The 144,179-nt window shown below is 42.2% G+C and overlaps 4 protein-coding genes and 1 pseudogene across 8 annotated transcripts in view; 3 read left to right on the plus strand and 2 right to left on the minus strand.

Annotated features, from left to right (window-relative positions):
• The first annotated feature begins 217 nt into the window (after positions 1-217).
• On the plus strand, positions 218-52,283 carry LOC111959428 (mediator of RNA polymerase II transcription subunit 14-like). The gene is given in 30 exon segments (XM_023980957.2): positions 218-646; positions 783-809; positions 927-1,032; positions 1,289-1,462; positions 1,851-1,980; positions 3,826-3,834; positions 3,837-3,953; positions 6,976-7,083; positions 7,638-7,770; positions 7,937-8,087; positions 8,172-8,283; positions 8,419-8,544; positions 8,656-8,734; positions 15,257-15,416; positions 15,613-15,807; positions 22,265-22,399; positions 22,699-22,775; positions 25,199-25,359; positions 25,516-25,754; positions 27,533-27,685; positions 27,842-28,111; positions 28,230-28,479; positions 33,583-33,705; positions 34,303-34,482; positions 35,669-35,907; positions 38,083-38,262; positions 47,505-47,612; positions 49,291-49,416; positions 50,963-51,152; positions 51,309-52,283. Coding segments are annotated over 30 exon segments (4,305 nt in total). The 5' UTR covers positions 218-473; the 3' UTR covers positions 51,383-52,283.
• A 296-nt stretch (positions 52,284-52,579) lies between these two features.
• On the plus strand, positions 52,580-61,020 carry si:ch211-218d20.15 (uncharacterized). Of its 3 annotated transcripts, none has more exons than XM_023980785.2 (8): positions 52,580-52,893; positions 53,147-53,265; positions 53,462-53,522; positions 53,665-53,726; positions 57,694-57,796; positions 59,865-59,983; positions 60,168-60,313; positions 60,527-61,020. In XM_023980785.2, exons 1-8 carry the CDS (start codon positions 52,830-52,832, stop codon positions 60,627-60,629), a joined length of 777 nt encoding a protein of 258 aa, XP_023836553.1. In that variant the 5' UTR covers positions 52,580-52,829; the 3' UTR covers positions 60,630-61,020. The 3 variants fall into 3 exon arrangements, with proteins under 3 accessions (XP_023836553.1, XP_023836552.1, XP_070293724.1); XM_023980784.2 differs by having other exon boundaries at positions 52,635-52,893; positions 53,659-53,726; XM_070437623.1 differs by having other exon boundaries at positions 52,639-52,893; positions 53,074-53,265; positions 53,659-53,726.
• A 20,040-nt stretch (positions 61,021-81,060) lies between these two features.
• Positions 81,061-85,323, minus strand: prmt2 (protein arginine methyltransferase 2). The gene is given in 9 exon segments (XM_070437528.1): positions 81,061-81,284; positions 81,375-81,511; positions 82,168-82,297; positions 83,022-83,206; positions 83,487-83,651; positions 83,910-84,071; positions 84,314-84,359; positions 84,361-84,533; positions 85,300-85,323. Coding segments are annotated over 9 exon segments (1,218 nt in total). The 3' UTR covers positions 81,061-81,088.
• A 4,785-nt stretch (positions 85,324-90,108) lies between these two features.
• Positions 90,109-97,550, minus strand: LOC111959683 (UDP-glucuronosyltransferase-like; annotated as a pseudogene).
• A 34,591-nt stretch (positions 97,551-132,141) lies between these two features.
• Positions 132,142-144,179, plus strand: part of gpr161b (G protein-coupled receptor 161b) — an 18,090-nt gene continuing 6,052 nt past the window's right edge. Inside the window, exons 1-5 of one of the 3 annotated variants that reach the window (XM_023981503.2) lie at positions 132,142-132,498; positions 136,013-136,421; positions 138,359-139,092; positions 139,894-140,001; positions 140,809-140,928. In XM_023981503.2, coding sequence (XP_023837271.1) covers positions 136,057-136,421; positions 138,359-139,092; positions 139,894-140,001; positions 140,809-140,928 — 1,327 coding nt within the window. In that variant the 5' untranslated portion in view covers positions 132,142-132,498; positions 136,013-136,056. The other 2 variants (XM_070437553.1, XM_023981504.2) reach the window with 2 other exon arrangements.

The raw sequence follows: 144,179 nt of genomic DNA on the forward strand, positions 1-144,179 counted from the left end.
ATGACAGGGCATATTATAAAAGTCGTATAAACAGTCAAAATACCTTAATTATCGCTCACGAAAACACTGGCTCTGATCAGGGGCCAGTGATTGTTTATGGTCTGAACTAATTGACAAATCTAGGGAATGAATACTGATCTTGGAACAGCAGAGTAAACTCTCACGGGCGACTCCTTCCATTGTTTCTCTAAAATCCGTATCCGGGTCTTCCTTTCCACCAAACCGTGATCACTTCCCGTCAGGCTGCAAAGATGGCGGTTGAACAGCGTTGAATCTTTTCTGTAATAAGCAATTAAAACGCGGATATTTGCGACTTTTTTATGGGGCGAAGTCGCCGAGCCCCTACTAAATAACTATTTTGCGCGAAATGGTGTAGAATACGTGTAAGATTGGTACCAGTTCAAAGTAATTGCGAGTCGATAGTTTTACATTTTTTCGGTCTCCATCCGTGGAGCTTGCCTTGTTATTTTAAAATGGCTCCGGTGCAGATTGGATCAGATGGGCAACTGGTCCCTATCGGGGGTACCACCTCGGCCACCCAGCCGCCACCTCCCGGACCCCCGGCCACCCAAGGGGTCCGGCTGAGCCTGCTGATTGAGTTTCTCCTGCAGAGGACCTACCATGAAATCACCCTGTTGGGTGAACTGTAAGTCATGACGAGACCCCGTTCAATGCAATGCGTCTTTATTAATTGAGATTCCTTCATTTTCATAATGATTTCATAAATTGTAAAATTACGTAATACCTGAAAGTTACCAATACTGTTTCTGTCTTTCTTGCAGTCTTCCCAGAAAAACAGACATGGAAAGGTATGTGTGTCTCTTGTTTCACTGTGTGTACTCACTGATTAAATTGACTTGTCAAATTGGGAATGTTGTTGTATGTGACATCTTCTTCATGCCTGTATTTTCTACTGTTTCTTACAGAAAAATCGAGATTGTCCAGTTTTCCAGTCGGACCAGGCAGCTGTTTGTGCGTCTCCTTGCCCTAGTGAAATGGGCCAGCAACGCCGGGAAGGTGGAGAAGTGTGCGGTATGTATGCTAGACTACAGTACACTACACCAAACACTCTCAAAGTGGGCATAGACGACCAGATACTATCTTGAGTTATGCACATAACTCTCACCTTTTCACATAAAACTTTTCAGAATTTTCCACACTGACATCAATGCAGTGTTTATGTTTAACTTTGAGTTAGGCCTACTTGCACATAATTCAAAATAATACTGAGTACGGTCATAAGCTAACCTGACCTTTAACCCCTAACCTCCTGTTTTCACGGTAACAGATGATATCCAGCTTTCTGGACCAGCAGGCCTTCCTATTTGTGGACACGGCTGATAGGCTGGCATCGTTGGCAAGGGACGCCCTGGTGCACGCCCGCCTGCCCAGCTTTGCCATCCCGTTCGCAATCGACGTGCTCACCACCGGGTCATACCCTCGCCTGCCCACCTGCATACGGGTAAGACACTCCTAACTAGTCTGTGTTCATTTTCATTTTTTCCCCCATAGTCTATTGTTTTGACCTCTTGACCTGCCCTCTTATTTTAATTGAAAGCTGGTTCTCAGTTGACTTGCCTGGTTAAATAGTGGTCAAATAGAATGAGACACCTGATGCCTTTGTGTTCGTAAGCCACTATGGTTGAAGTAGCCTCGGTGCCTGTCTAGTTTGGCCAAAAATGCTGTTGTTCATGTATGTACTCTGTCAGTTGCGTGCGATGTACATTATGTGCACAAACACAGAAATCTTTAGTAGTGCGTTACCGCCACCAACTGGACTGGAGTGTGGAATAGGGACAGAGAAATCTGAAGCCCTGTTTGGCCCAGTGCATTGACAGCTGTGTGTGTAGGACAAGATCATTCCTCCAGACCCCATCACTAAGGTGGAGAAGCAGACAACCTTGAACCAGCTCAATCAAATCCTTCGACATCGTCTTGTCACGACAGACCTACCACCTCAGCTAGCCAACCTCACCGTGGGTAAGGATGACACACAGACAGACAGACACACAGACAGACAGACACACAGACAGACACACACACAGACAGACACACACACACAGACAGACACGACAGAACAACAGACAGACACACAGACAAGACACACAGACAGACGACAACACACAGACAGACACACCACACACAGACACACAGACAGACACACACACAGACAGACACACACACAGACACACACACAGACAACACACACACAGACAGCAGACGACGACACACAAGACACACACACAGACAGACACACACACAGACAGACACACACACAGACAGACACACACACAGACAGACACACACACAGACAGACACACAGACAGACAGACACACAGACAGACAGACACACACAACAGACAGACACACACACAGACAGACACACACACAGACAGACACACACACACAGAGACACAGACACAACACACACACACAACGCAGACAACACACGCAGACCCACACGAGTCAGACACACACACGCAGACACACACACACACACCAGACACACACACACAGCAGACACACACAGACACACACACACATACAGAGCACACACACACACACACACACAGAGACACCACACACACACACACACAGAGAGACACACAACACACACACACAACACACAAGAGAGAGACACACACACACACACACAGAGAGAGAAGACACACACACACACACACACACAGGGAGAGAGACACACACACACACACACAGAGGACACACACACCACAACAGAGAGACACACAACACACAACACACAGAGACACACACACACACACACACAACAAGAACACACACACACACACACAGAGAAACACACCACACACACACACACACACACACAACACACACACCACACACACAACACAGAGACACACACACACACACACACGACACACACACACAACACACACACACACACACGAGACACACACACACACACACACACACACAGAGACACACACACACACACGAGACACACACACACACACAGAGACACACACACACACACAGAGAGACACACACACACACACACACACAGAGACACAACACACACACACACACAGAAAACCACACACAACACACACACCACACACACACACACACACACCACACACACACACACACACACAAGAGACACACACACACACACAGAGAGAGAACACACACACACACACACACACAGAACACACACACACACAGAGACACACAACACACACACAGAGACACACACACAGAGACACACACACAGAGACACACACACAGAGACACACACACAGAGACACACACACAGAGACACACACACAGAGACACACACAGAGCACACACAGACACACACACACACACACACAGAGAGACACACCACACACAACACACACACACACACACACACACACACACACACACACACACACACCACACACACAGCACACACACACACAACACACACACAGAGAGAAACAACACACACACACAAGACACACACACAACACACACACACACACACCAAACAACACACACACACACAGAGAGACACACACACACAGAGAGACACACACACACACACACAACACACACACACACACACACACAGAGAGACACACACACACAGACACACACACAGAAACACACACACCACACACACACAGAGAGACACACACACACACACAGAGAGACACACACACAGAGAGACACACACACCACACACACAAAGAGACACACACACACACACACACACAGAAAGACACCACACACAGACAGACAGACAGACAGACAGGCACACACACACAAAGCTGGCCAACCTCATTGTGTGTCTCGTAGCTAATGGGCGTTGAAGTTCCGTGTGGAGGGGGAGTTTGAGGCCACACTGACGGTGATGGGTGATGACCCAGATATTCCCTGGAGACTGTTGAAGCTGGAGATACTGGTTGAGGACAAGGAGACTGGAGGTAAGATACACAACACCTGCTTGACCAAGGCACCAAACACAACAGAACCCACTACTAACGCCACCAAATACACAGAACCCGCTACTAACGCACCAAACACACAGAACCCGCTACTAACGCACCAAATACACAGAACCCGCTACTAACGCACAAATACACAAACCCGCTACACGCACCAAATACACAGAACCCGCTACTAACGCACCAAATACACAGAACCCGCTACTAACAGACACTCAAATACACACAGAACCCGCTACTAACGCACCAAACACACAGAACCCGCTACTAACGCACCAAACACAGACAGAACCCGCTACTAACGCACAAACACACAGAACCCGCTACATCACGCACCAAAACACACAGAACCCGCTACTCCCCACGCACCAAACACACAGAACCCGCTTACTCACGCACCAAACACACAGAACCCGCTACTCACGCAACCAACACACAAGAACCCGCTACTCAACGCACCCAAACACACAGAACCCGCTACTCACGCACCAAGCACACAGAACCCGCTACTAACGTACCCAGTTAAAAAACATACTTGGGAGCACTGATACTACTAACTTAAAAAGTTACGAGCACCACATTACATTTAGCAGCACCAGAAAAAAAAATATATTTTCAATTGATTGAGAGAGGGCCTACATTGGGCATATATGAATCTTACTTATTTTGAAGCACATCATCTGAGCATATTCTTTTTAGTTTCTTTGCCACCAAATGTTTGCATAATGGTAAAGTTACCWGGTTGTTAGGGCGATATGGGCAAAAAATCTAATTGGGATTTTTCAACCAAATATTGTGATTTAACGTAACTTTAAAATTTAAGCATTGTAGATCAAAACACTCGAGTCAACTGTTGGAATCATAGAATTAGAATAATAATTATATTTCTATGATTGGTGTTGTTTGACATGACGACAAATGATAAGCCAGGTAAGAGTTATGGCATGGTAGGAACCAAAGTGCTGGTCAGTGTTTCCTAGGGGACCGTAATAGAATTTGAATAGATGCATAGATGTTACATTTAGACAAATATTTTAGAGTAATCTATCTGATTCAGAACATGCCCGTTGCATAAACAACATGCCAGTGTTTCTGCTGCGGTCATTTATATGCGGCGCTGCACCACGACAAAATTATAGTTGCCATAACAAAAAATATTTTTTACATGAAGAAGAAAATTATGCTAAGGCTCACTTTGAAGATGCTAGAACAGTCCACATTTACTTTTCCTCTACAAACCAAACGAGTAATGAATAGAAAATTCTGACTACCCCATAGTAGAATAATTATTCTATTTWCCTAGTCGGCTTGTTGTGTGTCCTATGCGAGATAAATATTCCTCTCGAGGTGCATTCAAGTTACGAGTGCCATAGCGAGGGGAGACATGCATTCTGACAAGCAGTCAATGCACAACAAGTCTTGCAATCGCGGGGAAAACAGAGTTTTGATCCCAGCTTTCGATTCCTACTTTATTGAATTATGTGTGAACTGCATCTTTTTAAACCTGGGGTTTTTAGAAGTGTTACCGCTCTGCAATTTGCTGTGAGTGTGGGTAACTGTAACACGGATCAATTGTAGGGTAACTTGGGGTAAAACGCCACCATACCTCAATCTGTTTTTTTGAGTGACTTACATTTTTTTGATGAGACAGATATACATTTTAGTTGATCAAGCGTAGTGGTAACCAGGGAACGTGTTGGGGGGGAATTATGGTATGAAGTTGTTTCTGTGAGAAGTACAGGCAGTGTTAACCCGGGTGGTGGTTTATCCCAAGTTACATTACATTTTACATTTAAGTCATTTAGCAGACGCTCTTATCCAGAGCGACTTACACATTGGAAAGTTCATACATATTCATCCTGGTCCCCCCGTGGGAATTGAACCCACAACCCTGGCGTTGCAAGCGCCATGCTCTACCAACTGAGCCACACGGGACCAGTTACCCAAACAAGTAGACCTACATTATTTTCAGTTTTTTGGGGGGGACATAAAATTCATCAATAGGATGCTAACTAGTTAAAAGATCACATTTGGGATCTAGCTAATAATTAGCCCAAAGGGGTAACTGCAGATAGGCAACCCCATGCTTCAGCCTATTTATTTATAGCCACTGTGCTGCATCAGTTGGGCTACAAGTGATAATGCTTATTGCTAATAGCATACCTGATAATATGGACCATGTCCAATATGTTAAAATAATTGTAACAAATCATTTGAGAAATATGGTGTCAGCATAATTGTATTTTGGAATATAATGTCCTTTTTAAAATGCCACCACAACTGAGCTTCTCAGTCCTTCTAAGTACTTCAGCCCATCTTGTTTGAGCAGTGTAGAGAAGAACAAATATTGTTAAGCATAAAAAAAAGAGAAAAAAAAGGGATATTTATCTTTTGCGCAGTGCTCCCAAAATAGAACTTGGTTGCGTTGAACTTTAGAACCCTGAAACCACCGAACACACAGATCCCACTGCTAACGCAACACAAACACAGATCCCACTGCTAACGCGACACAAACACAGATCCCACTGCTAACGCGACACAAACACAGATCCCACTGCTGACGCGACACAACCCACACAGATCCCACTGCTACGCGACACAAACACACAGATCCCCACTGCTAACGCGACACAACACACAGATCCCACTGCATACGCGACACAAACACACAGATCCCACTGTGACGCGAACAAACACACAATCCATGTGATTGCGACACAAACACACAGATCCCACTGCTGACGCGACACAAACACACAGATCCCACTGCTAATTAGTGAGATGTTTGGAAATGAAAAATCCAGAGTGTTCAATTCTTACAATATGTACAGCAAATTATAATTATTCTGGTCCTGATGCTCAGGAGTAATCCAACTTGAATGAAAAACATATCAACTACTTGCAAAAAAACTACATTTTAAGATTGCATTATTTTTTTGTTTGTTGCTAACTCCTTTTTCAATATTTTCCCCTCCATCTTCCCCCTTCCCCCTCCTTCCAGATGGCAGAGCTCTGGTCCACAGTATGCAAGTGAACTTCATCCATGAGCTGGTGCAGTCACGCCTGTTTGCAGACGAGAAACCACTGCAGGATATGTACAGCTGCCTGCGTATCCTTTCACTGTGTGTGTACTGTTTCTGTGCAGACAGTGAGCTCAGGGCCATGTCTGGCTTGAGCTGCTGCAGTGAATGTAATTGTGTCTGTGGGTGTTCACATACAATATTGACCAACAGTGACCATGTGTACAGCAGGCCAAGGGACCAACAGCATTTCAATGACTGCCAAAGCCAACAGTCACACTGCCTTTCGGTTTATCAGTTTGTTTCCATGAACCAAGCAGAAATATTTAAAACATTTCAAATAGTATTTAGTGGGAAATGAGTAATGCTACATGTATTTATAATACTGTTATGCTCAATAGAACGCCAATAATTAGATATGGCCAAGGATTTGTTTCTGTCATTTTTTGTATGAACCTCATCGTGACTTCATAGCAAGTATAACAGGCGCAGTCTGGTTTCATGGCTGAAGTCTGTCACCACACGCACACAGCCTGGGTGTGTGAGTATCACGTGTGCCTGCATTTCTTTATCTGTGTGTATTGTGAGTAAGTGTGTATGCCATCTTCCTGGACCATCCCTTCCTTAACCCTGTCCCTTCTAGACTCATTCTGCCTGTCTCTTCAGCTGGAGGTGCTCCACTCCCAGACCCTCATGCTGGTCCGAGAGCGCTGGGGAGACCTGGTGCAGGTGGAGCGCTACATGCCTGCCAAGTGCCTCACACTGGCCGTCTGGAAGTAAGAAACACACACACAACTACTCACTAAGAAGTTACACATTAACAGGCCTGATTGATTGGTTTGTTGAATGCATATACTTTTGTCATTCATCACAGAGAATTTGGTCCATCATTTGACCTCTTTCTTTGTCTCTTTCTCTCTCCCTCTCTCTCCCCCTCTCCAGCCAACAGGTCCTGGGAAGGAAGACGGGCACTGCGTCGGTCCACAAAGTCACCATCAAGATTGACGAATCAGACTGCTCCAAGCCTCTGCAGATCTCCCATGATCCTCCGCTCCCTGCCTGCGACTCTAGACTGATGGAGAGAGCCATGAAGGTGAGCTGACGTCAAGTTCCTCACAGATATGGTGCAGTACAATTTTTGTTGTTGTGATGTTGTTATTTCCGCCCCCTCCTGTAGATTGACCACTTGTCAGTGGAGAAGCTTTTGATTGACAGCGTGCACGCCCGCTCCCATCAGAAGCTGCAAGAGCTGAAAGCCATCTTGAAGAGCAGCAACCCCAGCGACAGCTGTGAGTCTGTCCTCTCTGACTTAGCTAGACACTGAATAATCCAACCACACTGACCCAGAATGAAATGAACAATGTTGCGGAGAGAAACAACCATGTTGTCAGTGTGTGATGTTATTGTCCCTGCCTGTGTTTCAGCGTTCATAGAGACAGCTCTGCCCACCCTGGTCATTCCAATCCTGGAGCCCTGTGGACGCTCCGAGTGCCTGCACATCTTTGTAGACCTGCACTCAGGGATGTTCCAGCCCATGCTGTATGGAATTGGTAAGCAGGGAGGTTCACATACACACTCATGCATACACACATACACCACATCGGTAAGCTGGGACACACACGTACACTGTACTCACTTCCACTGTGTCTTTCTGTCTCCAGATCAGTCCATATTGGACGACATCGAGAAGACCATCAACGACGACATGAAGCGCATCATATCCTGGCTGCAGCAGCTCAAGTAAATCCACTTCCTGTCTCTCTGTGACAACTGCCTGTCATGTGTCACATCACGACTCCTCAGAAGGCCTTCATACCTCCATATCCACACTAGCACACTTTAGTATGCAAAGTGCTTCACCCTAGTACCTTAGTAGTGTATACTGAACAAAAATATAAATGGAACATGTAAAGTGTTGGTTTCATGAGCTTAAGTAAAAGATCCCAGAAATGTTCCATATGCACAAAARGTGTGTTTCTCTACAATGTTGTGCAATAATTTGATTACATCCCTGTTAGCGAGCATTTCTCCTTTACCAAGATAATCCATTAACCTGACCGGTGTGGCATATCATGAAGCTGATAAAACGGCATGATCATTACACAGGTGCACCTTTTTTTATTTTTTATTTTTTTTATTTTTTTATTTCACCTTTATTTAACCAGGTAGGCTAGTTGAGAACAAGTTCTCATTTGCAACTGCGACCTGGCCAAGATAAAGCATAGCAGTGTGAACAGACAACACAGAGTTACACATGGAGTAAACAATAAACAAGTCAATAACATGGTAGAAAAAAAGAGAATCTATATACAATGTGTGCAAAAGGCATGAGGTAGGCAATAAATCGAATAATTAACAATTTAGCAGATTAACACTGGAGTGATAAATCATCAGATGATCATGTGCAAGAAGAGATACTGGTGTCAAAAGAGACAGAAAAGTAAATAAATAAAGCAGCTATGGGGGGTGAGGTAGGTAAATTGGTGGGTAGTTTACAGATGGACTATGTACAGCTGCAGCGATCGGTTAGCTGCTGCTCGGATAGCAGATTTTTAAAGTTGTTGAGGGAGATAAAAGTCTCCAACTTAAGAGATTTTTGCATTCGTTCCAGTCGCAGGCAGCAGAGAACTGGAAGGAAAGGCCGTCCATGAGGTTTTAGCTTTAGGGATGATCAGTGAGATACACCTGCTGGACGCGCGTGCTGCGGGTGGGTGTGCCATCGTGACCAGTGAACTGAGATAGGCGGCACTTTCCCTGCATAGCCTTGTAGATGACCTGGAGCCAGTGGGTCTGACGACGAACATGTAGCGAGGGCAGCCGACTAGGCACTACAGGTCGCAGTGGTGGGTCGTATAAGGTGCTTTAGTAACAAAACGAATGGCACTGTGATAAACTGCATCCAGTTTGCTGAGTAGAGTGTTGGAAGCTATTTTGTAGATGACATCGCCGAAGTCGAGGATCGGTAGAATAGTCAGTTTTACTAGGGTAAGTTTGGCGGCGTGAGTGAAGGAGGCTTTGTTGCGGAATAGAAAGCCGATTCTTGATTTGATTTTGGATTGGAGATGTTTGATATGAGTCTGGAAGGAGAGTTGGCAGTCCTAGCCAACACCTAGGTACTTATAAATGTCCACATATTCTAGGTCGGAACCGTCCAGGGTGGTGATGCTAGTCGGGCGTGCGGGTGCAGGCAGCGAACGGTTGAAAAGCATGCATTTGGTTTTACTAGCGTTTAAAGCAGTTGGAGCCACGGAAGGAGTGTTGTATGGCATTTGAAGCTCGTTTGGAGGTTAGATAGCACAGTGTCCAAGGAAGGGCCGGAAGTATATAGAATGGTGTCGTCTGCGTAGAGGTGGATCAGGGAATCGCCCGCAGCAGAGCAACATGCATTGATGTATACAGAGAAAAGAGTCGGCCCGAGAATTGAACCCTGTGGTACCCCATAAGGACTGCCGAGAGGACCGGACAACATGCCCTCGATTTGACACACTGAACTCTGTCTGCAAAGTAGTTGGTGAACCAGGCAAGGCAGTCATTAGAAAAACCGAGGCACTGAGTCTGCCGATAGAAATATGGTGATTGACAGAGTCGAAAGCCTTGGCCAGGTCGATGAAGACGGCTGCACAGTAATGTCTTTTATCGATGGCGGTTATGATATCGTTTAGTACCTTGAGCGTGGCTGAGGTGCACCCGTGACCGGCTCGGAAACCGGATTGCACAGCGGAGAAGGTACGGTGGGATTCGAGATGGTCAGTGATCTGTTTGTTGACTTGGCTTTCGAAGACCTTAGATAGGCAGGGCAGGATGGATATAGGTCTGTAACAGTTTGGGTCCAGGGTGTCTCCCCTTTGAAGAGGGGATGACCGCGGCAGCTTTCCAACTTGGGAGATCTAAGATGATACGAAGGAGAGGTTGAACAGGCTGGTAATAGGGGGTGCGACAATGGCGGCGGACAGTTTCAGAAATAGGGGTCCAGATTGTCAAGCCCAGCTGATTTGTATGGGTCCAGGTTTTCCAGCTCTTTCAGAACATCTGCTATCTGGATTTGGGTAAAGGAGAAGCTGGGGAGGCCTTGGGCGAGTAGCAGGCGGGGGGGGCGGGCTGTTGGCCAAGGTTGGAGTCGCCAGGAGGAAGGCATGGCCAGCCATTGAGAAATGCTTGTTGAGTCTTCGATTATCACGGATTTATCGGTGGGTGACCGTGTTACCTAGCCTCAGTGCAGTGGGCAGCTGGGAGGAGGTGCTCTTGTTCTCCATGGATTTTACAGTATCCCAGAACTTTTTGGAGTTAGAGCTACAGGATGCGAATTTCTGCTTGAAAAAGCTGGCCTTTGCTTTCCTGACTGACTGCGTGTATTGGTTCCTGACTTCCTGAACAGTTGCATATCGCGGGGGCTCTTCGATGCTATTGAGTTCGCCACAGGATGTTTTTGTGCTGGTCGAGGGCAGTCAGGTCTGGAGTGAACCAAGGCGCTATATCTGTTCTTGGTCTGCATTTTTTGAACGGAGCATGCTTGTCTAATATGGTGAGGAAGTAACATTTAAAGAATGGCCAGGCATCCTCAACTGACGGGATGAGGTCAATATCCTTCCAGGGTACCCGGGCCAGGTCGATTAGAAAGGCCTGCTCGCAGAAGTGTTTTAGGGAGCGTTTGACAGTGATGAGGGGTGGTCGTTTGACCGCGGATACAGGCAATGAGGCAGTGATCGCTGAGATCTTGATTGAGACAGCAGAGGTGTTTTGGAGGGCAGGTTGGTCAGGATAATGTCTATTAGGGTGCCCATGTTTACGGATTTAGGGTTGTACCTGGTGGGTTCCTTGATGATTTGTGTGAGATTGAGGGCATCAAGCTTGGATTGTGAGACTGCCGGGGTGTTAAGCATATCCCAGTTTAGGTCACCTAACAGAACAAACTCTGAAGCTAGATGGGGAGCGATCAATTCACAGATGGTGTCCAGGGCACAGCTGGGAGCTGAGGGGGGTCGGTAGCAGGCGGCAACAGTGAGAGACTTTTCTGGAGAGATTAATTTTTAAAATAGAAGTTCGAACTGTTTGGGCATAGACCTGGAAAGTATGACAGAACTTTGCAGGCTATCTCTGCAGTAGATTGCAACTCCTCCCCCTTTGGCAGTTCTATCTTGACGGAAAGTGTTATAGTTGGGTATGGAATCTCAGAATTTTGGTGGCCTTCCTAAGCCAGGATTCGGACACGGCAAGGACATCAGGATTGGCAGAGTGTGCTAAAGCGGTGAGTAAGGCAAACTTGGGAGAGGCTTCTGATGTTGACATGCATGAGGCCAAGGCTTTTTCGATCACAGAAGTCACAAATGAGGGTGACTGGGGACATGCAGGGCCTGGGTTTACCTCCACATCACCCGAGGAACAGAGGAGGAGTAGTAGGATGAGGGTCGGCTAAAGGCTATCAAAACTGGTCGCCTAGAGCGTTGGGACAAAGAATAAAAGGAGCAGATTTATGGGCGTGGTAGAATAGATTCTGGGCATAATGTGCAGACAGGGGTATGGAGGGGCGCGGGTACAGCGGAGGCAAGCCCAGGCACTGGGTGATGATAAGAGAGGTTGTATCTCTGGACATGCTGGTCTCAATTGGTGAGGTCACCGCATGTGTGGGGGGTGGGACAAAGGGGGTATCAGAGGTACGGAGAGTGGAACTACAGGGTCCATTGCAAACCAAAACATGATAATGAAAACTAGCCTGAACAACAGTATGCAAGGCATATTGATATTTGAGAGAGACATACAATAAGGCATAAGTGATTGCAGGTCTTGATTGGGAGAGCTAGCTAAAACAACGGTAAGATAACAGCAGCAATAACAGGGTGCTAGTCTAACACAGCAACAACAGGTAAAATGGCGACGACTAGGCAGAGAGGGTCGGATTAACTACACACAGATCCTGAGTTAAAGCACAGAGCCGCCAGATAAAAACACAATAAACAGAATGGAGTACCGTGAATTAATGGACAGTCAAGCATGCATCAGCTATGTAGCCAAGTGATCATAGTGTCCAGGGGGCAGCCGTAGATGGAGCAGGGAGGCCTCCACTAAGCTAGCACGCGGCGTTTAAAGTTAGTAGCCCGGGGGTGGTCTGCTCAGACGGAGGGGGTCTGCTCAGACGTGGTCGTGTCGACAGAGAATCCAGAGAATCCAAGCCGAATGGCGAAAGAGAGGTTGTGAATTGTAGAATTGTGTTTGCTAACTGGTGCTAGCTCGTGGCAGTGGCGCTAACTGCGCTAGCTGCAAGCTAGCTGTGAGGATCAGAAGTAGTGGCTCAGGGATACGGCAGGAATCCGGCGTTGTTTGTCGAGAGACAGTCCGATGCTGGTAAATTGGTGAGTAATATCCAGGCTAATAACAGGGCTGGTGTCTGTGCAGAAGGTAAAAGCTACTAGCAGCGGCAAAAAAATGGCTAAATTAGCTTGTAGCTGATTTAGACCAGTTGTGATGGATGGGCAGGGCTCTGTGTCGGCAAAAAAAAGGTCCAGTCCAATTGGCAAAAGAGGTATTGTAGCCCAAGAATTCGCTGGTAGACTCTTCGGCTAGCGGCAGATGCCTAGCTCGAGGCTAGCTCAAGGCTAACTGGTGCTTGCTTCGGGACAGAGGTGTTAGCCAGTAGTAGCCACTCGGTTGCAGCTAGCTAGCTGTGATAATACGGTGTAATTGTCCGAGCTTGCGTCAGGAATCCGGTGATGTGGTAGAGAAAAAGCAGTCCTATATGCTCTGGGTTGATATATCGCGCTTGCAGACTGGCAGGTATTGGCCCGGTATTGTTTAAGCTGGGCTGTGTCCGAGTTAAGGGCGAAGACCGCAGCAGTGGCTAACTGACTACTAGCTAGTAGCTAGTTATCTGGCTAGCTTCTGATTGGGGTTACGGTTCTAAAGTATAAAAAAAATAGCAGGTCCGTACCACATTGGGTGAGGCGGAATGTAGGAATGTATATTCAGTTCCTAGATGGAAAGTGAAATTAAAATATATACGAAATGTATACGAAAAATACGAATACTATTTACACGGGACAGACAGGACAAAGACACATCCGACTGCTACGCCATCTTGGATTCCTACCACCTTGTGCTGGGGACAATAAAAGGTCACTCTAAAATGTGCAGTTTTGTCACACAACACAATGCCACAGATGTCTCAAGTTGAGGGAGCGTGTATTTGGCATGCTGATTGCAGGAATGTCCACCAGAGCTGTTGCCAGAGAATTTAATGTTAAGTTCCCTACCATAAGCTGCCCCCAATGTTGTTTTAGAGTATTTGGCAGTACGTCCAACTGGCCTCACAACTGCAGACCACGTGTAACCTCGCCAGCCCATGACAACGAACACAATTACTTTTTATCAATGGTAATTTCAATGCACAGAGATACCGTGACGAGATCCTGAGGCCCATTGTGGCGCCATTCATCCGCCGCCATCACCTCATTTTTCAGCATGATAATGCACAGCCGTATGCCGCAAGGATCTGTACATAATTCCTGGAATCTGAAATTGTCCCAGTTCATCCATGACCTGCATACACACCAGACATGTCACCCATTGAGCATGTTTGGGATGACAGCGTGTTCCAGTTGCGGCCAATATCCAGCAACTTCACACAGCCATTGGAATGTTGTCACACTCCTCTTCAAAGGCCACAATCAACAGCCTGATCAACTCTATGTATGAGGCAAATGGTGATCACACCAGATACTGACTGGTTTTCTGATCCACACCCCTACCTTTTTATTAAGGTATCTGTGACCAACAGATGCATACCTGTATTCCCAGTCATGTGAATTTGTTAAAATCTATGAAATTGTTGCGTTTATATTTATGCCCATATGGATATGAGAACAGATCTTGTGCCCTTCCATGGAAATGTGCTTCTATGCAGGGGAATCATTTCTGAAATGACTTAGGGTGTCTGTATAAATTCCATAGACCAGCACTCTACTGTGTGTGGTTGAGTCTGTCATTGTGTGATATGCATAGAAATGTAATTACTGGAACAGGGATTGAAGTCAATGTTCTGTGATTTTATTTCTATGATGTGATCTGGCCAGGATATGGCTTGTTTGTCAGTCAGGGAAAGAGTGTTAGTAGAGTGATAATGATGTCTCACTGATGTGTGAATGTAGGACTGTGAAATAGTTGCTCATTGGCAGAGTCGGGTCTCTTTGGAGAATGTCTAATTTCAGTTTACTTATGTTTCTCTCTCTCACCCCTCTCCGTTTCTTTCCTCACCACTCTTCTTCCTTCCAGGTTTTGGTTAGGGGAGCAGAGGTGTAGACAGTCGGTGAAACACCTCCCCACTGTCTGCACAGACATACTACACCTCTCCAACTCCATCTCCCACCCTGCCGGCAGCCTATCAAAACACAGGCTCTTCATCCGGCTAACCCGCCTACCACAGTATTACATTGTAAGTGCCTCCCACCGTATCCCAATTATTTGTCCCCAAAAAACTGTTTGTTTATTGCAAACACAAGAAAATGTAGGAACAATATACAGTACCTTAACCATGCACAACTTTTCCACTCTTCCTCATTACTGTTTTCTCCCACCAATCTCTCTCCCTCCCCCTTCTTTCCCCTTCCCTCCCCCTTTCCTGTCTCTAGGTGGTGGAGATGCTTGACGTGCCTGGCTGTCCCACGGAGCTCCAGTACAAGTACTCCTTCCTTTCTGTGTCTCAGTTGGAGGGTGAGGAGGGACCTCCATGCGCCCAGCTCCTTCAGCACTTCAAACCCAACCTGGAGCAGCTCGTCCTGGACAATTGCGCCAGCCGTGGGGCCCGTCATGGCGCTAAGAGAAAAGTAGGAATGCATTGCAGAACTGCTTGTACGGGTTACAATCAGGGCTGTTGTGTGACCGTATTATCGCCACACCGGCGGTCACGAGTCATGAAGGCAGTCAAATTCCACGTGACCATTTAGTCACGGTAATTAGGCTTCTCCAAGCTCTGATGCTGCTGATGGTCATTAGTAGCCTACCAAACTTGCTAACTGCCTGGTACTCAGCACTCCATTGTCCCTCTAATCACTCTGACATCAATTTTAAAAAATCAAATCAAACATGTTGGGCAACATTTCAATACGCTATGGCAGTGGTTCCCAAACTTTTTATAATCCCGTACCTCTTCAAACATTCAACCTCCAGCTGCGTACCCCCTCTAGCACCAGGGTCAGCGCACTCTCAAATGTTGTTTTTTGCCATCAATGTAAGCCTGCTACACATAGACTATACAATTTATTAAACATAAGAATGAGTGAGTTTTTGTCACAACCCAGCCCATGGGAAGTGACAGAGCTCTTATAGCACCAGCCTGACCAGGGCACAAATAATAAAATAATAATCAATAATTTTGCTCTTTATTTAACCATCTTACATATATAACCTTATTTGTTCAGCGAAAAGGGTGAATAACGCACCACAGGTTAATGAGAAGGGTGTGCTTGAAAGGATGCACATAACTCTGCAATGTTGGGTTGTAATTGGAGAGTCTCAGTCTTAAATCATTTTCCACACAGTCTGTGCCTGTATTTAGTTTTCATGCTAGTGAGGGCCGAGAATCCACTTTCACATAGATACGTGGTTGCAAAGGGCATCAGTGTCTTAACAGCGTGATTTGCCAAGGCAGAATACTCTGAGCGCAGCCCAATCCAGATATCTGCCACTGGCTTCTGATTAAATTACATTTTCACAGAACCACTTTTTTCATTTTCGATGAGGCTCAATTGTTCAGATATCGGTAAGTGGACTGRAGGTAGGGCATGAAAGKKATAATAAATCCAGTTTGTGTCATCCGTTTCGGGAAATTACCTGCGTAAATGCTCACCCAACTCACTTCGCTATATCACATTTGACATTGTCTGTAAGCTTGAGTTCGTTCGCACACAAAAAATCATACAATGATTGAAAGACCTGTGTGTTGTCCTTGTTAATGCAGACAGAGAAGAGCTCCAACTTAATCATAGCCTCAATTTTGTCTCGCACATTGAATATAGTTGCGGAGAGTCCCTGTAATCCTAGATTCAGATCATTCAGGCGAGAAAAAACATCACCCAGATAGGCCAGTCGTGATCCAAGTGGTCAGACAAGTGAAAATGATGGTCAGTAAAGAACTTTAAGCTCGTCTCTCAATTCAAGAAAATGTGTCAATACTTTGCCCCTTGATAACCAGCGCACTTCTGTATGCTGTAAAAGCGTTACATGGTCACTGCCCATATCATTGCGTAGTGCAGAAAATACACGAGAGTTCAGGGGCCTTGCTTTAACAAAGTTAACCATTTTCACTGTAGTGTCCAAAATGTCTTTCAAGCTGTCAGGCATTCCCTTGGCAGCAAGAGCCTCTTGGTGGATGCTGTGGTTTACACAAGTTACCACTCCACTATGTCTCCCTGTCATGGCCTTTGCGCCATCAGTACAGATACCAACATGAGCAGCAGCTACGTTTGGCCACATACGGACCATTAGTGGAATTCTCGTGAGAGAGTAACGGTTAATGTGATTGGATGTTAATTATTAGACTAGGCTACTTGTATTTGACATTGTGTTGTTATTTCGCTGAACAGTAGATGGTTTAATTTTATTTTTGGCAGTGAAACGAGGCTACTCAGGCAGGGGGGGGAAACTCACCAAAATGTATTGCCCCTTTGGAAAATATAAACGGACTGTTTGGATTTTAATTGTAAAAGAATTACACCTGACGGCAGGGGTACACGCACATCCCAGTTTGGGAATACCTGGGCAATGCAATTGTGTGAGAGAACAGAGTGATTGCTTCTACTGAAAAGAGGAGGATCAACTTTCTATAGGCTAGGCCTACTCGATTTATTTTTCAACTTTCCTAATATTAAGCACATTGCTTATATTTTCAACAGGAGTATAGCCTACCTGTCTAGCATGAAGATAAACCATGTGGAAAAGTGTCCTCCATTTGATATTTAAGTGCATAGATGACATTAATTTTTTYCCGCTGCCCCTGTTTTGATACAGGTGCATGATAATGGTCCATTCTAAATCAAAACAAATTTCACACATTATTTAGTATATGTAAAGACAAGATTAAATCAAGAATAGTCTGATGGGTGACAATATTATTATATCATGACTTATATATCATCACTTCAAATTTTATTTGTCACATGCGCTGAATACAACAGTGAAATTCTTACTTATGAGCCCCTAACCAACAATGCAGTTTAAAAAAAATATGGATAAGAAATAAAAGTAACAAGTAATTTAAATAGCAGCAGTAAAATAATATCGAGACTATATACAGGTGGGTACCGGTACAGAGTCACTGTGTGGGGGCACCGGTTAGCTGAGGTAATATGTACATGTAGGTAGAGTTATTAAAGTGACTATGCATAGATGATAACAACAGAGAGTAGCAGCGGTGTAAAAGGGGGGGCAATGCAAATAGTCTGGGTAGCCATTTGATTAGGTGTTCAGGAGTCTTATGGTTTGGGGGTAGAAGCTGTTTAGAAGCCTCTTGGACCTAGACTTGGCGCTCCGGCACCGCTTGCTGTGCGGTAGCAGAGACAACAGTCTATGACTAGGGTGGCTGTAGTCTTTGACAATTTTTAGGGCCTTCCTTTGGCACTGCCTGGTATAGTGGTTCTGGATGGCAGGAAGCTTGGCCCYAGTGATGTACTGGGCCGTTCGCACTACCTCTGTAGTGCCTTGCGGTCGGAGGCCGAGCAGTTGCCATACCAGGCAGTGATGAAAACAGTCAGGATGCTCTCGATGGTGCAGCTGTAGAACCTTTTGAGGATCTGAGGACCCATGCCAAATCTTTTCAGTCTCTTGAGGGGGAATAGGTTTTGTCGTGCACTCATCACAGCTGTCTTGGTGTGGTTGGACCATGTTGGTGAATTGGACACCAAGGATCTTGAAGCTCTCAACCTGCTCCACTGCAGCCCCATCGATGAGAATGGGGGTGTACTCTGTCCTCTTTTTCATGTAGTCCACAATCATCTCCTTTGTTTTGATCACGTTGAGGGAGAGGTTGTTGTCCTGGCACCACACGGCCAGGTCTATGCTGTCTCGTCATTGTTGGTGATCAGGCCTACCACTGTTGTGTCATCGGCAAACTTAATGATGGTGTTGGAGTCATGCCTGGCTGTGCAGTCATGAGTGAACAGGGAGTACAGGAGGGGACTGAGCACGCACCCTTGAGGGGCCCCTGTGTTGAGGATCAGTGTGGCGGAGGTGTTGTTACCTACCCTAACCACCTGGGGGTGGCCTGTCAGGAAGTCCAGGATCCAGTTGCAGAGGGAGGTGTTTAGTTAGCTTATTGATGAGCTTTGAGGGCACCATGGTGTTGAACGCTGAGCTGTAGTCAATGAATAGCATTCTCACATAGGTGTTCCTTTTGTCCAGGTGGGAAAGGGCAGTGTGGAGTGCAATAGAGATTGCATCATCTGTGGATCTGTTGGGGTGGTATGCAATTTAGAGTGGGTCTAGGGTTTCTGGCAGAGTGTGATCACACAGTCTTCCAGAACAGCTGCTGCTCTCATGCATGTTTCAGTTTTATTTCCCCCGAAGCGAGCATAGAAGTAGTATAGCTCGTTTGGTACGCTCGTGTCACTGGGCAGCTCTCTGCTGTGCTTCCCTTTGTAGTCTGTAATGGTTTGCAAGCCCTGCCACATCCGACGAACGTCAGAGCCGGTGTAGTACGATTCGATCTTGGCTTCTGGTTGGGGTATGTACGTACGGTCACTGTGGGGACGACGCCATCGATGCACATATTGATGAAGCCAATGACGGATGTGGTGTACTCCTCACTGCCATCGGATAAATGTTTTTGTTTATTTTTTATTTGGTCCTCTGGATGCACATTTAACATGCTGATAGAAATGAGGTAAAACGGATTTAAGTTTCCCTGCATTAAAGTCACAGGCCACTAGGAACTCCGGCTCTGGATGAGCGTTTTCCTATTTGCTTACGGCGGAATACAGCTCATTCAATGCTGTCTTAGTGCCAGCCTTTGACTGGTGGTATGCGAACAGCTACTAAWAATACAGATAAACTCTCTAGGTAGGTAGTGTGGTCTACAGTTTATCATGAGATACTCTACCTCAGGCGAGCAATAGCTCGAGACTTCCTTAGATATCGTGCACCAGCTCTTATTTACAATAATACATTGTCCGCCGCCCTTTGTCTTTCCAGGCGCCGCTGTTCTATCCTGCCTGTACAGCGTATTATAAGCCAGCTGTATGTTGATAGTGTCGTTTTTCAGCCACGTTTCCGTGAAGCATAAGATATTACAGTTTTGAATGTCCTGTTGGCAGTTTAATCTTCCGCATAGGTCATCTATTTTATTGTCCAAAGATTGCATATTTGCTAGCAGAATGGAAGGAAGTGAGGGTTTATTCGATCGCCTAAGAGTTCTCAGATGGCAGCATGCCCTCCGGCCCCTTTTTCTCCGCCACTTGTGAGTGATGCCCAGCATAAGAAACAATGTCCTTTTTTTTTTGCTGACTTTTTCGAATCGTAGTCGTACACCTCATGTGGTCTGGCCTATATGTTTCAATAAGGTTTGTATCACAACTAAAGTGGCCAAATAACTTCTTATTTAATGTGTAAGCACATTAATCCGCTTTACAAGGGGCGTAGAGCCTAATTTGCATACATAAGCAGCGTATGAGTTTCAAGTTTGGGGAAGATCATTTTCACCATAAAAATGCACCTTTATAATAAAAGCATTGCATGCATTATCGCATTTGTGGTCACTTTTGATAATGTTTTTTTCCCACTAATGGAACATTCGCTCTTATAGCCTACTACCATGTGGGCATTGCTGTGCTTATAATGTGAAGAAATAAACTATTAGGCTATCAACATTTTAAGCAAAATTTTCTGATCTGTTGCGTCAGCCTCATTGCGTAAAAACGTTTTTTTTTGGTGCTAATGGTTGTTTTAATTTGGGATCTATCGCAAACCACAACTGTCCCAGACGGTTTGGGATATTTAGTTTTCGCACAGAATAGAATAGGTCGGCTTTTGTACTATGGGGGATCGTAGATTGACATAGGATAGTGGTTTTGCTGTTCGTTAGGCCTACTCATCTTGTTGGCTGACGAAAAGTAAATGTGGACAGTTCTTCTAATATCTTCCATATGCGCCTCTGAATTGGGTAAGAACGCGTGCAGTTGCGTYCCCGAAGTGTCTGTCWTCACTTGTAGCCTGTGAGAAAGACCAGATCACGTGATGGAGAACCATGTGAGTGAGATGAGAGGTGCTTCAGGGCGGGCAGCATTTAGGGAGAAGGGCTGGAAAAGGCATGGATTATTTTATAGTATGAAGAATACAATTGAACAAAGATTAATAAAATAGAAAGGATATTTTCTCCAAAAGATTTGAGGGAGTGCGCACATGCGGCTATTCTGTGTTGAGAGTTTGACAAAGAAATCGGTACTCCTATATGCTTACTTTAGAGTTTATGGAACTTTAGTTTTTCTACAAATGTTGGGCTATACGTTCAGATTTTTAATACATATTAAGGCTGCACGATGCAACTAATGATGATTTGAAAAAAGTCGCTTGAAGGGCATGAGCTCTGCTTAGTTTTTTTGCACAGGCTGTACACACTTCGTCAGTCTCTCATTCACAATTTGAGAAGCCCTTGATAATGCCTCGAATTTCCTGGCGGCATCCCGTGTGGCCATAACGCACCCTAATATTATATAAAATAACGCCATGGAATTCTAAGCAGATCTTGTCTGCTAAATGAACTGGTGTTGCCCACAGCGATATGACATTGCCAGATCAGGGCCTAACATACTGTAAGGACAAATCAGAGTATGCTTTTCTGTTCTTCTGAAATCGACTACATTTTCTTCATATCATGTTCCTTTAGACCTGTCTAAAATAAATCATGGCTATATTACATGGATTTATTAGATGTTTTAAAATTTAGGTGTTCCAAAGGTCTGCATCAGTGGCTTGTGTGGAAGCCAGGAGATGCTAAATGTGTTTGTTAATTAATGGTCAATTACCGTAAGACCGACAGTTATTTGCTTGACAATCACCGGCTGACAGAATTTTGTGACCGCCACAGTCCTAGTTGTAATGAAGTCAAATATTGATGATCTGAAACCATGTCCTAAAATGAGTAATTGAAGGAAGAATACTTACAATATACATATAAACCCTGATATTTTTCTGAATAATGAAATAAAGTGTTACAAATTAAATGTATTATTTATTGTCATTAGATGGTCGGTTATCTCACTGTATATCTCCTCTCTCTTCTCTGTCATCCAGTTGTCAGGAGACCAGGGGGCTCTGGAGCCCAAGAAGCCAAAGCGCTCAGGGGAGATGTCTGCCTTCAACAAGGAGCTGGCTCACCTAGTGGCCATGTGTGACACCAACATGCCCTTCATAGGCCTCAGAGTGGAGGTATGGATGGAGGGAGTACCCACTTTTATTCTCTTTATCTTAAAACTCATCCACACTCTTTACTTTTCCACCACTTCCCATTCTACTATTCATATATACACTCTCTTCATCATTCCTCTTCCTATCCATCCCTCTCTTCCTCCTTTCCTCTCGTCATCTATCCTTCCTCCTCTCTCTCCTCTCTGTCCAGCTGTCACACATGGAGATTCCTCACCTCTCCTCTTTTTCGTCATCTCCTCATCCCTCGCTTTCTTCCCTCCATTCCTCCTCCATCTAACATGTCTCTCTCCTTTCTCTAGTTATCTCAGATGGAGATTCCTCACCAGGGTGTGCAGGTGGAGGGAGACGGCTGCAGTCACGCCATCCGCATCCTCAAGTAAGGCTCCACATCATGCAGTTTATGTTAGTGGCACTGTCTAATAATATGGAAGTCAATGGGAATGTTAAAGGGGCAGTGCAGTCAAACGTGATTTACTTTTTTTTTTTTGTGTGGATGTTTTCACACTGAGATCGAAATAACACTGAAATTGTGAAAATGATGTGCAAGAGCTTTAAAAAAAWTAAAACGCCTGGAATTTCAGTCTGTTCAGGTGGGATGGAGTTTTTGGCCCACAGCATGACATCACAATCTGATCTGATTATTACCAATGACCAGTCATCTTTTATTTGCTTATGTATCCTCCTACTTTGAAGGGGTTAGCAGGATTTGCTTTAGAGTCTAGACCACACATGTCAAACTCATTCCACAGAGGGCCGAGTGACTGTGGGTTTTCACTCCTCCCTTGTACTTCATTGATGAACTAAGGTCAMTAATTAGTAAGGAACTCCCCTCACCTGGTTGTCTAGGGCTTAATTGAAAGGAAAAAAACAAAACCCTTAGACACCCCTGGTCTCGACGGCTCTATCCACCAAGTAGGGCTGTGTTTGTAATATATTAACATTTTATCAACATGCCCACCCGAACCGACTGAGCATTTCAATGGCAAAAGGAAGCTCAGGGGAAAAAATTATAAAAAATATATATATTTGGAGTGAAAATAAAATAAAATGATAAAAACGTAATGCTAAAGTCAGAGTGTCTATTGTTGCGATTTCGGTTCTGCTGATTTAGACGCATACCTACAAAAAATATATATATACAGTGGGGAGAACAAGTATTTGATACACTGCCGATTTTGCAGTTTTCCTACTTACAAAGTATGTAGAGGCCTGTAATTTTTATCATAGGTACACTTCAACTGTGAGAGACGGAATCTAAAACGAAAATCACATTGTATGATTTTTAAGTAATTAATTTGCATTTTATTGCATGACATAAGTATTTGATACATCAGAAAAGCAGAACTTAATATTTGGTACAGAAACCTTTGTTTGCAATTACAGAGATCATAGTTTCCTGTAGTTCTTGACCAGGTTTGCACACACTGCAGCAGGGATTTTGCCCACTCTCCCATACAGACCTTCTCCAGATCCTTCAGGTTTCGGGGCTGTCGCTGGGCAATACGGACTTTCAGCTCCCTCCAAAGATTTCTATTGGGTTCAGGTCTGGAGACTGGCTAGGCCACTCCAGGACCTTGAGATGCTTCTTACGAAGCCCATCCTTAGTTGCCCTGGCTGTGTTTTTTTGGTCATTGTCATGCTGGAAGACCCAGCCACGACCCATCTTCAATGCTCTTACTGAGGGAAGGAGGTTGTTGGCCAAGATCTCGCGATACATGGCCCAATCCATCCTCCCCTCAATACGGTGCAGTCGTCCTGTCCCCTTTGCAGAAAAGCATCCCCAAAGAATGATGTTTCCACCTCCATGCTTCACGTTTGGGATGGTGTTCTTGGGGTTGTACTCATCCTTCTTCTTCCTCCAAACACGGCGAGTGGAGTTTAGACCAAAAAGCTCTATTTTTGTCTCATCAGACCACATGACCTTCTCCCATCCAGATGGTCATTGGCAAACTTCAGACGGGCCTGGACATGCGCTGGCTTGAGCAGGGGGACCTTGCGTGCGCTGCAGGATTTAATCCATGACGGCGTAGTGTGTTACTAATGGTTTTCTTTGAGACTGTGGTCCCAGCTCTCTTCAGGTCATTGACCAGGTCCTGCCGTGTAGTTCTGGGCTGATCCCTCACCTTCCTCATATCATTGATGCCCCACGAGGTGAGATCTTGCATGGAGCCCCAGACCGAGGGTGATTGACCGTCATCTTGAACTTCTTCCATTTTCTAATAATTGCACCAACAGTTGTTGCCTTCTCACCAAGCTGCTTGCCTATTGTCCTGTAGCCCATCCTAGCCTTGTGCAGGTCTACAATTTTATCCCTGATGCCTTACACAGCTCTCTGGTCTTGGCCATTGTGGAGAGGTTGGAGTCTGTTTGATTGAGTGTGTGGACAGGTGTCTTTTATACAGGTAAAGAGTTCAAACAGGTGCAGTTAATACAGTAATGAGTGGAGAACAGGAGGCTTCTTAAAGAACAACTAACAGGTCTGTGAGAGCCGGAATTCTTACTGGTTGGTAGGTGATCAAATACTTATGTCATGCAATAAAATGCAAATGAATTACTTAAAAATCATACAATGTGATTTTCAGGATTTTTTTGTAGATTCAGTCTCTCACAGTTGAAGTGTACCTATGATAAAAATTACAGACCTCTACATGCTTTGTAAGTAGGAAAATCGGCAGTGTATCAAATACTTGTTCTCCCCACTGTATATATATAATAGATTTATTTTAAATGTAAGTTTATTCCCATCATTTCAGTGATAGATATGTACCTAACCCCTTGTGGTCCTGTTCCTCTCCCTAGGATCCCTCCCAGTAAGGGCGTAGGGGAGGAGACGAGGCAGGCACTGGAGCGCTCTCTGCTGGACTGCACCTTCCGTCTGCAGGGCCGGAACAACCGTACCTGGGTCGCGGAGCTGGTTCTGGCCAACTGCCCGCTCAACAGCACACACAGCAAGGAGCAAGGTACACACTAACACACATGAGCACATACAACAACACACACATAAATGCACATGTTGTCACACACACACACACACACACACACACACACACACACATACTACCCAAACTGAGTCTAATGTGCCCGTATCTCTCCCTTTTCTCTGTGTGTGTGTCCAGCCTCTACGCGCCACGTGTACCTAACCTATGAGAACCCTCTGTCTGAGCCTGTGGGAGGGAGGAAGGTGGTGGAGATGTTCCTCAATGACTGGAGCGCCATCAGCCAGCTTTACCAGTGTGTCCTGGTGTTCTCACGATCACTACCAGAGATGCCGTCCTACCTGAGTCTGTTCAGTGAGATCCGGCTATATAACTACCGCAAACTGGTCCTGTGCTACGGCAGCACCAAGGGTAGCTCGGTGAGTAAAGTCTGAAATCTAACCTGCGTCTATTTCCTCTCTAAACATTCCTTTCCACCTAGGGAGTGTTTGATCCCTTGCAGGGGTTGACATTAACGGTTGCCCGATTGCCGGGGGCAGGTAAACTGAACAGTCGGACAGGTGGAATCTGCTTTGTGGCTTCCTGAACAGGCAGGTGACATTCTGTCCCAAAGACAACCTTTAAGTCACGTTGACGATAGTGTTTTAATTTGTTCATGTGCAAAAGTGACTCGCAACAAAAAAGAAACTTAGCCAAGTGATCACAGTTATTCTCCCTACATTCTCTTTTCCCTCCGTTACGTGTTGCTTTGAATCAATTTCGCAAAAATTATTTGACACCTTTCTGTTCATGAAGGAAGGCACAATTTTAAATGCCTGAGCAAGTCTGACCACATATCAGAAACCACTATGATGAACCATCATATGCGTTTAATGGATTGAGGGAAAATAGCAGGAATAGGCTTTTGTAGGCTACAGTCAAAGCTATGTCTTCCAATGGTGCGACTGCTGTTGGTATACAAAGATAATTCAACTTGAATAAACGCTTAAAGATAAGGACGACAACAGTGGTACTGATATCACTTCTTATTGAATCACACTGCTGCTGCTCTCATTTATTTGAATCTTACGCATTGTCTTTGTTGTGGGTGGCTGTTTACAAATGTATATGTATTTTAACCCCATAATGGTTGAATTGAAGAAGTTTAAGCTGCCTATCAATCATTGTTTTTGTGTTCAGGGCTGTGTTCATTAGAACCAAGCGGACGCGAACAGAGTTTCGGTCTGTATATGAAACGTTTTGCAACAGAATTGGAGTAATGAATACGCCCTCSCTAATGGACTGCCAACTACATATATTAAGCAGATTTTACACCTCTTTCAGTAGCGCGATTTGCGGGCCAAATTGTGCTTGCAGTCCTTCATTGAGAAAATTATCTCGCAACTCAAGTAGTCCTAAGTGTTTTTCAGTTTAGACAGAGAAGATAGGCCTAAACATTTGATTTAGTTGTCCATAGTGTAGCCATTGTGTTTACAGTTTCATTAATTTGCCATGAGAAAAAGGCTTGTGGAAAATGCTACTCCCTTGCCGCCTCATCATTAAAAGGGAGAGTTCGTCAAAAATAAAATGTCCTCTTTGTTATCCCCAGACATGGCTGGTTCCCCAAAAAGTACCTTTCATGCCCTTATGTTATTGTTTTGTGATTATTACTTTCTTTCATATGTATAACTAGCGATGTGACAAATGTAATAAAAAAATCTTAAGCTGACAAAAAAAGTAACTACTGTCGACCTGTGGTATTTTGGATCCAGTAATTGCGGAATAACTGCAAAATTACTGCAGTAAACAAAATGTTGGGACGCAGTATCTGCAGTGCGCTCTGACTGCAATCTTTTTTCCTAAGGGCAACATTTAAACAACAAAAAATTCATAGTTTAAACAATACCATTTTTATTTTTTACATATAATTCAGATATGGTCCTTCATATGACTGCTAAGGAGCGATGCAGTTCAATCTACCACAGAGGTACTTGACATTTTACCATTTGTCTGTCTAACAGACCGTTAGATTTTTTGGGGCGAGTGACCATGACCTTWGCGCAAGTAAAACATGACATGTACTTGCCTGATTTGCAAGTGCCTTTGAGAGCTTAGTGTCAATCCCTGCCTTGTATGTTTCCTTACTGTTTGTAAAAAGTACTATATAAATACATGTGATTGATTGAGACTCTCTCTGCCGCCTCTCGTTCCCCTGTAGGTGACCATCCAGTGGAACAGTAGCACCCAGAGGTTTCATCTCTCTCTAGGGACAGTAGGACCCAACTCGGGCTGTAGTAACTGTCACAACATTATACTGCATCAACTGCAGGAGATGTTCAACAAGACCCCTACTGTGGTCCAGCTACTACAGGTACTGCACGCGTACACACATACCTGGGCTTGAACCTAACTATACAGGGGCAGAACACGCACATACTCTTACATACACTGGAACCCTCCACCAAAGTGGCACAAATTAGATTACATTTATTTTGTATTCATTGTCTAACTTCCCTCCCCTCCCAAGGTGTTGTCGGACACCCAGGCCCCTCTGAATGCCATCAACAAGCTACCCACAGTGCCCATGCTGGGGCTAACGCAGCGCACCAACACAGCCTACCAGTGTTTCTCCATCCTGCCCCAGTCACCCACACACATCCGCTTGGCCTTCCGCAACATGTACTGCATCGACATCTACTGCCGCAGCCGCGGGGTGGTGGCCATACGAGACGGGGCCTACAGCCTCTTCGACAACACCAAGATCGTGGAGGGCTTTTACCCCGCCCCGGGACTCAAGGTACAAGGGAGGAGAGGGCTTGGGTGGGTTTGTGTGATTGTATCAGGAATTTGAAAGTGCCTAGATTCTGTTGTCTAGTGCCCCTCAAGGATTCTCTCTCTCTCTCTCTCTCTACCAGACGTTCCTCAACATGTTTGTTGACAGTAACCAGGATGCTCGGCGACGCTCCGTCAACGAAGACGACAACCCGCCCTCGCCCGTGGGGGGTGACATAATGGACACCCTCATGAGCCAATTTCAGGCCCAGCAGCAGCAGCAGACAATGAGAGGGGGTCCTGGGGGGGTGTACCCTCCCCTCACCTCCCCGCCCACCCCTTACCATCCCAACGTGGCACCCTCGCCATCCATGATGCCCACACAGTCCCCAGGTGAGAGGGTGTGTCCTGTGTGTTCCCTCTTTGTGCCACGTGTGCTTGGCAGCCCACTATGGAGCAGAGGAAAGAGACCAAATGCTATCTGGTCCTCTCCTCACCCATCATCCACCCGCTAAGTGATATCACTCTCTTTGTGTGTGTTCACCCTGCCACTGCTGTCATGCACATGCTGAATGGCAAACTGTGTGTGTGTGAAAGTTGTGTCCAGAAAGGAGAAAGCATGCACCCAGTCCTGCTCACCCATCTCAGCCCTAGAGCCGCTGCCCAGCTTCAGCCTGTGTTTGTGTGTGTGTGTGTGTGTGTGTGAATGGATGTATGTGACAGGGTTTCTGTTAGGAAAATGTGGCGCCAGACAACGTGACCAGGGAAGATTTTAATTTACCGGCCATAAAACATTTTCTTCTGGCTGCATTGGCCGTTAGGGCGGTCACCCACGGTGCTCAGAATGAGAGAAATCACATTTAGATTTAGGTAATTCATTTTAAAACAAACTAAATGTAATCTACGTAATCCCCAAAAGTAATTATTTATCCATCAACAATAACTAGTAATGCTGCATACTCCAGGAAAGGTTCAAATCTCACCTTTTTGGTAATTTTTTAAAATAAATTGCTGAGGTGTAATCACATTTGAGGAGACAACCTCAAGTACACAGTACGAATATTATGACAATATTAAATATTTTATGATTATCTTATAAAAAAAACTATGAATAATGCTTGAAATTACTTATACTTTCTAAATATAGTATAATCAAATTGTAAAATTACTAGAATTCACTTTCCTTATAACTGCAAAATATGCATTTGTATGTTTAGTGTGCGTGTTTGCTTAAGGTCTCTCTTGAGTCAAACCTCTGCCCCCATCGCTGTGAACGTCTCACAGAGCTCTAGCCTGGCGTTTTCAACTCGTTAGGAACTCGCCTTTCATCTCAATAATCTTATCCGTCAATTAGTGTTTTTTTTATTTTTTATGGATTATTTTATATTAATTGCTATAAATTGATGTCTGAATGTATTATAGAGATGAAACCACTCTCTCCTGCTGTGCTACGATGTAATGATTGCAGGCATGTGCTTTGTAAGTGGCTGTTAACTCGAAATGACACAACGACAAGGTTACAGTTTAACAAAGTTTACTATACTGTATGAACACACTACAAGGTAGCCATTCCACTCAAGGCTAGGTCCATCAACAACCAAACTTCCCGCACAGGCGCACTCTTGACAGAGTGATAGCCCCGTAATAGCAGAAATATAGGGATACATAAAACATGAACTTAACAGCGGTGACGTAGGGTTCAGCCAGGAGTTGATGGATAGTCGGAAGAGCGAAAGAAATGGTAGGAGGGACATCCCAGTGGTTTCAGATTTAACATTCTATGTTACACAAATATACTACTGTTCCGTGGGAACCAGGGCTATCACTCAATGCAAGCCATTTCGATCTATGGTGTTCACAGATCAATTTATAAGCGAAAATGTCGGTCGGTATCGGTACCACGCCGGTCCCCTAAACAGGGGACTTTACATCTAAGAGTAAATTATTAACAGAACATGTAATGAAGCAGCCAATTAAACTTAATTTTCAAACATTTTCCAAAATGTAATTCGCGGGAACACCATTCTAAACAGTGCCCCTGGGAAAACAACATTCTAAACAGTGCCCCTGGGAAAACAACATTCTAAACAGTGCCCCTGGGAAAACAACATTCTAAACAGTGCCCCCTGGGAAAACAACATTCTAAACAGTGCCCCTGGGAAAACAACATTCTAAACAGTGCCCCTGGGAAAACTACATTCTAAACAGTGCCCCCTGGGAAAACAACATTCTAAACAGTGCACTTGATAGCGGTTCCATATGTGACTGAGATGAAAATCTTTTTTAGAAACTTAGAAAGAGGGGGGGATCTAAAGATGCAACAACTAGGATGGGTTGCTAATATGACTAGGATTTACCAAAATACATTTACCAAAGTTATATAATTACTCCTGTCTATACAGAAATAAATAAAATAATTCAAAATACTTCACCAGAAAGCATGACTTAGCCACAGAGGAATCAAGGATCATTAGCTCGTAGGCCTATGCCTATTGGGAAGCCCACAATTTGGGCAGCGCACATAGCAGTAGGCCTAGTTGATTATTAACTTGCGTCTGTCAGTGAAAAGCATCTAAAATATGTATCGAGTAAATTATTGAGTATAATTTAAAATGTTGAGACTTAGACCCCTTTCCCTTTTCCACATTTTGTTACATTAGTCTTGTTCAAAAATGTATTAAATACAATTTCCTCATCAATCTACACAATTCCCCATAATGACAAAGTGAACATTTTTGCAAATGAACAAATAAATAAAAAACAAGATACCTTTATTTATATAAATATTCAGACCCTTTACTATGAGACTGGAAATTGAGCTCAGGTGCATCCTGTTTCCATTGATCTTCCTTCAGATGTTTGTATAACTTGATTGGAGTCCACCTGTGGTAAATTCAATTGATTTGACATGATTTGGATAGGCACACACATGTCCCACAGTTGACAGTGCATGTCAGAGAAAAACCAAGCCATGAGGTCGAAGGAATTGTCCGTAGAGCTCCGAGACAGGATTGTGTCGAATCACAGATCTGGGGAATTGTACCCAAAAATGTCTGCAGCATTGAAGGTCCCCAAGAACGCTGTGGCCTCCATCATTCTTAAATGGAATAAGTTTGGAACCACCAAGACTCGTCCTAGAGCTGGCCCGCCCGGCCAAACTGAGCAAACGGGGGAGAAGAGCCTTAATCAGGGAGGTGACTAAGGGAGGACCTCTGACTGAGGCAACGGTTCCCCTACCTATAGCACAACGACCCTAAACACACAGCCAAGACAATGGTCACTCTGACAGCTCCAGAGTACCTTTGTGGAGATGGGAGACCCTTCCAGAAGGACAACCATCTCTTCAGCACTCCACCAATCATGCCTTTATGGTAGGAGGAAGCCATTCCTCAGTAAAAGGCACATGACATCCYGCTTGGAGTTTCCACAAGGCACCTAAACAACGCGAAACAAGATTGAACTCTTTGGCCTGTATGTCAAGCGTCACGTCTGGCGGAAACCTGGCACCATTCCTACGGTGAAGCATGGTGGTGGCAGCATCATGCATTGGGGATGTTTTTTAGCCGCAGGGTCTGGGAGACTAGTCAGGATCGAGGAAAAGATGAACGGAACAAAATACAGAGAGATCCTTGATGAAAACCTGCTCCAGAGCGCTCAGGACCTCCAACCTAGGCAACTGTTCCCCTACCTACAGCACAACGACCCTAAACACACAACCAAGACAATGCAGGAGTGGCTTCAGGACAAGTCTCAGAATGTCCTTGAGTGGCCCGGCCAGAGTCCGGACATGATCCCGATCTAACATCTCTGGAGAGACCAGAAAATAGCTTTGCAGCGACGCTCCCCATCCAACCTGACAAAGCTTGAGAGGATCTGCAGTGAAGAATGGGAGAAACTCCCCAAATACAGGTGTGCAAAGCTTGTATCATCAAGTGTCGAGGTTGTAATCGCTGCCAAAGGTGCTTCAACAAAGTACTGAGTAAAGCTCTGAATACTTATGTAAATGTGATATTTATATTTTTTTAAATACATTTTGCAAAAATATCAAACTGTTTTTGCTTTGTTATTATGGGGTATTGTGTGTAGATTGATGAGGGGGGGGGAAACAATTAAATCAATTTTAATCCCCGTCATTTGGTTACATTAATTTCTATTAATGCGTGTATTAAGTGGAGTGGAAACATTGTTTGTAGAGTTCACAACCTGCTACACTTGTGAGAAACAAGTTTTATTTCATAATCATCATTGATGAGATTTGTCATGAGATTTTGTACTTTTGTTTGGAATGCTTAATGTGTGCAATGAGCATGTCTGGTTTCTATGTTGGTGTAATGTTGAGGTAGCGCGCGCAACTGAGCACACAGTAGTACCTGGCCTAYTACGCAGAAATGTAGGAGTGTTTTTACTTTTTACTTTTTTTTACATCCATTGCAAATGATAATATATTAACTATAGTTCCACACAGTAAGCTATTTGAAAAATCAGTACAACAATCTCCGGTGTGAAAGAGCAATGGCATAGTGCTGCATTGGCCTATAGGCTCTGAGTTCCATGTGCTCATTTCTTTAATCGCTAATGAATCACGGTGTATCAATGTGTCCATATGGCAGGGGATGGTGATCTCCCTTTAGTTTACTTTGAGATTTTTATCATTTAATTCAGATTTTTATGATTAACCACCTGACAATGATTTTGAAAAACAGAAACTTGTATTAAATTAAACAGTTCCATGAAAATGCGCATATGATAATCATAGATAGCAGGATGAATTTGTAAGCTTTACCGAACTTGAAACTCACGCGCCAGCTATGAAGTCTTTATAAAATAATTGCCATTCAGGTTGCAAACAATTAAGTAGGTTTTCAAAATTCATACTGCCTCCAGCTCATTTTGTGAAGTGGTGGGTGATGCTCTGATAGCATGTTGCCTGCACTTGAATGGTGAATGGGAGGCGCGCTTCAATTACCAGCTGAGAAATACAAAATAGTAGCTATTTTTAATCGCTCACCAAAACTGTTTTTAACACGCAATTGCATTTAGAATTGTTGCACAATGAATGGGTTTWWTAAAGCACATGTTTTACTCCAGCAGCAACCAGCTGAGGAGCTGCAGGAGAAATCCCCCCTCAAAATAGGCTCTGTATGCTGTGCACATGTGATAGTTGTGTTGGATAAATAAGATACATGATGACTAACAAAAATACACAGTCCAAATTAATTCCACCAAATTATGCAAATGAACCTAAAGACCAGCAAGCATGACTGTCAAATGTATTTCCATCGATGAATAAAAAGCATTATTTTGTAATTGGTCATTTTGGCAGGCAACAGTTTTATTTATCGGCTTTACATTTTTTGGGGGGGGCCAAAAGCCGGCAATTGCCGGCTAACGGAAATCCTGGTATGCGAGTGTGTGTGTGTGTGTGTGTGTGAGCTGATCTTATTGGCCCGTGTCTGACGCGCCTTATTGGTCGGTGTGGTGTGTGTGTGTGCGCAGGGACCATCCATGCGTCGGGCTCCCCTAGCGGAGCATTGAGGGCTCCCTCTCCCTTTGGGCCCACCCCTTCTCCCTCCTCTCTTGGGATAGCTATGGGCCCAACCAGCTTTGCCAGCCCGCATGGTAAGTGGTGCAACGCACTGACCACAGGGACAGACCGCGCTGGGTTCGAGGATGGGACTGGGCTGGGGTAGAGGATAGTAAGGATGAGGCTGGACTGGGGTAGAGGAGGGGGCTGGGCTGTGGCAGGCTGAGCTGAATGGATGGGTCCTCCCTCCATGGAGTATAACTATAGCCAGACCCTGGTGCAGGTTGAGAAAACGTTGTCCCTGGGTAGGCTGAGGATGGGATTGGGCAGGGCTGTAGACCAACCTCCAGCACATGGACCGGGACTAGTTCCTGGGATGTTGCTCACCGGTCTCTCTGATAGCTCTGACACCTGTTTAGTCTGTTTTGAAGTGGTTGAGAACCCCAGGTTGACTGGGCAGTGGGTCACCGGTGGTGGTTTAACTGTGGAGAGTTTTATTGTAGAGTTAATGGGAGAGAGAAAGTTCTGTCAATCAGTGAGTGTTTGAGAGAGTAAAAAAATGTTTTGTCTGAGTACACTGTAATGGGTTCATGACAATGAATGATGAAGATTATAAGGATGATGATATCAGTGGACGCTACTGATGATGATGATGATGGTGGTGTGCGTCTGGCTACGTGTCTGTTTCCCAGGTGCTCTGGACCCCAGCTCCCCTTATGCCATGGTGTCTCCCAGCCAGAGGGGCCAGTGGCCAGGATCTCCCCAGGTATCAGGGCCATCTCCTGGGGCTCGTATCCACGGCATGTCCCCTGGAAACCCTTCACTCCACTCACCCATCCCCGACGCCTCACACTCCCCACGCACTGGCTCGAGTGAGTATCACATAAACACCTGACTGACTGACAATCTAATGTTTTTACAAAGATTGAAGGGATGTTAACCTCTCTAGGGGGGTGTGGGACGGTAGCGTCCCACCTGACCAACATCCGGTGAAATTGCAGAGCGCCAAATTCAAATTAAATTACTATAAATATTTAACTTTCATGAAATCACAAGTGAAATACATCAAAATAAAGCTTAACTTGTTATTAATCCAGCCGCCGTGTCAGATTTCAAAAAGGCTTTACGGCGAAAGCAAACCATGCGATTATCTGAGGACAGCGCTCAGAACACAAAACATTACATACAGTTACCAGCCAAGTAGATTAGTCACGAAAGTCAGAAATAGCAATAAAATGTATCACTTACCTTTTATAATCTTTGTCTGGTTGCACTCACAAGACTCCCAGTTACACAATAAATGTTTGTTTTGTTCGATAAAGTCCCTCCTTATATCCAAAAACCTCCATTTTGTTGGTGCGTTTTGTTCAGTAATCCAATGGCTCAAATGCGGTCACAAGAGGCAGACAAAAATTCCAAATAGTATCCGTAAAGTTCGTAGAACCATGTCAAACGATGTTTATAATCAATCCTCAGGTTGTTTTTACCCTAAATAATCAATATAAAAGAAGAACAAGAAAGGCGCGCTCTCGGTCGTGCGCAGGAAACAGCTCTGGGGACATCCCACTATCCACTGACTCAGTTGGCATTCTCCCTCATTTTTCAGAATAAAAGCCTGAAACAATGTCTAAAGACTGTTCACAACTAGTGGAAGCCACAGGGAACGGAATCTGGGTCCTATCCTTTTAAATGGGGGATAGGCATTCATTGGAAAAAGTGACATTTCAAAATAATGGCACTTCCTGGATGGATTTTCCTCAGGTTTTCGCCTGCCATTTCAGTTCTGTTATACTCACAGACATTATTTTAACAGTTTTAGAAACGTTGGAGTGTTTTCTATCCAAATCTACTAATTATATGCATATCCTAGCTTCTGGGCCTGAGTAGCAGGCAGTTTACTTTGGGCACGCTTTTCATCCGGAGGTGAAAGTAGTGCCCCCTACCCTAGTGAGGTTTTAAGACAGTTGCACGAATGTATATTAAAAAATATATATCTTTAAGGATGTGTTCAGTCTCACCATTCCCTAGGTTAACGGTACTGTTCGCTCCTCTCTCCAGGTTCCGGGGCCATGCCCAGCAGTATGCCCCCGCCCCGTAAGCTACCTCAGCGTTCCTGGGCTGCCTCCATCCCCACCATCCTCACCCATAATGCCTTGCATGTGTTGCTGCTGCCCTCGCCCACACCCTGCCTGGTGCCGGGCCTGGCAGGAAGTTACCTCTGCTCGCCGCTGGAGCGCTTCCTGGGCTCGGTCATCATGAGACGCCACCTGCAGAGGATCATCCAACTAGAACCCAACGTGAGTGGTGGAGATCTGCGGTTGACTCATCTTGGTTTAGTCCATCTGTCTGTCTTGTTTAGTCTCTCTGTGTGTGTCTCTCTCTCTCTCTCTCTTTGTCCATCCCTTCCTCACTCTCTGGTTTTTGTTTTGAACATATTTCTGGCTTTCCTCACACCTCTCTCCCTCTTCTTTTCATCCTTCCATTTCTCTGTCTCTCTTCATCTCATCCAGCTGGAGGTTAACGTGAGTGTTACCTCTGTAATCAAATGTTTCTTCATATCTCTTCAGCGTAACCAGCTATCTCTCTCATCCAGCTCGAATTCATCTCTGTCAAATTCCTCTGTAGAGGCTCTCAGCAGGGCTGTCCCTTATTCCACAGATTTTTTCCAACCTTGGATCTCTCAAACCTTCAACCCTAGCAGTCTGAGTTAGGGTTGAATGGCTTAGGGTTTTATGGCGGGAACCCATTTACCGGGATTTACTGTCCAATACCACTCCCTTTTYCTGGGATAAATAAATGCGAGAAACCGGTGAATTAAAATAAATTATTTACATGAAAAGAATGGCGTGAAATCTCACTGTTAAATGATATGCGATGTGTAAATCTGGCTTCTCTACGGCCTCTGCATGATGAATCATCACCGCTCAGGGTGGGGACAGACAGTTCACAATGCATTTTCTTGTAAAAGTCTATGCTACAGTAATATAAAGACCGAATGCATGTCTAATTTACCCATCTCAATCTGGCTTTCGGGGTCACCTTATTTTTTAATTGTAAATATGTTTTTATTGCAGCTGCAGAGTTTTAAAACAGCCTATCACTGGAATATCGTTGCTTTAAATCAGTGCACGCTCGAGTCTTTCTCTCTCTCTCCAATTCAGTCCCATGCAGGAGAAACTATTTAATATAACTGTTGAATGTGAGGAAGGAATGAAGCARCAATAGAGAGAGAGAAAGGGGAGGTAGGCTAATAACATTAGGGGAAATATTATGAAAGGTATACTTTTGTATATATAGTGTATGTGGACACCCCTTCAAATTAGTGGATTCGGCTATTTCAACCACACCCGTTGCTGACAGGTGTATAAAATCGAGCACACAGCCATGCAATCTCCATAGACAAACATTGGAAGTAGAATGGCATTACTGAAGAGCTCCGTGACATTCACCGTGGCACCGTCATAGGATGCCACCTTTCCAACAAGTCAGTTCGTAAAGTTTCTGTCAACTGTAAGTGCTGTTATTGTGAAGTGGAAATGTCTAGGAGCAACAACGACTCAGTCACGAAGTGGTAGGCCACACAAGCTCACAGAACGGGACCGCCGAGTGCTGAAGCGGGTAGCACGTAAGAATCGTCTGTCCTTGGTTGCAACACTCAGTACCGTGTTCCAAACTGCCTCTGGAAGCAACGTCAGCACAAGTTTGTCGGGAGCGTCATAAAATGGGTTTCCATGGCCGAGCAGCCGCACGCAAGCCTAAGATCACCATGCGCAAGACCAAGCATCGGCTGGAGTGGTGTAAAGCTCGCCGCCATTGGACTCTGGAGCAGTGGAAATGTGTTCTCTGGTGAAGTGCGATGAATCACACTTCACCATCAGGCAGTCTGACGGACAAATCTAGGTTTGGCGGATGCCAGGAGTACGCTACCTGCCCGAATGCATAGTGCCAACTGTAAAGTTCGGTGGAGGAGAAATAATGGTCTGGAGCTGTTTTGCATGGTTTGGGCTAGGCCCCTTAGTTCCAATGAAGGGAAATATTAACACTACAGCATACAATGACATTCTAGACGATTCCGTGCTTCCAACTTTGTGGCAACAGTTTGGGGAAGGCCCTTTCCTGTTTCAGCATGACAATGCCCTTGTGCAGAAAGTGAGGTCCATACAGAAAAGGTTTGTCGAGATCGGTGTGGATGAACTGAAAGTGATTAATCACAAAAGTGATTTATTCTCGGGATGGAACATTTGTAAAATACAGGGAAAATATGCAACCCAAGTCTCAGTAGATGGAGGCTAATGTCCTACTCCATTATAATTTGACCTTTTGAAAAAGTCCATACCTCTCTGTAGATTAGTTTTATAAAGTAACAATGTGGAACAAACTCTCCCTTGTATTTATCTGTAGTTTTTTTTTGTCAGTCATTTTTTTCTGTTCTAATAATCCTTTCTCTCCTCTCCCCTTCTCTCTCTCTTCAGCTGTCCATCGTGAACTCTAATGAGCCGGGTGTGATCATGTTCAAGACAGAGGTGTTGAAGTGTCGCGTGGCGCTCAACCCAAAGACCTACCAGACCTTGCAGCTCAAAGTCACCCCCGAGAACGCCGGGCCCTGGTCACAGGAGGAGCTACAGGTCTTGGAGAAGTTCTTCGAGACCCGGGTAAGACTAGTGACTAGCATCTTTGGGTCCTTTAAGATTGCTATTTAAAAACCATGTATTATTATTGTATGGGCAATTCCACAGTAAAAGAGGGATGTTGAGACTCACTACTTCACTTTAAAATGTTTGCCAAACAAAAATCATTGATTGCTAAATTTAACAAGCCATACACCTATATACAGAAGTCTACATTTAACAATTGCCATTGACATTTTTACTAAAACACATTTTTGTTGAGGAACAATGCAAATTTTAGTAACAGTTTTACTTTAAAATCTCCCTCAGATTTTTGTGACTACGTTTTCCAAAATATACTAATCAGAAATACTCTACTCCGAAATAAGATTCAATGATGACTGCAGAAATAATGAGGTGTCAGCTATGATATGGCACCATGAGTTGGAAAAAATCTATTTTAGTTATTGAACTAAGGTAAGTGAAGTGGATCAACACCCGGTAACATAATGACAATGGTCCTTGATCTGTACTATACAGAAATGCATAATTATGAATGTCATTCTCTTCATGGTGATGTATCCTGAATAGGTACACAAAGGTAGAAAATAATAATATTCACAATTGCATATTATTCTAATGAGCTCCACCCCCAAACAAGACCAAATCTGGTTGGTCGAGAACGGASCAAATCTGTACCAAATCTGTACCAATCATAGACATCTATGTTTCACAAGTTTGGATATCAAAATACAGCAGAGTACAGTTCAGAGTACAGTAAAAAAAGAAGTTGAGTATTATACAGTCCAGTAGAGTAAAGTATATTACATTACTTCTGCTGTACTGAACTATACACTACTTTTCTTTATTGTACTGTGCTCTACTGCAACTGGTTTGTGACTACTATGATTTCCCATTGTGGGAAAGTGACAAGTTTTAGTCACTTAATAATTCATAAACAAAATTGTTATCAATAAAAACAATTAATTGGTAGGTCTACCTTGTTACTTCTGTGAACTTTCAGATTCCTCCCTCATGAGGGAGAGAAATGAGAACATATATTAAAGATGTGTGTGTTTTTGGTAACAGAATGACAATACACTAGGCTATATTTCTTAAACTTACAGAAAGCAAAATTATTTCTGCAAAACTAAATATAAATGTTAATATTAGTTGGCAGGGGCCTTTACTTCAACATTATTTCTAATACCTTAAGACTTTTTCTAGTAGATGTTGTTTAAGAGTTTTTAAGATGGAAAATGGTTGAAAAAAGATCTATTTCGCAAAAATAAACACTCTTAGCTTTCATTTGACACCACATTTCATATGCTTCTATAAACTTCACGTTGGTGCTCATGGATCCTTTTACATGGAAATGACCGTATACATATGCACGCACATACCCTTATTCAATAACCAATATGCTAAGTAGTAACACTTTTCAGTATTTGTTTGTAAGAACTGCTATCACTTAACGGAGAATTGTGAGGCTTTTTATTATGCTTATTTATCGGTTAGAACCATGTGGACTCAGAAGAAATCTGAGATCATCACAGCACTGGTGTTGTTCCCTTTACATTGGGAAGAGCAGGAAGCCACTGAAGATGTTGTGGTTACTAGAATTATCATAGAGCATCCTGCCTGAGGGGAGACGCATGTATACCACATCTCCTTGCTCCAGCTCTAAAGTCAATACATTAGAAATATACTGATGGTGGCCTTGGTGGTGAATGTTTTACACATTATCCATAATTCTCTGCTCACTATTAAAGACAATATAAAATAAACATAGTCAACATCATATTGAGAGAGTTATGTAACATTTCTTCTGTATGTGGGCCATTCCGCCGAATCGGTGCCATTTGCATGTTGTAACTTTTCAAAATGAAACTTAATTCTTTGTCTTTTTACAGCACTGTATCTAATAACACATGTTTAACTATTCAAAATGTGTAATGGTCAATCTCGGGCAATTTTTTAAATTTTTTACAAGGTTTCTAAATGGAAGATGGTTGCATTTTTCTCAGTCCTGTTACCAAAAGTCTTACAACTGTTTAAATATCAACTAAAAGTCATGCCAACTTGTTTTCCATCAATAAAGTGGGTATTTTAAATAAATTATTGGTTACATTTTCAAAAAATATATATCTGTAGCTAAAAAGTCACAACTTATGCAGGCAAAATGTATTTTTTTTAAGAACACTAATGATGTGCGCTGAGAGTCGGGAAGCAAGGGAGTGAATATTTAATAAATAAATGAAACATAATACAAAACAAGAAACACTAACAGCACACAGACATGAAACAGAAACAATAACGCCTGGGAAGGAACCAAAGGTAGTGACATAATCAAGGAGGTGAATGAGTCCAGGTTAGTGTCAATAAGCACTGGTGCGTGACCGGTGTGCGTAATAATCAGCAGTCTGGTGACCTAGAGGCCAGAGAGGGAGTATACGTGACAAACACAAAGCCATTTTTTTATTTTTAAGGGAGACCCCAACCTCAATTTGATCAAAAATCTATCATGTGATTTATCAAACAATTGTTTAAATGATGGACCAAACATAATTGAAAAATAAGTGGTTTATCTTTCTTTTTTAAATAAAAAACTATTAGGTAACAGGAATGAGCTCTGAGTAACAGGAATGAGCGCTGAGTAACAGGAATGAGCGCTGAGTAACAGGAATGAGCGCTGAGTAACAGGAATGAGCGCTGAGTAACAGGAATGAGCGCTTGTGTGTGAGAATAACTGGATGTCACAGAACTTCCTTCAATTAAACAAAGATAAAACAGAGGTCATTATATTTGGCAAAAAAGATCTCAGTCTAAATAGAAACATGAAAGCAGTAACAATTGTGTGTATGCTTTTGCATGAGTTTGTGTATGTGAGCGTGTGCGTGTTGGTGGGTGGGTGGGGATGGGCGGTGGAGAGAGACCGAGAGAAGGTTTGAGTATCACTCCTCTCCCTGCAGTATTTGTGTCTGGCTCCTGCCTCTGCACAGTATGGGTTTTCCATCTTCCTCCACAAAAGGCAAAGACAACAAATACAAAAAGCTGAGCATATGAAGCAGATCCTCAGATCTCTACATTAACTACCAGTACCTAATACTAACTTAAATACTACTTTCTGCATATAAAACACAACATTCACTTGCAAATACGACATACAATTGTAGTTCATATAGAATTGCAATAAATTAATGAACAAAAACTTGCCTGGCCTTTTCTAATAAACAGTCTCTAGTTTGGCCCAGACTTCGATGTCAATTTCCATGTAACGAGCTGTGACTTGCCTCACTGGTGGGATGGTACACAGGATGTCTTGAAACTGGTACCAAACGATGTCTTCGCTAGGGCTGGCCAGCAAAACCTGTTAGCCCCAATCCTTTTCATACAACGAACCTTGACGTGTGTGGTCGTGGGAGACTTCTGTCGATTTGAATGTGAAATGCTTTGCATTAAAGCACTCACAGCTCAGATGTTATCTTGCTGTGCACAAGCAGCTGACATCCCTGTAGGTCAGCTCTCCATGGCTTAGGGTTACTGCATCTTCATCGTAGATGGAACTGGTGGCATATCCTTGGGAATCTCTGACATTGCTCTGTCGACTGCTTCCTGGTCCACAAAAAACAACTTGATTGCTGTATCCATCTTGCTCAACACAGAAAACAGCGCGGAAGCATCAGGGATAATTCCCCTCGCTGCTTGTACTGAGTGCAAAGGTCACCATCACTGTAAAAATGGATAGTGGAGACCTCTGGATGTGCACTCTGCACATAAACAAGCACTGGTGACCAGTGCTGCCAGATTGCTGGTTGGCCCTTCTGTCTAGAGGGGGACACTGTGCAGAAGGACACCGATCGGGGGGTTGTATGCCCATAAAGCACACCTTTATGGGTATAATTTTCGGGAAAGTCAACATGAATTAAGCATTCATGTGCTCTCAAGCCTTGTTTCAGTGCCCTGTAGTGAGTAAACTGATTCTTGATGTTGTAAGTGTGGCTCTTAAACTTACGCAGCATCAGGTTCAGCTGTTCCAGCAGTTGCTCTTGGGTGGTCTGGAAGTCTTCATTTTTTATTATGGTGACTTTGGATGTGCCGCCATTAGGAACATTCTTGTGCTCCTTATCCACAGTTGCGCACTGGACATAAGTCAATTCATTCTTATCATTGTATTGGCCAGAGACGGGACAAGAGAAGTCCTTGCACAACGCACATTCTCCATACATGCACTTCATGCACTCCGTGTTGCATGTGATGGATTTTAGAAGTTCATCAGGATTGAAAGTGTTGATGATCTTCAGGTGGTGTAGTTTCTGTACAATAAAACTCTGATTTTCGTGCTGTTTGCACATGCAAGTCTCCTGGTCACTTAGTTGGTTGAACAACCCAAAAGGGGTGCAGTGAGCATAAGAGGGAGTATGAGATCGACCCATCATGTTCTGCCAAAAACTTAATGTAGATTTTTCACCGTGCCCAAATGGAACCTCTTCTGATTTTTGATTTTCTTCTGGGTGAGGGTCTGCCTCTTCCCAGTCGTAATTCGACTGACATCATCCCTGGTGTAAAAATCTCGGACTTTGTTTATGAAGCCATCTACCACCCTATTGTTTCTCTTCCTTACGAAGTTTAAGTTTAGTTCTGCATTCTTTGCATTCATCAGCCACCTTTTCTTTGAAAACCCAAATTAACTTTGGGAGAGACATGGCAGCTTAAACACAAGTTTTCCTGTCACTATCTTTTGAGATGAGTTGCCTTTCCCTTTCTCCCCGTGAGTTGCTGTGCCTCTGTCGGATGTCTTCCACTAAGGCCTCAAGGAAGAGAAGGGTATTTTGTTTTGTAGCACGTGAAGCAGTCTCATTTTTTTTGTTGTCAACTTTTGTATGTGGAGATGGATTATTCTGTTTCATAAGATGACGTTTTTTCTTTTACCTCTCCTTTTTCCAGGTTTGTGTCTGTAGCTGCTTTTGTAGCTCTTCAGTTTGTTTCTGGAGCTTCTGTCTTTCACCTCCTTTTAAGCCCTTCATCTTTTTGCCTAAAACACACAAGTACATCACAATTACAATAGTTGTTCAATTAAATTAATAAGTGGCTACAGTAAAATGTTATCTATATGCCCTATCACTCATTTTACACATCCATTTCATACACTAGCACTAACTCTCATCCTGACCTAGAAGTGCTTGGCTCTGGATTAACAACTCTGTCTAGTGAAAGCTGGGGGCTATCTGGAGGTGAGGTGCTTTAGGGCTTCTTTCCTGGACTTGATCCTGTGGTAAGTCTCCCTCCACTTTTTGCGACGTCAGCGCTTTTCCCTCTTACTAAAGTTATTGACATTTTTCTTCCTGCCTGATGCTGTGTCCTCCCTGTATTTCTGCTGTTCCTTCTTTACGTATCTCTCTCCTTTCTGGGTCGGCGTCGAGTGCGATAGCGCCGCTGCTTCTCTGCAGCACTTAATGGATTGGYTCCTTGTAAGTAATGTGTTCACATTGTAAAACTGAAAACACCTTCAGTAATTGCAACTGTAAAACTTAAAATCAAGAGAATAGTAAAAKAATTAATGTATATACCAGATACACATTTAAAATGGCTATTTAATTCAAACTTCTCACTCCTGTTACTCTTATTCAGTCCTGTTACCCTTCATATGAGTAACAGGACTGAAAGTAACAGGCATGAGATTTTAGCATTAGCAAATACATGAAATGTAGCCACATGGCATCAATGCTAATAGCATGAGAACACTTAGCACCTTCAAGTGGTTTGCCAAAACTATCTTTAAAAAAAAAAAATKTAACATCTAAGAAATAATTTAGTTAACAGGACTATGTTGAGATTGACATTCTCAGTCATACTTACAATATGATAAAAATACAGAAAAAAGTGAGAGAACTTACTTTTAGTCTTCCCATGGCCTTCAGGAGACTCAAATGATGCTACTTCCTGTTGATCATGTGACTTATGGAATGTCCCAAATTTTTTGAGGGGGGAACTTGTCAGGGTAACAGGACTGAGTGAAAACCTGGGGACACGACTAAAATGTATATTTTAACTAACATATTATGATTTTCCGGTAAGAATTTATTTTGTCTATATTGGAAATAGTCACACAATAATACAAGAAAATAAGATTTCTGGATTCTAATCATCATATTTTATGATGAAGCGTAGTGTTAGAGATTGTGGGGACGGGCTAAAATCAAATTTTTTCAGTGTTCATGGTAGCTTTTATTAAGGTTTTACATGATGTATCTTAATTTCAATTAGAACAAAGTGCAGGACACTTTGCTTGATAATATAATGCATTAAACAGATACTTTTTATGCATATTTACGGAAAAGGCAGATTTGGCGGAATGCCCCATGTACTGAACCTTACAATCATATGGGTAAAGGTGAAGTGTTTTACCTGCATTCACTCTTCAGCTCATCCACCTCTCTTTCTTTGGCACTCAGTCTGACCTCCAGGGCTAAAACAGCATGAAAGGACACACATTGATAAACTTTAAAATTATTACAGTTAAAGTCACTGCATTGCTTGCCAAAAATAGGTGCTCTTCTCTTATTACCTGTGTTCCCGTTCTCACTGGCTGTTATTCTGGCCTCCAGGGTTGAAATTGTGACAAAAGACCTGACAATCGCTAAGGGAGAAATTGGGTAGTAGACAAATCCAACATGACCAGCTCACAAACATTTTAAGGCGGCCCTATTAGTGCATGTATGCCATCCTTTGACAATTTGCATGCATTCTCTCTCTCCAGTTCCTCCACCCTTCGCTCACTGGCTGTCACTTTGGCCTCCAGGGCTGAAATAACATGAAAAAAAGCAATAATAGACCTGACAATCACTAGTGGAGAATTGGGCAGTAGCCAAAGAAACATTACTTAGCTCTAATGAGAGAATGCGTTCACATGATCACAAAAAATGTTCTGGGTTAACCAAGATTACTGCATGCATGTCTTTCGTTGATTACCTAAGTTCTCTCTCTCTCCAGTCCCTCCACTTTACTTTTAGTGATGGGGGGGGGGGGATCGATACAGTTACATATCGGGATATTATTTTTGACGATGTATAGTATTGACAAGATCGCAATATTATTTTTTTTGCTAGTTGGCTGTACCTGAATCAAAACTCCAGTATTTTTCCTTCACAGCTTATTCTCCATCTTCTTTTTAAATAGGGAGCCAATTTGTTTTCAGCACTTTTATTTCCATGACTGATCAAAACTCGTTCTTATGGCTCTCTTGTCCCTCTGCAGCAGAGATATGGTGAGCAATATGTTTGGAACCTCCAATCACAATAAAATCACAGTATCGAATCACATCCGCAGTCACTCTGGCCCCAATAGCTGACCACTCCTCTGCATATGCTGGATATACAGTGCATTCGGGAAGTATTCAGACCCCTTGACTTTTTCCACGTTTTGTTACGTCACAGCCTTATTATAAAATGTATTAAATTGTTTCTTCCTTCATCAAGCTACACACAATACCCAATAATGACAACAACAAAAAACRTGTTTTTAGAAATGTTTGCAAATGTATTTAAAAATAATAATATTGACATTTACATAAGTATTCAGCCCCTTTACTCAGTACTTTGTGGAAGCACCTTTGGAAGCGATTGCGGCCTGGACTCTTGTTTTGTATGACACTACAAGCTTGGCATACCTGTATTTGGGGAGTTTCCCCAATTCTTCTCTGCAGATCCTCTCAAGCTCTGTCAGGTTGGATGGAGAGTGTTGCTGCATAGCTATTTTCAGGTCTCTCCCATGTTAGATCGGGTTCAAGTCCGGGCTCTGGCTGGGCCACTCAAGGACATTGAGACTTGTCCCAAAGCCACTCATGCGTTGTCCTCTAAAACACAACCCAACCAAGCCGCACTGCTTCTTGACACAGTGCCCACTTAACCCGGAAGCCAGCCGCACCAATGTGTCGGAGAAAACACTGTATACCTGGCGACCGTGTCAGTGTGCACTGCGCCCCGCCCGCCACAGGAGTCGCTAGTGCGCGATGGGACAAGGACATCCCTGCTGGCCAAACCCTCCCCTAACCCGTTTGACGCTGGGCCAATTGCTAKCACTGCGCCACCCGGGATGTCCAGGGTTGTTGTCCTGTTGGAAGGTGAACCTTGACCTCAGACTAAGGCCCTGAACCTGCTCTAGAGTGCTTTCATCAAGGATCTCTCTGTACTTTGCTCCGTTCATCTTTCCCTCGATCCTGACTAGTCTCCCAGTCCCTGCTGCTGAAAAACATCCCTACAGCAAGCTGCTGCCACCACCATGCTTCACCATAGGGATGGTGTCAGATTTCCTCCAGACGTGGTGGTTCCAAACTTCTATCATTTTAAGAATGATGGAGGCCACTGTGTTCCTGGACTTTCAATGCTGCAGAAATTGTTTGGTACCCTTCCCCAGATCTGTGCCTCGACACAATCCTGTCTCGGAACTCTACGGACAATTCCTTTGACCTTTTGGCTTGGTTTTTGCTCTGACATGTACTGTCAAGTGTGGGACCTTATATAGACAGGTGTGTGCCTTTCCAAACTTATGTAAATAAGGTATTTTTGTTTATTTTTGATACATTTGCAAATAAAATCAACCTGTTTTCGCTTTGCCATTGGGCTCTCGAGTGGCGCAGCGGTCTAAGGCACTGCATCTCAGCGCTAGAGGTGTCACTACAGACCCTGGTTCGATTTCAGGCTGTATCACAACTGGCCGTGATTGGGAGTCCCATAGGGCGGAGCACAATTGGCCCAGCATCTTCCAGGTTCGAGTTTGGCCGGGGTAGGCCGTCATTGTAAATAAGAATTTGTTCTTAACTGACTTGCCTAGTTAAATAAAGGTTCAATGAAAATATGGGGTATAGTGTGTAGATAGATGAGGAAACGTTTTTATTTAATCTATTTTAGAATAAGGCTGTAACGTAACAAAATGTGGAAAAAGTTGAGGGTTCTGAATACTTCCCGAATGCACTCTACAAACACACACAACTAAGTGAGCCATTGCATTGGAATACAACATATCTCTGGCAGAATAGGATCTGATTAACACTGGGTGAACTGACCTCATAGCAGGTCATTTGAATCTGAAGCTGGAAAAGGCTGTGGGACAACAGAACCTGTCATTTGTTTGAATTTCCCTCTTTATCTTCAAAAAGTGCAAGAATATACATGTGTAGGTGGTAGGCTTTGACTAAAAATAAAATTAAGTCAAGTCTCCCCTCTTCATGTCCTTTTCCTCTCTCTTTCCCTCGCTTTGTCCCTTTATCCCCCCCATCTTCTCTTCAGGTGGCCGGCCCTCCGTTCAAGTACAACACGTTGAATGCCTTCACCAAGCTGCTTGGGGCCCCCACCAACATCCTCAGGGACTGTGTCCGCATCATGAAGCTCGAACTGGTGAGGCCTTTACCTCTGGCTGTGGTTGTTGCTGGGTGGGTGGTGCTGCTCCATAGATAACTTTGTGTCCATTATGAATGTGAGGGGCAGGTGATATGTTTGGCTGTGTTTCTGCCTGTGTGTGAGAGACAAATATATGAGCGACCGCCTCGATTCCATTTTATGTAGCAACATTTTTAAATTGTGTTTTTTACATTGGATAAAAGAAACACAGAGCTAGAAAAGGGTACATCATACACTGCAGTTGGGGAACAATGGGAAAGTAATTCTGCTTTGAAGTTGATAAACTTGTAACCCCACTTTTGAGAAAATGGCCCTTGTCTACACCCATTCAGCATCGTTCACACCCTCTAAAAGCCTTAGCCCCACCCATCTCTTTAAGGATTCACATGTAAGGTCATGTGGTAAACACAGGCAATTTCAAATAAAAATAAATAAACAATTTAAAAAGTATTTGTCACATGCACAGAATAAAGGTGTAAACAGTACATTGAAATGGTTGCTTGCATAGTAGCAATATCAAAAACAAAGTGTCCAGATAAAAAATATTGTATAAATATTTTATAATAATTAGATGATACCCGACACACTTGTCTAAATTGATGGGTCATGTGAAGGAAATGCTATAACCACCCCACAGACACACCTGGCAAATTTTTTATGGGTCACGTAATAATCCGTCCGAAGTGGAGTCTTTGTTTAGACATGTAGCTAGCTAGCTAAACAATGAACTGGCATAATCCCAACTCGTACTACTACCAATACCAACATTGTCATAGCTGTAGTATTAATCTGCAGGTAGCTAAAGCTAACAAACTAGGTTCAATGTTAGCTAGCTAACATTAGGCTATAACTAGCAATGTAAATGGATTTCTGATTAGAATATTACTATACAGATCATGCATGTAACGTTAGCTATCGAGCCAACGTTTGCTAGCAAACTAATAGTACGTGGTATTAACTTGCAATAAAAATGACTTTCTGACCAAATTTGAAATCTGAAAATGTAGATAGACTCTTACCCATATAAATGGATGAATGCTTCACGGCAGACTGGAACAATTTAACTTTGTTTTGTTTGTAGCGACATCTTGTTGGCCAGCGTTGCCAAGTCACTCCGATCCACAATGACCGTGGCGTGTGCAGAAAGTAGCCCATAACGTTTTCCAACTGATCTGTCGATAGTGCCTGCTAAATTCAGGGCATCAATGTTGTTGAGAAACATAGCCAAACCTTTGTAGTTCTCGATGTCTAACGTTATATCTTTAGAAAACAGTTCAGTAGAAAGGACTATCAACACATACTGAGCAGCTCACATTATAAACAGAAGCATGCTACATGGCAGACCAATCGAAACTCATCTCCCGGCATGTCCAGCCCATCCATTATCTCAGCGAATCATGGCTAGCGGGAAGGTTCCTGTCTTTTTCCGTGGCTAAACCAACTAGGCTCATAATTTAACAATTTTATTATTCTTTATGGATGAAACACAAGTTTGTTATTAAGGCAAATAAAAGTTCACGTTGCAGAGGGCATTTCTACCAAAAAACATAAAAAGAATTATGTTCAAATGCAGCTCCTGTGAAGTAGTGACGTGCGACATACACTTAGTTTCCAGAAACACGTGTGTTATGGTTGTGATGGTCTCTCTCACTTCTCTTCCTCCTTTCCTCTTCAGTTCCCTGACCAGGCCACCCAGTTGAAGTGGAATGTTCAGTTCTGTCTGACCATCCCCCCTAGTGCCCCTCCCATCGCCCCCCCAGGAACTATTGCGGTGGTGCTCAAGTCCAAGATGCTCTTTTTCGTAAGTACTGACCTTTTGACAAGTGTTGTTACATACAGTACCAGTCAAAAGTTTGAACACCTACTCATACAAGGATTTTTCTTTATTTTTACAATTTTCTACATTGTAGAATAATAGTGTACACATCAAAACTATGAAATAACCCATATGGAATCATGTGGTAACCAAAAAAAGTGTTCAACAAATCAAAATATATTTAAGATTTTAGATTCTTCAAAGTAGTCACCCTTTGCCTTGATGACAGCGTTGTACACGCTTGGCATTCTTTCAACCAGCTTCATGAGGAATGCTTTTCCAACACAGTCTTGAAGGAGTTCCCACATATGCTGAGCACTTGTTGGCTGCTTTTCCTTCACTCTGCGGTCCAACTCATCCCAAAACATCTCAATTGGGTTGAGGTCGGGTGATTGTGGAGGCCAGGTCATCTGATGCAGCACTCCATCACTCTCCTTGGTCAAATAGCCCTTACACAGCCTGAAGGTGTGTTTTGGGTCATTGTCCTGTTGAAAAACACATGATGGTCCCACTAAGCGCAAACCAGATGGGACTGCGTATCGCTGCAGAATGCTGTGGTAGCCATGCTGGTTCAGGGTGCCTTGAATTCTAAATAAATAATTGACAGTGTCACCAGCAAAGCACCCCCAACTCCTCAGACCAAAGGACAGATTTCCACCGGTCTAATGTCCAGTGCTCATGTTTCTTGCCCAGGCAAGTCTCTTCTTATTATTTATGTCCTTTAGTAGTGGTTTCTTTGCAGCAATTCGACCACGAAGGCCTGATTCACGCATTCTCCTCTGAACAGTTGATGTTGAGATGTGTCTGTTGCTTGAACTCTGTGAAGCATTTATTTGGGCTGCAATTTCTGAGACTGGTAACTCTAATGAACTTATCCTCTGCAGCAGAGGTGACTCTGGGTCTTTTCTGTGGTGGTCCTCATGAGAGGCAGTTTCAACATAGAGCTTGATGGTTTTTGCAGCTGCACTTGAAGTAACTTCAAACTTCTTGAAATGTTCCACATTGACTGACCTTCATGTCTTAAAGTAATGATGGACTATCGTTTCTCTTTGCTTATTTGAGCTGTTCTTGCCATAAAATGGACTTGGTCTTTTACGAAATAAGGCTATCTTCTGTATTAGGCATTAATGAAAGAAATTCCACAAATTACGCCTGTTAATTGAAATGCATTTCAGGTGACTACCTCATGAAGCTGGTTGAGAGCTGTCATCAAGGCAATGGGTGGCCAATTTGAAAAATCTCAAATATAAAATAGATTTTGATTTGTTTAACACTTTTATTGGTTACAACATGATTCCATATGTGTTATTTCATAGTTTTGATGTCTTCGCTATTATTCTACAATGTGGAAAATAGTAAAAATAAAGAAAAACCCTTGAATGAGTAGGTGTGTCCAAACGTTTGACTGGTACTGTAAGTCTTATAAAAGAGGGTTTATGTTACCATGTATTTGTTTTAATGCTTTACAATTGAATTCCAGTGAAGTGTACTGAAGTTGTGTAAAGTATAGCTAACCATGTTCTCTCCTCAGCTCCAGTTGACCCAGAGGCTGCCGGTGCCCCAGGAGCCGGTGAACATCATTGTTCCCATCGTATACGACATGGCCACGGGCCTGACCCAGCAGGCAGACATCCCGAGACAACACTCCTCCTCTGGGGCTGCAGCGCTCATGGTCTCCAACATCCTCAAGCGATTCAATGAGCTGCACCCCGCACGACAGGGTCAGTGAGATTATCCATACACAAAAAATAGAATATGAACAGGAAATAAGATGCACTGTGAAAGATTTGATTGGATAGGAAAGCAAGAAAAACATTGTTTTAGATGTTTTTTAATGGTGGTATACTAACATTGGATGTGTTTTTGTCTCCTTTTAGGTGAGTGCACTATCTTTGCCTCAGTTCACGAGCTCATGGCCAACCTCAACCTGCCCCCCGGTGGTCGCCAGTAGCAGCCGCACCTCCCTGGTCAGAAATGGAACTAGAACCAGAACCCAACTCAATGCGGTTCCATTCTCGAACAGGGATACGTTCCTTTCCGGAGTCTAGTGAACTGGAGACGAAGTGTGCGCTCTGGATTTCCTAATGCAACATATCTCCTCTCTGCCTCAGCCAACCGACTTAAAACAGATTTTTTGTCTGTCGGAAAAAGGGAGCAGAATTATGCAGAAGATGGTTTATTCTTGATAAAACACATGACTCCAATTAAGGAGCGTATCTTGAAATAAGTTTTCGGTGTAAAAAGAACTTCAAAGGCTGCTTTTACACAGGCTGCCCAATTCTGATATTCTTTTCCAGTARTTGGTCTTTTGACCAATCACATCAGATAATTTTCAGAGCTGATCTGATTGGTCAAAAGATCAATTAGTGAAAAATATATAATAATTGGGCTGTGTGTATAAATGCAGCCAAAAATACATATTTTTTTTGTCTTTCTCCAGATGCACTTCTTTTCAAAGGATTCACAAATTAAGAATATGGGTGTTTACCTAAATATGTACATTGTTGTATATTTCAGCATTGAAAAGAATAATAAGCCAGCTGGATAAGTAGGACTTTTACTAGTGTGAGACTTCACATTCTTTCTTTTTTTTATAACGCAAGATATCAATACTGTTGTGGTATTGGGGATGTATTCTTTCTTAGTAAACTATTTAAATGTCTTTTTCCCTGATTGATGTCAAGACCTAGTCCCTTTTTAGTTCAAATGTGTCACTTTGAAATACTGTTAAACTGTGACAAACTTTATAAGCCAGCTGTATTTTATTATGACTGCTTTTGAGTCCTGAATGAAGAATCGAAGACCCATTGTCTGTCTTTGATTACTATTTAATAAACCAGTCAAAAACGTGAGTTGTCAATTTGTCTGTTTTGTCCAGTCTCTTTGGTGATTCACAATGAGACTAAATAAAAACAGCCACTTTCCCCTTTCTGAGTATCGATTTATGATGACATCATCCAGAAAGCAGACTGGTCTTCAATAGAGGTACGTTCAAAACTTCAAAGCTGCTGTTCGATCTAAAATGGTAGGCTATATCTACTGATCTGATGTATATTATATCAAGCGTTCTTCTAGTTGAGTGTGTGCTGTATTTCCAATGCATACTTGCTTTTGCTAGTTTTCATTTCTCATGATGTACGTTATTTCACATTGCTGAATGTTTTTGATGGATTGGATCTCAACGATGAATTGATCTTGAACCGTTCAAAAATASCTCAGTGATCTTGAACGCACCCCTTGTATCAGACAAATAATTCCGATCGGCAATGAGCGCAAATACAAATGTTTTCCGCAGCGATACACGGCCACTAACACACACCAACGTTATTTATTTTCATTTTTTTCTGGATGATAAAGGTCGGTTTGTCAGATAATAGGTTGATAACGCTAATCGAGATATGGCAGCAGTCAGCTTCTCCGAGGCGCTCTGTCAGCCGTGCGTTTATCACGAGAAATTCAAAGGTAAGTCGAGCATCATTGACCCATCATTTTTTAGTTAATTTATTGCATGTGCGATTAAACAGGTTATCACACGCCGTACAATGGCGTACTGCTTTGATTTGAAATTATTTATGTTGTCGCATTGTACACAGATTATCGCGTACAATAGGGATTCCTCAGTTCTACACATTACATTCCTAGCTATCTGTACTGATCTAAACGTTGCAACCCTCTGGGGGGGGGGTACCTTATGTGCTGAAACCCCTGTGGTCAGTTGAGCTGAATGTGAAGAGACCCCTGATGCCTGTCCACCTGAGTCCAGAGCAGGTGGGGCTGGAGATGCTGTATCTCTGTGGACAACTGGACCTTCTCATCAGGGCACAGGTACACCAGGTGAGAACTCATGCACCCCATCTGAGTATACCCTTCCTCACCAGAACTTACTGATACACTTGAGTATGAGAGTACTGTAATGGAGAACTTGAGAGATTTTGATATTGTGTATTTGGAAATAAACTGTATTATGTTTAGTAGACCTACTCTATTTCTTTGTGCACGTCCTCTTTTGAAATGTATTTTCACTCTACAGTTCCAGGAGCAGCTGAGACAGGACTGTAGCCCTGAGGAGTCGGACACTTTCCAGGAGCAAGGTGAGTCTCAATCAGAACAGAACAGATGCTCTGAAGTAGGCCTAACCCGAACTGCAGCTCTTATCACCTTGCCTATTGCACCACAGACCTGTGATTCCTACCCTGAGTGTCTAATGTCCCTTTTGTATTTACCCAGGAGCAGAGATTATTGATCAGATGCTCCAATGCTTAGAACACCTGCCAAAACCTATGCCGCACCTGGAGGTAGTACCACATCAACCTATAACAACATATACAGTTGAAGTCGGAAGTTTACATACACTTAGGTTGGAGTCATTAAAACTTGTTTTTCAACTGCTACACAAATTTCTTGTTAACAAACTATGGTTTTGGCAAGTCGGTTAGGACATCTACTTTGTGCATGACACAAGTACTTTTTCCAACAATTGTTTACAGACAGATTATTTAACTTATAATTATTCACTGTATCACAATTCCAGTGGGTCAGAAGTTTACATACACTGGGTTGACTGTGTCTTTAAACAGCTTGGAAAATTCCAGAAAATGATGTCATGGCTTTAGAAGCTTCTGATAGGCTAGTTGACATAATTTGAGTCAATTGGAGGTGTACCTGTGGATGTATTTCAAGGCCTACCTTCAAACTCAATGCCTCTTTGCTTGACATCATGGGAAAATCTAAATAAATCAGCCAAGACCTCAGAAAAACAATTGTAGACCTCCACAAATCTGGTTCATCCTTGGGAGCAATTTCCAAACACCTGAAGGTACCACGTTCATCTGTACAAACAATAGTATGCAAGTATAAACACCATGGGAACACGCAGCTGTCATACCGCTCAGGAAGTAGACGCTTTCTGTCTCGTAGAGATGAACGTACTTTGGTGCAAAAAGTGCAAATCAATCCCAGAACAGCAAAAGGACCTTGTGAAGATGCTGGAGGAAACGGGTACAAAAGTATCTATATCCACAGTAAAACGTGTCCTATATCGACATAACCTGAAAGGCCGCTCAGCAAGGAAGAAGCCATAAAAAAGCCAGACTATGGTTTGCAACTGCACATGGGGACAAAGATCGTACTTTTTGGAGAAATGTCCTCTGGTCTGATGAAACCAAAATAGAACTGTTTGGTCATAATGACCATCGTTATGTTTGGAGGAAAAAGGGGGAGGCTTGCAAGCAGAAGAACACCATCCCAACCGTGAAGCATGGGGGTGGCAGCATCATGCTGTGGGGGTGCTTTGCTGCAGGAGGGGCGGGTGGACTTCACAAAATAGATGGCATCATGAAGAATGAAAATTATGTGGATATATTGAAGCAACATCTCAAGACATCAGTCAGGAAGTTAAAGCTTGGTCACAAATGGATCTTCCAAATGGACAATGACCCCAAGCATACTTCCAAAGTTGTGGCAAAATGGCTTAGGACAACAAAGTCAAGGTATTGGAGTGGCCATCACAGCGCCCTGACCTCAGTCCCATAGAAAAATTGTGGGCAGAACTGAAAAAGCGTGTGCGAGCAAGGAGGCCTACAAACCTGACTCAGTTACACCAGCTCTGTCAGGAGGAATTGTGGGAAGCTTGTGGAAGGCTACCCAAAACGTTTGACCGAAGTTAAACAATGTAAAGGCAATGTTACCAACTACTAATTGAGTGTATGTCAACTTCTGACCCACTGGAATTGTGATGAAAGAAATAAAAGCTGAAATAAATCATTATCTACTATTATTCTGACATTTCACATTCTTAAAATAAAGTGGTGATCCTAACTGACCTAAAACAGGGATTTTTACTAGGATTAAATGTCAGGAATTGTGAAAAACTGAGTTTAAATGTATTTGTCTAAGGTGTATGTGTAACGGATGTGAAATGGCTAGCTAGTTAGCGGGTACGCGCTAGTAGCGTTTCAATCAGTTACGTCACTTGCTCTGAGACTTAAGTAGGGTTTCCCCTTGCTCTGCAAGGGCCGCGGCTTTTGTGGAGCGATGGGTAACGACGCTTCGTGGGTGTCAGTTGTTGATGTGTGCAGAGGGTCCCTGGTTCGCGCCCGTGTCGGGGCGAGGGGACGGTTTAAAGTTATACTGTTACATATGTAAACTTCCGACTTCAACTGTAAATATAGCTGCAAGCAGCAAGTTTCAAGTTTTATTAGTTGTAGGTAAGGGAAACACAGTCCAACGAAATACTTACTTGCAGGTTCCTTCTCGACAATGCAACAACAATAAGAAATAATTAAATGTAAGAATACGAACATGAAGTAAATGTCTCAGTAGAGTAGAATGAACATTTTAGCATAACAATATGACAGGAAGGCACAATTTATAGTCCAATATTTACACACGTTTTGGGGAAGGGCAGGGTTCAAGCTATGGCCATACAGTGCAACCATCTGGACAAATTGGACACATCGCCCTAGGATTAGCTACTTCTGTACTACTTACCACGCTTGCCAAATATCAGAACTCAAAATCAAACAGGTCGTGCAAAATGCTTTTGATGTTGTTGACTTTAAACGTCTCCAGAACCGCTAGACCGATCGGCGAGCCTCTAGCTCAATTAATATGGCCACTATAAGCCAATAAGCTTCTATGAATGGCTTTTCCTGTCCAACAGCGCCCCCATGCAGCCAAACAGTACCATACTATACAGGTTAGCTAGACTCACATCCCTGAGCATCAGGGATGTAGTGCTGCCGGAGCATAACATGTTTTGATTTGATAATACATGGAGCTGGTAAAAATATTTTKGGAAAATAATTTCTGAAGCTGAACAATTATGTCCAGCAAGATCACATAATGATGAAGGAGTATTTTACATAACAGAACCAAATCTAATATCATAGCATAGTTAGGCCTATAACATTACACTAAAAACACCTAATTTCTAGTGAGATTATAAGAGCTGAAGCTAAATATTCACATTGCTTTTCTCATGCGGCCAAAACTCAACAGCGCACGCCACTCGGCAGGATATATGCTTTGATTGAATCAAAATACAACAAAGGCTAATAGTTTGTTAACACCATCTGCTCTAATTCACTCACGAAACAGTAATATAATATCTAAATGCATATTCCCATGAAGACCAAATGATTGGCATGCAGACGCAGTTTGGACATTTCACCGGTAAAATGTGAAGAATTATCATTCACGATTGTCAGTGATGAATGCCTATTTTTGAAATTAGGTATTGCTAACTTGGTGTTTGAGGGTATCAAAAATATAAAATTTTCTTGAGATAATATGTGTGGGCATAGACAGACATTGAAATTGTAGGATGCATTTTATGCACATTCTATACAAATATTCAGTAGACTACATCTGTCTGTACAAACTTTGATTGAGAAATAATGATGTAACAAAAAAATAAATGCTCTCCTGCACCTAAAGAAATGGCACTACGACACTGCTGAGCATGTGGGCAAAATTTCATGACTGTGGGTCAAACCAATCAAGAGATAAATATGTTCCCATTATAGTACCACAATATGGTCGATCTGCCTGCGCTTGCATATGTTTAGTCTTTACAGTGTTTTGAACATGTACATCAAGTTATATGAATAACCATGCATGATTTACATGCATTTATGTCTTAAATCACGCACACTTGAATATTTATTGGTCCATAGTGGCCATGTTGTTTGAGATATTAGCCTGGAAAATATTGCATTGAGAGACCTTGGTTCATAGATGCTAAATATGAAGTTTCATGACAATTGGTCATTCGGTGCTAGAGTAGCATTGTGTTTTTCACAAAATTCAAAATGGCGGACCTTATGGTTCCTTGAGGCAAATGTGTTTTTTGTGAGGAGAGTAACTTATTTGCTGACTTGCACTCTAGGTCACACAGGGTGAGGGGCGTGAGCTTTCAAAGTTAGCAATTTCAATCACTTGTTATAGCGCCACCATGTGGCCAATTGGCATGGCATTGCATTAGAGGCTGTGGCCATTTGCCCTTTACCATCATGCAAGGTTATATCCTCCTCAGCCTTATAATTTTTAAGTTTTTTCACCAAATCTGTGGAGAACCTGAATAATGAACGCCAACAAATTTAACASGGTTTCACCCAGCTTTGCTGCTTGAACCCCGAAKAAGTATTTAAATCATCAGTTGAGCTCCTATGCCAAATATATTCTCAAGTATTTTTAAGGGGATGTTACATTTTTTCATTAATGTGATTTGTCAGAATTGTGAAAGATGTGTTTTTTTTTCAGGACTATCTTGACATGGTGGGTCTGTCGACCATGTACCCTCGCGTGGAGGTGTTCCTCATCCAGGGCAGTCCAGTAGACATGCTGGAGAAACCCCCAATGGATGGTAAGATCAGGGGTTAAAGCAGCCCAGTGGAGACACCCCTATTGATGATATTGAGTTAGGGTTTAAGAGGTCAGGTCACTTCATCTTTATTTAAACAGGATAGTCCACTCAGCAATAATTATTGTACCAGTTGGGGGTTAGGGAGACCAAGCACTGACACCTGATTCAACCTATCATGTGTTTTTTTTTGTTAAATAAAGGTTAAGTAAAAATAAAATAAATCATAGCCTTGAATTTAAACTACAGTTATTTGAACCAGGTGTGTAAAAACTGGTTTCGAACAAAACCCTGCCCTTCAGAACTAGAATTACCCACACTAGACACATATCTACACTGAAAAAAAATATGAACGCAATATGTAAGTGTTGGTCTCATGTTTCATGTTTCATGAGCTGAAATAAAAGATCCCAGAAATGTTCCATACGCACAAAAAGTTATTATATCAAAGATAATCTATCCACCTGACAGGTATGGCATATCATGAAGCTGATTAAACAGCGTGATCATTACACAAGACAATAAAAGGCCACTCTAAAATGTGCAGTTTTGTCACACAACACAATGCCACAAATGTCTCAAGTTTTGAGGGAGTGTGCAATTGGCATGCTGATTGCAGGCATGTCCATCAGACGCCTCCAACATCATTTTACAGAATTTGGCAGTACGTCCAACCGGCCTCACAACCGCAGACCACGTGTAATCGCCATCCCAGGACCTCCACATCCGGCTTCTTCACCTGCCGGACAGCTGATGAAACTTTGGGTTTGCACAACTGAAGAAGTTTTGCACAAACTGTCAGAAACCGTCTCAGGGAAGCTCATCTGCGTGCTAGATGTCCTCATTAGGGTCTTGACCTGACTACAGTTTGGCGTCGTAAACGACTTAAGTGGGCAAATGCTCACCTTTGATGGCCCCTGGCACTCTGGAGAAGTGTGCTCTTCACGGATTAATCCTGGTTACAACTGTACTGGGCAGATGGCGAGTGGGTGAACGGTTTGCTGATGTCAGCGTTGTGAACAGAGTGCCACATGGTRGGGTTATGGTATGGGCAGGCATAAGCAACGAACACAATTGCAATTTATTGATGGAAATTTGAATGCACAGAGATACCGTGACGAGATCCTGAGGCCCATTGTTGTGCCACTCATTCAAAATGTCCCAGTTCTTCCATTGCCTGCATACTCAACAGACATGTCATCCATTGAGCATGTTTGGGATGCTCTGTTCATTTTCCCGCAACTTCACACAGGCATTGAAGAAGAGTGGGACAACATTCCACCGGCCACAATCAACAGCCTGATCAACTCTATGCAAAGGAGATGTCACGCTACATGTCACGAGATGTCACGCTGCATGAGGCAAATGGTGGTCACACCAGGTACTGACTGGTTTTCTGATCCACGCCCCTACTTAAAAAAAAAAAGGTATCTGTGACCAACATATGCATATCTGTATTCCCAGTCATGTGAAATCCATAGATTTGGGCCGAATGCATTTATTTAAATTGACTGATTTCCTTATATGAACCATGGCCAGCGAAGAGCCTGGATCTCAATCCCATTGAGCACGTCTGGGACCTGTTGGATCGGAGGGTGAGGGCTAGGGCCATTCCCCACAGAAATGTCCTGGGACTTGCAGGTGCCTTGGTGGAAGAGTAGGGTAACATCTCACAGGAAAAACTGGCAAATCTGGTGCAGTCCACGAGGAGGAGATGCACTGCAGTACTTAATGCAGCTGGTGGCCACACCAGATACTGACTGTTACTTTTGATTTTGACCCTTCCTTTGTTCAGGGACACAATATTCCAAGTCTGTGGAACTTGTTCAGTTTATGTCTCAGTTGTTGAATCTTGTTATGTTCATAAAAATATTTACACATGTTAAGTTTGCTGAAAATAAATGCAGTTGACAATGAGAGGATGTTTCTTTTTTTGCTGAGTCTATAACTMAGTAAAATCTTTTAAATTGTATGTTTTTGTTCAGTGTAGTATGCAATGGTTATAAGCAGTTTATTAACAGACATTTCACCTTTATAACCGCTTATACCTAAGATTGTGTCTCTGTTGCAGAATACTTCTCACACATCGGGAGGCTCAATCAGCTACTAGTACTTAGTCAGCAGCTAGAGGAGGATGTAAAACATCTCGGGAGCCACAAATACATCGCCCACCAGCTGTCAGTTATATATGTAAGTGAATATGGTCTACTCATTTCTATTCTGTATATTCTATTCTATTGGTAGCCGATCAGTCTGCTCTCTATGTTTATTATATTCATAGGTCAAACTCGACAGTACAATAATAATTTCCCCCATTGCACATTCACGGTTTCACAGTGATTTACACACTTTATCTTACCTTCATGTGTTGTAGCAAGTGCTCAGCTCATTCCGAGGTATCCAGCCACTGTCGGTCCTGAAGAAAGAGATTGAGGCCAACTTCAGACAGATGAAGACATCTTTGCTGACAGAGGAGGGCTCCAGACAGGAGCCTCAGCTCCCAGCACACTACATCAGTTGGTGAGAGCAGGAGCTACTGCTTTAATTTATGGACTGCATTCAATTATCACACTTTCCTTGCAGTGCAGTGAATGCCCCATGTTTCACTCTCAGGCTAACCTAATCCCAACCTAACCCAACCTAACTCCAAACCCAGTTATTATTCATTGGTTTAATGTGATAACTTTACGGTTACAATCATAGTCTACTCTTTTGGAATGTGTGCCCCTGCAGGATATTGGAGCTGACTCTTAGTATAACGTCAACAGTCTCCTCGCTACCAGAGGAACTCACTGAAGACCTAAGTCCAGCCATGACCTTTGTGTCCCAGCTATGACATCTCACCTGACCTCACAACACCTAACATTGTGTTACATATTACCAACCCGGGGAGTTACATATTACCAACCCGTGGAGTTACATATTACCAACCCGTGGAGTTACATATTACCAACCCGTGGAGCTGAGGGTCAACATTTGTTAATTTTTTTGAAATTAATGTCCGACAGACCCACCCAGTGATTCAAGAATGATGTTTTGACATGTCACTGTCATTTTATTGAATAGGGTCCTGAGCTCTCATTGGTTAAGTGGATGAATGTTAATGAATGTGTTATAAATGTGTTAGGCCAAATGTCTAAAAAGAGGTGCTAAATAATGTTACTGTATGAAATTGCATTTGAACAAATTAATGTTTACATTGGCCAATAAATTAAATTGAGAGATAAGCCTATAGACTGAAAATCTTCTGAATTTCAATAACAGATTGACCACGAGTCATAGATTTGAAAGAGAACAGGCTAATCGGGCAAATGGTGCTCGTTTAATAAAGTTAGATCAAAGAGAAGAACGACTGCCCCCCCGCACCTTCTCATTGAAGCCACAGAAGTTCAAGGCCGATCGCGGTAGAGCATGCATTGTTAGCGGAAAACAGGATAGTGAATAGAAAAATGGAAATCCTTATGGTCAATCTTCGTCTAAATAAATACACATTTTAAAGAAAACCATTGTACCAATACTTGCTTCTAATACACCAGATGTATGTCATTGAACCGATTATTTTAAAATCGCAGAAAATAAGTTAAGGATATTTTCGTTGCTAATGGCAGCCTGCCGTTTGGCTATCAACTTGTGTTACTCAGCTAGCCTGCACTGTCACGCAGTGTTGCCAACTCCTCAGTAAGGAAAGTAGCTGTTGGCTGTCCTAAAAGTCGCAAGAAGTCGCTAAATGACGTCATCACCTAATTTGCATAATTGGCCATGTGCATGTAATTGTGATGGACGCTGTAGGAGAGAGAGAGACAAAAAGTGTGGGAGAGACAAAAAGTGAGTAAAAAAACATCCTAAATATGTTTAGAACTACAAATGAACTTTCTTCTGTCGTTTCTTGTTTTTTTATGTCACAATTCCAACCCTCCTCCAATTTATGACTTCAAAGTCTTTTAGTGATTGGGACCGGCAAAAGTGACCCAAAAGAGACACTCGGTTACTTACTTACTTTTTGTTCTACTGTATTATTGACTATGTTTTGTTTATTCCATGTGTAACTCTGTGTTGTTGTATTTGTCGAATTGCTATGCTTTATCTTGGCCAGGTCGCAGTTGCAAATGAGAACTTGTTCTCAACTAGCCTACCTGGTTAAATAAAGGTGAAATATAACAAATAAAATAAAAWWAAWWTTTTTTTTTTTGTTTAGTTTTCTTAATTTGGTTTGGTTTTTAACCTTATGGTCCACTTAGGAGCCTACAACAAGTCACAGTAAAACATGAAMWTTTTTTACCTGTAACGGCAGCCTTCCTCGTCTTCGTCTGAAGAGAAGGTGTAGCAGGGATCGGACCAAGACGCAGCGTAGTTTGTGCTCAACATGATTTAATTAAAACGATAACGCGAACACATACAAACTATACAAAATAACAAACGTGGCATACCGAAACAGTCCTCTCTGGTGAAACGAACACAAAGACAGGAAACAACCACCCACAAACCCCAAGACAAAACAAGCCACCTAAATATGATTCCCAATCAGAGACAACACAAAACACCTGCCTCTGATTGAGAACCATATTAGGCCAAACATAGAAACAGACAAACTAGACACACAACATAGAATGCCCACCCAGCTCACGTCCTGACCAAACACTAAAACAAGTAAAACACACAAGAACTATGGTCAGAACGTGACAGTACCCCCCTCCTGAGGTGCGGACTCCGAACGCACCACCTAAAACTCTAGGGGAGGGTCTGGGTGGGCATCTGTCCTCGGTGGCGGCTCCGGCGCTGGACGAGGATCCCACTCCACCATTGTCTTAGTACCCCTCCTTAGCGTCCTTTGAGTGGTGACCCTCGCCGCCGACCTTGGCCTAGGAACCTTCACAACGGTCCCCACTAGATTGAGGAAACTCCTCCGGACTGAGGGACAGCTTATGACAGAGAGGTAGCTTATGGCAGAGGGGCAGCTCCGGACAAATGGCAGCTCCGGACTGAATGGCAGCTCCGGACTGAATGGCAGCTCCGGACTGAATGGCAGCTCCGGACTGGAGGGCAGCTCATGACTGGAGGGCAGCTCATGACTGGAGGGCAGCTCATGACTGGAGGGCAGCTCATGACTGGCGGGCAGCTCCTGACTGGCGGGCGGCTCTATCAGCTCCTGACTGGCGGCGGCTCTATCAGCTCCTGACTGGCGGGGGGCTCTGGCGGCTCCTGACTGGCTGGTGGCTCTGGCGGCTCCTGACTGGCGGGCGGCTCTATCGGCTCCTGACTGGCGGCGGCTCTATCAGCTCCTGACTGACGGACGGCTCTAATGGCTCGGGACAGACGGGCGGCTCTACGGCTCGGGACAGGCAGGCAGCTCAGATGCGCTCTTCCGCATAACACGGTGTCTGCCCGCGATGATTGTTTTTTCAGCCACCGGTGCCTTGTGGGTGCTTTATATGCGCTACATTCAATTATGAGTGCATGTCTACTTATATTAAATATATAATTATTAATATACACCTACTGTATGATAGCTAGCAAATTAATTAGCTAACTAATGTTAGCCTGCCTAGCTGGAACTTTTGAAGAAGGAAACATTTCCAATTTCCAAAAGATAACCAAACAAAAACATATTTACTTTTTACGTAGTAGCAAAATGTCTAACTTATTTGCATTCGTTTTTACTTACACTTGTATGTTGACTTCTCCATTGATGTTGTTTTAATGTTTTCGCAGTCTTTTCTTAGCGGATGTACAATCGTCACGAATTGAATTATGGGGAGTTTCAGGCCCGGAGTGAACATAATTGTACACTCGCAACGAGGGCTGATGGGCTTACGTTGCAAACTTCCCTTGCTTGGCTAATCATTTGGACCATCCTCCAAGATGGCGACGGGGATTCCCCCAAGGGCATAAGGCAAGGGTAAGTGGACGAGGGTGTGTCTTAAGTGKTTAGACCACAACCTCATGGGATGACCACACACCCCTGAATGACAGTGACCTTCTAAAGTAAGGATGGAAAGCGTCATTTAACAATTAGCTGCCTACCGTAATGCAGACCTATTATTATCATGTTTGGTAACATTTGCCCATGTATTTATTTCAGAGTTTCAATGAGTTGTAAAAATGTCTCAGAGAACTCTCCTGAATTCCCTCAATTGAAGGTCAGCTAAGCTAACCTAGGCTACTTAACATTACTAGCTCAATATTTAAAGTTGTTATATTATCATTAGTTGTCTATTATCAGGTAAAATAATATGCTTATTATTCATAATTTCTCTATCTATTAGCTAATAATTTCTATATTTACTATATCTATATATTTACTATATATATTTGTCATTTCTACACATTTCTATTTAGAGTTGGCTACCCCCCGGGTACAAATATCATATTTGTTCTCTTGTGGAGAGACCTACCCATAGAGACCACTCAACTTTTGAATTGAGCCTATGCCTAGGTGTGAATTCTGTTGAAGAGTTACAAGAGTGGCTTCTAAAGACTAGAGACACTGGAGTGCCATGGAGGGTCAGCGTAACAACACCCAGGAAAGGACATACAATTATTCTCAAGGTAATGATTGAAGTGGATAAAATGAGATTTTGTCAGTGGGATAGAGCAAATGTAAGGCATGCAGACATTCAGATAATTAATACAATACACCATCTGTTTAGGCTGATTACAGATGCCGTCACAAGATTTACAGTAGATCCCCCACTGCGGACAACAAGGGAACATCAGAAAACACTTTGGGCCCCCCAAAATGAGTATAACTCTGATACGCTGTGTCACCGGAAAGGGGAGGCTGAGCAGGTGTGTGAATGGTTTACTTACATATACAAGCCTGCCCATTGTGGTTAATCATTCTCTAACTTTGATTTAGCTGAACACAATCAAATGTTTGTTCTAGGAGCAAGGACCCACATCTTCCTATGTATCCAGCCATGGTGCGTGTATCCAATGTCCACAACAACAATTTCTTTGTGGCTGATGCACTTAAACACCAGGATGTTGGGGCCAAAGCCACAGAGACCTTGTCAAGGCTATTTGAGATTGGGCACTCCCCTTCATCAGCTTTGGATGTGCTAAAAAGTGATCTGCAGATGAAAAATGGGGAGAATTACATATTTGCCTCTGCAAATAGAGCTCTCTGTTCAGACCTGAAGTTCTGTTACCGGTACATATGCCTTATTCTCAACATCTTCTCTCTTGTATTTGGCACAGATTGTATCAGAAAGACTTTAGGAAAGAGTATGGAGTGCAGAGTGGGCCTTCCATGGTGTCAGCACTAGAGAGGCAGAGTACAACCTCAAATGCAGCAACACCTGGAAGCACCAGGCTGCAGTGGTGCACAATTTTGGATGCTTCTTCAGCAACTTCCTTCCCACAACACCAGAGATGCGGGCTGAGCTCTTTAAAATAACATCAGGAGGTAATACAGTGCAAACAAAACATTATAAAACCCAACATGAAATGAATGTACTGTTAATGTACGTAAATACATGCATCAGTGTTCATTGTATGTACTCTGAATACCTGTTATGGCTAACATTTCCCTGGAGTTCCTGCAACCCCTGAGGGACAAAGGTCAGCCAAGAGGTAAGTCAGACACAGGTAACATGCCTGTACTCAACAAGTACTTACACTGTTTCACAGACATAATACAACCACTAAAATAGATTGTCATGTCATTTACCAGCATGATTCTAACTATTAGCTACAGCTCATTCCAATCAACAACTTGGGGATCCAAGCTCACCAGTAAAAGGTATGAAGCTTAAACATCAATGTTCAGTACATCTACACTTCATGAATGAATACAGTAAAAGTATTTAGACTGGCATTTGTATTCTGTTTGGGTCATCGTTTTCCATTGTTGTTTTCAAATAATGGTATACGGTATTGTCATTCATATTGAGTGCAGTTGAACAATCCAAATATACAACCTTCATTGTACGTTAGTAGTCGTATCTTAGTAGTTTCTATGTTCACTTGCAGACAGGGCCACCTGCTTGGAGGAACAAACGGAGTGTGCTCCTCACCAACAACCTGTGCCCAGTGACAATGATGAGGGTAAGTGAATTGTACTTCTAAGCAGTTCGCATTCAGCACTGACATTATTTTGTCATGACACATTTTCTGTAATTTTAGTTGTCTGTCACCTAATAATGGGATGAATTACTATACTTTTACATTGCACAAAAAAATATGTTTACAGACATATCCTCTGAATTATCATCAATTGACCTGGTTGCTGGAATGCTGGATGACCTCAAAGGGCTGAGTATTGATGACAACTTTAGTGAGGCAATTTAATGCAATTAAAGGCAATCCATCAAGGCTTGTGTCAGCCATCCATTGCTTTGGGAAGTCTCACATCAGCCCAGCGGCTAACAGCACAGCAGCACTCCGAAGAGCTGCCAGACGACCAGCCCTATGATTCCCTGATAGCCTACAGCTGTTGCCCGTCGTTCCAACAAGGCTGGTACAAAACGGCGTCTCACGACTGGACGACCAAAAGGCCAGAACAGTGGCGCCGAGCACCCATACTGTTCACATGCTAAAAGGAAAAGGCCATCAGAAATTAGACATCACAAGTTGTCTGACTCAGTGTATGCAAATTGTTCTCACACAAAGTGAATAAAGCACATGTGAAGTAAAATGTTCCCTTTGAAGTTCCTACTGTGTGTATTAAGGATTTAGCGAATATGATGTAAAACATAACTAATCCGTCGAATATGCTATGCTACAGCCAAGGGCAAATGTTATTAATCAGTGTGCAATGTGTGTGCAATGATCTGTCACATGATCTCAGTATATATACACCTATTCTGAAAGGCCCCAGAGTCTGCAACACCACTAAGCAAGGGGCATCACCAAGCAAGTGAAACCATGAAGACCAAGGAGCTCCCCAAACAGGTCTGGGACAAAGAAGTACAGTGGAGAAGTACAGATCAGGGTTGGGTTATAAAAAAATATCAGAAAATTCCATGAAAATTCCATGGAGAACCATTAAATCCATTATTAAAAAATTGAAAGAATATGGCACCACAACAAACCTGCCAAGATAGGGCCACCCACCAAACTCACGGACTTGCCCAAGGAGGGCATTAACCAAAGAGGCAACAAAGATAACCCTGAATGAGCTGCAAAGCTCCACAGCGGAGATTGGAGTACCTGTCCATGGGACCACTTTAAGCCGTACATTCCACAGAGCTGGGCTTTACAGAAGAATGACCAGAAAAAAAGCCATTGCATAAAGAAAAAAATAAGCAAACACGTTTGGTGTTCGCCAAAAGGCATGTGGTAGACTCCCCAAACATATGGAAGAAGGTACTCTGGTCAGATGAGAGTAAAATTGAGCTTTTTGGCTATCAAGGAAAAACGCTATGTCTGATGCACACGCAACACCTCTCACCACCCCGAGAATACCATCCCCACAGTGAAGCATGGTGGTGGCAGCATCATGCTGTGGGGATGTTTTTCATCGGCAGGGACTGGAAAATTGGTCAGGTTTGAAGGAAGGATGGATGGCGCTAAATACAGGGAAATTCTGGAGGGAAACCTGTTTCAGTCTTCCAGAGATTTGAGACTGGGACGGAGGTTCAACTTCCAGCAGGACAATGACCCTAAGCATACTGCTAAAGCAACACTTGAGTGGTGTAAAGGGAAACATTTAAATGTCTTGGAATGGCCTAGTCAAAGCCCAGACCTCAATCCAATTGAGAATCTGTGGTATAACTTAAAGATTGCTGTACACCAGCAGTACCCATCCAACTTGAAGGAGCTGGAGCAGTTTGCCTTGAAGAATGGGCAAAAATCCCAGTGGCTAGATGTACCAAGCTTACAGAGACATACCCCAAAAGACTTGCAGTTGTAAATGCTGCAAAAAGGTGGCTCTACAAATTTTGACTTTGGAGGGGTGAATAGTTCTGTTTTTTTGTCTTATTTCTTGTATGTTCTTCAAAGTGGTAGGCAAAGTGGAAGGCATGTTGTGTAAATCAAATGATACAACCCCCCCAAAAAAGCTATTTTAATTCCAGGTTGTATTCTTTCGCAAGCCGCTGTAAATGCTTCACAGAGTTCAAGTAACACATCCCAACATCAACTGTTCAGAGGAGACTATGTGAATCCTGCCTTCATGGTCGAATTGCTGCAAAGAAACCACTACTAAAGGACACCAATAATAAGAAGAGACTTGCTTTGGCCAAGAAACACGAGCAATGGATATTAGATGGGTGGAATTCTGTCCTTTGGTCTGATGAATATGAATTTTAGCTTTTTGGTTCTAACCTCCATGTGTTTGTGAGACGCAGAGTAGGTGAACGAATGATCTCATGTGTGGTTCCCGCCGTGAAACATGGAGGAGGAGGTGTGATGGTGTGGGGGTGCTTTGCTTGTGACACTGTGATTTATTTAGAATTCAAGGTAAACTTAACCAGCAAGGCTACCACAGCATTCTGCAGTGATACGCCATCCCATCTGGTTTGGGTTTAGTGGGACTATCATTTGTTTTTCAACAGGACAATGACCCAACACACCTCCAGGCTGTGTAAGGGCTATTTGACCAAGAAGTAGAGCAATGGAGTGCTGCATCAGATGACTTGGCCTCCACAATCACCTGACCTCAACCCAATTGAGATGGTTTGGGATGAGTTGGACCGCAGAGTGAAGGAAAAGTAGCCAACAAGTGCTCAGCATATGTGGGAACTCCTTCAAGACTGTTGGAAAAGCATTCCTCATGAAGCTAGTTGAGAGAATGCCAAGAGTGTGCAAAGCTGCCATCAAGGCATAGGGTGCTACTTTGAAGATTCTCAAATATTAAATATATTTTGATTTGTTTAACACTTTTTTGGTTACTACATGATTCCATATGTGTTATTTCATAGTTTTGATGTCTTCACTATTATTCTACAATGTAGAAAATACTAAATATAAAGAGAAACCCTGGAATGAGTAGGTGTGTTCAAACTTTTGACTGGTACTGTATATCTATATTTTTTTATCGCTAAACAAGTGGGCCTCAAAACAGGTGGGACTCTGCCCCACCTGCCCTGAATGACGGGTCATCACTGAATATTGGCACATTTATTTAAATATACTTCCCTAACCTATTCGACGCACCGCCTATGAAAGACTTCATATGCCATTTCTCTCCTGTTCTATTCGTTTTCATATCAACTTTCTTTTGTTGTCCAGTAGCCAAAGGTATAATCCTAGTCATATCAGCAACCCATCCTAGTTGTTGCATCTTTTTATTTTATTTTATTACCCCTCTTTTCAACTTTCATATGCTTTAGAATGGAGTTTTTCTGCGAATTGCATTTTTAGCAAATGTTTGAAAATTGTGAGAGAGAGAATACAGTATTCGGCATGTGATTGATTGACCTATTTTATGTATCACGTGGTTATGCCCATATATGTACATCCTGTCCGGATGTTCTCACACTATCGAGTCAGTGTAACCTGATAGTGCAGCTGTTCCTTTGAAGTAAAGCATGTGTTTGCACTAAAGCTGTCATGGTGATTGATGTGTAGTGACCTTGTTGAACTGTGGAATGTGTTTGAACATTTGAAAGAGTAGGGAAATGTTGTAGTGAAGTTATGGCTCTGCTGTTTAGGGATCTTGTATACGAAACAGTAATTTCCGGGGTATAAGTAAGATCTGTGAACACCACGAGCGCCAAGAAAACTCAAGAGAGCTAAACCACAGAAGACTCTAAAGAAGAAAGAAATAAAACATGGATTTTTTAATTACTGACACGCCCATGGCGACCTTAGCATTGGAAGCAGGACCCCGGTTAAAACATAGAGAAAGGGGTGAGTGTCACGTTCCTGACCTGTTTTCTGTTAGTTTTGTATGTGTTTGTTGGTCAGGACATGAGTTTGGGTGGGCAGTCTATGTTGTCTGTTTCTATGTTGGTTAATGGTTACCTAATATGGTTCTCAATTAGAGGCAGGTGGTTTTCATCTCCTCTGATTGAGAATCATATTAAGGTAGGTAGTTTCACAGTGTTTGTTTGTGGGTGGTTGTCTCCTGTGTCTGTGTCTATGTTTGCACCATACGGGACTGTTTCGTTCGTTCGTCGTTTTGTTTGTAGTAAGTACTTGTTCGTTCGTTCTTCGTGTTTCATGTAAGTTCGTGGTCCAAGTCTGTCTACATTCGGTTTGTTATTTTGTTTAGTTGTCAAGTATAGTTMGTTTTGTCTTGTTCAATAAATTCATTATGTCTTATTCCAACGCTGCATTTTGGTTCAATCCATGCTCCTCCTCTTCGGATGAAGAGGAGGAGGAACGCCGTTACAGTGAGTATAAATCAGAAATATATGATGCGCTAAAAAATAGTTTTCTACATTTGTATAGAACTCAAATACCTCCCGTAAATGTGCTGGAAGATTAAGTGTTGATGTCTAATGGACAACTATGGGGGTATATGTTTTATACCCGGCCTGTAGAGTGAAACTGTATACCATAGCCGAAGGAGAAGATTATACAGACCAGACATTAGGAGTGGACTACAGGCTTGAAGACTGGCATGTGTTTCGCAAGGTRGTGTGTCCTGAACTGAGAGTTATCACAAAGAGGTATAGCTTGTTCACGGGCTACGAGGCCAGTTGGGAAGGTGCCCCTGACTCCTCAGGAAGAATATTTCATAGGGTGAAAATACAAAGAAAGAATGGACTTCCATGTGGGTGTGGAATTCTATATCAGCAACGAGAAAATCCGCAACGGCTACATCCGTGATGGTGGACTGACCGGGGATTTTAAGTTGCGTATGCTTATTCCTTTTAAAAGTTGGGATATAATGGAATTGAAATTGTTAGTTAGTGGATTCTCTCTTTGTACAGAGACAAAAATGGCAGTGTATTGTTAAACTAAGGCAGTGCATTATACATATGAATCCAAAGGATGTTGATTCAAGGGAACCCCCAGAAGGATCATCCCCTGAAAAAAACTAAGTACGTGGCTGTTACGTTAACCATGCCCGATACCAAAGGAATGGCTCAACAATAAAAGGGGGTGACCATAACTCCTATGGTTCTTCATTTCAGCATATACCATGGATATTCATATACCATATGAGGACTCCAATATGTCATGGTATCTGCAGGGAGTGGGAATATTTTATCTTTCACATACGCCCATATATTGGGATTCATCCCCAACATGTAGGCTAAATTACCACTTGTCCTTATAGCTCCCTCATCCTCCCCGGAGATTTGCACACGTTTCTGAATCGGGATGTAGTTCAATACTTTTTTCATTTGGTTCAGGGGTAGGAGCCCGTTCAACTCAAAGATGATCCTCTCTACAGTTCTATAGAATCCTTTTTTAAGCTTTATAGGTTTAGGGTGTTCAGATGTCCTTTAAAAATAAAAATCACGATCCTTATCCTTGATATTATACCAACTATGTGGGTATGTAATCTTGCTGAGACCTACTTTCCAGGCCTCTGATAACTCTATAGGCTTTGGAAAATTGGTTGTATAATTCAAACTTTTGTTATTCCTATATACAGTATATCTGCAGACGCATTACTGGGGAGAATCAGGTAAAATCCACTGTRCTCCATGATGCACTCCAGTGTACACTCGAATGGAGCTGTTTTTTTTATCATGCATGAGGGTTTAAGTTAACCCACACTGCCTTCACCATCTCTTCCTCTAATACCCACCTGTTGAACTTTTGTGGCCAGTTTTTCCAATGGACCAGCACCCATTTTTTACCCTTTTCTCTCTTTTGATCCAGAATCTCCTCCACGTGAAAGACTTTGTCTTTACCCATCTTTACCTTCTGGAGTTCCTTCTCATAAAAGGAACCCTCTATAAGCTCCCCATCATAACCTTTTAACTTGTAGACCGGAGGTATACGTGGTAGACATTTAGTAACTGTGAACAGCTCATCGCTGTAACCTTGCTCATATTTTTTGTCGAAAACACCCATCTTACGGCGAAGGTGGAACAAATCATACAGATTTTTAAAGACTTGAAAAGAGTTTTCAGAAGAGACCTCGGAGGGTTTTATACGTATACTCTTATGRTAGCTGTAGTTATAACCCTTTACTAAATCTTGAACTATATCCACATATCTATTTGTGTTGTGAGCTGTAAAGTATTTCTACATCCTCTCCTTCAAAGTCCTGTTAAAGTGTTCAACAACTGAAGCTTTCAAATCCAAACCTGTAGCAAAATGTATGATATTGTGCTTCTTCATGAGTTTCTGAAAAGTATTATTAAAAAATTCTGTACCGCTATCAGTCTGCACTTTCTTGGGTGCTCCTCCTTCCTCCAAGATAGAGTCAAAGGCCCAGGTCACCTCTTGCCCCGCTTTTATTTTTTAAGACCCTTACAAATGCTATTTTAGAGAAAATATCTATAACCGTTAGCATGTAGCGATTTCCATCATTTTTATCTGCAAGGGCCTGCATGTCACATAGATCTGCCTGAAACTGGGACAAGGGATGAGTAGAAAAAAACTATATTTGGAAATTGAGTAAGCATCCTGCTCTGCTAGCCATTCATTCACTTGAGCATCGCCTAACCTGCTCTAGACCACTGCGCCACCCGGGAGGCCTGGGCTATATGTTTTGATTATTAATACATTCTAAGGCTGCAAGATGCGACTAATGATGATTTGAAAAAGGTTGCATGAAAGGCATGTGTTTTTTGCACAAACTGTACACACTTCCTCAGTCTCTCATTCACAATTTGACAAGCACTTGATAATGCCTCGAAATTCCCGACTGCATCACCTTTGTGTGGACATAATGCCCCCTAAAACAATCCATGCCTTTTGCGGCCAGTGGCCGTTGTGCCATTGGGCTAAATATGATAATTATAATTCTTCTCCCAGCTGGATGCACCACTCACTCACATGGCTCTGTCACGTGATCATGTCTTTCTCACAGGCTACAAGTAAAGACAGACACATCTGGGACGCAACTGCGCGCGTCCTTATCCAATTCGGAGGCGCATATGGAAGATATTAGAATAACTGTCCACATTTACTTTCCGTSAGCCAACAAGATGAGTAAGCCTAACGAACAGCAAAAACACTAGCCTATGTCAATCTACTATCTCCCATAGTACAAAAGTTATTCTATTCTGTGCAAGAAATAAATATTCCAAACACAGTCTGGGACAGTTGTGGGATGCGATAGATCCCAAATCAATACAATCACTAGCATCAAAAAAACAGTTTTAAGCAACAGATGAGAATGTTTAGATTAAAATGTTGTTAAATTAGCAGGAAAACACAGATTCTCAAAAGTGACCATAAATGTGATTATGCATGTAATGCTTTTATTATAAAAGAGCGTTTTTATGGTGAAAATGATCTTCTCCAAACTCTGTGTATAGTATGCCAGTTAGTATGCCAGTGGCTTTATGTGCCAAGCTTATAGAGACAAACCCCAAGTGACTTGCAGCTGTAATTGCTGCAAAAGGTGGCTCTACAGAGTATTGACTTTGGGGGGGTGAATAGTTATGCACGCTCAAGTTCAGTTTTTTTGTCTTATTTCTTGTTTGTTTCACAAGGAAAAAATATTTTGCATCTTCAAAGTGATAGGCATGTTGTGTAAATCAAATGATACAAACCCCCCAAAAAATCTATTTTAATTCCAGGTTGTAAGTCAGCAAAATAGGAAGAATGCCAAGGGGGTGAATACTTTCGCAAGCCGCTGTATATAATACTTGCACACCCACACATAGATGTACAGTTGAAGTCGGAAGTTTACATACACTTAGGTTGAAGTCATTAAAACTCCTTTTTCAGCCACTCCACAAATTTCTTGTTAACAAACTATAGTTTTGGCAAGTCGGTTAGGACATCTACTTTGTGTATGACACAAGTCATTTTTCCAATAATTGTTTACAGACAGATTATTTCACTTATAATTCACTGTATCACAATTCCAGTGGGTCAGAAGTTTACATACACTAAGTTGACTGTGCCTTTAAACAGCTTGGAAAATTCCAGAAAATTATGTCATGGCTTTAGAAGCTTCTGATAGGCTAGTTGACATAATTTGAGTCAATTGGAGGTGTACCTGTGGATGTCTTTCAAGGCCTACCTTCAAACTCAGTGCCTCTTTGCTTGACATCATGGGAAAATCAAGAGAAATCAGCCAAGACCTCAGACAAAAAAATTGTAGACCTCCACAAATCTGGTTCATCCTTGGGAGCAATTTCCAAACGCCTTTTGTTATTTTTTGTGTGAAGATGCAGTCTTGTTTTGCTTGAAATGGGAACATTTGTGATAGGCCTACTTTTATTTATGATTAGGCTGCATATTTATTTTTACCTCATGTTTAATGTGTCTGCATTGAAAATGTACAATAAATATTGTTGAAATGTTATTGAAATGTAGTACTTTGTTTATTAGCTATACATATACAAGAACTACATATGCCCCCAAATCATAGTGCATGTTTGACATTTTAATGGTTTGGACCTTTGGGGGGAGAAAATGTTAGTCACTGGACCTCTTTGAATTCAAATTGGTCTAAAGGGTCTGGGAAATAAAGTTATAGACAAGTTATAGATTGGCGTGTATCCACTTTTGGTAAAGGTACGGGACTTGACTTACCCCTAACCAATAAAATGACAAACGCTTTTGAGATTTCCTCCATCCCGGTAATACATTTTGAAACAAATCCCATGCCCTGTTAAATAGAACCAATGAAATGTTGAACATGTAGAGACTTGTTAACTAAACTTAGGGCTACAATTTATTGTACTCCCGATGGAGTTTTCATTGATATCCCAAATTATGAAGTTCTAAACCGATTCGTGAGTAGACAAAATTGAACCACTCCCCGAGAAGGAGTCGGAAACTGTCTATCCTGTCTCAGGTGCCAGACCTGTTATATACAAAGCACTCCATCTACAGTGGACTGATAGACAGTGATCTACAGTGGACTGATAGACAATGCCAGACCAGTTATAATGCATGTTGATCCCAGAAAGTTTTTATTCCCATCTGAATTGGCCAATGTATTTCATACATTTGACGCATTACATGTTAATTTAAAAATAATAGACGTTCTTGGCGCACGGATCCCTTTAAAGGGATCATTTTCGTAAACAACCGCTGAATTGCAGAGCGCCAAATTCAAAAATAATTACTAAAAATATTTATTTTCATGAAATCACAAGTGAAATATACCAAAACACAGCTTAGCTTGTTGTTAATCCACCTATCGTGTCAGATTTTGAAAATATGCTTTACAGCGAAAGCAATCCAAGCGTTTGTGAGTTTATCGATCACTAGACAAAACATTACGAACAGCTAGCAGCAATATAGATTGGTCACGAAAGCCAGAAAAGCAAATAAAATTAATCGCTTACCTTTGATGATCTTCGGATGTTTGCACTCACGAGACTCCCAGTTACACAATAAATGTTCCTTTTGTTCGATAAAGATTATTTTTATATCAAAAAACCTCCATTTGTTTGGCGCGTTATGTTCAGTATCCCACAGCCTTAGGCATGTCATCAAGGGTTGACGAAAATTCCAAATAGTATCCGTAAAGTTCGTAGAAACTTGAACATGATTTGATAAATCTCGTTCATTTTTCAGAATAAAAGCTTGAAACTATGTCTAAAGACTGTTCACACCCTGAGGAAGCCATAGGAAAAGGAATCTGGTTGATATCCCTTTAAATGGACGAAAGGCATGCAATGGAACAGTGATTTTTCAAAATAAGAGTCACTTCCGGGTTGGATTTCCTCAGGTTTTCGCCTGCAAAATCAGTTCTGTTATACTCACAGACAATATTTTGACAGTTTTGGAAACTTTAGAGTGTTTTCTATCCTACTCTGTCAATTATATGCATATTCTAGCATCTGGACCTGAGAAATAGGCCATTTACATTGGGAACGTTATTTTTCCAAACATAAAAATTCTGCCTCCTGGCGTCAAGAAGTTAATAAGTTTGAAGCAGAAAGTGAATATCCAACAGAAATTGGTAATAAATATAACATTGTTAGGGTAGACTAAAATGAAAACAATGCCTTCCAATACGGAGAAAGTTATCATGCTTGTTTTGTTTTTAAACCTTACAATAGGGGTAAAAGCAGAGCATTGTTTGAGAGTGATCCGTGAGTATTAGCAGTAGTGATTGGGAGATTTGTTAAACAGGTTTAATATTTTGACTAGTTGATGTCACAGGGACAGTCAGTACAGAACATATGTCAATGTCACAGGTCAAAATGATAAGACTACAAGAAAGGGGCTCTGGGATTGTTTACTTTAGAAGTTGCCTATTCCGGTTAACGGGACACTGTGTCTCAAGTATGATTCTGGAAACTCATGGTTTTATCAAGGCTTCCTGCCCAAGATGCAGTAAGATCGATTAAGATTAATCAATTTTTGGACTGATTAAAATGTAGCATAGTTAAAACTAAGTACATGTTTATTTCATTCTTCCAGGACTGATGGAATATTTGCTACAAAGTTTTTTTGACATGTTTACCAATGATTCTGTATCCTGGGGCAGGTGCCTTTGGAGAGAAGTTATTGAGACTGTGTACTTTACAGTATAAAGGTACCCCGATCCGGTTGTTATGGGAGCTCCCAAATTAAGTAAGGCCATTTTGTTTGTTTTTACCCTACGTTTTACCACACACGCCAGCACCCACACATAACCCACCTGTTATTAATATTTATTCGTGGTGTTAATACCGTGTTTGATTTATTGTGTACGGGTCTTTTTATTTAGATTTTAGTGGGTTTAGGGTTGCACCTTAAAGGGCACAGAAATTACATTTTCTGAAGTATCTATTGTCCGAGTTTTGGTTGCACACGTAAATTCTCTTGATAACCCAATGTAAACCTGGTACACAAAATGTTTGGAATGTTTGAAATGTCTTTGAATAATGAGTCTGAGGTACAAGGAAAGAAAAGGGAAAGAAACGCTCACTTAATGGGGTTGAATGACCTCTGACCTCTGTTCTGACTTTCTTGTGAGCCCTGATCACCCTCACTAGAAAGGATAGAGATATTGGGTGAGATTTAAATGTAATATGTAAACACTGATAATTAGGAAGAAGTTTATAATTTATCAATAGTCATATTGTGATTTGGACCACAAGAAAGAGAGAGAGAGCGCTGCCCCTGAATGAGGGAAACCTGTCTCTCGTCTATTTTACTATTACCTTATGGGATACAATTATTTCCTTTTGGAGTCATCAAGAGTTGTAATTCTAATTTAATGTGTTATTCCAATTCGTAAATTTTTTATTTAACCTGCACTGTTGTGTTTTTGGGACCTATGAATCACGATGTGAGTCATGTGTCCAAAGGGGGAATTACCAGTCCCCTGGGGCCCTTTGGTAAATATGCAAATTGATTTTGTTCACATGCCTGCCTGTAAAAGGAAAAAATAAATGTAGGGGATTTTTGGAGAAAAAAAATCTTTTTTTCCCCCGGGTCAAACACTTTCTTACAAATAGCTAGTAATGTCTCTGTACTACAGAATGTAGCAGATTGTTGGGTTTGTGGATTGTTACCAGATAGTGGTGAGACTATGCCATGTGAACCAGGTAATCTTATAGACAGAGAGCTCGATTGAGTAAAGGATAAGGTGTTTTATATGAAGAAGTTTGTTGTTTTGTTTTTGTCTTGCTTCAATACAAATCTCAGTAGATTGTGTCTGATGGATGGTCGGGATTTCTCCCTAGGGATTAGCCCTCTAACTCCCTGACCCTGTAACTCTGTGGTGAGATCGCCAAGATGATAGGGGAGTATAAGCCAATTTGCAAAAATGGTTTCAACTGTGTGTTGTTATTCTTTTTGACATTTGTCTTAGACATTTGTATTAAGAATTTTGGTATAAGTAATAATTTGTCATACAGTGAATAGTTTGTCTGGATTTCCTTAATCAGAAATGCCCTAAACTAAACTGTTGTTCTGGTCTGTCCGCTCTCGAGGTAATTGCGAAGGTGACAACCGATGGTATCTACAGTAGATGCATAGAAGGGATAATTTGTCCGAGAACATTTTGAGCATCACCCCTTCTAACCGGCTGAAGTGATGGTGACAATGGCGTTCAATATGGTCCTTCATCACTTCTACCTGAAACCTGAGTCCGAGCCAGCAACCTGTGCACAGCATCCAGTCGAAGCTATCAACTGCCTTTTATCTCATGCCTTTTCTCTCAGGAGTGCAACATGGGTCCACGTGGAGTGAGCATGCTGTTGTACTGGTCTGAAAATGGACAAGACACAATGGACGGTAAAGGATGGTGGTGGCTCAGGTGAGAGATTCGTCTGCTTGGTTTAAATCAGAATTATTCCCCAGATATTGAAAGCGGGACATTATCAAGGGCCATCCACTTCGAACATTTGCCATTGGGAGGACAAACTGAAACACTATCCAAGGAAGAAAATGAAGAAACGCCAGAAGAATGAGTGCCGGGATGGAGGGGGGTGGTCAACTGTGCCTGTAATTAATTTAGGCTTGTCCAAAATGGTTTATTTGGGGTATCAGGTTGATTGTGGAGGTCTGCATACTGCAACATTTATAATAATTTAGACAAAAAATGCATTGTACATGCCACTCGCGACAAAAGCTCCAGCTGAAATGTCATTGACAGAATCCATAAATTAAATTGTGTAATGAAGCATATGTGTAACTGTTTAGATTGTACATCCCAGAATGAAGGGTTTGAAAGGATGAAGTATCTGGTTTTATGTGTTGATTTCACTTACTTTAGTAGAAGTATAGAACCTTTTGATAGAAGCTATAATCTAATGCATACCTTAAAATGTAACGCTAACGTTTATATAAGAGGAGAGAATGTGAAGGAAATGTTGATGTTTGTGCTTTTCTAATAACCAATTTGACTGGGTTCATACAAGTGACTGATTGATCCCTATCAGTATAAGCAATTTGTCAGTACGCCCAGAACATTGTTTTGAGAACCGAAAAGGATATATCAGTTTCAAGGTCTTAGCTTGGAGAGAAGAAGCCTCGTGAGGTATTGGTCGGTCACATACATGAACCAAACGTCAATGATGAATTCAAATATTTAATCATGTAAATCATGCAAATATAACTTGTCTGCAAAAGCAGTATATAAGAGAACAGGACTTCTCCGACAGAGCTCCTGACAGACGTGTACTACTCGGTGCATTACGTTTGTTGGAACCTCTCCAGCTTGCTGATAATAAAGTATGATCATTTAAGTTTGACTTGGAGTCCCTGGTGGTAATTTCCACAACACTCCTTATGGAATTGTCATGTTTGGCTTGACAATGACAATGGAGTAGGCAAAGCCACAAACAGATCTGGGACTAGGCTAATATCAGAGAGGTCTGGCTGCTACATCCTTCAATGACAGCCTATGATGTCATCATCTCCACATAGGGAAACTCTTTGTCTGGACCTACAGGGAGAACACAGCAACAGGTGAGGTGACAAGTCTATAACTTCTTAGATATCCAGATCTACAAAAACACAGTAGAATCCGTCATTATATTCATGTTAGAAGACTGAGAAAGGATGCTTAGTAATTAAGTTACTGTACACACTTCAGGGTGAATCTTTACTTCCACTTACAGTACCAGTCAAAAGTTTGGACATTCAAGGGTTTTTCTTTATGTTGTACTGTTTTCTACATTGTACAATAATAGTGAAGACATCAACACTATGAAATAACATATGGAATCATGTAGTAACCAAAAAAAGTGTTAAACAAATCAAAATATATTTTATATTTGAGTTTCTTCAAAGTAGTCACCCTTTGCCTTGATGACAGCTTTGCACACTTTTGGCAATCTCTCAACCAGCTTCATGAGGTAGTCACATGGAATGCATTTCAATTAACAGGTGTGCCTTGGTCATTTGTAGAATTTATTTCCTTAATGCATTTGAGGCAATCAGTAGGGTTTTGACAAGGTAGGGTATAAAGAAGATTGCCCTATTTGGTAAAAGACCAAGTCCATATTATGGCAAGAATAGGTCAAATAAGCAAAGAGAAACGACAGTCCATCATTACTTTAAGACATGAAGGTCAGTCAATCTGGAAAATGTCAAGGACTTTGAGTTTCTTCAAGTGCAGTCACAAAAACCATCAAGCACTATGATGAAACAGGCTCTCAYGAGGACTACTACAGGAAAGGAAGACCCAGAGTTACCTCTGCTGCAGAGGATAAGTTCATTAGAGTTAACTGCACCTCAGATTGCAGCCCAAAGAAATGCTTCACAGAATTCAAGTAACAGACACATCTCAACATCAACTTTTCAGAGGAGACTGTGTGAATCAAGCCTTCATGGTCGAATTTCTGCAAAGAAACCACTACTAAAGGACACCAATAATAAGAAGAGACTTGCTTGGGACAAGAAACACGAGCAATGGACATTAGACTGGTGGAAATCTGTCCTTTGATCTGATGAGTCTACATTTGAGATGTTTGGTTCCAACCGCAGTGTCTTTGTGAGATGCAGAGTGGACGGAACGGATGATGAACGGATGACCTCCGCATGTGTGGTTCCCACCGTGAAGCATGGAGGAGGAGGTGTGATGGTGACACTGTCTGTGTTTTATTTAGAATTCAAGGCACACTTAACCAGCATGGCTACCACAGCGATACGCCATCTCATCTGTGGGATTAGTGAGACTATAATTCGTTTTTCAACAGGACAATGACCCAACACACCTCCAGGCTGTTTTGACCAAGAAGGAGAGTGATGGAGCGTTGCATCAGATGACCTGGCCTCCACAACCACCGACCTCAACCCAATTGAGATGGTTTGGGATGAGTTGGACCGCAGAGCGAAGGAAAAGCAGCCAACAAGTGCTCATCAAATTTGGGAACTCCTTCAAGACTGTTGGAAAAGCATTCCAGGTAAAGCTGGTTGAGAGAATGGCAAGAGTGTGCAAAGCTGTCATCAAGGCATAGGGTGGCTACTTTGAAAAATCTCAAATGTATTTTGATTTGTTTAACACTTTTTTGGTTACTACATGATTCCATATATGTTATTTCATAGTTTTGATGTCTCACTATTATTATGAAATGTAGAAAATAGTAAAAATAAAGAAAAAAAAACTGGAATGAGTAGATGTGTCCAAACTTTTGACTGGTACTGTAAGTTGAATTTTCACTTAGTCATGCATTACTGTCAATGGGAAACTAAGTGAAACGTTGAGGTAAACAAACAGCCCCCATGGTTTAACAACACCCCCCACTCTACCCAATTTTCCAGTTACACACTAATATGTATATAAGGGGCTGTTTGAAAGGGGGTCATTCTTTACAGGTAACATACCACATCTTCTGTCTGAAATGGGTATAAGTGAACATTTGAGGTAAGTGGGAATTACGATTCACCCCTAAAAGATAGAGGATACTTGCCATGCAGTTTCCTGTTTCCTCTGTGCTGCTGATGCTCCACAGTCATGTGACGTCTCCAGACGGGGTTCCGGTGTAGAAGGATGATTCCAGACACCGTCTCTCCACTGAGCAGCGAGATCGGCCCGTCCAGCATGAACAGAGTCTGCTTCTAGTGGGTTGGCCTGATGGAGGGAAGAGGGAGAGGCTGATATCGCATTGGCTGTACTGATTGTGAAAGCTGCTAGGGCCCAGTGTCTACCTCCACTACTTACTCAGAGTAGGGCCCAGTGTCTAACTCCAATGTGGTTTTGTCTCTCTCCAGGCTCTGGAACTGAACTCTGAACCAGGAAGTGAACCCGTGGAATGTCCCGGCCTTTTCCACGATGAAGGTAAACTGGCCCCTCAGCTTCTAGACAGGAAACACGTTGACTTACATGTATGTGTGTGTGAATTACATGTTATTATATTGTTTTACACCATGGCATTGTTGAATACTCCTTTCTGATTGGCTTGAAGGCATTCTAGAGTGTGCGTTATTTTCCTATAGCGCACAGTATATTTGCACGGTAGAATTCAATGCCTATAGTTCATTTTTACACGTTTTGTTTGAGCTGCTTTTGACAGCAAAAGTCGAATTGAAAACAGTATTGGTATTGTTGAATTCTATTTTCATAATAGCAAGCTAGGTCTGATGGTTTGGTTAGCTAAACTAGCAAGTCTGTTTGTTTGGTTACAACAGCAACTACTGTAGCCATCTAGTAAACTTGCTAGCTACTTCAGTGAGTGTTGAACACATTATCCTGTCAAATTAACACATTTCTAGTGGCAAATGTATTAAATTATAGCCATGGTATAAAAAGGATAATCAACTCGGGGCTCCATACGTTCTCTGGAAAATAATGCAACTCAGTGGAAGTTCAGTTCCACTCTGCTAGTGCGTCGTGGAACATACCTTCCACTTCGTTCATTATTTTCCAGAGAACGCTTAACCCCTTGTTGATTATGCCTTACATTTACACTGTATATAATCCAGTACCAGATCTGTGAGAACCAGACGTACTGTACCTCTAGATCTGTAACATGCAGCGTGAGCATGTCCAGAGTGATGACATCACAGGGGGTGGCCGGGCAGTCTTCAGGCTGTAGGAGGTGGCTGAACCTGGGCCTGGAGAAGAACTCTGACTGGGCCAGGGATCTGGAGGGTGGGGGCAGTCACATTAACTAGCCACTCAAAGCCACTCAATATTGTTCAATGACAGACTTACCCGATTGGTTTGGTTGTTTAATTTGCACTGTAAAGACTGGAGCATAGCTGACACAGCAATTTTAAGTTTGTTGTTCCACTTTACCATAGATGTTACGCTTACCACTTCACACCAAACTACACCCTCACCACCGAGAGACAGCTTGCCAGAAACAGATTAAGCCTAGTCCTGGACTAAAAAGCAAGTGCTTCTTAGTTCAGGATTTGTACAGGCTTCATCTATATCTGGGAAACTGACCCCAAAAGTATTGTAGTTAAAACTTACTGTCCATAGTGTTGTCCCTACTGTAGTTGCATCACTGTGACATCACACCTGACAGACAGTCTCACTACTGAAACCCTCCACATTGGGTTTCATACACTCCTGGTTTACACTTGACAAACACCTCAGGACAACTCATGTCATTTAAAATAAATGACAAAACAGGCAAAAGCGTCATGAAAAACAAACTAAGAATACTTATATAACAACTACAGCTCCATTAACTGATCACATCAGGGATTACATTTAGAGAACGCAAATGGACATGGTCAGTGAGACCCATAGAAATAGAATCATCATAATACAATAATAATGAAATAGAATCACCATGGTCAGAGGCTCCAGGTCTGTTCTAGTGATTCTATTTCTATGGTGTGACCACTGGGGCTGAACCCCAGCTTTGGATCTTTCTGGAGGGCAGTGAAGTCCAGTCCGTAGGACTGCTCCCAGAAGCCCATCCTCTCTGTGTAGTAGTCCAGGGCCTGACGGGACCAGGCAGAGAGAGGCCCACATCACCCCCCCCCCCCTCTCAGCCAGCGGTCCTGCGCCTGCAACACTGACTCCACCATGAACTCAAACTAGAGGAGAGGAGAGACAGTTGTTATTTAAACACCTGAGGCAGAACAGGGTCGTATTCACTAGGAAGCAAATGGGCCAGAACAGGGAGGGACTACCTGAATTTATCCCAAAATAAATGCTTGTTTTCATTTTCCATTGCAAAATGCTTTGCTAYGGTGGAGATCAGGAGATGAGAATCAAGTAGGTTCTCAATCACAGAAGTCTTTATGAAACAATGGTGTTAGTGGATTCAGAGGTTAAAACAATAACTCCTAGTCCTAGCAGCATACAGTTCCCTACCAGCAGACAGTTGCCCATCCACTCTGAGATCAGGATGTCTACTGTGCCTGGTAGCTCCAGCTCCTCAGCCCGACCCTGGAAGACTGTCACAACCTCCTCACAGCCGTTCTGCCTCACCAGGGTCTCGGTGTGTTCTGCTATGGAGCTGGCCTCCAATGCATACACCTACAGAACAACACAACACAGGACTTAATACACTTACAGAACAGAMGTTTCATACACCTACAGCACAAACGCATGGTGTTTGAATGTACATTGTTCCCTAGATGGAGATATATGCATTGTAATATGAAGGCTCAAAATAAAAGTTGACTGCTATCTGGCACTAAACATGAATTTAATAAAATATCTTAGACTTTTATCTGCGATATGAATAGTTACTGATTATAATAATATATATATATATTATCTTGGTATCCTTACAGCTTTGGGCTGGGCCAGGCGGGCACAGAAGAGGCTGATGACTCCGGTGCCACAGCCCAGGTCCATAACCACCTTCCCCGTGAGGGGGGCGCTGTTGGTCAGAATCACCTGGCGGTACGCCTCCGTCCTCGCTCGGTCACTCAGCATCTCCAGTTGAAGCCTCTGGGTCAGCAGAAACACAGACAACAATATTAACACATGTTGCATAGGCTACCTCCCAAATGGCACCCGTTTCCCTATATAGTGTACATTAGGGAATAGGGTGCCATTTGGGATAAATCTGGGCCCTGGTCAAAAGTAGTAAAATATATATTTAAAAGGATGCCATTTGGGATGCAAATAATATCACTGTGTAGAAATTAATGTATTGTTAATTAGGAAGAGAGAGAGACAAGAAGCCAAACCAGTGTTCCATAGCTGCCAAAGTACTCTTCATCCTGCCAGGGGTCCTGAGGTGTCCTCTGAGGTGTCCTCCTCCACACCTTGTTTTAGGTAACTGTCCTCCACATCTTGTTTCAGGTAACTAGATGGAACGTTGCCACAGAGGCCTCCTAACTCCGCCCACCACCAGTCAGCTGACGTCTTGGTGTGAACCAGTAACCTGTCTCCAGCTCTGAAACTCAGCTGTGGTCAGAGATAAACATACACACATAGACAAACAGCTGGGGTCAGAGACAGACATACACATACTGTAGACATACAGCTGGGGTCGGAGACAGACATACACATACTGTAGACATACAGCTGGGGTCAGTGACAGACATACACATACTGTAGACATACAGCTGGGGTCGGAGACAGACATACACATACTGTAGACATACAGCTGGGGTCGGAGACAGACATACACATACTGTAGACATACAGCTGGGTCGGAGACAGACATACACATACTGTAGACATACAGCTGGGGTCGGAGACAGACATACACATACTGTAGACATACATCGGGGTCGGAGACAGACATACACATACTGTAGACATACAGCTGGGGTCAGAGACAGACATACACATACTGTAGACATACAGCTGGGGTCAGAGACAGACATACACCATACTGTAGACATACAGCTGGGTCAGAGACAGACAATACAAATACTGTAGACATACAGCTGGGGTCGGAGACAGACATACACATACTGTAGACATACAGCGGGGTCAGAGACAGACATTACACATACTGTAGACATACAGCTGGGGTCAGAGACAGACATACACATACTGTAGACATACAGCTGGGGTCAGAGACAGACATAAAGTATAGGTGTAGAAAAGGCACATGGAGTTGGTGGAATAATCCTTTAATTCATGGCCACTTACTCAGCTGGGCCAGGGGCGCTTTAATTAGGTCAGGTGGCAATGACGGACAGATCTCATTTATAGTTATTACCGCGGAGCGCGGCTTGGAGCGCATGCTTCAAACATATTGTGTAATGTGAATTGTCAATGATCACGGCCCTACGGCTCCTCATAGGCCAATTATGCAATCGATATGGTTAATATGTAATTTAAATTAATTACATGTACACATGAAGACAATTGAAAGGGTGAAATGAGAAAGGTCATTGTTTGCTAACTGATCGACTTTGATATCAAACTAATGGGGATTATAGGTTGAATAACCATTCACTGTTTGTATTCTTTCATGATTTATGAAAAATAGTTACGAGCCTAAATGATTCACGGATGATTACTATTGACTTAATGAACTGGATTGTTGAATTCCCTAATTATGTTTATCATGAATRCTTGTTATGATTTGATCTTTGTGATTATGAATTTGATTGGATACATGTTATTTTGTTTCCTTTGTTATGCAGCACAGACTACTCAGTAAATATACCACTTTATGGTTAAAGGAATTCCTGCCTCAGTCTCATCCATTCCTCTGTCACCTGACACGTGACCACCTGTTCACCTTCACTGTCAGTCATCCTACATGTCCAGCTACCCACACAGATTCCACTAATCTTTCAATAGGTGTCAGGGACAGACATAGACAAACAGTATAGACATACACTACCATTCAAAAGTTTGGGGTCACTTAGAAATGTCCTTGTTTTTGAAAAAAAAAAGCACMTTTTTTTGTCCATTAAAATAACATAAAATTGATCAGAAATACAGTGTAGACATTGTTAATGTTGTAAATGACAATTGTAGCTGGAAACGGCTGATTTWAAAAAAAATKGAATATCTACATAGGCATACAGAAGTCCATTATCAGCAACAATCAGCAATCTGGGCCTCCCACTCCTCTTTCTATTCTGGTTAGGGCCAGTTTGTGCTGTTCTGTGAAGGGAGTAGTACACAGCATTGCACGAGATCTTCAGTTTCTTGGCAATTTCTCACATGGAATAGCCTTCATTTCTCAGAACAAGAATAGACTGAAGAGTTACAGAAGGAAGTCTTTGTTTCTGGCAATTTTGAGGCTGTAATTGAACACACAAATTCTGATGCTCCAGATACTCAACTAGTCTAAAGAAGGCCAATTGTATTGCTTCTTTAATGAGAACAACAGTTTTCAGCTGTGCTAACATAATTGCAAAAGGATTTTCTAATGATCAATTAGCCTTTAAAAATGATAAACTTGGATTAGCTAACACAATCTGCCATTGGAACACAGGAGTGATGGTTGCTGATAATGGGCCTCTGTACACCTATGTAGATATTCCATTAAAAAAATCTGCCGTTTCAAGCTACAATAGTAATTTACAACATTAACAATGTCTACACTGTATTTCTGATCAATTAGATGTTATTTTGATGGACAAAAAATGTGCATTTCTTCAAAAACAAGGAAATTTCAAAGTGACCATACAGTTGTAAGAAAAAGTATGTGAACCCTTTGGAATTACCTGGATTTCTGCATAAATTGGTCATAAAATTTGATATGATTTTCATCTAAGTCACAACAACAGACAAACGGTGTGCTTAAACTTATATCACACAAATGATTGTATTTTTCTTGTCTATATTGAATACATAATTTAAACATTCACAGTGTAGGCTGGAAAAGGTATGTGAACCCCTAGGCTAATAACTTCTCCAAAAGCTAATTGGAGTCAGGAGTCAGCTAACCTGGATCAATGAGTCAATCTCGTCTCCAGTCAATGAGACGAGATTGGAGATGTTGATTAGAGCTGCCCTGCCCTATTAAAAACACATAAAATTTGAGTTTGTTATTCACAAGAAGCATTTCCTGATGTGAACCATGCCTCAAATAAAATAAATCCCAGAAGACCTAACATTAAGAATTGTTGACTTGCATAAAGCTGGAAAGAGTTACAAAAGTATCTCTAAAAGCCTTGATGTTCATCAGTCCACGGTAAGACAAATTGTCTATAAATGGAGAAAGTTCAGCACTGTTGCTACTCTCCCTAGGAGTGGCCGTCCTGAAAAGATGACTGCAAGAATGCTCAGCTGTTTCTGACGAGAGGGCGGGGTCAGCTCCAATCATCAATGGGGCCGACCAATCAGCTGCTTAAAGGAATCCAGGAAGCCATCCTGAAACACACATACAAATACACAAACCACAACAGAAACTGGGAACGTAACAGTGCCTTTTGGCAAACTCCAAGCGGCTATAGTGTGCCTTTTACTGAGGAGTGGCTTCCGTCTGGCCACTCTACCATAAAGGCCTGATTGGTGGAGTGCTGCAGAGGTGGTTGTCCTTCTGGAAGGTTCTCCCATCTCAACCGAGGAACTCTAGAGCTCTGTCTGAGGGACCATCGGATTCTTGGTCACCTCCCTGACCAAGGCACTTCTCCCTCGATTGCTCAGTTTGGCCGGGCGGCCAGCTCTAGGAAGGGTCTTGGTGGTTCCAAACTTCTTCCATTTAAGAATGATGGAGGCCACTGTGTTCTTGGGGACCTTCAATGCTGCAGAAATGTTTTTGGTACCMTTCCCCAGATCTATGCCTCGACACAATCCTGTCTCGGAGCTCTACAGACCATTCCTTCGACCTCATGGCTTGGTTTTTGCTCTGACATGTACTATCAACTGTGGTACCTTATATAAACAGGTGTGTGCCTTTCCAAATCATGTCCACTCAATTGAATTTACCACAGGTGGACTCTAATCAAGTTGTAGAATCATCTCAAGGATGATCAATGGAAACAGGACGGCACCTGAGCTCAATTTTGAGTCTCATAGCAAAAGGTCTGAATACTTATGTAAATAAGGTATTTTCTGTTTTATTTGCAAGCATTTCTACAAACCTGATTTCAATTTGTCATTATGGGGTATTGTGTGTAGATTGCTGAAGATTTTTACATCCATTTTAGAATAAGGCTGTAACGTAACGAAATGTGGAAAAAGTCAATGGGTCTGAATACTTTCCAAAGGCACTGTACAGATGTAGGATCTTAATTTGACTTTTTTTCACAGCAGGAAAATAATACTGCAGCAACAGGAAATTATAATTATTGTATGGATTATAATTAATGGATATTTTTGTAGAGGTTGATACATTTTAGGGAAAATCAAGTCTGACATTTTAAAGTGTAAACTACAAACTTTAGATGCCTTTTAAAACCTTGAATACACTACAATTCTGCATTTCCTGCAACAACAGGCTAATCGAATTAAGATCCTAGGCCAATTGTCGTAGCAGTAGTCGTGTTCACAACTGAAGAGTATAGCCTATGTCTGCATTTCRCTATAGCTTAACTGGATATTGTTGTATGTGTAAGCAATACCTAAGTTAGCTATAACTTACCAGAAAAGTACCAGATAGACCATTTACAGTAACTACTGTTCATTATTACTCAGTAAATAAACACCATCAGCCGACTGAAGATCTAGCTAAGTAGCTACAGAAAGTAATGGAGAAATTTGACCTTTCCGCAGCAGGTAGCTCTGGTCAGGCAGCTTCATCTTATAGCAGGTTGAGGGACTAACTTACTTCCACTAGCTACTACTATCTAACATGAGTATAGTCAGTAGCCAGCTAGTGCAAGCCAACTTTGTTCAGTTTGTTCTATTGGCATGCAAACTTCCTAAAAAGTTCTGCATCTTAGCTAACATTATTATTTTTTATCTTCCAGTCATACTCAGTCTAATCCTTTCTTTGGACTGCCAACCTAGGGTGTTAACACCGCCACTAAGTCCTGTCAATTTTCTATGAGGAGGTGTGTACTTCCGGGTATAAACAAAAAACAAAAATTGAATAAAAGTGGTTATTTGTTTCCCGTTATTCCATGTCCAATTTTGATACAATAAAGGCAACTTTCAAATTCAGATAAGAAAAATTCTGTTTTTTTAAAAACTTAAATCTAAATAACCTAACTAACACAGCCCCAGCCCATTTCCTTTCTCTCTAACTGCAATGAAAAGGGACAAAGATGCAACTTTGTATTACAATTTATTTGTAGATTTTCACAATGGTTTTTTCACTTGAAACATTACAAACAGTGAAAAAGTACTATACAACAAAAAACAATTACTGAAATGAACGCTAGACAGTCAGGGAGCATTGGAAATTCCAAAAACGATGGATAAAGGACTACATTTAGCAAATTTTGACGGTGAGGAAATATTTTAAAAATGTCAGTGGTGCTCTCTGGACCTTGATGAAGACCGAATGAGGCGCAAGCAAAATGACACACCTGCCATAGCTTTTTACTGTCAAAATGCCTTTCAAAGACAAAGAGAAATTCTCTCTTGCCACTATATTGTCACGGATCCCTCCGGAACATTCATTACRCACACCTGTCCCCTATTCCCACTGATTAGTACTTGTATAAGTGTGCCCTTTGGTTTCCAKTGGGCTGTCGGTTATTGTTCCCATGTCCATTGGGGGTGTGAGTACGTTGGTGCAGCTGCTATACTGTGTGCTTTATATATTGTGTATTACGGGTATCGTCCTGTGGCGTTCAACAAGGTTTACCCTCGTTCTTTTGTTTGGGTACAGCCCAGTGTTTTTGTATACGTACGTGTTTGTTTTGGGTGTATTAAAAAACCCTATTGTGTATTACTGTGCCTGTCTCCAAAATCCTTTATACCAGCATGACATATATTGGTTGTGTTACCAGGATCCTAAATTGTATGAAAAGAAAGAAAGTTGTACACTCAATATATATACTCCAAACAATTGATTAAGTAAACCTAATAACCAACGTTTCGGCAACTCTGACTGTGCAATTGATTTTTATACAGTTTAATCTTCGTTGGTTAGCACCTCTACAACAATGTGGGTGTGCACAGCTCATGCTTTTTACAAGGCAGATGGGCTGACTGTGGAATACATAGGAGGCTGCTGAGGGGAGGAGGGCTCATAATAATGGCTGTAATGGACAAAATGAAATGGCATCAAACACATGGAAACCACGTGTTTGATGTATTATACCATTCCACTCATTCCGCTCACAATTACCAGCATTAAGGTGCCACCAACCTCCTGTGTTGGAATGAGACTGTCTTGCTGTGAGCAGGCATCAGGCTTATTGACAACAGATACATGAAGTACTCTGACATTATCCTGAGATATCAAACAAACATAAAAATGGGCCAATATGGCAAATCTCTGTCAGGCGTTTCTTTCCTTCAACCTACAGTAGCCTATTCACTCCCTGTTATACACAGGACCTAGAGTGGGCAGTATAGTTAAGTATAGTTACTTTGAACTCTAGGGCCTGATTGCTTGGGCTGGGATTCAATCTGTAGCGCATTGTAGCGCGCTTGACATTTTACGGTACTTTATGATTGAGCCAACATCTGCAGCGTTTACTGTGAATGTGATCTCAGCAAACACAGGAACATTGCCTTTTAAAGGCACGTTATTGTCGACAGCGCTCTACAACGAGCCTTGGATTGAGTCCCGGCCTAGGCCACAGGAAGGACATTCACTCACTCTTCTTCTTCTTCATAGTCTTCTTCGTTCCACAACACTTGCGGAAGCAGACTTTGCAGCATTTAACGGTGACCATGACAACAATGAGAACTATAGTGAGTAGCAGAGTGAACACGTCCAGACTGTGGTACTGGATCCAGTTGAGGTCGTGAGCGGCAGGTCTTAGGTGTTCTGCTCCTCCGTGGCGCATCACAAATTCCGCCCAGAACACAGCCAGGTCCAGGGGCTCGATGGGACGGTCCTTATGTACCGCTGACAGCTTCAGCATCTTCTCCTTGTAACTGGGGCYGAAGGACAGATGCAACAGGGTTTACAATCTCCTCATAGACTGGGGCTGAATTCTAATGAGGAACTCAGACGTTCATGTAAATCATGCATTGTTGACAATATTATATTTGCACTGAAACTCAATATGTAGATCTCGAGTTAGGATTTGGTCCCTGTACTGTTTGCACTGCTATATTTTTATCCTGCTTGTCCTGTTTATTTGAGCTTGTGTCCTACAACGTGTCTACACCTTAGCAAATTATTAAAAAAATTACCAAAAAGGCAAGATTTTAACCTATCTTGGAGTATGCAGCATTACTAGTTATTGTTGATGGTCCTCATGATGAAAATGACTTTCAGGGATTACAAAGATTCAATTTTAGATTACATGTGGTTTCATTTAAGAGGTTCATAGTTTGTATTTTCAGTGTATAACATGTCCTTGTAACATTATTATTCTGAACAAAAATAGTGTAAAATGTTGGTCCCAGAAATGTTCCATATGCACAAAAAGCTTTTTTCTCTCAAATTTTGTGCACAAATTTGTTTACATCCCTGTTAGTGACATTTTGTCTTTGCCAGATAATCCATCCACTTGACAGGTGTGGCATATCAAGAAGCTGATTAAACAGCATGATCATTATACAGGTGCACCTTGAGCTAGGGACACTCTAAAATGTGCAGTTTTGTCACACAACACAATGCCTCAGATGTCTGAAGAGCGTGCAATCAGATGTCTGAAGAGCGTGCAATTGGCATGCTGACTGTAGGAATGTCCACCAGAGCTGTTGCAAGCTAATTTAATGATAATTTCTCTACCATAAGCCGCCTCCAACGTTGTTTTAATCAAATTTGGCAGTACGTCCAACTGGCCTCACAACAGCAGACCATGTCTATGGTATTGTGTGGGTGAGCGGTTTGCTGATGTCAACGTTGTGAACGGAGTGCCCCATGGTGGTGGGGGGGTTATGCTATGGGCAGGCATAAGCTATAGACAACAAACACAATTGCATTTTATCGATTGGCAATTTGAATGTACAAAAATACGATGACGTGATCCTGAGGCCCATTTTTTATTAACGGTATACTGTATGTGACCAACAGATGCATATCTGTATTCCCAGTCATGTGAAATCCATAGATTAGGGCCTAATTAATTCATTTCAATTGACTGATATGAACTGTAACTCAGTAAAATCGTAGAAATTGTTGCATGTTGCGTTTATATTTTTGTTCAGTATACTTCCTTGTATTACGTTAACATGATGTCTGACCTCTTGTCGTTGATGACCTTGTTGAGGGCCTCCACCAGTTTGTCTGAGGTGATATCGAACAAATTGAGCACCTCCCCGACACCCCTCACCGCCATGCGGTGTACATTGTCACTCTGGTCACCGAACAACGGAAGCATCACCATGGGAACACTGTTACAGATCCCCTCGTAGATACCGTGGGTTCCTCCGTGGGTGATGAAGGCCTTGACCTTGGGGTGGCCTAGAACATGGAACATAGAACATTCACCACGAAGAAGAAGATGTATTGTTTCTCTTGCAAAATGGCAACAACAGTAGCATGTGTTTACTGAGAAGAGTACCCCTCTAACTTCTGTAACCCAGGTGGTTTTCATCATAACTATATCATTGTAACATTATCTCTGATGATGAGAGACTAAACCAACCCAGCAGATCATTCTGAGGAAGCCACTTCATCAATCTGACGTTGTCTGGAGCGTTCTCAGGCACCACTCCTGTGTACCTCCACACCACCTTAAAACAGAGAACAACAGTTTACTTAGCTAATCAAGTCATATAGAATCATCTGCCAATTCTGGATATAGTGGTGAAGGTACACCACTTTGTAGTGGAATATAAATGTGTGTCTGGAGCGTTAAGGCATAGCTCCAGTGTCCTCCACACAAACTGAACAACATAGAACAGCAGCTTGCCATGACACTTGACGTTGTATATGAAGAATGGAGAATATGCAAATGTCATTGAAACTCCATGTAATTACAGCATTCCTCAGAGTTAAGTACAACGGGGGACAAAGGACTTGTTCTTAGTCTAGATTAGATTAATGGTGGATTGGAGATTAGGCCTATATGCAGCGTTGGGTAGGTCATTTTCTAAATGTAATCCGTTAGTTACTAGTTACCTGTCCAAAATAGTAATCAGTAACGTAACTTTTAGATTACCCAAACTCAGTAACGTAATCTAATTACTTTCAGATTACTTTCCCCTTAAGGCATTAGAAGAAGACAAAAATGAATATTACCAATTTAATGACATCTATTGCAGGATAAATCAGTGTTAGAGTTTACATAGCTGGCCATAAATGGATGTTGCATTTTACATTACGGGTTGGTTATGTAGGCTTCTTCTAACCCATTGCTTTCTACTATAGATAATTATACAATAAGGCTGTATTGARTTTGTTTTATTAGGATCCCCATTAACTGACGCCAATGGCGACAGCTAGTCTTACTGGGGTCTGACACACATAACGAAAAATACATTACAGACAAGATTTTACAACTGACATACTGTACATTAACATGTAGTTTGCGTGTGTGTGCATCTATCAGTTACACATACATGTCAGTACATACAACAAGTAGGTTATATGGGGGAGAGGCCTTGTGACTGGAGGTGTTGCTTTATTTGTTTTTGATATGGAAGGGAGTTCCCTGCAATCATGGCTCTGTATAATACTGTATGTTTTTTGMWACTTGTTCCCGACCTGGGGACTGGGAAAGACCCCTGGTGGCATGTCTGGTGGGGTAAGTGTGTTTGTCAGTGTTGTATGTAAGTTGACTATGCAAACAATTTGTTTATTATAAAAATAAGAAGCGATGCAGTCAGTCTCAACTCTTAGCCAAGAGAGACTGGCATGCATAGTATTGATATTAGCCCTCTGACTACAATGAAGAGCAAAATGTGCCACTCTGTTCTGGGCCAGCTGCAGCTTAACTAGGTCCTTTGCGGCACTTAACCATACGACTGGACATTAATCAAGATAAGATAAAACTAGAGCCTGCAGGACTTGCTTTGTGTAGTGTGGTGTCTCTTTAGCATKTCTTTACCACAMACAGACTTACAACCATTCAATCATTTTTGACCATGACAGTTTAGAATCTAAGGTAACACCAAGTAATTTAGTCTCCTCAACTTGTTCAACAGCCACACCATTCATTACCAGATTCAGCTYAGGTCTAGATCTTAAAGAATGATTTGTACCAAATACAATGGTCTTAGTTTTAGAGATGTTAAGGACCAGTTTAGTACTGGCCACCCATTCTAAAACTYACTGCAWCTCTTTGTTCAGGGRTGCATTGATATCACTAGCTGTGGTTGCTGACACATATAGGGTTGAATCATCAGTATACATGGACACACAGGCTGAAATCTAACAGTATAGCTCCCACAATCTTCTTCTTATGAATTTATTTCAACCAATCATCAGTCAATCGTGTCATTGCAGTGCATGACAGCTAACATATGGAATTGTTTAAAGATGGTCATACTATTGATCATTTAGCTATTTGATTTAGAATTTTAGGACCCCATTTAGTATTAAAAATATATATAAAAAATTGTATTTGATAAAATATTGAATTTGGCCTTTACTACTACAGCCCATAGAAACACATTCATTCATAAATAGCAAAAAAGACAGTAAGGAATAAGGTTTTAAAGTGTCTGTCCTATATCTAGGAGATGCAAGAAAGCTCAGGAAATATGTTGTCAGTTGTTGATGTCTACAGAAGACGTAGAGACTGTATACTTAAAGATTGTGTTAGTCAGAAAGGGTTAACTGTGGGAAACATTATGTAATAGACAGATGATGGATGCGTTCCAAACACCATATTCCCTATATAGTGCACTACTTTTGACCAGCTGTGGTCAAAAGTAGTGCAATATATGGAATAGGGTGCCATTTGGGACAGCATCGAGGAGTCCTTACCCTCTGAGGGATCCTGCTGAAGGCATCAAAGAACTGCTTGGCTTTCTCCTCAGGCATCTGAGAGATCATAGAGCCCAGGGTGAAGACCACGAAGCCATCCTCTCCTGACTCATCCACAAACTCCTGCAGGTCCTGTTGAGGCACGGGGAAGAGTTAGTTAACAAAAACATTTTACATTTACACTGAACAAAAATATAAACGCAACATGCAACAATTTAAATGATTTTATGAGGAAATCAGTCAACTGAAAAAATTCATTGAGCCCTAATCTATGGATTTCATGTTACTGGGCGGGGGCGCAGCCATGGGTGGGCCTGGGAACATGGGTGGGCCTGGGAGAGCATAGGCCCACCCAATGGAATGAGTTTTTCCCCACATAAGGACTTTATTACAGACATAGATACGCCTAAGTTTCATCAACTGTCCGGGTGGCTGGTCTCAGACGATCCTGCAGGTGAAGAAGCCGGATGTGGAGGTCCTGGGCTGACATGGTTACACGTGGTCTGTGGTTGTGATACCGGTTGGATGTACTGCCAAATTCTCTAAAACGATGTTGGAGGCGGCTTATGGGAGATAAATATATGTTCATTTCTCTGGCAACAGCTCTGGTGGGCATTTCTGCAGGCAGCAAGCCAATTGCACGCTCTCTCAAAACTTGAGACATCTGTGGCATTGTACTGTATGACAAAACTTTACACTTTGGAGTGGCCTTTTATTGTCCCCAGCACAATTACTTGTTCCTTTTCTTTTCTTTCTTATTCTTATTCTTGATTAAGGGCTTGTAGGTAAGCACTTCACTGTAAGGTCTACACCTATTCTATTCGGTGCATGTGATTAATACAATTTTATTTGAAGGTGCACCAGTGGAATGATCATGCTGTTTAATCAACTTCTAAGAGGTAAGAAAAAACAATCACATATCACATTTATTGGAAGTAGACCCCTCTCGGAAATATCAGCAGAACCACACAGACGATGAACCAAACACACAATGAATTGTGGTCCTTCATTATGCAATGGAATTGTATGTACATACAGGCAGAAAACAAACAGCAACTGCTGTGTGAAACCTTACCTCATGGTGGTCATCAATATTTCACATTGAACAATATAAACAGAGAAGGCATCAAATGATTTAATTCACATTAAAAAAAATGTATGTTTAAATTCCACACATCAGTATTAGAACAGTATTAACAGAACATTAACTGAAGGAGGGAGGGTGAAGTTGTGAAAGGATACCATGCTTTGATAACACACCCTGTATTCATAGAAGATAAAGGCATAATAAACCCTATAACAATCACAGCTAACCCCAACCTTTACCCCACAGAACAATCCCTGCAGAGTAGTTTATCTTCCTGTGGTTTGTAGTGTTGGAACTAGAAGGGCCCCTCAGTTCCTCTGTTAGATTATAGTGGGGGGTATAATTGCCACAGTAGTGAATCTATTCCTTGAGGTTTCTGGACCTGGATCCATATAGGTTGCACAGCTACGCACAGTCGAAGTTGTTTATTCTAAAACATATTCTTATGAGACTCACCGCTGGAAGTGGAGCTCTTTTACCACAGTTGATGCCTCCAATGTTGACCATGTTGGGCATCCTGGGTTTGGGATACTCAAAGGAGTAGTCATACCTCAGCAGCCAGATGGCCCCGTGACCCAGCAGTTCCCTGTARGTCATGTCRTTCTCCAGGTACCTACTGGTCAGCTCGTCAAAGCTGGCAAACATTACCGTACACAGGTAGCTCTCCAGACTGTACATGAGCATGTTCTTAACCCTCCCTAGGAAGTCCATGTTGTCAGTGTTGCCGGAGAATAAGCGTGGTACGTAAGATGGGGGAGTGGGGCACTGGGCAGCCTTCTCATCCAGCCCACAGGGGATCCCCCTCGAGAAGTAAACCGCTGGGATGTTGAAGGAGTCAGCGATGACGGATCCACAGGGTAGGAAGGGGTCGGTCAGCATCATCTGAAATATTTCTCCTCTCAGTCGCTGCATCAGGGGCTTGTCATACAGCCTCACAGCTTTTCACCTGCATGGTGGTGAATTGAATCAGATGCTGCACGTTCACGAATATGTCCATTACATCCGGGGCCTTGAGGAACGCAGCGTCCTTCAGTTTGTTGACGTTCTCGTCCAGTTGTGCCTTGCTGTAGGGGACCCTGAAGGTCTCAGTCCTGTAGTAGTCAGAGCCCTGGATGAGGATGGATGTGTCAGGGACCAGCACAACCATCTCATGGCCTCTGGCCGCCAGCTCCTTCACCAGCAYCTTCATGCTCAGCCAGTGGCTCCCGTCTACAGGCATCACCAGGACCTTGTCCCCCTGGACAGGTGTAGGACACAGGGCAAGGCAGAACCAGCAGTCCCAGCCTAAGCCCCTGCCTCAGTCCCAACCCTGGCCCTAGCCTCAGCCCCGGCCTCAGACCCTGCCCCAGCTTCAGCACAAGAACACCCTTCCGCCACCCCATGCCTCTCTGCCTCTCTGCTCAGTTACACAAGCTGTTTTGTGAGAAGGAAACTACCTCCCTGAAGTCTGGCACTGAATGCTACTGAGAGGGGGCTGGACCTCAGACTAAACTGTGAGTGGGAGTGTGTCTCCCTGCTATGTCTGGGTCTGCCTTTGCAGGCAGGCTGTTATATAACCCCAGTCAATCCTTCCTGTTGACTAAAGTCTATCAGCAGGCTGAATGGTTCAGGTTATTGATGACATGGAGAGGATTAGCTCGCTAGTAATTTCAATGTGACTTAACATATAGCGTAGCCAAGTTGGTTCTGGGTGCCGATATTAGCTGCCTATTGACTAGTGACTTATAATGTACTCGTTTTTTGAGGGAGAAAGTATAACAGTTATACTTATGATCAGTAAAACATTGTATTAACAAGTACTGAAACCAGAAAAGTAAGCATCACTCATTTAAAAGGGCTCTGTAAAAAAAAAAAAACTATTTTTAACAACACTCATTAATAATACAGAATTATACTTTTTTCCAATAGTCCTCATATTGCTATAGTTTAATTGATGGTTTTCTTAGTTCTACAAAATAAACTGTTGTCTGTTATTCATAAATTTCCCATTGAGTAGCATGACATTAGCTATTTTTACAATGACTTGTCCAGTGATTTTTTGTTGTTGTCTACATTTAAAAAGTTCGCATCGAAAATAGATGCGAAAATTGCCTGCTACGGTGCTTTCCCATTTAACTACCTAGTCGATAAAAACAACTGGACATAATGTCGTCACACCTACAAATTTAAAAAAAACACGCAAAAACCTACAGTGTTGAATAATAATGTAATGGTTGTTTTCATTACCCATTTAGGAAAATTGCGCATTAATAAATTGGCGACAGCCTGTATGCCCTCCCACCTATCTGTTTCGTCTCAGGTAGGACCCGCGAAAGCCAGCATGTAGGCTATAGAATGCAATAATGTACTCATATGTGCCATATTTTAACAATTCTCATGTGCAAACGTATCGCCAAGGTCCATGCCATGGTGAAACGTGCACTGTTGTAAATCTGAAATAATTGGATGTTGAAACTTGCCAGCCAACCAGAAAAGCATGGGGAAGCAATTTAGACATTCTGGAAAGTCAGGACAATCCTTGTCCTGCACAGAAACATAATTTTTATAGTTTACATTTTTTATTTAGCATGTAGCAGACATTTAGAATGAAATGTGGAGTGACGCGTTATAGTTACTGGTACATCACGTGTACATCACCTTCAAAATGATTAGGCAATCATAATTTATTTTTAAAAGAAAACGTTTCCATTATCATTTGTCGCAATAAAGAAGCTAGACAAAATAAAAATACACCCCTGTCGAATGGATAGGAAATGGATCCTATAGCTGCCGTTTCCATTACACATTTTGAGCGACAATTATTTTGTTGAATTAACCTGGGTCAATGGAAACCTGCTTAATGAAAAACAAAAGTAACGGGAAAGGTCATTACAGAGCACGCAAAATGCAAGTCATAGTTAACCCTTACACCAATAACCCTGCTCTGGGAGGAGTCATGATGGTATTCTAACCATTGAGCTATACCCTAAATCTCAAAGTATTACCTCATGTTTCGTGAGGAATCCAGCCCATTACCCCTTCAACTCCTCCCATTTCTCCTCCAACCCAAAACACTGACAAGCAATCTTAAACTCTCAGTGGCACGCCAACCTGCATGCACACATACTTTCGCAAGCACTGTTGCATGCACAGACGTTCACACACTTTTCACACGCTGATACACACACACACTTCAAAAATACCAGTGGCGTGCGAAGCAAGCTGCCTTGGAAAACAGACACCCACACCTCCAGTCCGGGGGAGATAACATCAAACATATTATATATAGAAAGGAATTTAACCTACGGTTATTGACACCACGGTTGATAAAACACCTTCAGCAGAGTGACACAAATACGTTACATTTGTTCTACACTATGGTAATGAAGAATATAATATTAGATATCCTTGAACATTCCATTCTATGGAAATAATAAATCTGCATTGAAATAACACTACGTTTTACGCAATCAACACTTTCAATCACACATTACAATGCAGTAAACAGTGCTAATCAAAGATCTGGAGGTGAAATTACTGTGATCAACAACAACAATGTAATCCTGAATACAGTCTCATCCACAGAGCGCCTTTCTACACCACCTCCTARTTACTCTCTACTCAACAGAAACTGTTGAGGTGATCAACTCACAGTGAATGTTTCTGATTAAAGAAATAAAATATGAAGTTACTGTACTTCCAGTGATCGGACAGTTTTCTGTTTGTTGTTACCATGTTTGTTTTCCCATCTTCACTGAACAAAAATATGAACGCAACATGTAAAGTGTTGGTCCCATATTTCATGAGCTGAAATAAAAGATCCCAGAAATGTTCCATATACAAAAAAGCTTATTTCTCTCAAATTCTGTGGACAAATTTGTTGACATTCCTGTTAGTGAGCATTTCTCCTTTGCCAAGATAATCCATCCACGTGACAGGTGTGGCATATCAATAATCTGGGTTAAACAGCAGGCTCATTACACAGGTGCACCTTGTGCTGGGGACAATAAAAGGCCACTCTAAAATGTGCAGTTTTGTCACACAACGCAATGTCACAGATGTCTGAAGTTTTGAGGGAGTGTGCAATTGGCATGCTGTCTGCAGGAATGTCCACCAGATAATTTAATATTAATTTCTCTACCATAAGACGCCTACAACGTCATTTTAGAGAATTTGGCAGTACGTTCAACCAGCCTCACAACCGCAGACCACGTGTAACCACGCCAGCCCAGGACCTCAACATCCGTCTGAGATGAGCCACCTGGACAGCTGATGAAACTGTGGGTTTGCACAACTGAATAATTTTTCCATAAACTGTCAGAAACCTTCTCAGGGAAGCTCATCTGCATGCTTGGTGGCCTCACCAGGGTCTTGACCTGACTGCAGTTCGGCGTCATAACCATAACTTGTTGCCAGAAGTTTGCAAATGTTTACCAATAGTGGTGAATCTGCAGCAAACCTTTGGCAACAATAATACTTTTTTCCACTAGTGGCAAACAGTTTGCCAGAGATTTCTTTCTGGCAAACAATTCTCTCAAGATTCTATTTCAATCTGTGGCAAACCTGTGGCAACAATATTTATTGACATTAGTGGCAAACAGTTGACCAGAAGCTGTTTCTGGTGAATACATGAGTTCCAAGACCAGTAACGTTGAGGACCAGTCAGGGGGAAAATGGAAACCAAGCTATCTAGCTACCTGCCGAAGTTGTCTGATGAGTGTCTAACTTACAGTATTAATTACACTTCCTTATAAACTTAAAAATGGTGTTTGCTAGCACAACAGCTCAGTTAGCAACATTATGAGCTAACTTGAGCTTCACTTTTGCAGATGGATACCCATCGCCTACCCATGGTGTTGGAAGAAGCTGCATTGGAAGGAGGATGCATCAACACCCTGGAAAGATGTCTGTGGTGCACTCACGCATAACACTTTRTTTGAGTGATAAATGAGTGTATCGTTTTCAAGCTTGATAAGGTAGCTAATGTATGTATTATTCTCCTACATGTAGCCTATACAGTGCATTCGGAAACTATTCAGACCCCTTGAACCCGATGAACATCTCTGGAGAGACCTGAAAATAGCTGTGTCTCCATCCAACCTAACAGAGCTTGAGAGGATCTGCAGAGAAGAATGGGAGAAACTCCCCAAATACAGGTGTGCCAAGCTTGTAGCGTCATACCCAAGAAGACTCGAGGCTGGCTGTAATCGGTGCCAAAGTTGCTCCAACAAAGTACTGAGTAAAGGGTCTGAATACTGTGGTGCCAGCTCCCCGCACTTGCCGTGCAAAAATGAGCATCCAGCCAGGATGGGTTGGGCTCCTGGTCTCCAGTACGCCTCCTCGGTCCAGGATATCCTGCGCCGGCTCTACGCACTGTGTCACCAGTGCGCCTTCACAGCCCAGTGCGTCCTGTGCCAGCGCTCCGCACTTGCCGGGCTAAAGTGAGCATCCAGCCAGGACGGGTTGTGCCAGCTCTACACTCCAGACCTCCAGTGCGCCTCCACGGCCCAGTATATCCTGCACCGGCCATTTGTACTGTGTCTCCAGTGCGCCTTCACAGCCCAGTGCGTCCTGTGCTAGCGCCCCACACTTGCCGGGCTAGAGTGAGCATCCAGCCAGGATGGGTTGTGCCAGCTCTACGCTCCAGACCTCCAGTGCGCCTCCACGGTCCAGTATATCCAGGGTCCCCAGTCCGGAGCCTCCGGCGACGGTCTCCAGTCCGGAGCCTGCGGCGACTGTCCCCAGTCCGGAGCCTGCGGCGACTGTCCCCAGTCCGGAGCCTGCGGCGACMGTCCCCAGTCCGGAGCCTGCGGCGACGGTCCCCAGTCCGGAGCCTGCGGCGACGGTCCCCAGTCCGGAGCCTGTGGCGACGGTCCCCAGTGATCCTGCAGTGATCTACGGTCCAGAGTCCGCGACAACGATCTACGGTCCGGAGTCCCCGGCGACGATCCCCGCACCAGAGGCGCCACCGAAGTGGGGGGAGCCTCAAGCGGAGCGGGGTCTGCGTCCCGCACCGGAGCCTCCACCGAGATGAGATGCCCACCCGGACCCTCCCCTGTAGGCGGCCGGAGTCCGCACCTTTCGGGGGGGGGGTTGGAGAGGCTTTTTTATTCTCTATTTGGTTAGGTCAGGGTGTGACTTGGGTGGGCAAATCTATGTTTATATTTCTTTGTTGGCCTAGTATGGTTCCCAATCAGAGGCAGCTGTTTATCGTTGTCTCTGATTGGGGATCATACTTAGGCAGCCCTTTTTCCCACCTTCAGTTGTGGGATCTTGTTTTTGTACAGTTACTGTGTAGCCTGCAGAACGTTACGTTTGTTTATCCTTTTTTTTTTTTTTTGGTGTTCATCAAATAAAGAAAGATGTATGCTTACTACGCTGCGCCTTGGTCTCATTCCAACAACGGAAGTAACAATACCTTTGCAAAAATGTCTAAAAAACAGTTTTTGCTTGGTCATTATGGGGTATTGTGTGTAGATTGATGAGGGGAAAAAATTATTTAATCAATTTTAGAAAAAGGTTGTAACGTAACAAAATGTGGAAAAGGGGAAGGGGTCTGAATAATTTCCGAACATTCTTTGTAACAATTAGATTAGATTTTTTTATTAGATTTTCCATTGCTTTATACTAGTAGCTAGCTCATCTTCATCATGTGTTGTTCCTTCTCTCTTTCTTTCTAGAAGCAATCAGTTACAAGGGAAAAATACAGATTGAGGACTTCAATTAAACTGAGGACAGAGAAATATGTGTGCACCAGGTCAAGGCTTCTAGCATGCGTTGCTGTAAGTTAACAATAATTCATTTTGGAAAATGAATATGAATTGCCTTATTATAGGCATAACTAGGGTTGCAAATGGAGGGTATATTACTGGAAACTTTCAAAGTTTATCAGTAAACTACCAGAATTTGGGTATTTTACAAGGATTTGATGTAATCTACCACTTGACATGGCCCTTTTGTGTACTTCAGATTATCGCAGATGTCTGTAATTATCTCTGGCCCTCTGTGTGGCCTTATCACATATAAAATATAGGAAAAAATAAATAAATAAAATATTTTTAAATAAAAAATAGAATGACAAAACTGCAAAACATTATCCTAAATATAACCCATCAACTTAGTGAATACCATTGGTGTTTATTATGAGAGTTTCAGCATGAAATATATCCTATACATTTTTTTACACACTTATTTATTTTACCTTGTCAATATGTATTTGTTGTCAATGTTTTGGTGTCAAACTGGTATCAGTTGTGAACAAAGTAAATAGTTGGATGAGTTGCAGAGTTAATTGAAAATAATGCCATTGTTGATTAGTTGTTTATTTCATGAATTAGGCTATTTTCTCTTGAACCATAAAGTCTATCTATTAGAAACAAAGATTTGCCAAAGTAAGATATTTACATTTTGACTCCATCCAAACAGATTCACAGGAGATTGTAGAAGAATTTCCATGACATCATGTGGATTTTCCAGTATCTATATTGTTTTCTTAGATGTAGGGAGCATAATTACTATGGGGTTATTCATTAGACATGTGTAAGCATAACGTAGGCTGGATCCATGTGAATGTATAAAGCTGGAACAATATAAGGCTAACTGTTAGATTCTGCTTACATTCTGTTTTTACATGTCTATGTGAATATGCCAAGCTGGAACAACATAGACCTGACCGTCCTGGGCCATGTCTGATCTGTCGAAGGCTACTGGACACGTATATGGGTTAATCATTCATAGGCAACATAGGCCTGAACTTGTGAAGGCCAGTGACTGTYTACTTTAGTTAATCAATTATAGAACCACAAGCCATGTGTTCGTATTGGGGAGACATGTTACACTGGAAAGATATGTTTGTATTAATCAAGTACTATTAGAAATGCACTTATACTAGGAACATATATATGCAATAAATGTATTATTTTTTGTATTAGAACTGTGGTGTCGCCACCAATATAATCTAAACTTGAGCAAGATAAGTCAGATGTGGGCGTTAACAAGCCAGAATTGAGACAGAAAGATAATGGTGGCGCAAGGCCAAGGGGTGTTAATCATTTACWTAGAGATGAATGACTATGTATGTTATGCAAGTGTGGAAAGGTATAAAAGCTGAGTACTGAGACTGGAGAAATCATTTCTTCCATGGAATTGCGTGGCTTCTGTTACTTTTGTAATAAAGTCTAATTGAATTTACAAGTATATCTGAGAAATATTTGATTCAATATTTCCACGACAAGATCTGACTGTAGTTTTTTTTGTATTGCTTTCCTTGTTTTATTTTCCAATCACGATAATGATTGTGGTCCCTGAAGGATCTACAGTGGCAAGAAAAAGTATGTGAACCCTTTGGAATTACCTGGATTTCTGTATAAATTGGTCATCAAATTTGATCTGATCTTCATCTAAGTACAACAATAGACAAGCATAGTGTGCTTAAACTAATAACACACAAACGACTGTATTTGTCTTGTCTATATTGAATACATKATTTAAATATTCACAGTGTAGGTTGGAAAAAGTATGTGAACCCCAAGGCTAATGACTTCTCCAAAAGATAATTGGAGTCAAGAGTCAGCTAACCTGGAGTCCAATCAATGAGACGAGATCGGAGATGTTAAAAAAAAAAAAAAATTCTTAGGAGTGGATCATCTTAATATTGCGGAAAGATTGCTGCTTCCATCAATGTAATTGTCTGCATCATTTCCAATCCACCATATATTTTTGGGGTAAATATACATATATATCCATATACATACACATACATACCCATACATATACATATGCATACATAAACATTCATACATATACACATATATACATACACATACCCATATAGATATACATACATTTTTTTTTGAATATACCTTTATTATTCCCTGCAAACCTTACCACCCTTCCCCCAATTGGAGTAAACTAATAAACAATAACCCTTAGGCTTCTACCATCAGTTTATACATCTTATACACATTTTACAGACACAATCTATTTTACAATAGTTATATTTTGTTTGTTTTTAGTCCTTCCTCTGTTTCTGATGTCCATCCAGTTTGATTTCTATTTGTAACTGTGCCATTTCACAACATTTCGGAAGATATAAACATTTGACAGACCCCGTATGTTTTACATTGGTTACCTTGTTATTAGTCCCACCCTTCAGCTCCATTCAACCCCTCCCATCTATCTCTTAACACCATCCATTTTGGATTTCTATTTGCCATATATTTTTCAACTGTGCTGTGATGCTTCACAAAAGTACTGAACCTTTCTATTCTCATAGCTCATGTAAATTAAAGAGAAACATTTATGCTAAAATAATTATTATATTATTGATTGATTGACTATGGCTTTTCAAATCACCCAGTATTGCTATCTGCAGCGTTAGTTCTAGGCAAATGTTGCAATTTTTCAGCCATTCCTGGACCTGTGACAAAAAACGAGCTACATATGGACAATACCAAAATAAATGATCTAATGACTCTGCCTCCTCACAGCAAAATCTGCAGAGCTGGGAATATTGTATCCCCCATATACAGTTGAAGTCGGAAGTTTACATACACTTAGGTTGGAGTCATTAAAACTTGTTTTTCAACCACTCCACACATTTATTGTTAACAAACTATAGTTTTGGCAAGTCAGTTAGGACATCTACTTTGTGCATGACACAAGTAATTTTTCCAAAACAATTGTTTACAGACAGATTATTTCACTTATAATTCACTGTATCACAATTCCAGTGGGTCAAACGTTTACATACACTAAGTTAACCGTGCTTTTAAACAGCTTGGAAAATTCCAGAAATGATGTCATGGCTTTAGAAGCTTTTGATAGGCTAATTGACATCATTTGAGTCAATTGGAGGTGTACCTGTGGATGTATTTCAAGGCCTACATTCAAACTCAGTGCCTCTTTGCTTGATATCATGGGAAAATCAAAAGAAATCAGCCAAGACCTCAGACAAAAAATTGTAGACCTCCACAAGTCTGGTTCATCCTTGGGAGCAATTTCCAAACGCCTGATGGACCACATTATCTGTATAAACAATAGTACGCAAGTATAAACACCATGGGACCACACAGCCATCAGACCTCAGGAAGGAGATGGTGCGAAAAGTGCAAATCAATCCCAGAACAACAGCAAAGGACCTTGTGAAGATGCTGGAGGAAACAGGTACAGAAGTAACTATATCCATAGTAAAACGGTCCTAATCTACATAACCTGAAAGGCCGCTCAGCAAGGAAGAAGCCACTGCTCCAAAACCTCCATAAAAAATGCCCAGCTACGGTTTGCAACTGCACATGGGGACACAGAACATACTTTTTGGAGAAATGTCCTCTGGTCTGATGAAACCAAAATAGAACTGTTTGACCATAATGACCATCGTTATGTTTGGAGGAAAAAGGGTGAGGCTTGCAAGCAGAAGAACACCATCCCAACCGTGAAGCACGGGGTGGCAGCATCATGTTGTGGGGGTGCTTTGCTGCAAGACGGACTGGTGCACTTCACAAAATAGATGGCATCATTAGGGAGGAAAATTATGTGGATATATTGAAGCAACATCTCAAGAATCAGTCAGGAAGTTAAAGCTTGGTCGCAAATGGGTCTTCCAAATGGACATGGACCCAAGCATACTTCCAAAGTTGTGGCAAAATGGCTTAAGGACAACAAAGTCAAGGTATTGGAGTGGCCATCACAAAGCCCTGACCTCAATCCATAGAACATTTGTGGGCAGAACTGTAAAAGCGTGTGCGAGCAAGGAGGCCTACAAACCTGACTCAGTTACACCAGCTCTGTCAGGACTGATGGGCCAAAATTCATCCAACTTATTGTGGGAAGCTTGTGGAGGGCTTCCCAAAACGTTTGACCCAAGTTAAACAATTTAAAGGCAATGCTACCAAATACTAATGAGTGTATGTAATCTTCTGACCCACTGGGAATGTTGATGTAAAGAAAATAAAAGCTGAAATAAATCATTCTCTCTACTATTATTCTGACATTTCACATTCTTCAAATAAAGTGGTGATCCTAACTGACCTAAGACATTTTTACAAGGATTAAATGTCAGGAATTGTGAGAAACTGAGTTTAAATGTATTTGGCTAAGGTGTATGTAAACATCCGACTTCAACTGTATATAACATTCTATTGGTTGCAAGAATTTTGTACATTAATTAAAATTGAAAAATTTGAAGTTTTTAATCCGGCGTTGCTTTGCGTATCAATTCATAAACCATGTGCCATGGAATGGGTACATCAAAAATCTCTTCCCAACTATTTTGCAATTTATATGGCACAACTGTCCGTTTTTTGGTCCTCAAATGATATTGGTAAATGTTTTTCTTCATCACACTTTTCTTTAACCATTTATGTTCTTTAATGCAGAGCTGACATACAAGTTCCTTACTTTTTCCCCTCTTCCATTGTTGTYGTAATTCTGTAATTAATTGGTTGTAATTTTGGGTAGAGCAGACATTTCCATATGTCTGTGTTAGCTGCATGTGTGACATAACTCCACCAGTTCTATTTATATCATTCACTAAAATTACACATTTTTAAAAATATATGTACGATTTTTTGTTGTTGTTTTTAATCAATTAGTATATTTGAGTTTAACCACAATATTTGTTGTATTATTTGTTCTGTCTTTTCAGGTGGATTAAACTGAAATTGCAACCAACATTCTAAGGCTAGTTTAAAAAATAACAATATTTTGGAGATTATTTCCTTTACAAACAACCGAAAGTGAGCAGTTGTAATCTGAATAAAGGGAGAAAGGCCATTCTTGAACATGGGGTGAGACATTCCTACCAATTTACTAGAGAACCAGTTTGGATTTAAGTATAACTTTTGTATGACTGATGCCTTTAGTGAGAGGTCTAATGCTTTAATATTTAATAATTTTTGCCCTCCGAATTCATATTCGTTATATAAATAGGCCCTTTTAATTTTGTCTGGCTTGCCATTCCAAATAAAATTGAATATTTTTTGTTTATATAATTTATAAAGCAGGTCACTAGGTGTAGGCAAAACCATAAGCAAATAGGTAAACTGTGATATGACTAAAGAGTTAATCAGGGTGATTTTTCCACAAATAGACAGGTATTTTCCTTTCTATGGTAGCAAGATCTTATCTATTTTTGCTAACTTTCTATAAACATTTATTAGAGTGAGATAATTTCTTTCTTTTGGGATTTGTATACCGAGTATGTCCACATCTCCGTCAGACCATTTAATTGGTAAACTACACTGTAATGTAAAATTAGCATTTTTTTGTGATCCAATACGTCATAATTTGGTTTTAATCCAGAGAGGTTAGCAAAAGTATCTAGATCCTCTATGAGGTCGTGGAGGGATTAAATTGTGGTTTTAAAAGAAAACATTCATCATCAGCATACAATGACGCCTTAGTTTTTAAACCACGGATTTCTAACCCCTTAATATTATTGTTGGATTTAATTTGAACAGCTATCATTTCAATGGCAATAATAAATAGATATGCCGATAGTGGACATCCTTGTTTTACTCCTCTTGATAGTTTAACACTTTCTGAGATGTAGCCATTATTGACTATTTTACACCTAGGGTTACTATACATAATTTTAACCCATTTTATAATTGATTGCCCAAAATTGAAATATCCCAGGCATTTATATATAAACTCCAGTCGTACTTTATCAAAAGCCTTTTCAAAATCAGCTATGAAAACCAGGCCTGGTGTCCCCGATATTTCATAGTATTCTATTGTTTCCAGTACTTGTCTTATATTATCCCCAATGTATCATCCATGTAAAAAATCTGTCTGATTAGGATGAATAATATCTGACAATACTTTTTTAATTCTATGCGGCAAGCATTTTGCTAGAATTTTTGCATCACAACACTGAAGTGTAAGAGGCCTCCAATTTTTTAAATGGACTGGATCTTTAGATATACCACTTGTGCCTGTGTCAGTAATAATGATATCAGACCTTCTTGTTGCATGTCCGATAATCTACCATTTATATAGTAGTGGTTAAAACATGCTAATAATGGTCCTCTGAGTACATCAAAAAAAGTTTGGTATACTTCCACTGGTAGGCCATCCAGCCCTGGAGTTTTCCTCGCCTTAAAGGCTTTAATTGCATCAAGAAGTTCCTCCTCTGTAATTTGGCCTTCACATGAGTCTTTCTGTACAGATGTTAATTTTACATTATTATTAGGGAAAAAATACATACAATTAGCTTCGGTTAGTGAAGATGGAGGAGCCTGAAACGAAAACATATTCTTGAAATACTTTACTTCCTCTTTCAAAATATAATTCGGTGAATCATGCGTGACTCCATAATTTGTAACAAGGTTGAAAACATTTTCTTTTGGTAGCATTTCTATATTGAAGATTGAAAAATAATTTGGTGCATTTTCCCCCATATTCCATCCAGTTTGCTCTATTATATATTTTTTTAAATAATATATTACACTGGATCTTTCTTGAATAAGTTCCTCCATTTCTTTTTGTTTTTCCTCTCTAACTTATTCTGTGCCTCTATGGTAGTTTTTTTTGCTATCTAACTGCACTGTTAGTCCTTCAATTTCCTTTGTTAATATGGACTCTTTTGATCTAAATTGCTTTCGTTTTATAGATGAGTACTGAATTGCATTTAAAAGTGTCCCATACATTAAGGGGATCTGCTGTACCTATGTTATGTCTGAAAAAGTCAGTTATAAATTATTTTGTCCTAGTTCTAAACAATTTATAATCTAGTAGGCTTTGATTAAATTTCCAATATCCTCACCCACGTAGAAATTCTGTAAGAGTAATATATATGCCAATTATGTGATGATCCGACCGCATTCCGTCCCCTATCAACACTTTTCAAACTTTTGGTGCCAGAGAGAATGGCATAAGAAAGTAGTCAAGACAACTAGCTTGATTAAGCCTCCGCCATGTATATCTCACTAGGTCAGTGTATTTAAGCCTCCATATATCCACTAATTCCAATATTAGTGCCCGAGGGTGATAGTTTGTAGTGTGATTTCCTTTCCGGTCCATAGAGGTATTTAAGACCGTATTAAAATCTCCCACCATAATAATAGAGTCTAGTGTTGCTTGTAGAGTTGATCAATTCTTATATATATTTTCAAAGAAGCTTGGATCATCATTATTTGGACCGTATATGTTAATAAGCCATATCTGTTTATTGTCCAATAACATATTTCAAATAATCCATCTACCTTGATGATCTGTTTGGACAATTTGCACATTTGGATCAAAATTACTGTTAATTAATACCATCACCCCTTTTGAATTTCTTTGCCCATGGGAGAAATATATTTCGCCCCCCTAGTCCTTTTTCCACAAAACTTCATCTAAAATTGCTGAATGAGTGTCCTGTAAACAATAGATATTATATTCCTTCTCTTTTAGCCAGGTAAACGTATTTTCTTATTATCTGCTAAGCCATTACAATTGTAACTGGCTATACTTATTTCACCACTTACCATAATGAGACACAACTTTCAATTCTATTTATCAAAATATATGTTTGTAAACGTACCATTAAAAAGTAACATGATGATTGAGTGTCTATATAGCTGCACCATGATATTTACATTGCTACTAAGTAAACCTCCAATTGGTCCCCACTGTTCCACCCGCTAAAAGCCCTCCTCATCCCGAGTTGGGTTGTCATCCCAATGCCCGGCAGACCACCCCTGACCTCCCGTATCCCATAGTCCTGAAAAGACTGGGATACATCCTTCGAAAAGAGCACACAGTGCCATTTACAGAACAGAAGTAGATCAACCGCCAAATACATTTCCATCGCCCTCACCTTGATTTGTATTATATATAGCCATAAAAAAAACATATATTTTAAAAATCCTGTTTCTTATTTCCCATAATTAGCTATTAATATATGTAATAATGTAGGCAATTTATGCAAAGGCTTTTACCTCTCACCAGTCTCATCATTACCAAAATTACATTATTGCAAACAATTATTATATTAGAAAACAATTATTGTGAGTCATCCTATATTGGCCAACATCCTTTACTCCCTCGCAACAGTTGTGGGATACACACATACACCCACACACTCACACACACTCAACCCCTTTCCCCCACACAACCATAGGCTCACATTCTCAAAAGTTGCACTATCCAAGGGCCCAACTCAAGAAAGATCTTGATTTACGAATGCATATAGTTGCAGCTGTATAAGAAGGCCTGCAAGACTGTGCAAAAAAAATGGGCAGAAATGGGGAGATTTTATTAACCACTGTCACGTCCTAGATGATGGAGGTCAAATGTACCCCTTTCCCCTGAAACACCCACAACACTTGGAGATTTGAGATGTTGGTTAGAGATGCCTTGCCCTATAAAAAACACTCACATATTTTGAGTTTGCTATTCACAAGAAGCATTGCCTGATGTGAACCATGCCCTGAACAAAAGAGATCTCAGAAAACCTAATATTAAGAATTGTTGACTTGCATAAAGCTGGAAAGGGTTACAAAAGTATCTCTAAAAGCCTTGATGTTCACCAGTCCACGGTAAGACAAATTGTCTATAAATGGAGAAAGTTCAGCACTGTTGCTAGGAGTGGCCGTCCTGCAAAGATGACTGCAAGAGCACAGTGCAGAATGCTCAATGAGGTTAAGAAGAATCCTAGAGTCTCAGCTAAAGACTTACAGAAATCTCTGGAACATGCTAACATCTCTGTTGACGAGTCTACGATACGTAAAACACTAAACAAGAACGGTGTTCATAGGAGGACACCACGGAAGAAGCCACTGCTGTCCCAAAAAAAACATTGCTGCACATCTGAAGTTTGCAAAAGTGCACCTGGATGTTCCACAGCGCTACTGGCAAAATATTCTGTGGACAGATGAAACTACAGTTGCATTGTTTGGAAGGAACACACAGCACTGTGTGTGGAGAAGACAAGGCACAGCACACCAACATCAAAACCACATCCCAACTATAAAGTATGGTGGAGAGAGCATCATGGTTTGGGACTGCTTTGCTGCGTCAGGGCCTGGACAGCTTGCTATCAATGATGGAAAAAATTTATTCCCAAGTTTATCAAGACATTTTGCAGGTGAATGTTAGGCTATCTGTCCGCCAATTGAAGCTCAACAGAAGTTGGGTGATGCAACAGAACAACGACCCAAAACACAGAAGTAAATCAACAACAGAATGGCTTCAACAGAAGAAAATACYCCTTCTAGAGTGGCCCAGTCAGAGTCCTGACCTCAACCCGATTGAGATGCTGTGGCATGACTTCGAGAGCAGTTCACACCAGACATCCCAAGAATATTGCTGAACTGAAACAGTTTTGTAAAGAGGAATGGTACAAAATTCCTCCTGACCGTTATGCAGGTCTGATCCGCAACTACAGAAAACTTTTAGTTTTTAAATCCAAGGGTTCACATACTTTTTCCACCCAGCACTGTGAATGTTTACATGGTGTGTTCAATAAAGACACGAACACGTATAATTATTTGTGTTATTAGTTTAAGCAGACTGTGTTTGTCTATTGTTGTGACCTAGATGAAGATCAGATCAAATTTTATTATCAATTTATGCAGAAATCCTGGTATATCCAAAGGGTTCACATTTTTCTTGCCGCTGTATATAAGATACCCCTCTTCTTCCTTCATGTTTCCTTCCTAACATTCCAACACCACTCTTTGAGAGCTTACTATGCCCTCTATTGGTGGAATTGTACATTGACGCACAAATATATGAGAGATATGAAAAAATATGCACATCCAACTTATCAGGAGCAGGACAGAAGAACGTATCAAAGAAAAAAGGAATGCCCGCAACTGGTATGCTCCCAATGTGATTTAATAAGACACACAAAAAAGACAACGATTCGATCCAAGTTGGCTCTTTGTCAAGTCAAACACCACTATGAAACACACCCACTTAAATAACATTTCGAGGCATTTACATTGGGTCAATTGAATACATCCAGTCAATTGAATACATACGATACATTAACGTCACAATAAATATTACAGACATATAGACATATGGAAAAACCATGAATACAAGTAATATAGGTGTGCAATAAATATTAAAAACAGGTGAGACAAATGCATCAATCATTTTGCATACAATATTATATAGGGACATTTTTTTTAAAGCCACCCCCTGAGAGCAGGACACATTTTATTAAGCCACATGGTGCTGTCTAGTTTGATCATGGCTATATCTCAATTTTTATTTTATTTATTAACCTTTATTTAACTAGGCATGTCAGTTAAGAACAAATTCTTATTTACAATGACGACCTACCCCAGCCAAATCCTAACCCGGACGACACTGGGCCAATTGTGTGCCGCCCTATGGGACTCCCAATCACGGGCGGTTGTGATACAGCCTGGAATCAAACCAGGGTCTGTAGTGACAGCTCTTGCACTGAGATGCAGTGCCTTAGAACGCTGCGCCACTGAGGAGCTCAATGGTTCATACATTCTTATGGTTCATTCATTCTTCAAATTGAAGAACCCCTAAAGGAACCCCTATAAGTTCTTAAAATAACCCCTTTCTTCTTCAAAGAACCCCTTTTAATGGATCCTCAAAGAACCTTTTGAAGAACCTTTTGGAGTTCATTTTTGAACTGCCCCCGTTATTATTTTTATTAATGACAATAATATGCATAACAATAACAATAACACAATATTTTAGTTCTCAGTGTTCATTAGGATTTTAGTGGAAAAGCAGAATAAAAAAATCTAAATATGAGGTACTCTCAGTAGAGCCCCAAGTCCAATGGGTTTATCCTCTGGCATGTTGATGTTAATGTGTCTCTGTATCCATAGCCAGAAAGATTTTGCAGTGATGGTGATTGAACAGGTTTCCTGTTTTATTCATCAGAGGTGTAGGGAGGGTGAAGTCTGTGAATCCCAAAAATTGTCATTATACAGATGATTAACAAAATATCCACATGACAGTATTCATACATTGGTTTTTGTGGTGAATGTGAATGAAACAGTAAGGTGTTGGTCCATTTACTCTGATGTGATGTGTAATAGTCTGGACATACAATGTCTGAACCTACAATGTAATGTAGGTCCAGACAAGGCGAAGAGTGAGTGGACAAAGTAGCTGATACGTCAAAGTTACATTGTTTACAGTGAATAGAATAGAATTTTAGAAGTCATGATGTAAAAATAGGACCTTTAGAATGTTGAAGATATCCCATGAAAGTGGATTACCTTGAATAAGTTTAATAAAAGTTTAATCGTTTGTTTGTGTTGAACAAATGTTATGGTAGTTGAGGTAGAAATAAATTACTTGAGCGAAGTAGCGAAATATAGTCAAAGGTTGAGTAAGTTAGAATTTTGTCCACAAATGTACTCATATTTCTATTATATGTAAATCAAATCAAAGTTTATTTGTCACGTGCGCCAAATACAACAGGTGTCGACCTTATAGTGAAATGCTTACTTACAGGCTCTAACCAACAGTGCAAAAAAAGGTATTAGGTGAACAGTTTATGATTAGTGAATGCCATAATGTAGTTATTTTGTGTGGCAGTTAAATCACATATTTCAGCACAAATTACTACACTCAGACTACCACCACAGAATATGTCAACTGTAATAATAGAGTACAAAAGACAAGGAGGCATTGGTGAAGTTATACATAAATAAAACATGTTCATGAAGTCCTCTCTGGGCTGGAGAGGATAAGTGGGAAGAGGGACCAACTGGCCAGGGCAGCCCTTCCCTCAGAGCACCTATGCCCCCGAGGGGACACAGTCAACAGAGCATAACATACATCTGAGTTTCATTATTTCAAATGCAAATAACAGATGTTTTAACATGAACATGTGTTGACCATCAAAATGCAATTCTGCTTTCACAACACATCACATTTTCCTCATGGTATTCCGCGACCATTTTCTCAACTCCCCCCGAAAATCTCTACAGCAGCCGCCATTAAACGTTAATTTACAAACACACGCAACAACTGTAGTTTAGACATTTTCGGTCGAATTAGAGTTGTGTAGCCTATTCGGTTGAGTCAGTATGTCTTTATTTACTCCACACAAATGTTTGAAATCAAAACAAGGTAGTCTCCAATCCTACTTCCACGTTCAAGTCAAGGAATTTTTGAAAACTCCTTGGTTCTAGTGGGTGGCGAGCACAGAATTGCACATCAGCGCCGCTAGCTGGATGGGGGTTTACTAATGTGCAATGCAGCCTACAGACCAGTACTAAAGGTAAACGATAACTACATGTAAACAAACAGTGGTAGGTTAGTTTAGTGGGTTGGAGTGAGCTGTGTGGCATAATAAGTCTTATGTGCTCCCCCATTATTATAATTTGAAAGTTCGGAAAGGTTCCATGGCAGTTAGCTAAATTAGGTGATGCGGTTACTAAAACAGCTGTACCTCTTGATTGGTAGTAGATCATTCTGCTCTGATTCCAGATTTAAATAGCAGAGAAGTAGACCAAAAGTAGTTGATGCGATTACTAAAACAGCTGTAATCTTTGTCCCATTAATAATTAGAATATGTAAGAAATCTTGAGTTGTGCTTTGCCTTCAGCAAGTACACCTAATAATACTATGAGAGAAAATCCAGAGTTGTGCTTTGCTTTCAGCATAATATATATATATATATGTGATAGAGACAAGTACAGCCACACGACATCTAAAAGGACATACACCGACAAATGATCTATGCATCCATCCAAGACCACATGCATCTATAGAGATAGAACAGTTCTGTGCCATTAACTAGGTTTCCATACAATTGGCAACAGATTTTCAGGCGAATATTCTAAAATCTTTATAAAAACAATATGTGCATTTTCCCACCAGAGATGTGTTTCCATCAAATTGACTTGTTGGGGATACCGAATAAATGTACCGAATAAAAAAGACAAGTTAAATGAGTTTCAAATCACATTTTCAAATCTACTGATGATTTTGTCACAAATTGTTTTTGCGTTATATAGCGAAGTAGAACTTATGACGTTAGCATGCCAATAGAATAAACTCAACAATAATTGAACAAAGTTGGCTTGCACTAGCTGGCTACTGGCTATAGTCATGCTAGCTAGTAGTAGCTAGTGGAAGGTAGTTAGTCCCTCAACATGCTACAAGATGAAGCTGCCCGGCCCGGCCTACTGTTATGTGTGTGTGTGTGTGCGGTAGAAACCTTTTTGCGTACAGTTAAGGTGTTGGCTTGACAGTTGTTGGATCCAGGTTTGAGTGCCGGTTGAGGCTACTAACCAAATTCACTACAAAATACTTTAATTTACCATCCCCTTCAACTTTTTTAGCTACAACTTCTGAGTCTGTTGGAAAGGATCAGCTTAAGCAAAGTGAGGTGTAGAACCACTGATCTAGAAATAGTATTTCCTGCCAAATAATAGGCTTTGTGTGATTAAGAGTCACAGAGCTACGCCTCCCATTGCTTATGCAATCCCCCCACCAAACACACGCACAACCAGACATTCATTGATTGATTGGAGATAGCTTGTGTCAATTAAAAAACATTTCCTAGGATTTTATACCTAGATCAGAATTGGGTTGCCTGTGTAAATGCAGCCAAATATACTGTAGCTGAATTGTAGTGTATGTACAGAATACCCCTGTGTTGTACGCTTTTTAATCCACTAGATGGCAGTAATGTGCTACCACCACTGAAAGTTGACAGTTGGCTGTGTCAAAGGGTGGCATGAGCAGTTGGTTTTGTAGGTCAGAGTAAAACAAAGTAAAACACACCAATCCCCGTCCTAATTTCAATGTAGTGAATCTTGCTCTTTTGCCCCTGGTCGTGCAGCTGAGCCATATATTTTGACCTATTTGCAACTTTTTTTTGCTGCTCCCACATGATATAGTAATGATAAAAGTGTACACCACTGAAAGTAGAGACTGGGTAGAAACTCGTAGGGTGTTTAATATAATTTTGGTGGGTGCTATGCTGGTCGTAAGGTTCCAAGGCCACAATAAAACTAAATTATGAATGAGAATGTCATGGTACTTTTAGTGCCAAATTGGAGAATAGTTTGCCTCACTTTGTCTCTGCCCCTACCTACATATACTCATTGTATTATTTATGTTGCTGCTAATGGGTTTAGGGATCGTTTCCTTGACACAGATTGAGCCTAGTCCTCGACTTAAAAATGAGAACAATGGAGATAATTCATTGAAAGGGCTTTTTAGTCTAGGACGAGGCTTAATCTCAGTCAGGGAAATCTGCCCTTAGTGTACTCAAGGGTACTCTTTACTTTCATCTAGTTGTTTTCTAGACATCTCCTGCTGCAATGTATATAGTGTTGCATATGATTGTATCTGTTTTTGCCATTTTACGGTTGTTTTGCTCGGTTCTTGAGAGTATACTATATACTAACACTACATTTAACACGTGTTCTAGTAGAGATACATTTATAATAGACTAGTGTGGCAAAGGGTCAGAAACCTTCCGGTAAATTTCCTGGATTTTTCCAGAAATTTTCAAATTTTGAGAAATATGCTTAAATTCATCAAAACAATTAGCTTATAACAGGGAACCTTTTTTTGTGGGATACACATCAAATTCTAGGTCTTGTGGCTTATTTTGGTTTAATTCAATGGAATTGCAACCCTCTGCATGCACAGTGCATTCTTCCATCACATGTACAGCTGATTATCAAGATCTTGCACACTAATGAGATGCTATTGAGCCCACACTACTACACTGAGCCAAGGACTACATGCTTTCTGGTAAGTTTTGATAACAATACTTGGTGGGGTGAATATATTTTATATGACATACATGATTTTTTGTTAAGTAGTAAATAGTAGCCTACAGAAAAGTGTGTTTAAATTATTTCTAACTTGTTAACAATTTCTGCTAGTTAGTTTTTGCTACCATGTGGGTTTTAGCTTGCTTGAGCCTGCTAACTAGATTCCAAGATGGCGTAGCAGTGTGGACGTGTTTGCCGTTGTCTCGTGTACACTGTATGGTTTTTCCGTCTTTTTTGTATATATTTCAATCTCTTTTTCCATTTTTAAATTAAATATACATTCCGGCAACCCGCCTCACCCAATGTGATATGGATCTGCTATTTTTAGACCTTAAAGCTAGAACCTACATCAGAAGCTAGCCATCAGAAGCTAACCAGCTAATTAGATACTAGCTATTGAGTCATTGTTAGCCACTGCTAGCGGCCTTTACCTTTAGCTCAGACTCCAGACGCTTTTAGCCTGGATAATACCTGCCAGTCTGCACAGCGTGATATCAACCCTGAGCATATTGGACTGCTTTTCTCCACTCGGCTACACAGCTGATGCCTCCCGGACTCTTCACTAACACAACTAGAAGCCACTACATCACCAGATTCCTGCCGTAAGCTCTGGACTTTTGCATCGGATAGCTAGTGGCTACCAAGTGGCTATAGTGGCTAACGCACTTGTCCCGAAGCTATCACRAGTTAGCCTCGAGCCAGGTGCATCTCCGGGCTAGCAAACAAAATTACTCCAGCTACAATTGGCCTGGACCCTTTGTCGACACGGAGCCCAGCCGATCCATCACGATTGGTCTGCTGACGTAATTCCGTCCGATGTGCCCTCAACCGGACTTTGCCGGACGTCCTTCAGCTAGCCCCGTGCCTGTTAACTTTATGAACGCTGTGTTTCCCGCTTGCTAGCGTAGTAACAACTACCTAACGGCTTCCCTGTTTCATCTATTGCTGTTCGCTGGACCCTACGACCACTTGGCTACATAGCTGATGCCTGCTGGACTGTTCATTAATCACGCTACTCCATTTTGTTTATTTTGTTTATCTGTCGGCCCCAGCCTCGAACTCAGGCCATGTGTGTAGTTAACTGACCCTCTCTGCCCATTCATCACCATTTTACCTGTTGTTGTTGTCTTAAGCTGATTAGCTGTTGTTGTCTTACCTGTTGTTGTCTCAGCTAGCTCTCCCAATCAACACCTGTGATTGCTTTATGCCTCGCTTTATGTCTCTCTCTAATGTCAATATGACTTGTATACAGTTGTTTAGGGTAGTTATCATTGTTTTATTTTACTGCGAAGCTCCTAGTCCCACTCAACATGCCTCAGATAGCTCATTTTCCCCACCTCCCACACATGCGGTGATCTCACCTAGCATAACTAGTGCCCCCAGAGATGCAATCTCTCTTATCGTCACTCAATGCCTAGGTTTACCTACACTGTACACTCACCCTACCATACCCCTGTCTGTACATTATGCCCTGAATCTATCCTACCATGCCCAGAAATCTGCTCCTTTTATTCTATGTCCCCAATGAACTGGATGACCAGTTTTGATAGCCTTTAGCCGTACCCTCATCCTACTCCACATCTGTTCCTTGGGTGATGTAGAGGTTAACCCAGGCCCTGTGTGTCCCCAGGCGCTCTCATTTGTTGACTTCTGTAACCGTAAAAGCCTTGGTTTCATGAATGTTAACATCAGAAGCCTCCTCCCTAAATTAGTTTTACTCACTGCTTTAGCACACTCTGCCATCCCTGATGTCCTTGCCATGTCTAAATCCTGGCTTAGGAAGGCCACCAAAAATTCGGAGATTTCCATCCCCAACTACAACATTTTCCGTCAAGATAGAACTGCAAAAGGGGGAGGAGTTGCAATCTACTGCAGAGATAGCCTGCAAAGTTCTGTCATACTTTCCAGGTCTATGCCCAAACAGTTCGAGCTTCTAATTTTAAAAATGAATCTCTCCAGAAATAAGTCTCTCACTGTTGCCGCCTGTCATAGACCCCCCTCAGCTCCCAGCTGTGCCCTGGACACCATATGTGAATTGATTGCCCCCCATCTATCTTCAGAGTTCGTTCTGTTAGGTGACCTAAACTGGGATATGCTTAACACCCCGGCAGTCCTACAATCCAAGCTTGATGCCCTCAATCTCACACAAATTATCAAGGAACCCGCCAGGTACAACCCTAAATCCGTAAACATGGGCACCCTCATAGATATCATCCTGACCAACTTGCCCTCCAAATACACCTCTGCTGTTTTCAATCAGGATCTCAGCGATCACTGCCTCATTTCCTGCATCCGTTATGGTTCCGCAGTCAAACTACCACCCCTCATCATTGTCAAACGCTCCCTAAAACACTTCTGCGAGCAGGCCTTTCTAAATCGACCTGGCCCGGGTATCCTGGAAGGATATTGACCTCATAAATAAGCATTCCCCTTTCAAAAAATGTTGGTTTTTGGTTCACTCCAGACCTGACTGCCCTCGAACCGCACAAGAACACCCTGTGGCGTACTGCACTAGCATCGAATAGTCCCCACGATTTGCAACTTTTCAGAGAAGTCAGGAACCAATACACACAGTCAGTTAGGAAAGCAAAGGTTAGCTTTTTCAAACAGAAATTTGCATCCTGTAGCTCTAACTCCAAAAAGTTCTGGGACACTGTAAAGTCCATGGAGAATAAGAGCACCTCCTCCCAGCTGCCACTGCACTGAGGCTATGAAACACTGTCACCACCGAAAAATCCACAATAATCGAGAATTTCAATAAGCATTTCTCCAAGGCTGGCCATGCTTTCCTCCTGGCTACCCCAACCCCGGCCAACAGCTCCACACCCCCTGTAGCTACATGCTCAAGCCTCCCCAGCTTCTCCTTCACCCAAATCCAGATAGCAGATGTTCTGAAAGAGCCGCAAAACCTGGACTCGTACAAATCAGCTCGGCTAGAAAATCTGGACCCTCTCTTTCTAAAATTAGCCACCGCCATTGTTGCAACCCCTATTACTAGTCTGTTCAACCTRTCTTTCGTATCGTCCAAGATTCATATAGATTGGAACGCTGCCGCGGTCATCCCCCTCTTCAAAGGGGGTGACACTCTAGACCCAAACTCTTATAGACCTATATCCATCCTGCCCAGCCTTTCTAAAGTCTTTGAAAGCCAAGATAATAAACAGATCACTGACCATTTCGAATCCCACCGTACCTTCTCCACTGTGCAATCCAGTTTCCGAGCTGGTCATGGGTGCACCTCAGCCACGCTCAAGGTCCTAAACGATATCATAACCGCCATCGATAAAAGACAATACTGTGCAGCCGTATTCATCGACCTGGCCAAGGCTTCGACTCTGTCAATCACCGTATTCTTAAAGGCAGACTCAACAGCCTTGGTTTCTCAAATGATTGCCTCGCCTGGTTCACCAACTACTTCTCAGATAGAGTTCAGTGTGTCAAATCGGAGTGCCTGTTGTCCGGACCTCTGGCAGTCTCTATGGGGGTACCACAGGGTTCAATTCCCGGGCTGACTCTTTTCTCTGTATATATCAACAATGTCTCTCTTGCTGCGGTTGATTCCTTGATCCACCTCTACGCATACGACACCATTCTGTTTACATCTGGCCCTTCTTTGGACGCTGTGTTAACTAATCTCCAAACGGGCTTCAATGCCATACAACACTCCTTCCGTGGCCTCCAACTGCTCTTAAATTTACATTTACATTTAAGTCATTTAGCAGACGCTCTTATCCAGAGCGACTTACAAATTGGTGCATTCACCTTATGATATCCAGTGGAACACCACTTTAACAATAGTGCATCTAACTCTTTTAAGGGGGGGGGGGGGGTTAGAAGGATTACTTTATCCTATCCAGGTATTCCTTAAAGAGGTGGCGTTTCAGGTGTCTCCGGAAGGTGGTGATTGACTCCGCTGACCTGGCGTCGTGAGGGAGTTTGTTCCACCATTGGAGTGCCAGACAGCGAACAGTTTTGACTGGGCTGAGCGGGATGCTAGTAAAACTAAATGCTAGTAAAACTAAATGCATTCTTTTCAACAGATCCGTGCCCACACCCGCCCGCCCGACTGCATCACTACTCTGGACGGTTCTGACTATAGAATATGTGGACAACTACAAATACCTAGGTGTCTGGCTAGACTGTAAACTCTCCTTCCAGACTCACATTAAGCATCTCCAATCCAAAATTAAATCTAGAATTGGCTTCCTATTTTGCAACAAAGCCTCCTTCAGTCATGCTGCCAAACATACCCTCGTAAAACTGACTATCCTACCGATCCTCGACTTCGGCGATGTCATTTACAAAATAGCCTCCAACACTCTACTCAGCAAACTGGATGCAGTCTATCACAGTGCCATCTGTCTTGTCATCAAAGCCCCATATACCACCCACCACTGCGACCTGTATGCTCTCATCAGCTGGCCCTCGCTTCATATTCGTCGCCAGACCCACTGGCTCTAGGTCATCAATCAAATCAAATGTATTTATATAGCCCTTCTTACATCAGCTAATATCTCAAAGTGCTGTACAGAAACCCAGCCTAAAACCCCAAACAGCAAGCAATGCAGGTGTAGAAGCACGGTGGCTAGGAAAAACTTCCTAGAGAGGCCAAAACCTAGGAAGAAACCTAGAAAGGAACCAGGCTATGAGAGGTGGACTGTCCTCTTCTGCTGTGCCGGGTGAGATTATAACAGAACATGGCCAAGATGTTCAAATGTTCATAAATTACCAGAATGGTCAAATAATAATAATCACAGTAGTTGTCGAGGGTGCAGCAAGTCAGCACCTCAGGAGTAAATGTTAGTTGGCTTTTCATAGCCGATCATTAAGAGTATCTCTACCGCTCCTGCTGTCTCTAGGAGTTGAAAAAGCAGGTCTGGGACAGGTAGCACGTCCGGTGAACAGGTCAGGGTTCCATACCCGCAGGCAGAACAGTTGAAACTGGAGCAGCAGCAGGCCAGGTGGACTGGGGACAGCAGGAGTCATCATGCCAGGTAGTCCTGAGGCATGGTCCTAGGGCTCAGGTCCTCCTCCGAGAGAAAGAAAGAGGAGAAAGAATTAGAGAGAGCATACTTAAATTCACACAGGACACCGGATAAGACAGAAGAAGTACTCCAGATATAACAAACTGACCCTAGCCCCCCAACACAAACTACTGCAGCATAAATACTGGAGGCTGAGACAGGAGGGGTCAGGAGACACTGTGGCCCCATCCGATGATACCCCCAGACAGGGCCAAACAGGAAGGATATAACCCCACCCACTTTGCCAAAGCACAGCCCCCACACCACTATAAGTKTTTGCTAGGTAAAGCTCTGCCTTTTCTCAGCTCACTTGTCACCATAACAACACCTACCCATAGCACGCGCTCCAGCAGGTATATCTCACTGGTCATCCCCAAAGCCAACACCTCATTTGGTTGCCTTTCCTTCCAGTTCTCTGCTGCCAATGATTGAAACGAATTGCAAAAATCTCTGAAGTTGGAGACATATATCTCCCTCACTACTTTAAGCATCAGCTATCTGAGCAGCTTATCGATCGCTGCAGCTGTACACAGCCCATCTGTAAATAGCCCATCCAACTACCTACCTCATCCCCATATTGTTTTTATTTACATGTTTTTGCTATTTTGCACACCAGTATTTCTACTTGCACATCATCATCAGCACATCTATCACTCCAGTGTTAATTTGCTAAATTGTAATTACTCTGCTACTATGGCCTATTTATTGCCGTACCTTCTTATGCCATTTGCACACACTGTATATAGATTTTTCTATTGTGTTATTGACTGTACTTTTGTTTATCCCAAGTGTAACTCTGTGTTGTTGTTTTTTGTCGCACTGCTTTGCTTTATCTTGGCCAGGTCGCAGTTGTAAATGAGAACTTGTTCTCAACTGGCCTACCTGGTTAAATAAAGTTTATTTATTTATTTATTTTTATAAACTGAGGAGTGTTAATTCACCTGTTTCCATACATGTCTAATTTTAAAACATTTATCTTACAAAGGAGTTGTTTAATCTAACTGCTTAACTATTTATCTGTACTTGGAATTGTATTTGTTGTTTTTTTTACTCATTTTTTTCTAATCTTTACAGGAAAATGCCACGGGCACTATCTGGTGTGTGGAGACATTTCGCTGCAGCCAATGTAGAAGGTAATGCTGTGTACATTTGCAAATACTGTGCCAAATCAGGGGAAACTGCAGTTCTGAAATACATCAAAAAGTGTGAAGACTTCTGCCTGAAGCCCATACACGCCACAGACATTTACATTTACATTTAAGTCATTTAGCAGACGCTCTTATCCAGAGCGACTTACAAATTGGAACGTTCCCCCCGTGGGGAATGAACCCACAACCCTGGCGTTGCAAGCGCCATGCTCTACCAACTGAGCCACACGGGACGGAGTACATGTTGGACCCCAAGTATGCTAGCAAGAGCATCCTTTCTGGTGCAGAGATCAACTAGGCCTGTGGTGTCAACACTTCCGTGTCTCACCACCTTGGCCTGGATGAGGGCAAGGTTCTTGGCAGTCTGGCGAAGTACACTTCCAAGCAGGGGCTTTGGGATGGAGATGCTATATGGCAATCGTGCCAACATATCTCATCAGTCACCTGGTGGAAGGGACTTTGTGGATCTGAGGCTCTTTCCCCTGTTGCCTCCATCATCCTCCAAATCCCACCAACATCAGCCGCCTCAGAGCGCAACTGGTCCTTGTTTGGGAACACACACACCAAAGCACGCAACAGGCTGACCAATACAAGGGTTGAAAAATTGGTGGCCATCCGGGCAAACTTGAGGCTTTTTGAGCCTGACAACGAGCCCTCCTCAACAAGGTTGGAAAGTGACAGTGAAGATGAGACCTCAGAGTCTGATGTTCAAGAGGTGGACATTGAGGAGGTCCAGGGAGAAGACATGGAAGCCTGAGAGGAAGACAACCAAAGCTTTAGTTTCTATGTTGAAAACGTTTTTGGGAGATGTGATGGATCATTGGGGATCATTCAATATTCCCTTTCTTTTGTTGTTCAGTGAAATCATCCCATGTGAAGAGTCAACTTATTTAATTAAAGTTCAATTCGTAACTAAATAGTTTAAAAAATATATATATTGGAACAATTTAATCATTTGCAATTATGTCTACTTATGAGTAAGGTAAAATGTTTATGTTTCTGTCTCCATATGATTTGGAAAATGTATCCATTGCAAAAAAACATTAATATCAATTTGCATATATTTCCGTTAATTCCCATATATTCCCGTTAATTCCCACGGAAAGTTCCCACCTCTGAATATTCCCCAAAATGTGCAAACCTAAATATGACTTGTACTGTCTACTTTAAAAAAAAAACTCTGTCAGTATGATATCTAGTGGCCTTTTTGGGTACTTCCAATTATCCACTGGTGTCTGATTATCCCTTGCTCTTTGTGTGGCCTAGTCTGCCCACTATTGTTTGTGGAGATACACTTGAAAACAAAAGATCAGGATTGAATGCATTGAGTTGCACATTCTACATGTTATTTTGGCTACTAGAAAATATACACTGAGTGTAAAAAATATTAGGACCACCTGCTCTTTCCAGGACATAGACTGACCACATAGACTGACCAGGTGAAAGCTATGATCCCTTATTGATATCACCTGTTACATCCACTTCAATCAGTGTAGATGAAGGGGAGGAGACAGGTTAATAAAGAAGGATTTTTAAGCCTTGGGATAATTGAGCCATGGATTGTTTAAGACAAAATATTTAAGTGCCTTTGAATGGGTTATGGTATTAAGTGCAAGGCGAACCTATTTGGGTGTATCAAGAACTGCAACGCTGCAGGGTTTTTCACACTCAACATTCCCATGTGTATCAAGAATGGTCCACCACCCAAAGGACATCCGGCCAAAATGACACAACTGTGGGAAGCATTGGAGTCAACATGGGCCAGCATCCCTGTGGAATGCTTTCGACACCTTGTAGTCCATGCMCCAACGAATTGAAGCTGTTCTGAGGGCAAAAGGGGTGCTTCTCAATATTAGGATGGTGTTCCAACTCAGTGTATCCACAATAGGAGCCTTAAAACAGCAATAAAACTACCACTGCAGTGGTATAATATCATGTAAAGTGTGGTTTCAAGTAACTAGGGGCTGCAAGTAGCCTAGCAGTTAAGAGTGTTAGGCCAGTAACCAAAAGGTTGCTTGTTCAAATCCCCAACCTGATTAGGTGAAAAAAAATCTGTTGATGTGTCCTTGAACACGTAACTCTAATTGCTCCCCCTTAAATCGCTCTGAATAAGAGTGTCTGCCACATGACTCAATTATAATATTAATTTTCTAGTGCAATTCACGTCCATCCAAAAATGATGAAAACACACACACACAAAATGATGAAAACACACACACACTCTCATCATTGACCACACGCTTTTACCATATTGTATTGAGAACGGAGACCTGGTCATGATCTTCAATCTGCCCTCCTCAGGCATTGAGAATGCACGCCTACATCATCCATAACATTTATGTGTAAGTGAACCCGGTAATCTCTTTGTTGGTTCTGCCTGTAGGTTCGTAGCCTGGCTGACGCGACCCACATGACCACACAGCGAGGCAGAGTTGCAACTCATTGGTCTGGACAGGAGGCAGTTTGTTAATGCAATATTAGTTCAGAAATTGTGCAGACTCATTGATTGCTTCTTTTCAAATGTATTTAATTTTTCTGGGGGTTGAGACCTCTCGTTGTTTGGATTTGAAAATCCAACAGTTGTATTGGAAGGGGGCGGCTTTCGGGGGCTGTGTGTGGCTGTGCCTGCGAGTGTTTAAGTGAAAGACATGAGGAGAACCAACCAGTAAAAACACCACCACCTTCATTATCAATGCATCGTGCTGACAACATCAAAACAGCCTTTCCATACTCTGAAGTCAGGAGGACTTAGAGTTTAGGGGCTCTATATTAACAAACCTAACGGATCTAAGGGTAGGCGCTAGCGCTATAGGTTCTAGGCTGTCAGAAGTATTTTAGCTATTTTCACTATCAAAATTATTGTCATACTTGCTGGCGTTGGCTCGAAAGGGCTGGGTTTTGATTAATAAAAAGTTGTGGGTGCGTCCCTCATTGGCTTGGCCCCACACTGGCTTATTAGAATGTGCTCCAATGGTGAAACGTGGTTGATTCATGTTGTGTATTTAGGGTCTTTTATGTATTGCCTTGGAATCAACTCCAATTCCAATGTTATTCCATTATAGAACAATGTGGACTGCAAATGGTTTCAAGTTAACATATTTAGCAAAGATAGGTCTACATTTCGCTTTGCTAACAGAAACGAAATAACGAAATGTAGACCTGCTAAATATGTTAACTTGAACCCATTTGCAGTCCACATTGTTCTAAGTAATTGCATGGCTTCAATAGCATTCACACTGATATACAGTGCATTCAGAAAGTATTTAGACCCCTTCACTTTTTCAACATTTGCGTAGCCAGGCGCTAAAATACATCTTGGTTCTATTTGTGACACTTCACGCGCGCTCTCTTGTGGAATTTCTTTCCTTCTTAATGCCTTTGAGCCAATCAATATTTTATATTAGAGATTTTTGAAATAGCCACCCTTTGCCTTGATGACAGCTTTGCACACTCTTGGCATTCTCTCAACCAGCTTCACCTGGAATGATTTTCCAACCATCTTGAAGGAGTTCCCACATATGCTGAGCACTTGGCTGCTTTTCCTTCACTCTGCGGTCTGACTCATCCCAAACCTCCTCCTCCATGCTTTACGGTGGGAAATACACATGCGGAGATCATCCGTTTACCCACACCGCGTCTCACAAAGACACGCTGGTTGGAACCAAAAATCTAAAATTTAGACTCCAGACCAAAGGACAAATGTGCATTGTGGATGTCGATTAAGGCAGCTCCCTGCACCTCTCTGATTCAGAGGGGTTGGGCTAAATGCGGAAGACACATTTCAGTTGAATACATTCAGTTGGACAACTGACTAGGTATCCCCCTTTCCCTTTTCCATTGCTCGTGTTTCTTGGCCCAAGCAAGTCTCTTCTTCTTATTGGTGTCCTTTAGTAGTGGTTTCTTTTCAGCAATTTGACCATGAAGGCCTGATTCACACAGTCTCCTCTGAACAGTTGATGTTGAGATGTGTCTGTTACTTGAACTCTGTGAAGCATTTATTTGGGCTGCAATTTCTGAGGCTGGTAACTCTAATGAACTTATCCTCTGCAGCAGAGGTAACTTTGGGTCTTCCATTCCTGTGGCGGTCCTCATGAGAGCCAGTTTCATCACTGCATTGAAGAAAATGTTCGGTATTGACTGACCTTCATGTCTTAAAGTAATGATGGACTGTCGTTTTCTTTGTTTATTTGAGCTGTTCTTGCCATAATATGGACTTGGTCTTTTACCAAATCGGGCAATCTTCTGTATAGCCCCCCCCACCTTGTCACAACACAACTGATTGGCTCAAATGCATTAAGAAGGAAAGAAATTCCACAAATTAACTTTTAAGAAGGCACACCTGTTAATTGAAATGCATTCCAGGTGACTACCTCATGAAGCTGGTTGGGAGAATGCCAAGTGTGCAAAGCTATCATCAAGGCAAAGGATGGCTATTTGAAGAAACTCAAATATAAAAGATGTTTTGATTTGTTTAACACTTTTTGGTTACTATATGATTCCATATGTGTTATTTCATAGTTTTGATGTATTCACTATTATTCTACAATGTAGAAAATAGTAGAAATAAAGAAAAACCCTTGAATGAGTAGGTGTTCTAAAACTTTTGACTGGTAGTGTAAATAAGGTATTCCTGGTTTTTATTTTTTATAAATTTGCAKAAATGTCTAAAAACCTGTCATTATGGGATATTGTGTGTACTGTAGATTGATGCGGGAAAAAAATATTTAATCAATTTTAGAATAAAGCTGTAACGTAACAAAATGTGGAAAAGTCAAGGGGTCTGAAAACTTTATGGATGCAGGTGCATCCTGATTCCATTGATCATCCTTGAGATGTTTCTACAACTTGATTGGAGTCCACCTGTAGTAAATTCAATTGAATGGACATGATTTGGAAAGGCACACACCTGTCTATATAAGGTCCCACAGTTGACAGTACATGTCAGAGCAAAAACCAAGACATGCGGTCGAAGGAATTGTCCATAGAGCTCAGAGACAGGATTTTGTTGAGGCACCAAAAAATGTCTGCAGCATTGAAGGTCCGCAAGTACACAGTGGCGTCTATCATTTTTAAATGGAAGAAGTTTGGAACCACCAAGACTCTTCCTAGAACTGTCCGCCAGGCCAAACTGATTAATCGGGAGAGAAGGGCCTTGGTCAGGGAGGTGACCAAGAACCCAATGGTCACTCTGATAGAGCTCCAGAGTTCCTCTGTAGAGATGGGAGAGCCTTCCAGAAGGACAACCATCTCTGCAGCACTACACCAATCAGGCCTTTATGGTAGAGTGGCCAGACGGAAGTTACTCCTCGGTAAAAGGCACAGTATAGCCCACTTGGAGTTTGCCAAAAGGCACCTAAAGGACTCTCAGACCATGAGAAAAAGATTCTACTAAAGGACACCAATAAGAAGAAGAGACTTGCTTGAAACAAGAAACATGAGCAATGGACATTAGACCGGTTGAAATCTGTCCTTTGGTCAGATTTTTGGTTCCAACCTCTGTGTCTTTGTGAGACGCAGAGTAGGTGAACGGATGATCTCTGCATGTGTTGTTCTAACCATGAAGCATGGAAGAGGAGGTGTGATGGTGCTTTTCTGGTGACACGGTCTGTGATTTACTTAGAATTCTACGCACACTTAACCAGCATGGTTACCATAGCATTCTGCAGTGATACACCATCCCATCTGGTTTGCGTTTAGTGGGACTATCATTTGTTTTTCAACAGGACAATGACCCAAAACACACCTCCAGGCTGTGTAAAGGCTATTTGACCAAGACAGAGAGTATTCGAGTGCTGCATCAGATGACTTGGCCTCCACAATCACCCGACCTCAACCCAATTGAGATGGTTTGGGATGAGTTGGACTGCAGAGTGAAGGAAAAGCAGCCATCAAGTGCTCAGCATATGTGGAAACTCCTTCTAGACTGTTGGAAAAGCATTCAAGGTGAAGCTGGTTGAGAGAATGCCAAGAGTGTGCAAAGCTGTTATTAAGGCAAAGGGTGGCTACTTTGAAGAATCTAAAATAGATTTTTGATTTGTTTAACACTTTTTTGGTTACTACATGATTCCATACGTGTTATTTCATAGTTTTGATGTATTCACTATTATTCTACAATGTAGAAAATAGGTCAAATAAAGAAAAACCCTTGAATGAGTAGGTGTGTCCAAACTTTTGACTGGTACTGTATGTGGGATAATAGCGGACGAAATTGCCACTCCTCTTTGCCACATCTTTAATTTAAGCCTACTAGAAAGTGTGTGCCCTCAGGCCTGGAGGGAAGCAAAAGTAATTCCGCTACCAAAGAATAGTAAAGCCCCCTTTATTGGCTCAAATAGCCGACCAATCAGCCTGTTACCAACCCTTAGTAAACTTCTGGAAAAAATTGTGTTTGACCAGATACAATGCTATTTCACAGTAAACAAATTGACAACAGACTTTCAGCATGCATATAGAGAAGGACACTCAACAAGCACAGCACTTACACAAATGAATGATGGTTGGCTTAGAAAAATGTATGATAAAATGATTGCGGGGGCTGTCTTGTTAGACTTCAGTGCAACTTTTGACATTATCGATCATATTCTGCTGCTGGAAAAACTGATGTGTTATGGCTTTACACCCCCTGCTATAATGTGGATAAAGAGTTACTTGTCTAACAGAACACAGAGGGTGTTCTTTAATGGAAGCATCTCAAACATAATTCTGGTAGAAGCAGGAATTCCCCAGGGTAGCTGTTTAGGCCCCTTGCTTTTTTCAGTCTTTACTAACGACATGCCACTACCTTTGAGTAAGGCCAGTGTGTCTATGTATGCAGATGACTCAACACTATACACGTCAGCTACTACAGCGACTGAAATGACTGCAACACTTAACAAAGAGCTGCAGTTAGTTTCGGGAATGGGTATCAAGGAATAAGTTTGTCCTAACTAAAAGCATTGTATTTGGGACAAATCATTCACTAAACCCTAAACCTAAACTACATCTCGTAATGAATAATGTGGAAATTGAGCAAGTTGAGGTGACTAAACTGCTTGGAGTTACCCTGGATTGTAAACTGTCATGGTCAAAACATATTGATACAACAGTAGCCTATAACAAAGCGCTATTCTGCATTCTTAACAACACTATCAACAAGGCATGTCCTACAGGACCTGGTTTTGTCGCACCTGGACTAATGTTCAGTAGTGTGGTCAGGTGCCACAAAGAGGGACTTGGGAAAATTGCAGTTGCCTCAGAACAGGGCAGCACGGCTGGCCATTAAAAGTCCCCGGTAGAGCTAACATGAATGACATGCATGTCAATCTCTCATGGCTCAAAGTGGAAGAGAGATTGACAGCATCATTACTTGTTTTCGTAAGAGGTGTTGACAAACTGAAGGTACAGAGCTGTCTGTTTAAATACTAACACACAACTCGGACACCCATGCATACCCCACAATACATGCCACCAGAGGTCTCTTCACAGTCCCCAAGTCCAGAACAGACTATGGGAGGCGCACAGTACTACATAGAGCCATGACTACATGGAACTCTATTCCACATCAGGTAACTGATGCAAGCAGTAGAATCAGATTTAAAAAGCAGGTAAAAATACACCTTATGGAACAGCTGGGACTGTGAAGTAACACAAACATAGGCACAGACACATGGATACACACACGATAACATACGCACTATACACACACATGGATTTTGTGTTGTAGATATGTGGTAGTTGAGTATGGGCCTGAGGGCACACACCTAGTGTGTTGTGAATTCTGTAATGAATGTATTGTAGAGTATTTGTATAACTACCTTAATTCTTCCAGACCCCAGGAAGAGTAGCTGCTGCRTTTGCAGTAAATACAAATGTGATATTTCAATGTTTTATTTTTAATACATTTGCAAAAATGTCAAAAAACCTGATTTTGCTTTGCCAGTATTGGGTATTGTGTGTAGATTGATGAGGGGGAAAAACTATTTAATCAATTTTAGAATAAGGATGTAACGTAACACATTTTGTAAAAAGTCAAGAGGTCTGAATGCTTTCCGAATGCACTGAAGCCAATATGCTGTGATAATGTATTAGGCCTACTTACTGCTCAAATGTCATTCCTACAGATATAAACGTTAACGAAACTAACCAAATGTGTAGACATAGCCTTATCCGCTAGTTAGCCTATTTTTTATTACAGCAACAAACATATTGTTTCACTCGTCGACGTAGGCTATTTGTATCATGTTGAACGTGAAAGCAAATGCAACTGTCTTGCATAAAAACTATCTAAGAACGAACTAACTCAAGTAACACCCATAACAGACCACCCACATACTGAGAAGGGGGACCCGCCAGCAAGGACAGAGAAGACTGAGTTCATTCAGTGAAGGCTAGTGGAGGACGCCATTGAAACCGAGAACTGACAGACTTGAAATTTGTAGCAAACGGATAACTATGAAATGGGGAAAATTCAACAACTATTTCTACGTTGAATTAAAGTTGTAGTGCCAAGGAACACAACATTCGTTGCCAGTTCGTAGGAGATGACGGTCCTCAACGCTGTTCTAGAGGTGAGAAGATAATAGTAGTGGAGGTGGGGTCTGCCAGGACAATGGAGAAAGTTTAGCTAGCGAGTTAGTAGAAGCTAGCTAGAAACAGGGTCAAAGGGGGACGACGGTATTCAAAACCTTTAAATATTAGAAATTGTGTAAGTAGCTAGCTAGGCCTTTATAGGTTATTGAAGCGTATGTATGTTGTCATTTGTAACAATGAGTGAACAGTGTCTGTGTCAATCATGCGAAACTCGTGTTTTTTTTTGTCTACGTTAACCCCTCCCCCAGTGCTGTCTGTATAAATAATTATTTTACAAACTCCAAAAACAACTGAACGACCTTTTCTTGACAGCAAATGTAGTTAAAGTAGTACATCTGGAAAGTTTTGGGTTTAATATTTGAAGGGGTGACCTGAGCTGTTAGAGTTTTGTTGACAGTAAATAACTAGGCTGCAGCTATCTAATTCATAAACGCTACTTATCTTTACTGCCAATAGTATCAAAGATTTTTATAACTAACCCAAGATGGACCGTAGTCTGTCATTTCCAATGGGAGCAAATGAGTCAGTGGGCAGAACAAGCAAGGAGGTGGGCGAGATCCTATTGGTGCGTTGTAGTATGTATTTCCGTTAGGAAGTGCATATCTGCAGTAACTCGATTCGCCCTTGCATTCCTTAAAAWAAAWAAAAATTGGGCAAAGGGTAAAGTCTACAAAAGTTAGGCGACTCTGTTCGTAACATATTCTATTTTTGGGACCAGACAACTTTATTGAACCKAAACGTTTCATTGATGAGCATAATGTCGGCCAAAATCTCTCGCTCCATTTTCTCCCACTGCCAGCCACTGGGCTTCCTCTCATCACCATATATGGTGGTGAGTGGAATCGCCAACCGGATGTTTCAGATTTCTCCATACTTCAGATTTATACATTGGGTGAAACATCTGGCTCATTGTTCGAGCTGTGATAGTATCTTCGGGCCATGCGAGTTTTGTTAACAGCCTCGGCGCTCGGTAAGGTTTTGGAAACATAAGGAACGTACCGTATATCAGTGATGAATCATTTTCAAAAAACAAAATGTTAAATTACTACACACATTTTATAGGGTTAGGGTTCCCACATGGCCGTGTTTCAGCGTTTGTTTACGGAAGACCGAATCAACTACCTGTGTTCATTGCCCATCTGTCTCCGAACACCTGTGTGTAAATGGAAGACGGACGCCACAAACGTSTTGTCACTGAAAAACACAGTCGACTTCAACAGTGTTAACCGGTTAATTGTATAATTTGCATTTGTGGAATTATTTTGATGTGGTATCGAAATAGAGGGCTTTATGTTTCTAGAACTGTACCGCAATTGACAATCGATTCATGTTTAGATGGAGTATTTTGCTGCCAGAGCCATTTCGCCTCTAAACAGAACATGTACGGTCCTTGAACATAAGCAGTAACGTTAGTCTCCTTTAGTTCACTATTAGGCTGTAGCTTACTCTGAAAATTGTAAGCCTAGCTTACTCTGTAAATTGTAAGCCTAGCTAATGCAACACGTACAAAAGTAACTTGTCTAACTACATAGACTCCCGCTGGCACTCCCTGTATATAGCCATACAATTTTATAACTAGGTATTATTTTTAGGTCACGGAATGAAGGAAAACAGTTTCATCTATTCCACAGGGTGTGTAAGTTTATTCTGCATTCCAGCTGTGCAAGTCTGGATCTCTGGTCTGGACTCAAGGGATCAAATCCTTATCTTGTTGTCTTTGCTGTCTGGCTGTGTTGCCATGCCATATTATCCCATTTAATGTAAGAAACCACGGCCCGATAGCATCACTGGGGGTGAGCTCCCAGCCATCCCAAAATTGCCAAAGACTGTTGAATAGCTAACAACTACTGCCTCCCTCACCCACAAACCATCAGCACTGACTCAATGTTCATCCACAGGTATTTACCCACACAGACACACACCTACACTGACACTTAGTATGCCAAACATTAGGAACACCTTCCTAATATTGAGTGTCCCCCCCAGAACTCTACAAGGTGTCGAAAGCATTCCGCAGGGTACTGGCCATGTTGACTCCAATGCTTCTCAAAGTTGTCAAGTTGGCTGCATGTCCTTTGAGTGGTATAACATTCTTGATACACACGGGAAACTGTTGAGCGTGAATAACCCAGCAGCGTTGCAGTTCTTGACACAAACCGGTGAGTCTGGCACCTACCATACCCAGTTCAAAGGCACTTAGATCTTTTGTCTTGCCCATTCACCCTCTGAATCACACAATCATGTCTCAAGGCTTAAAAATCCTTCTTTAATCTGTCTTCTCCCCTTCATCTACACTGATTGAAGTGGATTTAACAAGTGACATCAATAAGGGATCATAGCTTTCACCTGGTCAGTCTGTCATGGAAAGAGCAGGTATCTTTAATGTTTTGTAAACTCAGTGTACACATACACACACTCATCACCATGCACACATCCACTTATGCTGCTGCTATATTGATTATTATTATCATTCATATTTATCTTGCTACCAGTCACTTTTTACCCCTGTTTACATGTACATAACTACCTCAATCACTCCATTACCCATGCACATTCTAATAATGGTACTGGCACTGACCTGTATATAACTGCATTCTCAATTTTTTTGCATTTCTCGTGTTTTATTTTTTTTAAATTATTACTGCTCTGTTGGGATGAGCTCGCAAGTAAGCATTTTATTGCCTGGCTGCCCAGACTCCTTTCTCTGGCCAAATGCTACGCCACAGACATTCCTTTATTCTCTGCAATGAGTCTGGCTCTGAATACCTGCACGACCCTTCACCGAATGTAAACACATTCCTGGCCGTCTGATTGGTCCAGAATCCGATGGGTTGGGCCAGAGACAGGACACGCGTGGGTGTGGTGGTTTGAAAATGTTTTATTGGCTTTGATACTCTGATTGGTTAGAGACAATCCAATCGCTGATGACTTACAATTGTACAATGCCCCTCGTCTTAACAATAAACAACTTCAATGATGGCAGTCTCAGACTAAAGTGTGTAGCGAATGACAGAGCAGCTGAAGAATTTAGTGTGAGTCTTCAGGCTAAGCATTTCACTGTTTTACACCTGATGTAAGCTGTGCACGTGACAATAAAACGTTGACACCTGAATAAATCTAACTAGACTACAGTATTTTGTACTGTTACGTTGGGCACATTCGTGTAATTAGATTGACAAATGTATAAACAAACATGTATAAATGTCAGTCCAGTCAGTCTCTTTGTTTTCAGTTTAGTGAACTAATCTGGCTTCTCTTCTTCCCCATACATATACAATGTGCATAGCTTACTAGCTAAACAATGAGAGCAAGGGGGAGAGAGTGTGTTTGTGTGTGTCCTAACCTAACCATTAGAGGATAAAATGCAAAACTGACCTTGGGTCAGTCTGGGAAAACTACATTTGAACCCTTGAGGCTTCAACCCCGACTAACCTCAACTCCAAGCCTGTGGTTGTGTGCAGTTCATTCTAACCCTATCTTCTCCCCTCCTAGTCCCCCGGTATGCCCTGTCTCCTCCGGCAGCCCAGCGTCTCACCATGAATGCTAGCGGGAATGTCTCCACTGCGGGAAACGCCACAGCTGCGTGGGACGCTGGTGGGGGCCCGGTGGTGCTGGAGTCAGTGTTCATCGTCACCATCGCCCTCCTGGCCTGCCTGGGCAACTTCCTCATCGTGGCCACCCTGTACCGCAGGCCCTACCTCCTCACACCCAGCAACAAGTTTGTGTTCAGCCTGACCCTGTCCAACCTGCTGCTGTCAGTGCTGGTGTTACCCTTTGTGGCGGTGAGCTCAGCGCGGCGGGAGTGGGTGTTTGGTGTTGTGTGGTGCAACTTTACAGCCCTGATCTACCTGCTCATCAGCTCGGCCAGTATGCTCACCCTGGGGGCCATTGCCATTGACAGGTCAGTGATAGTACCCCTACACTAGGATGGCTGCTTGCAAGGTACAGTATGTTTGTTGGGGATGTTGTGCTGGAGGTGTTCACTTTGGACCCGTTCCGAAATGGACCTGTGGTTTTCCCACCCGGATCCGATATGCATAAATACGTTTTTAAATATAGAGACCCGTTCTGTATATACCTGATCAGATCCACACCTGGCCCGATCTAAGCCAAGTGAGGGAAGCAGCAGATAAAGCACGAGAGGAGGGAGAGGTGTGCTCTAGCAGGCGGGGGAGGGGCCATACTGTCAGCGAGTGAGACGGGAAGGAGGGAGAGACGAGAGACAGCAACCATCCAACAAGCTGACTCGCACTATAGTAGACTAATAGGTGCCATATCTACACTGAACAAAAATATAAACACAACATGTAAAGTGTTGGTCCCATGTTTCATGAGCTAAAATAAAAGATCCCTGAAATTTTCCATATACCCGAAAAGCTTATTTCTTTCAAATGTAGTGCGCAAATGTATTTAGATTCCTGTTGGAGAGCATTTCTCCTTTACCAAAATTATCCATCCACCTGACAGGTGTGGCATATCAAGAAGCTGATTAAACACCATGATCATTACACTGGTGCACATTGTGCTGGGGACAATAAAAGGCCACTCTAACACAGATGTCTCAAGTTTTGAGGGAGTGTGCAATTGGCATTCTGACTGCTGGAATGTCCTCCAGAGCTGTTGCCAGAGAATTGAATGTTAATTTCTCTACCATAAACCGCCTCCAATGTAATTTTAGAGAATTTGGCAGTACGTCCAACCGGCCTACCAACCGCAGACCACGTGTGTGGCAATGTGTGGGCGAGCAGTTTGCTGATGTCAACGTTGTGAACAGTGCCCCATGGTGGCGGTGGGGTTATGGTGTGGGCAGGCATAAGCTACGGACAACCAACACAATTAGCATTTTATCGATTCCAATTAGAATGCACAGAGAGACAGTGATGAGATCCTGAGGCCCATTGTTGTGCCATTCATCTGGCGCCATCACCTCATGTTTCAGCCTGATAATACACGGCCCAATGTCGGAAGGATCTGTACACAATACACGGGAGCTGAAAATGTCCATGGCCTGCATACTCGACAGACATGTCACTCATTGAGCAAGTTTGGGATGCTCTGGATCGAAGTGTACGACAGCGTGTTCCAGTGCCCGCCAATATCCAGTAACTTCGCACAGCCACAGCCATTGAAGAGGAGTGGGACAACATTCCACAGGCCACAGTCAATAGCCTGATCAACTGTATGCGAGAGATGTCGTGCTGCATGAGGCAAATGGTGAGCACACCAGATTCTTATCCATGCCCCTACCTTTTTTGTAAGTTATCTGTGACRAACAGATTTGTATCTGTATTCCTAGTCATGAAACTGTTGCATGTTGCTTTTATATTTTTGTTCAGTATAGGTTATTTAACATCCAATACGCAGTACCGGTCTTGACTGCATCAAACCAGGAGGAGCTAGTTAATATTAGCTAGCAAGGCTAGTTGAGGCTGCAGTCGTGCGCTTTCTCATCAACTCCATTCAGAAAATTAAGTAGAGGCCTACCTGTTGGCTCTTGGTTGTTGTAGCCCATCTTTTTCCTTTAACTTTTAATTATATCTTAATTCCATCTTCCATTAAGCATCTCCTAACTTTTGCCAGACACGGAGGCTCTGTGACCGTAGCCTAAAAATCCCTGTCACTTCCTGGCTGGTTGGTTGTTATGCTGCTCATCCCCGGGACATACTTTCTTGGTGGAATTTCCTTGCACGTAAAAATGTATGTAGGATTCCCTAACTGCAATGTTTATTTCTCTCCATTGCCTCACGATCTATCATATTGTGTGCAATAATTTTTTGATATTTTTTTACACTGATAGAATGTATAGATTTGATAATGTCATTATCATTGTGCCCACAGGTACTATGCTGTACTGTACCCCATGATCTACCCCATGAAGATCACAGGCAACCGGGCGGTGGTGGCAATCGCCTATGTGTGGCTGCACTCCCTGGTGGGCTGCCTGCCACCCCTCTTCGGCTGGTCCTCCTTCGAGTTCGACCGCTTCAAGTGGACATGCGTGGCGGCCTGGCACCGCACCCCTGCCTACACCGCCTTCTGGGTCACCTGGTGCAGCCTGCCGCCGCTGCTCGCCATGTTGGCATGCTACGGCGTAATCTTCCGCGTGGCACGCCTCAAGGCCCGCAAGGTGCATTGTGGGACGACGGTGGTCGCGTCTTCAGAAGAAACGTCATCGGGGGCTCAGAGGAACGACCAGCGTAAAAACTCATCTACGTCCACGTCGTCCAATGGAAGCCGGTGGAGTTTAGTGTATGCTGGGAGCCAGTGCAAGGCTTTCGTCACCATTATGGTGGTGATCGGGACCTTCCTGGTGACCTGGGGCCCCTACGTGGGGGTGGTGTGTACGGAGGCCCTGTGGGGTCAGGGCAGCGTGTCCCAGGGCCTGGAGACCCTGGTGGCCTGGCTGTCCTTCTGCAGCGCCGTCTGCCACCCGCTCATCTACGGCCTGTGGAACAAGACTGTGCGCAAGGAACTGCTGGGGATGTGTTTCGGGGATCGCTACTACCGCGTGGAGTCGTTCGCCACACGCCACCGCACGTCACGCCTCTTCAGCATCTCCAACCGCATCACAGGTGAGCAGGGGGAGGGTGCTGGTGCTGTTAGGTTGAGGCTGAGGATGGATGAGGTTTGAACTGGCTTTGTGTGCTGAAAACCAGCACAACCTTACTGGTGCAACATAAAATCTTGTTCTGTTGTGTTCTTTGTTGTGCTGTATGGCTGACCCTGCTATTGTGTTAATAGTTATGTTGACTGTGTTACGTTGTGGTGTGTTGTATGTAGGGCTGTGACGGTCATTACGTATGGTCATTCCCATTCAAGTCAATGATGGCATAATGGGTGGACTGGCTGCTATTGCGAGTGTACCGATAAGAGTAGAGCAGGAAGTATACCCATCAATATGTGCTGTGATTTGTTGATTCAACTGAACATCATTTGAATTAACATTCTACATTACCATGGAAATTATTGCGTCACAATACCAGGCAGCCATTGCGAGGGTAAACTACCAGTGAAATGGCCAGGGCTAGAGGTTCCAAGCCGTTCTATTCATTATATTTCTATGTGTGCTGCTGCAGGGATAGGGGCATTGCCTAGGCAACCGAAAACGCCTTGCTTATTTCAGTAAGGAGAAGAAAAAAAAGTTGAATCACGTTGGTAAGAGTCCATGTTACCGCAGAAAGGGACACTAACGCATGAATGGGCGGCTGTCCCGTCTTCAGTCAACCAATTGTGGAACAAACACCTATGGCGGTTATTTTATTTTCATCACTGTCTTCATCCATAACCGTTGGTTATTCGATTATACATAATTGTGCCAGCCCTAATTGTATGGCGTTGTATATTTGACTCTGCTGTTGTGTTTCTTCCTGCAGACCTGGGCATGTCCCCTCACCTGACGGCCATGTTGGTGGGAGGAGGGCAGCTCCTGGCCCCCGGCAGCAGCACTGGAGACACCGGCTTCAGTTTCACTCAGGACTCATGTGAGTGGCGCACACAGGAAGCTGGCAAAGACACGACACTGTTTCCATAAGACGATTCAAACTAGGCCTTTAAGCCCTAGTCAAAATGCAGTGTCTGAATGTACTGAACAGTACAGATATAGCTGGGGCATATTCATTGTGGAAGCTGTTTACCGTTTAAGAACCAAACAGGGTCCCTCCCTTTTTCATTTGCTTCCGTTGAATAAATGTTTTGCAACATAATGAATACGCCCCTGGTCTTCCAGTACCTTTTAAAACTGCCCCCATAGGGCTTTATTGCTGATAAATATTGTTTAGCCTAGTTCTCTGTTGTATCATCATCATCCCTTAGCTGTGTTCTGATCAGCCCAGATTCCTGGTTTGTGGCTCATGTCTTGGCAGAGGGTAGATGGTAGGGTGTGTACTGTATTATCATGTGTAATCATCTGTCGTGTTTGTGATGCTCCTCATTGGTGCAGACTCAACAGGTGTCATCACAGGTGTCACTTTTTTTCACATTTACATTTTTTTGTCATTTAGCAGACGCTCTTATTATTTTCATACTTTTTTTTCTCATACTGGTCCCCCGTGGGAATCGAACCCACAACCCTGGCATTTCAAGCGCCATGCTCTATCAACTGAGTTACCTGATTTAATACTATTTTGAGTCTTTCGGATTCGTTTAGAGAAGACACACATTGTAAGTACAATAGGATTTATTTTCTTTAGTGTCTGTCTGCTATGCATCTTTTGGTTCCTTAATCTCTACTGAAATACTGCACTACAAAATACTGAAGGTCATGAATCCCCCCCCCTTTCCCCATACAGGTACAGACGTGATGCTGCTTGACAACTTCTCCACAGATGGCTCCTCCCACATTGGAAGCGTGGCCGTAAAGAGGCGGAGCTCGGTCACCTTTGAAGACGAGCAACAGCAGAATTCCAAAGGTACCTGTCCGTTCTCACTCGAGAATGAAACGTTTGGGGGGCTGCTGCAGTTCGAACAATATTGTGCTTATTTCCCTCGCGGCAGTCAAGCAATTGTATTCCGTCAAGAGTCAAAGTAGTCCGGTGGCGGTCGCATCTAGACCTCGATTCAAAGCTATCAATAAATCATTTTATTTGTATGCCAAGCAATCGCAACTGTACATTGTTTGAAGCACACTTTTTACTAAGTTTCTAAGGGTGTTTTCACATATAGTCCTCTTTTAAACAAACCGATCTCAGTCTTCTTTAAAGTGAACTCTGGGGTAAAAAAATATAAAAGAACTCAGTTCTCTTTGCCTTTGAATGAGGACTCAACTCTTTTTCCAGTGCACTTCAACTGTTTTGTGGACCGAGTCCTCTTTGCATTCACATTGCTATGTTTTTCCAAGATGCACTCTAAGTTTTTACAAAGATCAGGACAAGCCTCAGAATGTGTTATTGAACAGCTAGATATACCTACTTACATTTTGGAAGCTAATAGATTGCATTTAGTCAAAATATGAGCCATAATAATTGTAATCAGAAGATACTATTAACATGTAAATGTGATTGTTAACAGAACAAATAGCAATAGAATGACTTTCGAATAAATAATGCTGTAATTGAAAATTGTACACCCAAGGTAGGCTACTGCCCCTTTAAGAACTAGAGATTTTGTACCCTTTTTATGATTCTCAGCAAATATGTTGTCTTCTCACCCTATTCAAACCCCAAAATCAATATACAGTTTATGAAGCTCTCTTAGCCTATAGATCACAATATTGCAAACAAATTATCTAAACAAAAAAATCCACACACTTGGAATTTCTATGCGTCCTTGATAATAAGGGGAAACGGTGTTGCAGTAGTCTAGTGTGAGAGGTTACTACCTCCCGGGTGGCGCAGTGGTCTAGGGCACTGCATCGCAGTCCTAGCTGCGCCACCAGAGTCTCTGGGTTCGCGCCCAGGCTGGGCTGGGTTCGCGCCCAGGCTCTGTCGCAGCCGGCCGCAACCGGGAGGTCCGTGGGGCGACGCACAATTGGCATAGCGTCGTCCGGGTTAGGGAGGGTTTGGCCGGTAGGGATATCCTTGTCTCAGTATGTAAAAAAAAAATTAAAAAAAAAAAATTAAAAAAAGTTATAAAATGTATGCACTCTACTGTAAGTCGCTCTGGATAAGAGCGTCTGCTAAATGACTAAAATGTAAAATGTAAATGTTATGGCAGGGGAAACGGTGTTGCAGCAGTCTAGTGTGAGGGTTATTGGCAGGGAAACGGTGTTGCAGTAGTCTAGTGTGAGGGGTTATGGCAGGGGGAAACGTAGTTGCAGTAGTCTAGTGTGAGGGTTATGGCAGGGGGAAACGGTGTTGCAGTAGTCTAGTGTGAGGGGGTTATGGCAGGGGAAACGGCTGTGGCAGTAGTCTAGTGTGAGGGGTTATGGCAGGGGAAACGGTGTTGCAGTAGTCTAGTGTGAGGGGTTATGGCAGGGGAAACGGTGTTGCAGTAGTCTAGTGTGGTGCGGGAATAATGACAAGGGAACCTGGGGAGCTTTGCGTTCGCATTGTCCTAAAAAAGGGACCGCCTAAGACCACCTCTCTAGATGTTCTCAGTTCGATTCGCTTTGGGGGTTCTTTTGAGGGGTCTGAGTTCCTTTGGAGTGTTCACACTGCACAAAAAAGTAAGCGTACCTCACTGAGTTCACAAAAATAGGCTTAAAGGGACAGCTCCAATAACGCCCCTATGGTGAACGAGAGGCTTGTAGAATCATGATTCTTTCAAGTTTTTAGGTCGCCGGTAGGGGGTCCTGTGTGCTTTGGGCATTACTGAATCAATTTTAAATATTTTTTATTTTATTTCACCTTTATTTAACCAGGTAGGCCAGTTGAGAACAAGTTCTCATTTACAACTGCGACCTGGCCAAGATGGAGCAAAGCAGTGCGACACAAACAACAGAGTTACACATGGGAGTTATACATGGGATAAACAAACGTACAGTCAATAACACAATAGAAAAGTCTATATACAGTGTGTGCAAATGTAGTAAGATTAGGGAGGTAAGGCAATAAATAGGCCATAGTGGCGAAATAATTACAATTTAGCAATTAAACACTGGAGTGATAGATGTGCAGAAGATGAATGTGCAAGTAGAGATACTGGGGTGCAAAAAATAAATAACAATATGGGGATGAGGTAGTTGGGTGGGCTATTTTCAGATGGGCTATGTACAGGTGCAATGATCAGTAAGCTGCTCTGACAGCTGATGCCTAAATTTAGTGAGGGAGATATGTCTCCAGCTTCAGTAATTTTTGCAATTCATTCCAGTCATTGGCAGCAGAGAACTGTAAGGAAAGGCGGCCAAAGGAGGAGTTGTCTTTGGGGGTGACCAGTGAAATATACCTCCTGGAGCGTYGGCTACAGGTGGGTGCTGCTATGGTGACCAGTGAGCTAAGATAAGGCGGGGCTTTACCTAGCAAAGACTTATAGATGACCTGGAGCCAGTGGGTTTGGCGACGAATATGAAGCGAGGGTCAGCCAACGAGAGCATACAGTTTGCAGTGGTGGGTAGTATATGGGGCTTTGGTGACAAAATGGATGGCACTGTGATAGACTACATCCAATTTGCTGAGTAGAGTGTTGGAGGCTATTTTGTAAATGACATCGCCGAAGTCAAGGATTGGAAGGATAGTCAGTTTTACGAGGGTATGTTTGACAGCATGAGTGAAGGATGCTTTGTTGCAAAATAGGAAGCCGATTCTAGATTTAATTTTGGATTGGAGATGCTTAATGTGAGTCTGGAAGGAGAGTTTACAGTCTAACCAGACACCTAAGTATTTGTAGTTGTTCACATATTCTAAATCAGAACCGTCCAGAGTAGTGATGCTAAACGGGCGGGCAGCGATCGGTTGAAGAGCATGCATTTAGTTTTGCTTGCATTTAAGAGCAGTTGGAGGCTACGGAAGGAGTGTTGTATGGCATTGAATCTTGTCTGGAGGTTTGTTAACAGTGTCCAAAGAAGGGCCAGAAGTATACAGAATGGTGTTGTCTGCGTAGAGGTGGATCAGAGAATCACCAGCAGCAAGAGTGACATCATTGATGTATACAGAGAAAAGAGTCGGCCCGAGAATTGAACCCTGTGGCACCTCCATAGAGACTGTTAGAGGTCCAGACAACAGGCCCTCCGATTTGACACACTGAACTCTATCTGAGAAGTAGTTGGTGAACCAGGCGAGGCAGT

The sequence above is a fragment of the Salvelinus sp. IW2-2015 genome, linkage group LG36 (genome assembly GCF_002910315.2).
Source record: "Salvelinus sp. IW2-2015 linkage group LG36, ASM291031v2, whole genome shotgun sequence".
Classification (NCBI taxonomy): Eukaryota; Metazoa; Chordata; class Actinopteri; order Salmoniformes; family Salmonidae; genus Salvelinus; species Salvelinus sp. IW2-2015.

Bases quoted from the DNA above. Each gene is read 5' to 3' on its own strand.
- si:ch211-218d20.15 (XM_023980784.2), top strand. From the start codon at position 52,830: ATGGCAGCAGTCAGCTTCTCCGAGGCGCTCTGTCAGCCGTGCGTTTAT. The intron at 53,523-53,658 runs GTGAGTCTCAAT...GTATTTACCCAG, and splicing joins GGACACTTTCCAGGAGCAAG to GAGCAGAGATTATTGATCAG. The intron at 59,984-60,167 runs GTAAGTGAATAT...CATGTGTTGTAG, and splicing joins ACCAGCTGTCAGTTATATAT to CAAGTGCTCAGCTCATTCCG.